Raw genomic sequence first — 144,179 nt, forward strand, 5'->3', positions numbered from 1 at the left:
TCCTTAAGAACCCTAACTTTTTTATAGCCCGGGATCCAGTCACAGATGCAGCACACTGAAAGTCAGTTGATGAATGATGAACAACCCCTCAAATAATATGTATGGTGCTCAATTTGCTGAATTACGTTTGAAATAATTTTTACTAAAAAAACCTCAAGTATCTGGTTTTGGCTGGCTGAAGCAAGAATAATGTAATGTGCTCAGAGAACCTCATTACACTGCTCAAACACTCCCCTCCCCACTTCCACATGGGCTGATTGGCCCCCACCCCGCTTCTTCCCCAGGACCTGAGCTTTCCATCACAGCCTCTGCAGCCGACAGGACTTGCCCTCCTCCACTCCTCAGTGCAAGCTGGGAGAAGCAGAGCAGGGTGTGAGGTATTGTTCTCTACAGAGAACTTTATTCAATGTGTGGTTTGTTTTTTTTTAAAGAATCACAAAATTAAATTTTTCTAAAGAAAGAACATGGACATCTGATTGAATATGCAGATGGAAAAGAGCTTGAGGCCTCAATCATCATGTTTTATAATGCTAACATTTAAAACTCCTACACTTTCAATTGTGGTAACTAAGTCTCCTCATAGAAGGCTATTTTTTTTTAATAGGCACTTCACCAATTTAATGAGATAAAAATATTACACAAATTAACTTAATTTCATAAATAACGTTTCACTTTGTATACACACACTGAATGTTTTCAACCATATGCTCATCTATTCTGCAGACAAAATTTCACTGTTTCATGATGGAAACAAAACTGAAACTAAACTCATTAACAGTTCCCAGACAAAGAAAGAGATGCAGAGTTCAGCAACTTATAGGAGAGGTGAGAGCCATAAATTGAAGGCTCTGTCCTTTCACTACTACAAAAGAGGAAAATTTATTTGAAAAGTAAACACATACCACACAGGGAAAATGAAAACAGGATGGGTAGAAGTAACAATTTTCTAACTTCCAGGTGATGCTGTTTTTTTAAGCACTGTGGTTACTGTTTTGAAACCATCCTCTCCAGTCTCAAAAACAAAAAGCAGCCAGCAGTTGGCATGAACTTTGTTTTAAAGTTTCTTTAAAACAAAATACCTACTGAGAAAATAACTTTTCTTGGAAAGTATCTTTCAAGAAAATTAGGAAATGTGCACATATACTACATACTGTTTTAAGTGGAAGTTCATAACTTTCCTTGACTTTATACCACAGGTGTGTTTTCTATGACTACTTGATTCACTGGATGCGAGGAGGCTAGCTAACTTTCTTCCACCACTCATACGTGACCAGCAATTTACTAGATGTACACTGGAACTTCACAGCAAAAACTGGTCTCTAAAATTAAACCCACCCTCTATTTGTAAAATTAAGCAAATGAAACAAATCCTCAGTGGCACAGCCTCCTGTCTGCCCAAGTAAGGTCTCACGAAGAGCTTTAAAAAGGAAAATAGGTGATCATGGTTCCAACGAAAGAACCACTTTGACTATGTGATAGGAAACACTAGATCCTAACAAAAAAAAAAACATTCATGTTTGGTAACTTTAAATTTTATTTCCAACTGGCGCAGTAACAAAATACCAATGGTAATTGTGCACGTAAAGTGGCAACCTTTTAAGTAAACAAGGTCATAAATTAGTATTCCAACAGTACTTTGGCCTATGGTGATTTTGATAGGAGAGGATTATCACAATCAGTCTAAAATATTACAGATTTATGCTTCCTCGATATCTAATAATAAAAATATTTATCTTACACCTCAATAATTCATCATGTACACAATTCTATTCTTTATAAGCACTATCTTCTGGGTTGCACTGTGGTGAGGGAAAATCCCTTCCACTCAAGGGTTTTTCTATAGTATACAGCAATAGCAGTCACATCAGCAGTAATGTACAATGTAATTAAAATTTTAGTTGAAAAATAAAATAATGGATTATCCTATTTATATCCTTTCTCTGGGCACAAAAAGACACTGTCACAAACATAAAACAAGTCAAACTTCTATTTTATTGACAGGACTCCAAAGTGAATACAAAAAGTGCCTCCTTTGCATGTTTTTGATAGTCAGGTAGATTAAAAGCTAAGAATATATTTCAGCTTTTATAGTGAACCTTTAAAAAAAAAGGTTTAATAATGTAAGCCACCAACATCAGAGAACATATGGTCCCACAATCATTTTTAAACCTAGAAGCCCATCAAAAGAATTAACTGCTGCATTGATCTCCTGAAAGAGAAGCTTCAAAATGGTTTAAGCCATTAAAAGCCATTTTTATAATCTGTGTGATAACCCTGGGCAATTAAGAAAAGGAAAATCCAAATATGTAGCCCTCTATATTATGTGGAATGTGACAGATTGTGAACTTATGACCCAAGATAGGCAAAAAATAAAAAGTTTAAAATTTAAAACTATGAATGGAACTGTTATATTCTCATATCACGGCAAAATGTCAATAAATGAATAACAGCTTTATCAAGAGATTAAAAACTTGAGATGTTACTTAAAACATATTTGTGATATTTATCATATTTTAATGTTAGCTAAAACTAAAGTTGAACAAAGAAAAGTTGCTCATATTTATAGACTGTTTTTCATGTACCTTTACTTTTACTGGGACCATAAATTGATCAGATAATACATAGCCCACACTTCCAGACAGGTATAATAACAAAGGATTTATTATCATTAGCAAATGAAATAAATGCACCATTCCATACTTGAAAGGCTTTTACAAGCCTTAAGCATTTTTCAGGCTGTACCAAAGAACCACCACTGCCTATTTAAATTATATACCCATTTCTAGTAAAGAACTAACAGCGTCCTCAACATCAGCTCAGTACTGTCTCTGGTTTATTTTACAGTTCCAAAACAGCAAAAATTTGCAAATATGTGCAAATACTATGGTCCATTCAATTACTGCTTAGTCATCATCTTCCTCTTCCTCCTCCTCTTCCTCAAAGCTATCTTCAAAGCCCTCGCTGTCCTCCTGGTCTTCATCCCCTTCGATTGCTGTATCCCACTGTGGGTGGTTTTCTGGCACAGGCTTAGCCTCATGAACTTCCAACTATAAAGAAGGATTAAATGTAGATATCAGAAATTTGGGGAGGAATAATGTAAGAACTATCCGGTAAAGAAAAGGTTTTCTTTGACCACAGCAATTATAAAGAAATAGATTTTATGGATGCAACTCTAAATTTAACATATTCATTTAGAAAAAACACCTCAACCCAGAAATAAAAGAGGTAAATCTACTAACATGTAACTATAGTTAAATTTCTAATACAGTTTCATAGTTTGAATTTATAGAAGTTATACTATTTATGAACACATATTCTATGGCACAAAAGCATTACTGTGATGTCTGAGAAGGAACACTGTGATGTCTTAATAGAAAACTTCTACCAAAGGGAAAAACACCAAGTGTGACTTTCAAACAGGCAGCCTCCAGACCTGAGAGGTAAAACTGTATAGCCAATGAACAGAAATGTGGCATCCTCATGGAAACAGAGAGGCTTGCTTTTACTGGCTTCCTTTCCTCTGGGGCTCCAGCACATGGTATAAAAGTACTCCAAAGCATATTAGAATACCTTTTAGAAAAAGCTCACATGAAATGTTAAACACCAGCAGCACTGTGCTTAAAGTGACACAGAAAGTATATGCTCTCAGATGACAAAAAAAAAACTAGTTTCAGAAATTAATATAGTTCAATAGAATCTTTGAGAAAAGTACAGTACTTTCCTCAAGAAAAGAAAGTCCATTTGCTGAGGTCGTATAAAATTAAAGCATATTACAGCACATTAAAATGTATGATTTAAGTAATTTACACAAGGCTCTACATTGTTATATTCACATTCTAACTCAAACAGCTTAAATTTATTAAAATAGTAGTCCATCAAGTGTATATAAAGTACAAAAAGACCTCTTTTTCTTTTTCCTATTATACTACATTTCAAGGCTAGAGATGCCTTCCTAGTATATTCGGCACTTATATAAACAACCATATTTATTGATTACCTTCAATGGTTTAATCTGATCCAAACCCATATAGGAGTCTGATCTCAGAAACACCGTATACTGATAATTTCCAGGTTTGCCTGGCGCAGGAAACTTCAGTTCTACCTGGAAAATAAAATCAGCACTGGAGATATGTGTTTTTTAAAAGCTCACTCCTAGATCAGATTATTTTAATAGCCAGGTGCTTTACTCAGATGTTAAAGAAAGTCCTAACAAATGTTCCAAAAGTCCTACACCCCAATATATATACACACACACATATATTCCAAAAAAAGGAATATCAAATTATGCAGAATTGATGGAGTTAATTTGTATCCCCATAATAATTCAAGAAGGAATAATGAAATCACGTTCTAATGGACTATCATCTTGGTGATTTGAAGAAAGGAAGTAGGGTCCAAGTATGAATATATGAAATGTTGAAATTAATAAAATAATTTGACTAGACACAACATAATTCTTTCCAAATTTGAGATAAACCCAATGCCTTAAAAGGTCAAGAAGATACATTTCATTTCATCAAATCATACATTTCAAGTATAAAAAGTAGTAAACGCTTTTGAGTTTCCTCTTGATTTAACCCCACTAGGAAAAAGAAAAAAATTCTTTTAAATGACATTTGAATGGTCTGGCGATCTGCCTCAATCACCAAAATTTAGATTTTGTAGCAAAGATAACATATTAAAATATGCTATTACGGGGGAAAAAAGGTGAGAGGAAATCATGAGAATTAAAAAATAAAAATCTCATAGTTTGTCCTTTTTTAAAAAAAAAAAAAGATTTATTTATTTATTTATTTATTTTTCTCCCCTTCTCCCCTGACCCTGGTTGTCTGTTCTCTGTGTCTATTTGCTGCGTCTTCTTTGTCCACTTCTGTTGTTGTCAGCGGCACAGGAATCTGTATTTCTTTTTGTTGTGTCATCTTGTGTCAGCTCTCCGTGTGTGCGGCACCATTCCTGGGCAGGCTGCATTTTCTTTCGCACTGGGTGGCTCTCCTTATGGGATACACTCCTTGCGTATGGGGCTCCCCTACGCGGGGGACACCCCTGCGTGGCAGGGCACTCCTTGCGCGCATCAGCACTGCGCATGGGCCAGCTCCACATGGGTCAAGGAGGCCCGGGGTTCGAACCGTGGACCTCCCATGTGGTAGACAGACTCCCTAACCACTGGGCCAAGTCCGCCACCTGTCCTTTCTTATTATGAAACTAAGAGGCCAAAAAAGATTACTAAATCATACTACATAAAAATAAATAAGTAGACACAAACATAAGTATTTATATTTGTGTTTCTGCTTGGTAAAAACAACCATGTTAGTAAAACAAACTGGAGAGAAATATTTGCAATATGAATCACAAAAGGCTGATTTCCTAACAAAAAATTTCTAAAAGCCAATTAACAAGACTAATAGCCCAACAAAAATCAGTGGTCATGAACAAACGGAAAAGGATTTATGACTCAAACACACTGAAAGATGGTGTTTCATTCTTAAGAGAAATGCAAAATTAAAACTACACAATAAACTAGCATAGTAAAGACTGATTCATGCAAGAATGGCCCATGTATGCTAAAATGGTTGGGTAAAGACTGTTGGAGAACAGAATAGTCACTCCACAAATTAGAGGAGACAGTGAATACCTCTCACAATCAAGAACAGCCTTAACTAAGTGATCAACTGTAACATCACCAACGTGGGGCAAACTGCTATCATGTATTCCCCAAAGATGCACTAAGGACAATATATCACCTATGTACTATTCTTGCCAATAATATTTAGATTAATAGAATGAGTAACCGAGGAAGCAAATTAAAATTGAGGGACAATCTTTGAAACACCATGCCTGGACTCACAGGTCAAGGAAATGGTCTAGATAAAGGAGGATGACAACCATATTCAATGTTTGATCCTTGGTGGATCTTGAATTTTAAAATGAAGCTAGAAGAGACATTAGGGTAATATTAGAGGAAACCTGAGTATAGACTGCACATTAGGTAATAATAGCATACCAAATATTAAGTACCCTGAGTATAATAATTATATTATGCTTATGTAGGAGAAGGCTGTTTTTGTTAGGAGGTACGTGTTCAAATATTTAAAGGTATACTATCATGATGTCTGCAAGTACCTCATATGGTTTGGGGGTGTGTGAAAACGGATGTGGCTCAAGCAGTTGGACTCCCGTTTACCATATAGGAGGTCCAGGGTTTAATGCCCAGGGCCTCCTGGTGAAGGCAGGCTGGCCCGTGTGCCAAGCTGGCCCACACGGAGTGCCAGCCCACATGGTAGTGCCACCCGCACAGGAGTGCTGGCCGATGTGGAGAACTGGCACAGCAAGATGACACCAACAAGAGACACAGAGGAGAGACAATAAGACAGAGCAGAACAGGGAGCTGAGGTGGCGCAAGAAAATAACTGCCTCTCTCCCACTCTGGAAGGTCCCAGGATCAGTTCCTGGAGCCACCTAATGAGAATACAAGCAGACAGAAAGAAGACACAGCGAATGGACAAAGAGAGCAGACAACGGGGGGCGGGGGGAGAGGGGGGAGGAATAAATAAATGAATAAATCTTTAAAAAAAAAAAAAAGGTTCGGGGGAGAGAAATCATGTGTATTTGTGTACATACATGTATGTATTTTATGTATATACAGAGAGAGAGAAAGATATAAAATTGCAAAATGTGAACAATTGGTAAATCTAGAGGAAGGGTCTCTATGAGAGGTTCATGGTACTGTGCTTGCAAATTTTCTATAGGTTTGAAAATTTTTAAAGTAAAAGGTAAAGAAGAAACATTATACAGATACCATTTTTCAGCTTTCTGGTTAGCAACAATATTCAAGTTGTCTGACAACATAGTAAGAGGCAAGAGGAATACACAGACACGCATTCCCTCTACGGAGAAATATCTAGCAATATCAATTGAAATTACAAATGTACATAGCCTGTGACCCACCAAATTCTACCTCTATGGATTTACCCCATAGAAATATTATCACATGAAAAATGACATATGAGATTTTTCATTATAGCAAAAGACTAGTAACACCTTACAAGTTCACTAGGAGAGTGCTAAATAAATAATAGTACAATCGCATAAAAGAAGATCATGCAGCTGTAAAATCCAATGAGGAAACTGTTCATATACTAACATGGAACAAATTCTAACTTGTATTATTGAGAGAAAAAGGTAACTACACTAACTTTCATTTAAAATTGGAGGAAGTATTTGCCTGCAATTTACATACTACATGGCATGAAAAATACATAAAAATTTAGTAACACTGATGGTCTCCAGGAAGTGGATGCATGACTGGGAGACAACAGTGCAAAACGTTTCACTGTATGTACTTTTTAAAAATCTTTTGACATTTTATACTAGTGTTACCTACTCAAAGATACGTAAACTTGAAACTAAAAAATAAAATTAAACTGCTCTGTCAAAGAATACTCTTAGAATGTTTCTGGCCATTAGGGTACCCTTTCCCTTTCTAATAAATGTGGTGATTGCGTCCTCTATTTCTGTGAAGTAGGCAGTTGGAATTTTGATTGGTATTGCATTGAACTTATAATAAGTCTGGGTAGGACTGACATCTTCACAATATTTAGTCTTCTAATCCATGTACATGGAATATCTTTCTATTTATTAAGATCTTCTTTGATTTCTTTTAGCACTGTTTTGTGATTTTCTGAATATAGGTCCTGTACATCTTTGGTTAAATTGATTCCTAGGAATTTGAGTCTTTTTGTTGCGATTGTAAATGGAATTTTTTTTCTAGATTTCCTCCGTAAATTGTTCAATACTAGTGTACAGAAACATTACTGATTCTTGCATGTTGATCTTTAAGGTCTTCTTGCTTTAACTAAAACTTTTTTTTTTAATTTTAAAAAATTTTATTTCTCTCTCCTTCCCTGCCTCCCTCCCCTCCCCCCCAAGTTGTATGCTCTCTGTGTCCATTCTCTGTGTGTTCTTATGTCCGTTTACATTCTTGTCAGCGGCACCGGGAATCTGTGTCTCTTTTTGTTCCGTCATCTTGTTGCATCTGCTCTCCGTGTGTGTGGCGCTACTCCAGGGCAGCTGCACTTTTTTCATGCTGAGTGGTTCTCCTTATGGGGTGCACTCCTTGAACGTGGGGCTCCCCTATGCTGGACACCCCTGCGTGGCATGGCACTCCTTGTGTGCATCAGCACTAGGCGTGGGCCAGCTCATCACACAGGTCAGGAGGCCCTGGGTTTGAACCCTGGACCTCCCATGTGGTAGGTAGATGCCTATCCGTTGAGCCAAATCTGTTTCCCTAAAACTTCTAGCACAATATCAAATAACAGTAGACAGTGGACATCCTTGTCTTGTTTCCAATCTTAAGGGAAAAGCTTTCAAATTTTCCTCATTGAGTATGATGTTGGTTGTGGGTTTTTTATATGTGCCCTTTATCATTTTGAGGAACTTTCCTTTGACTCCTATCTCTTGAAGTGTTTTTATCAAGAAAGGATGCTGGATTTTGCCGACTGCCTTTACTGCGTTGACTGAGATAATCATGTGGTTTTTTTTCCTTCAATTTGTTAATGTGGTATATTACGCTAATTTTCTTATGCTGAACCACCCCTTGAATACCAGGAATAAAGTCCACTTAGTCATGGTGTATAATTCTTTTTGATATGCTGCTGGATTCTACCTGCAAGTATTTTGTTGAGAATTTTTACATTTATGTTCATTAGAGAGACTGATTTGTAAATTTCTCTTCTTATAGTGATTTTATCTGGCTTTGGTATTAAGATGATGTTGGCTTCAAAAAATGTGTGGGGGGAAACGGACTTTGGCCCAGTGGTTAGGGCGTCCGTCTACCACATGGGAGGTCCGCGGTTCAAGCCCCGGGCCTCCTTGACCCGTGTGGAGCTGGCCCATGCGCAGTGCTGATGCGCGCAAGGAGTGCCGTGCTACACAGGGGTGTCCCCCGCGTAGGGGAGCCCCACACACAAGGAGTGCACCCATAAGGAGAGCCGCCCAGCGCGAAGGAGGGAGCAGCCTGCAGAGGAATGGCGCCGCCCACACTTCCCGTGCCGCTGACGACAACAGAAGCGGACAAAGAAACAAGACACAGCAAAAAGACACAGAAAACAGACAGCCGGGGGAGGGGAGGGGAATTAAATAAATAAAAATAAATCTTTAAAAAAAAAAATGTGTGGGTAATTTTCCCTCCTCTTCAATTTTTTGGAAGAGTTTAAACAGAATTGAGACCAGTTCTTCTTGAAATGCTTGGTAGAAGCATCTGGTCCTGGATGTTTCTTTATTGGGAGATTTTTGATGACTAATTCAAAGTCTTTAAATGTGATTGGTTTGTTGAGTTCCTATATTTCTTGTAGAGTCAATGTAGGTTGTTTGTGAGTTTCTAGGAATTTGTCCATTTCATCTAGGCTGTCTAGTTTATTGGCATACAGTTTCTATAATACTCTCTTATGGTCCTTTTTATTTCTGTGGGATCAGTCGGAATGCCCCCCTTTCATTTCTGATTTGATTTGCATCTTCTCTTTTTGTTAGTCAGGCTAAGGGTTTGTCAATTTTACTTCTCAAAGAAACAGCTTTTGGTTTTGCTGATTTTCTCTATTGTTTTCTGATTCTCTATTTCGTTAGTGTCTGTGCTAATCTTTATTATTTCTTTCCTTCTGCTTGCCTTGTGAATGGTTTGCTGTTCTTTTCCTAGTTTCTGCAGTTCTTCAGTTAGACCTTTGATTTAGTCTTTCTTCTTTTTTAATATAGGCATTTCAGGCTATAAATTTGCCTCTCGTCATGGCATTCACACTATCCCATAAGTTTTGGTTAAGTCGTATTCTCATTTTAATTCATCTCAATATATTTACTAATTTCACTTACAATTTCTTCTTTGACCCACTGATTGTTTAGGAGTATGTTGTTTAGTCTCCACATATTTGTGAATTTTCTCCTTTCCCATCTGTTATTGATGTCTAGTTTCATTCCATTATGGTCTGAGAAGGTGCTTTGTATAATTTCAAACTTTTATATGTATTGAGACCTGCCTTGTGACCCAACATGAGTCTACCCTGGAAAAAGATTCATTAGCACTTGAGAAATGCTGTAACCTGCTCATCTGGACGCAACATTCTGTGTTTGTTAGGTCTAACTTGTTTATCATACTGTTCAGTTTCTCTCTTTCCTTGTTGATCTACGTTCTAATAATTTGAGTGGTGTGCTGACGTCTCCAACTATTATTGTAGAGATGTCTATTTCTCTCTTCAGTTTTGCCAGAGTTTGCCTCATATATTTTGGGACATTCTGGTTAGGTGCATAGATATTTATATGACTTAATTCTTCCTGGCAGATGGTTCCTTTTATTAATATATAATGGTCTTCTATATCTCTTACAACTTCTTTGCATTTAAAGTCTTGTCCAGTATTAGTATGGTTATCCCTGCTCTTTTTCTGGTTACTGCTTATGTGGAAGATTTTTTTCCAACCTTTTACTTTCAGCCAGTTTATATCCCTTAGTCTAATGTAAGTCTCTTGGAGACATATGGGTGGCTCATCAACTTCCAGAAAGATGGTAGAATTGAAAGACACAGGACTCTCTTCTTCTCCAGAAAAATAGCTAGAGGTCAGGCTGAAACAGCCTGGAAAAATATCTTCTAGGGTTTAGGACACCAGGCAAAAGCTGGACACCACTCAGAGGAGAGAGGGATAAAGGAGGAGAATCGCGAGGACAGAACTGTCAGTTGAAACCAACGGCTGCTGCCGCGCAACCACCACCACACTAAAGACACTTTAGAATTCTTGGGCCTCTGGGCCTGCAGCTACAGACAAAGGAGGCTCCAGGAATCCATTTCCTCTGGAAAGGGGAGAGAGAGGGATACAGCCTAAAGCTGGCTCAGCTTTTGACCCATAATTTGGTCTGCTGTGTCCCACGAGCCCTTCCAGGGCTGGTGGGGCAGCACCATAGTTAGCCTGAGGAGCCGGCATGGGGCTAAAGATATAGGACCCTCCCAATCTCCTCTAACAACTGGGACTGATTGTTGAGGATGCAGAGGAGAGTGGTATTATTTCCTATCTGGAAAAAGGGAGGGGGCTGAGTGGAATTATTTCTTATCTGGAAAAAGGGAGGGGGCTGCCAGGGAAAGTTCAAGAACTGTCATTAAGAAAGTTTGAATTACAAGGCTCTTAGCCTCCAGACAGGAAGCTCTGTCCCATAGATCCGGTCTGTGTTGCAAAAAATACACTCAGACCAGGTACTGAACTGAGAGATGTGAGAGAGTGCCATCTGCTGGCACACCAAGAAAGTTCATGTGAGAAAATAATAAATGAGAGGATTTTTCCAGCCTTTGTATGTTACCTCCCCAAGGCCCCAGGAAGCCCGTCTGTAACCAATTACTGGGTCCAGAGCCCAGTCTTGAGCAATCAGCAGGGACAATCCTAACAATCCAGGTTGAGTCAAGAATCAAAAAGCAATGCTAACACAAAGCTTCCTGCCACTAAATTCCTAAAAAAGAGAGAGACACTGAGAATCTGAGTAAACATGGAGCCATCCATATGCTACCTACAAGAAACTCATATTAGACCCAGGGATACAAATCAGATGAAAGTGAAAGGTTGGAAAAAGATACTCCATGCAAATAGTAATCAAAAAAGAGAAGAGGTATACTAATATTGGACAAAATATGCAGATGGCTCATGTTTTATAATCCATTTTGTCAGCCTATATCTTTTGATTGAGATATTTAATCCATTCGCATTCAATGATATTACTATGAATGCATTATTTACTTTCACCCTTTTATTCTTTGGTTTCTTATGTCTTATTTTTGTCTGTCTTTTTACTCTTTTGGTTATCCTTTTTACTATTCCTGTCTGCTACACTCTCCTCTAAGCTTCTCTCTCCTGTCTTTTTCTTTCGGCTTTAAGGTTCCCTTTACTACTTCCTACAAAGGTGGATTCTTTTTTTACAGACTTTCTTGATTTTTGTTTATTTGTGAATATTTTAAACTCACCTTCATATATGAAGAACAATTTTGCCAGATAAAGAATTCTTGGCTGGCAATTTTTCTCTTTCTGTATCCTATTACACTGTCTTCTACCACTGTCTTCTTGTCTTTGTGGTTTTTGACAAGAAATCTGTACTATTACGGGGCATTCCTTGTATGTAATGGTTTGCTTCTCCCTTGCTGCTCTCAGAATTTTCTCTTTATCTTGGGCATTTGTCATTCTGAGTAGTATGTGGCTGGGAGTAGGTCTATTCAGATTTATTCTGATTGGGCTACACTGTGCTTCTTGGGCATGTAAATTCATTTCTTTCATCAGAGTTGGGAAATTTTCAGCCATTATTTCCTCAAATACTCTTTCTGCCCCTTTTCCCATTTCTTTATCCTTCTGAACTCCCATGACACGTATGTTGTTGTGCTTCATGTTATCATTCAATTCCCTCAGTCCCTACTAAATTTCTTCCATTCTTTTCTCTCTGTGTTCTTCTCTCTCTCCAGTTTCAGCTCTTCTATCTTCAGTATCACTTTTTCTTCTATCATTTCAACTCTGCCATTACATACCTGTGGAAGTCTGAGATTATTTATGAACCCCAAGAAAGATAAGGATTATGTTTGTAAACTGGTCTGTACTCCTCTGGGTGTGATACCCTTTGACTGTATTAAATTCAGAGGTTTTAGGTTTACTTGATTAAATCAAGAGAAGGGCTTTGATTTGACCACATCATTAGGGCGACTCAGAGTTGAGTCCCCACCCCCTCAGTGGGCTATAGAAATGGATACTCACATAGAAGAGACATAGGAATAGAGAAAGCCCCATAGACACAGCAGAGGAAAGAACTCTGATCCAGGGACTTCGGAGACAGTGGAACCATTTGCCTGATAGTTTGCAGCTGAAGAGACCAGAGGCCTAAACAGCTAACAAAGCCCAAAAAGAAACAAGCCCTCCAGCCTACAACGGAGACAGGAAAAAGCTGGGCCCCCAGAGCCTTAAGAGGAAGAGGAAGGCTGAACCCTGGCAGAGATTGGTAACCATCTTGCTCCAACATGTGGCAACAGACTTTGGTGGGGAAGTACCTCTTATGATACCTTGAGATGGACTTTTTAAGGCCTTGTAACTTTAAGCTTTTACTCCACATAAATATCCTTTATAAAAACCAACAGATTTCTGGTACTTTGCATCAGCACCCCTTCATCTGGCTAATACAATGTCTCTAATGTGTTTTTGACCTCACCTACTATGTCTGTCATTCCCATGAGTTCTGTTATTTTTCAATTCAGGTTTTCAAATTATTCTTTGTGCTCACTCAGTGTGTTCCTGACGTCCTTTGTCTCTTTAGCCATACTGTCTTTCAACTCATTAATTTGATATTGGAAGTTTGTATGAATCTCATTGATTAGTTGTCTCAAATCCTGTCTCATTTGGGGTTTTGATATATTCCTTTGCTTGGGCTATTTCTTCCATTTTCTTAGCATGGTTTGTAATTTTTTGCTGATTATGATGCTGAGTTTACTCTGGTGCTCAATTTCACTTTTGTAGGGATCTAGTGGCAGGAGGCTATGTGTTACTGCCGATCTTTGATTCTTGGTCCAACCTCTTCTAGATCTTCAAGATTGTCCCTGTTAGTTACTGAACCATGGATCCAGTAATGAGTTGCAGACCCGCTTCCAAAGGCCGTGGGGAGGGAGGTTGTAAAGGCCAGAAAAAGTCTTTTATTTACTTTTAGTTTCCTCACATGCACTTCCTTAATCTGCTAGTTGATGGTTGTCTTCACAGCCCTCTCAGTTCAAAACCTGGTTTGGAGTGTGGTTACTGCAATACTAAGTGCAAAAATTTGACAGAATCCTGCCTGGAGGATATTCAGAATCCTGCCTGGAGGATATTCAGAGCCTTGCAATTCAATCTTTCTCAAAGGCTAGACTCCAACCTTTGCTGGCAGCCCAATTCCTTTTCCCAGACAGGAAATAATTCCACTCTCTTCTGTGTCAACAACAACCAGTCCTGGTCAGTAGGGAGGGTGATTGAGAAGGTCAGATCTCCTTAGTCCTATGCTGGTTCCGAAGACAAACAATGATACAGCCCCACCTGGCCTGGAAGTGCTTGTGACACTTTCAGGTCAGTTTGGACACAATAGACGAAATCTGTTGGTCAAAAGCTAAATCAGGTTTAGGTTGTGTCTGTCTCTCTCCTGTTTTCTGGGGAGGTGGATCCCTGTGGGGCCCTTTGTCTGTAGTCATCAGCCCAAGGCCAGAGAATTAAAAAATGTCTGCTCATAAGGTAGGGAAAGGGCACTGGCAGCTGCAGCAATAGCCTCTACTCAGTCTTTCTGATGAGATTTTTTTCCTGTGCCCCTCTCTCTTCTGAGTGGCGTCCAGTCTTACTATGGTGTCCTAAACCCTAGAACATTTTCTTCCAGGCCATTTCTGCCTGTCCTCTAGCTATTTTTCTAGGAGAGAAGAGAGTCATGTGTCAATTGAATCTCAAGAAATATTCTTAAATTGGCTTCAAGTGACAAATAAACAACACTGAACTACTTTCACACATTTACCACTTGATTATAAAGAAAAGAAAAACTTCCTGGATTGCAAATTAACAACACAGAACTATCTTGAAATCCAAAAGCTTTGCTTTTGTCCAGGCAGACAGAACTTTCTTCCTAGGAAATGTAACATAAAAAATCATGAAGAACAAACAAAAAAATGAGAGCACAATTCCCAACGGAAAAATATGTTCATCACAATGCTACATTAGTGATGTATTATAATGTCACATAACTAAAAATTCCACTCTAAAACTCCAAATAACCAGTTCTTAAATTATTTTTTAAAGATAAAAACATAATACTTAGCATAAATACTATGAAGGGAAAAAACTCAAATTTTTTGCCAAATATCATTAATTCTGAAGAAAAGGAGGGAAGGCCTATGTTCTTAGGCATGAAGAATGAAAATTCCTAAAAGCGGAGAACAAATTTTTAAAAGTTGACCAAGTTGTCTACACCTTCGACAGTTCAATACTTTATACATTTCCCATAAGCACCAACCATCAAAAATTTAAAAACCAGAGAAGTCATAAAATGTGTCTTGACAAAGCACAATTAACCAAATATGGTGAACTGATTTTTAAAAAGGTTTTAGGAAGCAGCGTGATGATGAGATGCTGCATGCTTTTAAAAACTGAATTACTATTGTGGAATAATTACCTCTTCTGTATCTTTTAGTGTACACACATGATATGGCATAGATATTAATGTCTGTTCCTTCCTATCTGCGATATAAAGCCACCACCATTCTTGTTTCTCCTGAAAAGAAAAAAAGAATATAAATAATCAGAAAGAACTAGCAAAGCACATTTTGGCTTATCTTACTTTAGAATACTGTCCTTGTTTACTGTTATATCACTAGGACTGACAAGATGCCTGGTACAAAATAGGTGTTCAAGAAATATTCACTAGATGAATAAATACATTGTTCTTAACCATCTGTAGATCCATGCCTCCAAAAGAATTTTATATACAATTGTGAGGATTTCACTACTTCTGGGGCTTCAATATAAAAACTCCTGATTTACCTTAATTAAATGACAAAGATATTCTAAAACAGAAAACAGTATAAACTACTTAAAAACCTAGAAAATAATCTTAGCAATCTTACCTAATAATAAGCAAAAGCCAGAAAAGAGGAGTGGAAGGGACTTGGGCAGCCAAATCAGAAATCAATACATCAAAACACTATTCATAAGACAGCATCTTGGATTCTAAGAGCCTATTTATACCTTTCACTTCATGTGATTTCAATAAGATTGGCATTTCTAGTTTTACTGCACAAAAGATTAGGAACAGGAAAAGAATTAGTCTAGTCAAGGGACTGCCTTGACACCACAGTGCTTAATGACAGCAGGAAGACATGACAGACAAGAGACAGAAAACTATAAAAATTTAAAAATAAAAAGCTCATTTAAAAGGCCAAGATGTCTGGGAGCACCAATCCTCAGTATGTTCAGAGGCCACCATTCAGTAGTGTATACAAAGCTACATCAGGAATTATTCAGTTATCTGCTTGGTATTCCCTGTTTAAGAATTAGGTAGGTCAGATATCTTTCTGAAATGGTTTAAAGAAAAATGTTTTCAGCTTAAAATAAATTCCCGAAAATTCTAAATACTCATTTAATCAAAACAATACTAGACCATTCTAAATTGTCAATTATCTAAAACAAAGTTAAAAAAATTAAATATACTTTTTACTGAAAATAGTTTCATAGGGGAAATGTGTTTTAAACCAAAATCACTGCACTTTTTATATTATTTTAACCATAAGAGGTAAAATTTTGGTTTATCTTTCGAACAACAGTACACTAAATTAAACTGAAAGCACGTTTGTTAAATGCTTCAGACTACAAAGCACTGCAACATAAATGAACCTAATAAATCAGAAGCACCTCTCTCAACCTTAGTTTACTTTTCTGTTAAATGATGAGTGCCAACTTCTGGTTCCACACTAGTCTGGGCTGGGGTAGGCAGGGTTACAGGTGGGGTGAGCCATAAGAGTTCAGACGCCGCACGTGCAATCCATGGGCAAAGCTGTGCACGTGGGTGGCCTGGCATGGCACTCTGACAGTAGCTGTTGTCGGCTTGCTATGATACAGTCTCGTACCAGCATCTAGCTACTAGAATTCCCAGTAGTAAAGTGAAATACTCTAGCACAGATGACAGCTACAAACAACTTCAGTTTAAGATTCCTTATAAGGCCACTGCACTTGTCACTATGCTGTTTCTAACTGGTGTCTTTCTCATTATGATACGCTCGTTTCCCTCCTGATCCCTGGCAGCCTGGTATTCCTACCAGGTTTTAAACACCTGTACATCACCTACTATGCATCTAAAGGCTATTGGGTTTCTCCTACAATGACATTCCAGACTTTCATGACTAGCATAATCCTCAGCACAGAGGATAAGAGTCACTGATGGAACTGAGCTCAGCTTTAAGACATTGGACAAAAGTATGGCTATGGGCTAAGGAATTCTGCAGTTTGTAGATGTTTAATAGAACCATGGCCAGATTTGATGGGTACATCCCAAAGATGTTAAATGAGTTTATATAGCTAACTAATATTTGCTCCATTTTTCCATCTCCTGGCCCTAGCAAAACCTCCTGACAAGTTTTTCCACATAAATATGTATCATGGAAGAAAAGCCTTGTTAACTGTATGGGAAAGCAAAAAGTTATTCTATAATGGGAAGTGTTATCACCACCACTCTTTTCAGAGCTAAGTATTCCTTTTAAATAGTCCTCACTGTCAATTTGTTCTTGTGACACATGGAAAACCGCAGTGTATCTTATTTCTTAGGGGGAAAAAAAAAGATTAGTGTTCTTTCACAGGTCATGTTGTGAAGATGAAATATATAGGTAAAACATGTTAGAATACCTAGCACACAAGAGTACAATAACTGATAATTATGATTAATAGTGAAATAAGTTTGTACTATATCTCAAAAAGGAGTTCTGACATCTCATTGTCGGCATCATTACCAGGATATATATGTAGTAAGATGAGAAGCACAGGAATATGCTCAAGAAAGTATATTTTTCTTTACCTCTCCACTGGAGAATGACTTCCCCTCTCTCTTCTCCCAGGGTTTTTAATTAAAACAAAATTCATTCAAGAATATTTGTTAAGATGCTAGTGAATATCAATTAATGGCACTGCACCTATACCTAAATTTTTTTATTGTAAGTTCAGAACGAAAAAGGTATTCTACCATGAGTTATGTGCACTTTAAATAACAATGCTTTAAACAAAATTATTGTATGAGACTCCCAATCATTTTTAACATACAAAAATAATAAATGATTTTCTATAACATATAAGTAAATTATTTTTGTAAAAACTTTTAGTAATTTAGGTGAGTAGTTCAGAAATTAGGCAGGTACATGGGAAGGTACATGGACAGGCAGGAAGATTTTAAGTAAATTTTCTCTAAGAAATGGTACTTTGAGATATTTACCAAACCATGCAGATGCAGATTAAATGAAAAGAACGCACTTCACTGCTAAAATGTTCTAAGGGAGTAAATGAACAATTTGCTTATTAATGAAGCATGGTTCAAAATGAAACTGTTATATGAATACAAAGTATACATCTTTTAGTATCCTGTGACACTTTAAACCAATCATTGAGTGAAATTTATCCACCTGATCTTAGAATGCTTACTGTTGGCAGACTACCTCTGCAATGGGCAAAATGCTCTTAACAGATGGGCTAAAGCTAAGGACATGCCAAAAGATCAGGGTGTGCAATAAGCTGGAACCCTGGGCAAATGTCTCTCCAAGTCAAAACGGTCTATGAAGAGTCCCTCATTTACTCTTAGAAGAGCCAAGTTATTGAGAAATTTGCCTTAAATTGCCCCCAGCAACTCTGAATTGACATTCTAGAGTAAAAAACAATTTTATATATTAAATCACCATGGTGAAGAGCAGGTTCTGTGGCAAAGCTGTGAGGTAGCCTGTGGAGCTATTTCCCTCAACTAAGGGGCAAACAGTTCTTAGACTTCTGCTTCACAGACAGACTCAACCTCAGAAGCAGAATTTTGCCAAGGGAATCCCAAATTAGTCTGAAAGACAAAATATATAACCTATCAGGGAGATAAAATGTGAGAAGGGACGACCATGAAGTAAACAAGGGCAAGGGAGCAAACAGCACTGTCATGATCTGTCCTGAACTCAGGGCTCAGTCACGCTCTCAGCTCTTACTGAACTTTATTCAGGGCCAAGAAGCAGCTGGTCCCAAGACCACGGGCAATTATTGGCATCAGAGCAAGCCTAGGGTTTCCAAAACCAGCACAGGACCCTCAGAGAACACTGATGAGGAAAAGGGAAGAATTTTTTCATCCTAAACACTGGTCAGACTGGGGGCAGGCAGGATGGCAGTTAGTTAAGGCATGTACACAGGTTCGAATACCTAGGCTGCCAGTCATGAGAAAGTTCTCCACGCACAGGCGGCCTGCTCTGGAGCTCTGCCTATAGCTCTATCAGCTTGTTATGATGCTTTCTCATACCAACCTGGCTACTGGAATCCATAGTGTTAAAGTGAAATACTCAAGGTTCTCCAGCACAGATGAAGGCTACAGTGACCTTCAGGGAGGAAATAACTGCAGAAGCCAGCCGACTGCAGGAAACTTCCTTCTTTCCTGATGTCATGAGATCCAATTTCTTAAAGTTTAAGAAAAGGCCTCTTTTTTTTTTTTTTTTTTTTAAAAGATTTATTTATTTATTTAATTCCCCCCCCCTCCCCTGGTTGTCTCTTCTTGGTGTCCATTTGCTGGGTCTTGTTTGTCCACTTCTGTTGTCGTCAGCAGCACGGGAAGTGTGGGCGGCGCCATTCCTGGGCAGGCTGCTCTTTCTTTTCACGCTGGGCGGCTCTCCTTATGGGTGCACTCCTTGCGCGTGGGGCTCCCCCACGCGGGGGACACCCCTGTGTAGCACAGCACTCCTTGCGCCCATCAGCACTGCGCATGGGCCAGCTCCACACGGGTCAAGGAGGCCCGGGGTTTGAACCGCGGACCTCCCATGTGGTAGACGGACGCCCTAACCACTGGGCCAAAGTCCGTTTCCCAGAAAAGGCCTCTTAAGATTTCTTATAAGGCCAGTGCATTTGCCACCATGCTGCTTTTGACTGACACTTTTCTCATTATCATAGGCTCCCTCCTGCTGGCAGGCTACATCAGCAAAGTGAGGGGCAGGCCAGTCATGTCCTGTCCTCATCACTGGCACCCTGGTGTTCCTGCCGGGTTTTCATTTAAATAGTCCTCATCGTGCAATTGTTCTTGTGACAAATGGAAAAATGCAGTACATATAATCTCTTATGACTAAGCAATTTATTTTGAAAATATCTAAGTATCTTATCTCCTACACTTATCTCTAACTTTGTATTCTAGGGAAGACCTTGGTAAAATCAAATATTGATGTGGGTGCATCTATATTTACTGGCTTTCTTATTGACAGCAACCAGTAAATTTTAAAGCCTCAGAGCAGGTTTTCAAAATGTGAATGCTTTATCCCTTTACCAATGCTTGGCCAGCTCTGATTGATTCACACATAGGGTGGCCATCCAGCATATGATTTGGGTCATTCTGTCCTTCTGTAGATCAAGATGTTCTTTACAACTTATTGTTAGCAACTTGCATTATTATGGCATTCTACTGAAGATGGAAAGACTGGGCCTAGATCACTAGAAGACTAGACTAGCTTAGGGTGATTGTTTCCTAGCTTTAAAAAAGTGACTTGTAGTTAAAAGGAATTAAAATTGTGGGTGGGGGGAGAGGGTAGGTGTGAGAGATTCAGCACAGTCAAGCAGTCAAAGGCAAAAATACATCTGTCTGATGAAGACTGTCAAGCTGCTAATAAATCATTATTAAGTGCAACCCTGAGTAATGTGGGCACAGAAAAACCAGAAACACAGGAAACCACAGAAATACTAAAGAAGCTAAGCTCCGTGTTAAACAATACATTCACTAAGTGTAATTCATATTGTAATTTACCCTTTAAAATTGTGGCCTATCGAGACTAGACCACATTTAAGAAAAAAAAAAGAGAAAAGAAAAAGAACAGACCACATTTAGCACAACTGAGCTAGTATACACCACAGAAACGTAAAAGGCAACCAAAAAACATCTGAATGAATGGAATAAGGAAAACATTAGGCCATGTAACACTCACCTCAGGAAAGTAAAGACTATAAACAGGATGTGTTATCTTTGATTTGGTTTCCAAAAGAGCTCTCTCCTTTCGCTGTATACTTTGCTGCAATTCTTGCCATTCCTAGTAAAGAAAAATTTATTTGTCCACCAAATACATTCATTCTTAACTACTTAATGCAATCCCATACTCTCTAAACCTTCATTAATTTAATAAATTATTCTTTAAGATACTCTCCCTGTCCTTAAAATCTTATGTACCTCTTGAGACATGGTGGAAATATATATATTAGCTTTTACCTTAACCAAGCTCTTGACATTAGGGTCAATAGTAATGTTTCACAAACTGAAACCTTTGAGAGACTCTTAAGTAACTGCTACCTATTTCACAAGCCACCTTTCTTCTTACTCTTATTTCCAGATACATCCCCAACACTAAAAAATCCCATTAAGAGACCAAACCGACCATCTCTGATCCAGGCCCTGCACTATCTAGCAATTTAAGACTTAAGAAAATCAGATTTCCAATCCTTGTTAGAAACAATTTTTCTTTACAATCCTATCATCATCCCTCAAAAATATTCTTTACAAAGTAGTATACTAAAAAGTGCTATCAAATACACTGTCATTATTTAAGACAAGCAAGCAAACAAATAAGCAACAAAACCAAAAACAAACATCAAAGGTATTATTCAATTACTGAAAGTCATAACATGTGTCTTACTGCTTCATCATCTTTGTTTTGCTTTTCATCTTGTTCTCTATCAGAGTCTCTCTCACTACCATCATCTTTTTCACTTTGGGACTCTCTATTGGTTTCTTCTTCTTCAGAATCACTGCCTTTGTCAGACACTTCTTCTTCATCTTCCTTAACTGCAGCTTCCTAAAAGGAAAAAGCAACCACAAAAAGTTTTGAATATTTCAATGAGCATGTATCATTATTAGTCCCTGAAGCTAACTTACTGTCATTATAACTAATTGGCTCAAGGTTACACTTTCACTATTCATACATAATTTCTAAAAATTATAAACATTGTTACTTATAAAGATGTGGAAGTCAGACTGAAGATTTTTAGCATCTAGCTTATTTGTCTACTGTTATTTTATTCATTCTTCATTTCTAAAATAAAAATATTTTATTTCTATTTGCAAAGTACTCTACCACAATAGATGGCTCATTATTCAAAAACATCAATTACACAAGATATTTTATTTGAGGGGGAAGGAAATGGGAAGTTTATAAAAAAGTACTGCTGTGGGAGTTTAATATCATTTTCAATAGTTGGTAGAGTATAATGTAATAAGTAAAGCTGATATGCCAGGGCAAAATACTTACTAGTCCATCTCAAGAAGCAAGAAAAAGAACAGCAAATTAAATGCAAAAGGAGTAGAAAAAGTAAATAATAAAGACCAGAAATCAATGAAAGAGAAAGCAGATATACAAAAGGTTAACTCAAACAAAACCAAAACTTGGTTCTTTGAAAAATTAATAAAATTCATAAACCCCTGGGCAAGATTGCTCAAGAAAAAAAAAAGTTAAGAATACAAATCACCAATATTAGGAATAAAAAAAGGAGAACACTACAGATCTGACAGACATTAAAAATAAGAAGATATTACAAATAACTCTATGCCAATAAATTTGATAACTTTAAGGAAAAGTCCCTGGAAAGCACAATTTACCAAAATCAATACAAGAAAAAAGAAAGTGTGAATAGTCCGATATGTTAAATAAACAGAATCCATAATTAAAACCCTTTCTAAAAACTCCAGGCCCAGATGACTTCCCAAGAATTCTTCAAAATAAGAAATAAGGGAAGCAGATGTGGTTCAAGTATCTGGGCACTCCCAGGTTCGGTTCCCAGTGTCTCCTGGAGAAGACAGCAAAAGCAATCTGATCCTGATCTGACAGGCTAGCGGGATGGGCTGATGCAACAAGGAGACAAAAAGAGGAAACACAATGAGAGACACAACAAAGCAGGGAGCTGAGGTGGCTCAGGTGACTGAGTACCTCTCTCCCACATGGGAGGTCCCAGGTTCGGTTACCAGTGCCTCCTAATGAGAAGACGAGCAGACAGAGAGAGCACACAACAAATGGACAGAGAGCAGATTGCGAGCACAAACAATGGCAGGGGGTCGGGGGAATAAATAAAATAAATCTTAAAAAAAAAAGAGAAAGAAACAAATCCAAACATACACAAACTCTTCTAAGAAAAAAAAAAGAGAGAAAGAACACTTCCTAACTTGTTTAATGAGACCAGCACAAACCTGACACAAAAGCTAACAAAGATATTATAGGAAAGGAGAATAATGAGCCAATATTCTCTCATAAAAACAGACATGGAATTCAAAACCAAGTATTATCAAATCCAGATAAATATAGATACTACATTATGACAAATGAGATTTGCTCGAGAAATTCAAGGGTGGTTTAAAAATTTTAAATCCACCACTTTAACAGAAAGGAGAAAAATCATATGGTCATCTCAACTGATGAGAAAAAGCATTTAATAAAATTCAGTGCCTGCTCATAATAAAAACTCTCAGCAAACTGGGAATAGAAAGGAACTTCCTTAACCTGATAAACGAATATCTATAAAAACCCTATTGCTAATGTCATATTTGGTGGTAAAATAATGAGGTTAAGAAGACAAGGATGCCCACCAGCATCACCTCTAAGTAACATTATACCACAGGTTCTAGCTAGTACATCAAGGCAGAAAGGAAGAAAGAGCAAGCATAAAGATTGATGAGGAAAAAAAACTATTTACAGATAGTAGGACTGCACATATAAAAAAATCTTAAAAAAAAAATTACAAATGATTAGAATTATTGTCAATTTATCAAAACTCCTTGATACAAGGACAATAATTTAGAAAGCAGCTGTATTTCTACACATCAGTAAATACTGAAGAATGAATTGTTTTCAATGCCATTTATAATAGCACCAGAAAGTATCAACAAGTAGGAATAAATCTAATAAAAGATACACGATACCTCTACCATTGGAAATTACAAAACACTGCTGAGAGAAATTAAAAGATCTAATTTATGAAGATAAACCAAGATTATGAATAAAGACTCAATATTGCTAATAAGTTAATTCTCCTCATACTTAACCACAGATCCAATGCAATACCAATCTAAATTCCCACAGCTTTTTTTCTTTTTTTTGATAAAAATTGTCAAGCTTACTCTAAACTTTATTTGGAAGTGCAAAGGAACTAAAATAGTCAAAACCATTTTGAAGAAAATATAAGGTAAAGGACTTATACCACCCTATTTCAAGGCTATAATACATATATAATACATATATAATAAACTACAATAATATATATATAATAAAACTACAATAATTAAGACAGTGTGGTATTGGTACAAAAACAAAGACATCAATGGAATGGACTAGAGTCCATTAACAGACAGGCACATATATAGTCATGGCCATTTGATTTACAATAAAAGGCACCATTGCAACTCAGTGGGGAAAAGATCTTTTCAATAAATGATGAGAGAATAAATGGTCCATATCCCCTACCTCACATCATTCATAAAAATTAATTCAACATGGATCAAAGAGCTAAATACAACAAGTAAACAATGCTTCTAGAAGAAAAGAGAAAATATCTTCATGTCCTTGGAGTAGAAAGAAATGTCTTAAACTGGTCACAAAAATCACTAATCATAAGAGAAAAGATTGACTGATGAAATGGACTTCATTAAAAGTAAGAACCATGAAAAACTACAATTCTGACAGTGAAAAAATATGGTCTCCTGCCCAGAATATACAAAGGACTCCCATAAATCAGTTAAGATAATCCAACGGAAAAAGTGGATATCCAAATAACCACCTGGCATCTAAAAAGGTGCGCAGCATCATTATTTTACCAGAGAAAAAATTAAAACCACAGAAATATAGTAACAGATCCACCATAAATGCTGAACCAAAATGGACTGATGAAACCAAGTGTTGGTGAGGATGTGGAGCAAATGGAATCTCATACTTTGCTGGAATACAGACTGGTACAACTTTAGAAAACTGGTTCTTTCAACAAAGTCAAACATAAATCTACAAACAATTGAGTAAATCCACTGCTAGGTACATACCCAAGAAAAATGAATGCATATGTCCACAATATGACATAATAATCATAACACCTTTATTCATAATAGGCAAAACTAGAAACAACTCAAATGTCCACCAACCACAGAACATAAATTATGGCATATTCACACAATGAAATACTATATATGCGCACACACACAAAAAGAATGACTACTACTACACAATATAGATGAATATCACAGACATAATATTGAACAAAAGTAGTCAGACAGTTAAAACTATTTCATTTATACAAAGCTTAAGAATAGGCAAAAACTAACCTATGGTGATTACAATCAGAAGGAGAGTTAGGGAGGTGGATAGGAGTTATTGAATGGGAAAGGGAACAAGGAAGGTTTCTGGGGTGCTAGAAATGTTTTATTTTTTGATCTGGGTATTAGGTATTATGGATACATGCATGTGTAAAACTCCAGAAGCTATACACATAAGGTTTGAACATTTTAGTATACATACATGTTGGTCTTCAATAAAAATAACAATGATGATGATAAACTTACACTCCCAATGACTCCATTTGCCTGCTTTTGTTTTTGTTTTGACTGTGTTAATGGCACAGGTGTAGGCTTTTTTTTTAATGGTTTCTTTTTTTTTGATTTAGCAGTCTTCTTGGGTCCTTTAGTCTTCTGTTGCCATCCTCCTTTTGTCCTGTTCTTGTTACTATCACCCTGCTGTAAATCACAGCACACACATACATTCAGAAGTTATAGCAAAAGTTCATGTGGAAGTCATGAGTAATTTTTAGATGGAAATAGTTAAACTGTTTTCATAAACTGAATTATTCTCCCACAGCTACACAAAACAGTCAGAGAACCAAATAAAAACTTCTTTCAATATATTTTTGATGTAATATTATTACAAAGTCAATAAAAAAAAAAAAAAAAAAAAAAAAACTTCTTTCACTAGAAAACGTTAAGTAAAAAATCTCAAGCTTTTACCCCATCTTCTGCAGGCTGTTCCTCTGCAACACAGATAGACTGCTCCTTCTCAAATACTTCCTAGGGATAGCAAGAAGAAAAATATAAAGTCTGTCAACTCATAGTTATCTTTCAGATAAACAAAACAATCTTTCAAAACTTATTACCCATAAGATTTTTTAACTAGCTACAATGACTAACTGATGAACATGTACAAATAAATGCAGGTCACTGCCTCCTAAATTATTTCCTGTATCTTGAGCATATTTTGAAAAACACTGTCTACTTAAATTTACAAATGCAATGACTTAACATATATATAAATCCATTATAGTAAAATTTCACTTTTATTCTAATAGTAATTAGACATGAATATTTTAATGTCATGAAAATTAAAATAAACCATGTTATTTTCTAACATTAACATCCCCACAATGCTTATTTTTAAGAGTTTATTCATTATTGTCAGTGATATTACTCTTTGGATTTCTGACTAAGAAGTGGAACATGAAGAAAATCCACATATACAGGGAAGTAGATGTGGCTCAAGCAGTTGAGCACCTGCTTCCCATTTGGGAGGTCCCAGGTTTGGTTCCTGGTGGCTCCTAAAAACAAAAAAACAAAACAACAAGCAAACAAATGAAAAAACCAACTCAGGGGAACTGAATTGGCTCAGTGGTTGAGCGCTAGCTTCTCACATACAAGGTCCCGGCTTCAATCCCCAGCCCCAATACCTTAAAAGAAAAATCCACATATACTAAAGACCTATCCAGCCTTCATACAAGCCATTTAAAATCAGTACAGAGGGAAGCAGATGTGGGCGGTCTCGGGTTCAGTTCCCAGTGCCTCCTAAAGAAGACAAGCAAGACAGTGTGCTGACCCTACAGGTTGACACAGAGAGCTGATGCAAAAAGATGAAGCAATGGGAAGATGCAACTAAGAGACACAATGAGAGACAAGCAGAAGTGGAGGCGGCTCAAGCCATTGGGTGCCTCCCTCCTTCATGGGAGGTCCCAAGTTCAGTTCCCAGCATCTCCTAAAAGAGACAAGCAGACATACGAGCAGACAGATGAGAGAACCATTTGGGGGTAGGGGATGAGGGATCAGTAGATAAGCTGTAAATTCAGGATTTAAATCTCAATAAGAACCCTTAAAATCTATACTCAAAGATGACAACTGGTATTTAGTGAACTCCCTGAAATTATTAAAGCTAACAAATAAAAATAACTTTAACTGTCAGGTTCTAAACAGTGGAGATACTCTAATTTAGGGGTCAGCAAACTATGGGCCCCAACTCCAGCATTTTAAACAAAGTATACTGGAACACAGCCACACCCATTTGTGAATTGAGTAAGTTCCTACAGGAAGACCATATGGCCCATAAAACCTAAAATATTTACTATCTGGGGATTTATAGAAAAAGTCTGTCAACCCCTAACACATGGATACTCTGATGCACAGTTCATGTAAGAATGGCAGGATAAATACTTGATTCTCTTCCCCTGGGGTGGTTTTATTTTTCTTCTGCCAAGCATCTCAGAACTGGCAATATCCCAAGACCAGTTTTTATGCTCATTTCTCAGCCTGGGAATTTCTACAGAACATGAATAGGATAAATTTGGATTCTAAACCCAATCCTGGCACTGAACTGGAGTTTCCTCTTCTACCAGGATGTATCCCTCATCCTGAGTCCATGACACAAATACTTCTTTACCACTTGCTACCATAAGGATTCAGAAAACATACATTTGATTGGATTTAAAGAAAAAGAATGAGAAATATATATACATATAGATGTATATGCACTGTAAAGATCCAGATAGTAAATATGCACATGAAAAAGATATGAAAGGATATACACAAGACTGTAAATGGTCATTATTTACAAAATCATGTAATTCTACGGCATATCTGCATTCAGTTATATAAAGCTGTGAGCTCCGAACTATTAAATCATAGGGGGATGGTTAATAGTGCATATATAATAATGTTTTTTTCTGAAACACGACAAATATATGTTAATGTCACAAGATATTAATAGCAGGGTGATATTTGGGCAAAAATACAACCAAAGGAAACCAAAGACAGTAGTGTATATTATTAACCTTCCATCAATGGTTTAAAAAAAAAGTATGCTAAATGAAAGAAACTAGACAAAAAGTGCCACATATTGTTTGACTCCATCTATATAAAATGTAAATACAAATTAATTACAGAGACAGAAATAGATTAGTTATGTGGCAGGTTATAAGATCAATGGGCAAAAATCAGTAGCATTTCTGTACATTAATAATGAGCAAACCGAGGAGGAAATTAAGAAAGAAATCCCATTTACAATGGCAACTAAAAGAATCAAATACCTAGGAATAAATTTCACTAAAGATGTAAATGCTTTTTATGCAGAAAATTACACAACACTGTTAAAGGAAATCAAAGACAACCTAAGCAAATAGAAGAATATTCCCTGTTCATGGATAGGAAAACTAAACATCATTAAGAAGTCTATCCTCAGAAGTTGATGCAGCTCAAGCTATTGAGCTTCCTGCCTACCACATGAGAGGTTCTGGGTTTGGTTCCTAGTACCTCCTGGAGAAGACAAGAAAGACAGCAAGCTAATGTGATAGGCAGGCACAGCGAGCTGATACAAATACGAGGAGGCACTGAGAGGAAAACACAATGATAGACACAACAAAGCAGGGAGATGAGGTGGCTCAGGCGACTGAATACCTCATCTCCCAAATAGGAGGTCCCATGTTCAGTTCCTGGAGCCTACTAAAGAGAAGACAAACAAAGAGCACAGCAAATAGACACAGAGAGCAGACAGTGAGCACAAACAAAACAAGGGGGAGAATAAATAAAAATAAAGCTTTAAAAGAAAAAAGTCTATCCTATCCAAACTATCTACAGATGTAGAGGAATCACACTACCTGACTTTAAAACAGACTTCAAAGCTACAGCGATCAGAACTGCATCATATTGGCAAAAGGATACTGACCAATGGAATCAAATTGAGAGTTCTGATATAGATCCTTGAATATACAGTCAACTGATATTCGACCAAGCCCACTCAACCAGGAAAGAATGGCCTCTTCAAAAAACAGTGCTTGGAGAACTGGATATCTATATCCAAAAGAATGAAAGAGGAACACCATCTCATACCTTAAACAAAAATTAACTCAAAATGGATCAAAGATCTAAATATAAGAGTCAAGACCATAGAGATCTTGGAAGATAATGTAGGGAAGCATCTACAGGATAATGTATTAGGAAATGGTTTCATGAACTTTACACCCAAAGCACAAGCAATGAAAGAAAAAAAATAGATAAATGGGACCTCCTCAAAATTAAAAACTTTTACACCTCAAAGGAGATTGTCAAGAAAGTGAAAAGTCAGTCTACTCGATGAGAGAAAATATTTAGTAAATATATATCTGATAGGGGCCTAATAAGCAGCACATATAAAGAAATCCTACACTTTGAAAATAACAAGACAAAAAACTCATTTAAAAAATGGGCAATTGATTTGAACAAACACTTCTCCTAAGAATAAATACAAATAGCCAAAAAAAGCACATGAAAAGATGCTCAACATCACTACCTATTAGGGAAATGCAAACCAAAACTACAATGATATCATTTTACACCCATTAGACTGGCAGCTAATAAAAAAAGAGGACAACAAGTGTTGGAGAGTATGTGAAGGAACGGGAACCCTTATCCATTGCTGGTGGGAATGTAGAATGGGGGAGCCATTGTGGAGAACAATTTTGCAGTTCCTCAAAAAGCTAACTATAGAACTGCTACATGATCCACCAATCCCACTGCTGGGTATATACCCAGAAAAACTGAAAGCAGGGACACAGATATATGCACACGAATGCTCACAGTGGCATTATCCACTATTGCCAAAATCTGTAAACAACCAAAATATCCATCAATAGATGAATAGATAAACAAATTGTGGTATATACATACAATGGAATATTACTCAGCTGTACGAAGAAATGCAGAATCTTGAAGACCTTACATTAACTGAAGCAAGTCAGGTACTGAAGGACAAATAATACATGGCCTTACTGATATGAATTAAGCACAATGAGCAAACTCATAGAACTAGAGTCTAGAAGATAGGTTTACAGGAGACAGAAAGGGAGAAGGTTGTCAGTCCATGTCATATAGGCAAAATCTATAAGGCGGAAGGGTGTAGTTGTGTACTGGATAGGCATGACAGTGGTGCAGCGATGCTACTGAGTTGGGCGGAGCTGGTTTGTGAGGGGGATAGGGTGGGGAGGATGGGTTGCACTGTCCAAGGAGCTGGGGGGAGGTTTGGGGGAGGGAGCAGGTGAATTTGCGAATTTGTGGACTTGTGAATGTGTGGTTGAAACTTGAACACTGGGCATTTTCTTTTCGCAAACACAGCAGGGGAGTGTTTCTGGTTTAGGGTGTTGGATGTGGGGGGCAAGTGGGACAGGGCACAGCTGGGGCAGGCTTCTATGGAGTGAGTGATCATCTTGTCATAGTGTGTTATATCAGTGGGTAGAGACCGACATAATGAGCATGAAGGTGTTTGACTCCCATCCTGGGGAGTCTGCTATGTTCTCAAATAGAGGGGAGGCAGTCTCTCGAGAGAATAGGCAATGTCCAATAGGGGAGGACAGGCTGGTACATCAAGCCCTCAAGGTTGATACAAGTAACTATGAATCTTGTTTTTTAAGGAATGAAGTTTGGTGGCTGCGTGGGTCCTGAGGAGAGGGGAAGGAGGAATAGAATAGATAGAATATGGGGCACTGGGGGGTAATGACATGTTCTACATGATCTTGCAATCATGGATAGAGCCCATGTTAAATTTCAAACTTTATGAAAGTATATGGTTCAAAATGTAAACCATAATGTAAACTGACCATGGTTAGTAGCAATATCAATATTTGTACATCACCTATAACAAATATACCATTCACATGTAAAATGTTACTAATAGGGAAAGGGGGAAAAGGGGGAGGATGTTAGGTATGAGAGAATCCCCTATATTCTGTATATCATTTTTCTATAACCTAAAGCTTCTCTGAAGACAAAATGAAAAAAATAAGACACTGGGGGAATAAACAGAAGAAATGTCACTGTACATACAACAGATCTTACAGTGATGAAAGACAATGTCAAAATTTTTTAAATTTTATATTTAATTATTTTTTTAAAAATTTTTGTATTTTTTAAACTATCATTAGTACTTCATTTTCTTATTAATTGTATTTGGTTATTTTGTTGGCTTCATTTTTTAAGAAGTTTGGATCACAGAAGGATTACAACTGCGGCAGAGGAGGATCACTGGTGTGAGGTGTCAGTGACGGGGTATGCATGGGAGGATGTTCACCTGGGGCATACCTATACCAGCATAATAGTGGGGCTCCTGAGGGCTCTGGGGACATCTAGACACTATAAGCAGGGTGGACAGCTCAGGAGTTTGGTGCCAGTGGGCATTACTTGGGAATTTATGCTCCCCAGTGTGACAGAGTTAGACTTATTTGTGGTTTGCCTACACATGGCTCTTCTGCCCCTTCTACTTGAAACTATAATTAGTAATAGAGTTGATAGGTATATGTCCAAGAGACTTAAATCTTTGGTCTGTCCTTGTGCCTGCCAGCTGGGTGCTGAACCTCAACAGAGTTGTACCATCTACTCTCCAGTTCATCGGACTCACCCAGGACAACTAATGAGGAGATGATGAAGGACAATGACCATCCCACGGAACAGAGAAGAGTCTACAACTGCTTGCAAGACAGTCCCACCTATCTGCCTCATGAGATCTAAGCCCACTGTCAATTAGAGGCAGAGTGGGCATCACCATTCTAGAATCCTCAGGATTGGGGAACAAACAATGAACTAAAGTAGACTTACTGGTATTCTATGACAGACTTACTATGGTTCTAGCAATGAAAGAACTTTTTATCACTGATGTGAAGGCAGTGGCCACTGGATGTTCTGATGGGAGGGAGTGGGAAAATTAGGTATAATATAGGGGCATTTTCAGGACTTGGGTACTGAATGACATTGCAATGACAGATACAGGCCATTATGTATCTTGTCATAACTTACAAAATTGTGCTGGATGGAGTGTAAACTACAATGTAAACTATAATCCACACTGAATGGCAATGCTCCAATGTGTTCATCAATTATAAGAAAATTACCACACTAATGAAGGATGTTGTCAATGTGGGAAAATGTGGGAGGGGTAGGAAGCAGGGCATATGGGAATCCCCTGTACTTTTTATGTACATTTATGTAATCTAAGCATCTTTTAAAAACTTTTTAAAAGTATATTAAAAAGAGAAAGAAAATGCTCTATATTGAGGTGAACATACAACTCTGTGATTATACCAAACACCATTAACAGTACACTTTAGACAGACTGTATGGTTTATGAATACATTTCAATAATTTTTTTTTAAGAGACAACTTCATTGCTTTATTTTTCTTTAGTGTTTCCTTCCTCTGAAGATAAGTTCTTTTGACTCAGAAGGAGAAAAAGTGAAAGAGGTACAGTGGTCATTTGTTAATCTCAATAAGTTATATGTGTGTATATAATGCTATTTTGGTTTGTAAAAGGCTTTCACATACATTTCTTCATCTGACATAAGAAACAAATACCAAGGAAAAATGAACAGAGTAACTGGTCTTTAATGAGTTTGAGTGCTTTTGATCAGGCTATTAGCAAATATTCATGAAAAGTAAAAACTAAAGAAGAAAAAAAGGAAATGACTAGTTCATGTGGAGATAACAAAAAGATAAAACCTAAGGACAGAAAACACTAGGTGGAGAAATTCTACAGAATTTTGGAAAGCTAAAAAAATGTGAAGTTAGATTGAAATGAGTGGATAAAACAGGCAATAAAAGATTGTAGGGGACTGAAAAAGGGAGAGCCCTGAGGTTTGGGAAGTGTCCTTAATCAGCCTGCAGTGCTGCCAAACAGGAACCCAGAGAGGGTGTTGAGAATACACAAAACCCTGTGGTGGTGACTGAAAAAAATGCTGTCAGGGATTTCGTCAGAAGCATAATTCATTCATGGCACAGTCTGGCAAAGCTGGGGAGCTGGTAATATACACTCAGGCACCCAGAGAAAAGACATCTGTCTTTGAAGAACTCAGTAGAAGGTGACTAGGGTGAAGACAGGAGATGTCACAAAAATTCTTGATTTCTTCTGATTAACTCTGAATTGCTCACCATGTCCAGTCTTGACTTGACATGCTGGTATCTTGGGTTCTGTGGTATCCTTTTGGTGAGATACTCGGGATTCCCAATGTGCCTCTGGACAGACATATTTTCTCTAAGCAACCATGCTGGGGGTTCTAGCCTCACCGGATGCCTCTAACCCTATCTGTCTACCCCCATATCAATAAATTTGATTAAAAAATATATATACTCTCAGAGAGATAGAACTTCAGGTGATTTTAATTTCTTCCTATCCTTTTCTGCATTGTTTGATTTTTTTTTTCCAGGCAGCACAAATTTTTCCATAATCAGAAAAAAGTTATTTCACTGTCAATTTTTAATTTTTTAAATAAAAAATAAAAGGGTAAAATTCTCTAAAGAATTAGGAAAAAAGGAGGTGATGAATTTTTTAATAATAATAATCAGTAATTAATATCTATATAGCACTTCATAGTCTAAAAACTATACCCATACTACCTGTCATTATTCTAGCTTTTTATCAGGAATCCACAAACCATCTATTTTCCAGGTTTATTTCTGAGAAAACTATGTCTTGTGAGAACTAATTTAGAATTTCAAACAGCCCAACTTAGCTAACAACTAAAATTAGACTTTTTTTTTTCCTACAACAGTTTCAACTTTGAAAAGTACTACTTTTTTTAAAATTTTTTTAAAAGATTTATTTATTTATTTAATTCCACCCCCTCCCCCAGTTGTCTGTTCTTTGTGTCTATTTGCTGCATCTTGTTTCTTTGTCCACTTCTGTTGTCGTCAGCCGCACGGGAAGTGTGGGCGGCGCCATTCCTGGGCAGGCTGCACTCTCTTTCGTGCTGGGTGGCTCTCCTTACGGGGCGCACTCCTTGCACGTGGGGCTCCCCTGCGTGGCAGGGCACTCCTTGCACGCATCAGCACTGCATGTGGGCCAGCTCCACACGGGTCTAGGAGGCCCGGGGTTTGAACCGCAGACCTCTCATGTGGCAGACGGATGCCCTAACCACTGGGCCAAGTCCGTTTCCCGAAAAGTACTACTTAAAATTAGAAAATATAAAAACTGGGAAGCAGACTTGGCCCAGTGGATAGGGCGTCCCTCTACCACATGGGAGGTCCGTGGTTCAAACCCCAGGCCTCCTTGCCCCGTGTGGAGCTGGTCCACGCGCAGTGCTGAGGTACGCAAGGAGTGTCATGCCATGCAGGGATATCCCCTGCGTAGGGGAGCCCCACATGGAAGGAGTGCGCCCCGTAAGGACAGCCACCCAGCGCAAATGTAAGTGCAACCTGCCCAGGAATGGCACCGCCCACACAGAGAGTTGATGCAGCAAGATGACGCAATAGAAAGACAGACAGGTTCCCATGCTGCTGACAACAACAGAAGCGGACAAAAAGAAGAACACACGGCAAGTGGACACGGAGAACAGACAACTGGGGAGGTGGGGGGGAAGGGGAGAGAAATAAATAAACTCTTAAAAAAAAAAAAGAAAATATGAAAACTTTGACACATAACTCTTAAAGCATAAAATTATAAATGGACTACTTACTGCCATTGTTTGCCTTGTCAATTTAACCAATACTGTAACTAGGGATCCTACTGTGATATTGTTGCTGTCTTCATCATCCAATACTAAAAGATGAAAGAAAAAAAGATAGAATTAAAAAATCAAGTTTTAAGTTAATGCAAACAGCAAAACTCTATTTACCCAAAACGATTTGGTAATTCAGTATCTCAAGCAGCCTATATATTAAACCTATGCCAATAAAAAATAATTTATTGACTGTCTATTCTGTATAAGGTTGTCCAGTGATGCTTTCAACAAATGATTCATTTAATCCTTTTAAAGTAACTCTAGGACATATTATTATTATTTCCATTTTAAAAAAGCAAAGAAACTGAGGTTTGGAAATAGAGTAAAATAAAGTAAAATATACTGCCAAGTTTCAAACATGTCTCTTAAAACAAAGAATAATGCGAGGACCACCATACTGCTGTTCTCTCTCACAGAGAAATAAAAACAGGGTTCTGTTACTTATTAAGTTGTGCAAAGCTTATATTCACAAGGTTTTACCATATGATCAATGCCTCATTGCCAGAATAACATAATAGGAACTAGTATTGTAAATCACATTAGAGACTTATTTTTTAAAGCCAAGAACTTCAACATATTCTGCTTACTTTAAAAAAGACCTAAAAAAACATGTTTGCACTATATGGTACCAAACACAATAAATATTTTTGCAATTATTTAAAATTTTAAACATTTGCCCCCCACATACACACCCTAAAAAAATGTCTAACAAAATTAATAAACGCTCAAATACATCTCCTATTTAAATGTAGTTATTCATTTTTTTCCTACAGATTTTTCTATCTGTAAGAGTTTTTATTCACTATGTATTTTTGCCCATAGGCTCTTTTAAGTTTAAGAGTTTTTTGTCTTGTTTTGTTTTTTAACAGATTTACATTAGCGTACCTTGTTCTGGCCTTTATTAACAAATCACCATTGGTCGAAAAACCTATAACTATCATTTCTTGTTACTGGCTGTGAGCTGCAACAGCTGAGCAACAACAAAGGATATAGTATCATTTCTTTACCGTGGGAGTCTCCATTACCTCGAAAAAAATCTGGGCTACATACCATCAGCACTACAAAGCTGTACATGTGCACGCACTGCATGTGATAGAACAGCTGTATCAATGTCTTCCTGCCATCAGACACTTCCAAATGAAGAAAAGCCTACAGGAGATTCTCTACAGCCTTTTGCAATATAGGCTCCAGCACTTTATCATGCCCCTTTCCTGATTCTATAATTCTTCTACTCTCCCTCCGTTAACTATATCATACATATTACACATTCAGACAGCACTGTAAAAATATAATAAAATGCTCTGTATTAGATGCGATGTAATGGAACAGACTGACAAAGGTTTTCCAATGAGACCAGATTACCATTACTTCTTAAAAGAAAATCTCTTGACTTCCACTGACACCCATTTTTCTAAGACATGTATTTTTTACAACCCTTGATTATATGAGAGTATTTCTTAGTCCCAGACTAGAAATTTTTTAACAGGAAGCTTCTAATTAAATCAGTATGATCCTAATACAACTTTTAGATTAATGTTTATAAAGTTTGAAAACTCATACCCACAAGGAAACGCAATCAACTCCCCACCCAAAGCAGTACAATTCTTTGTTTTATTACATATATCCTACACTCCAGACAAACTGAAAACAATGCACTATTTACTTCCCATTCCCAAATAGGGGACTTTGGGTGTCATTTGCCTATTCTCAATTCTCATTGTAAAGCAAACCGAAAAAGACAGAGGCTTTGTCTTACTCACCACTGCTTCCCCAGCACGCAGAACAATGCTCAGCATTATTTGTTGAATGAACAAATGGCAAAATGTCTGTCATTCACATAAGGCTTAGCACACGTTCCCTCGTTTTTAATCCTATGGTTATGTCCTATTTCTTTAACTAGACCGTAACACTTTAAAGACAGAAAACACTCCCAAGGTGCCTTTGTATTGTTGATACCTACAATAATGTTCTCGTAACAGTAATTTAGTGAAAGTTAGTAGCTCTGGACAATGCCAAAAATGAAGGAATGGAGCAGATCATCTCTAAATCTGTCACCATTCTAAGATACTATAATTTAGCCATTCAAATGAGAGCTTAAAAGTTGATTTTATAGATAGAAAAATAATCTCTATTTTTCCTCTCAGAGACGGCATAAGATGAGGTGAGAAAAAACATTATGGCAGAAAATATGGTAATTTTCAAGGCTTAGTTAACATAAGTCGGGTTTCTCCAAATTAATTTTAGAACTGTCACTATTTCTTTCACACTAATATATATCTCATTCTTTCATTACCCCTAGAAAACTCTTTTTAAAAGAAATTCCTGAAAGCTGAACAACAGAGCATTCAAACATAAGCCCATTATGAGGATAATAAAAGTAAAACTGTACCAGTGTTCTCAAGATTTATTTTCCAGCACAGCAAATCTGACAGGTAAATCTATAGTTCTGCAAAGTCTAATGCAAGTTATGTTCTTAAAATTGTTTTGAGAATCCTGAGACAAATAAATGAGGATGAATGTATCAAAAAGGGAAGCAATGTTCAGCAGAGAAACCCCTCACTTACCCTGTGATTTTATGTCCATAGTCACATATGGAAAACTCCCAAGGACAGCCATAACTTCTTCATATTTTTCATCTTCAAGGAAGTGCAGTAAATTGTGACGATCTGATTCTTTCAAACTCACCAAATCCTGGATGGTTTTAATTTTGTACTGAATAAAAATGAGAAAGAAAATGAATGTCTACAACATCAATCTTTTCATAAAAAGAAAATTATCTGCATGTTGACTAAAAAAATTTCAGCAACTTTTAGAAAAAATGGTAAGGTTATATGTATCTCAAAGCAGAAAATATTATACAGCATCCTCACGACCTTTTTCTCCAAAGAAATTTAAATTAAAAATTATTTTTTAATTACAAACTTAACACAGACTTATTTTTTTTACTTAGAAAAAAATAAAGTTAGAGAAAAAAAGGCATTCATATAGAATCTTGAACCAACCAGAAAACTATCATTTGGTATTTCAAATCTTTTAAAATCATACATAGATTTGCCTTACATATTTCTTATAGTAGACTGCATCATGCACCCCAAGAAAAGACATGTTCTTAATCTTAAATTCTGCATTCCTGTTGGGGGAGGGGGGTGTGCTTTTGAGGATCTTATTAATGAAGGGATGAACAAACTGAATCAGCATGGGTCTTAATCCACATCACTGAAAGCCTTATAAAGAGAAGAAAGTTAGACACAGAGAAAGTCACAGGAAGAAACCAAGAATAATCACCAAGTGACAGGGGGCAGAGGTGCAAGCCAAGGAGCCCCAAGGACTGCGGTAAGCCAGCACCAGAAGGCTGCAAGTTTCAGGGAGAAATTGCGGACTTGCCAATATGTTGACTTTGGACTTCTCTAGCCTTCCAAACTGTAAGCCAACAAATGTTTGCTGTTTAAGCCAACCATTCTGTGGTATTTGCCATAGCAGCCTGGCAAACTGAGACACTTGTTATTTCACTACATATGCAATTATTTTTTAGGAAGTACTGGGCATTGAACCCAGACCTTGTACAAGGAAAGCAGGCACTCAACCACTGAGCTACATCTGCTCACCAATGAGAGTTGTTTTTCTCGTTTGTCTGTCTTTAGGAGGTACCAGGGATCAAACCCCAGACCTTATACATGGGAAGCAGGCACTCAACCACTTGAGCTAAATCTACTCCCCTACATATGCAATTTGTATACCACTCTTCCCACTTATTATTTTGTTATTGCTCTGTGAAAATACTTTTAATGACTGTAATAGTAAACTGTTGTTGTAAACTGAGTGAATATATCCTCTTTTAAGCATTTTGGTTCTCTTCAAGCATCTTTGTATATATATCTTTTTTTAAAGGATTATTTTCTTAGGATAAATTCATAGAACTGATGAGCTAACATGTTTGAGCATTTATTTAGTCTCTTGAGAAATAATGCTAACTTGTTTTCCCAAAGAATAGCAACTATTAAACCTTTCAACTTCTAAATAAATATAAGTAGTTTTGGAGGGGAGGGTAAGATCTACCCATCCTTACTTTCTTACTCCCAAGGCAAAATCCAAGGTTCTTGTAGATATTATATACAAGACCTATCACTGCCTGGACCTGCCTAGTTGCCCCCAATCCTGACCTATTCTTACCTTTACAACTATAGCCTCCTGGGACTATTTATAGTTCCCCAAGTATGCTACATTCTCTTCTCTCCGCGAACTAGTGGAGGCTGCTTCTGTGTGTCAAGAAGGTGCATCTTTTCCTTTGTTCTTCATGCCACTAACTCATATGTCAAAACTTATTTAAGTGCTGCTACCATTCTACAATGACTGAGTTAGATAACAATGTTCTGCCATTCCTGACTTTTTGTTCTACTTTATTTTTTTGCTTGTATGTTTTTCAAGGATTTTTATTTGGAACAGGGGTTAAATTTTAATTAAATATTTGTTTGGCATCTAATAACACAGTCATATGGTTTCCCTTATTTCACCTATAACACTCTTTATTAATAGTTTTCTTAAAGCACTTTGCATTCCTGAAGTAAACCCCAAAGTTTTGAATTTCTTCTTAAAACTTACTCTAATGCTTAATGTTTTATGTAGGATTTCAGCATCTGCATAAATTGCTTTTGCCTAGAGATTTTTGTTTTCTCCATGGTGTCGTTGCCAAAGTTTAGTACAAAGATCATTTTTACTTCAGGAGGTAAAGAAGTGAGGAGCTTTTAGAATGTTTAAGACATTCCAAATCTAAGAAACTCATAGGAACCATTTCTAGGGAAGTTTTCATTCATGTTACCTTTAAGTAACATGAAAAACTCCTGAAAATTGACTTTATAGGAGCAAAGAGATACCTTTTTATGATTAGAAACCCGTCTAAGATTGTCCTCTTCAATATGAGGCAGCTGCAGAAGGGGAGACTTAAACTGCTGAAGGCCTTGAACAGCCATCTGGGAAAGCTTCATGCAGTTTTCTAAGGATGCCAAAGTTGGAGCACGAAACTCCCTTTCTTAGAAAGAATAGGGAAAAAAGAAAAAACAAGGCTGGACTATTTATACGTTCAAGAGTACACAATTCATCACAAAAATAAGATTCATACTAACATCCTTAACACTTCATATTTTAAAATCACAGTATTCATTTTCCTTTAAAAGTAACTAAATAAGATACTAAAAATATACAAATTGGGTCAAATGTGCATTATCCAGTAACAATCATTGATTTAATAGAAAAATTCTTTGTATCACTTCCAATAACAGTAAATTACCAGATATTATCAGTATTGAGAAAATACACACACCATGCCAAAACTAACATCATCCATAACAATAAACTATAACTACAACCTCATTTACTAAGGGTCTCCCTTTCCATTACTGACTACAAATCCCCTCGTTACTTTCCTTTTGTGTAAAAAGCACTATATTGTTAGATGAATCATCATTGTATCAATTAAAAAATTAAAACTTAGTGTTAAAATAGACTAACCTAACTCCAAAAATATTCAGAAGAGGTAGATGTTTTTATCTTTGCAAACAATAAAGTTACAAAATTCAAAAGCAGTAAGCTGTGACAAAGACCTTACATTATGTAAAATATAGGAAAGAAATTTAAAAAACTGTTAAGTTAGGAAAGTTGATAGAACTGACAGATGAAGGTACCATAAGTATCCATAAGTCTTAAAACTATGAAGTGTAATCTGCATATGACTGAAAGAAAAAGTATAACATATTTAATTATATTCAGTCCTCACCTTCACGACTCCGGGCCATTATTATTAGTTGGCAGATGACATTAACCATTTCTTGAAGTAGAGCAGGGCACTTTTTCAGCATAAATTGCTGGTCTGCAAAACAATCAAAATCCTGAAACAAAACATCCTACGCTTTTATAGTTAAAGTATCTTTAAGATTAACACTAAAATTAATTAAGTTGTCCCACAAATATTTCATATGACCTCAAAGTTTTAGAGATTGAACAAGAGAGATTTTTCTCAGCATCATGTTGAAAATCAATCAGAAAAGCCTAGCTTAGATATGATGTTTCAAAGGCAAATTTTTAGTGTTATAGTATTAGACTTAATAGTTCAACTCCCTATTTCTTTTTAAAAGTCTTCTCTTGCTATATTTGAGAACTTTAAGATGTTTCTTCTCATGCAATTAAGTTTCTATAAGTCCAAAGACTAACATTGAGAATAAATGTCAACTAAGTACAGAGAAAGAGAGAAGACAGAGAAACTCTTTCATTTACACTGCATGGAATAGTCAAATATTAAGAATGTTTAGGAAGCAGATGTGGCTCAACTGATAGAGCATCTGCCTACCACATAGGGGTCCAGGGCTCAAACCAAGGGCCTCCTGGCCCGTGTGGTGAGCTGGCCCATGTACAGTGCTACTGCACCAGAAAGTGCTATGCTATGCAGGGGCGCCCCCCGCGTAGGGGAGTCCCACGCATAAGGAATGCACCCCACGAGAAGAGCTGCCCTGTGAGAAAAAAGCGCAGCCTGCCTAGGAGTGGCACGGCACACATGGAGAGCTGATGCAGCAAGATGACGCAACAAAAAGAGATACAGATTCCCGGCGCCAGTGAGAATGCAAGTGGACACAGAAGAACACAGCGAATGGACACAAGAGAGCAGACAACGGAGGGGTGGAGAGAAATAAAAATAAATCTTAAAAAAAAAAAAAAAGATTGTTCGCCATCCACTGGCTTTGGTACCCAATTAAAAATTTCTTTGTTCCCTGTTTCTATTACAGATAAACAGTAAAAACTGACATGGTTATGTATCTCTACAGAACATCCGCAAGAGAATTACTAGCTAATTTAATATTTCAAAGCAACCTAATAGCAATCCTAAATAGTGCTCCTTCATTATATCAAAGCATCCTATCTTATCACCAATACTGGGCATCAAGTTGCCTTATTTTCAAACACATCGTTGGCTTTAAAGGTAAGGGGGGGCAATTAATTCAGAAAGAACATTTATTCCTAAGGGTAAAAACGTCCTTTTAAAACTTCAATTAAAATAATGTAAATGAAGAAGAGATGACATCCAAAGTCATGCCATCCCTGGAAATATGTCTCAATCTGATTTATTTTTGAGCAAACTAAATGGTCTCATATACTTAGGAAGCTTTAAATAAAGAGTCAACAGAAACTTTATTGGTAACCACTGTTGGGTGGGGGGGGGTTTGAGGTATTTGTTGTGAAATCCATGTTTTTCCTCCCTCAAAAAAACTTACAAAAGTCATTAGGCCCCCTCTGGATTTAGAGGTGGAGTGGACATTGCCATCCCAGGGTCCACAAGATGAAGGAATATAATATGGATTGAAATGTACTTGCTGGTCCTCTACTATAGAACTGTTGTGACTCTAGCAATGGAAGAAATTGTATCACTGATGCGGAGACGGTAGCCACAGGACATCGTTTATCCTGCCATAACCCACTTGATGGACTGGCAGAGAGTGTGAAGTACAATGTAAACTATGGTCCATGCAGTGTGGCAGTGCTCCAGGGTGTATTCACAAATGCAATGAATGTGCCTCACTGATGAAAGGGGATGTTGATGTGGGAGGAGCAGGGTGGGGTGGAGTGGGGTATATGGGAATCTCTTATGGTTTTTAACATAACATTTTGTGTGATCTATTTATCTTTAAAAAAAAAAAAAAAAAGGACAGTAAATTTTTTTTTTTTTTTAATAAAATAACCAGGATCGAATCCCAGTGAATCCTAGAGGAGAGAATGAGAAGACAACACAGAGAGCAAAAACAGCAGGGCGGAAGGAGAGGAAGGGGGAAAATAAATAAATAAATAAATCCTTAAAAAAATAAAAGTAATACTGAAAAAAAAAAAGTCATTAGGAATCAACAATTAACTAAATCCTACATAGAGCATTCTCTCACCTTGAAACACTATATTTGAACATTTGTCAAAACATGACTGGCCTAGACCCTCAAACTATTTGTATGGTAAGTAAGTAGCATGAAGATTTCTTTGATAAAGGTCCTTAGCAGTTATATGTGTGAACAAAAAAGGACCATGATAAAAACACTTGCACTATGAAGTTTAATTGAATCTGTTGCCTTGGCCCCATTAAAACCCCATAGATATTAGATTCACAAATACCTTCTTCAAGTGTTTCAGGAATTTTCATTCGGGCAAGATGAGATAGTAAAAGAACTCTGGCCTTCAAGCTGTATGGGCAAGTAAGTGGAGGCTCATTCTTCTTTAAATTAATGCTGCCAATTTCTCTGATTAGCTAAAGTAAATAAAGTAATTATCAGAACTATATACTTTAAAAAGCTATTAGCTTTATTTACTTAAATGCTCAACAAGGAATTTGGGAAATAGGCCTAACCTGTGGTATTAGAATATTATCCGTTGGTCTGCTTGTGGCATCTTTATTATACTGAGGATCAAATTCAGAGGCTCCAGCCAAAACCATGATAAGACCTAAGGAAACAAAAGTAATAAAGCTAAATAAACATTTACTTATCTATTAATTTACCCTCCAAAGATAATCCTAAAGTGAGGCACTTTTCCAATCATGTACAGTGCTAAAAATCATTAGAACTCCACTACTAACAAGTATTAATTTCTTACTTTTTAAAATGTACATATTACTGCCTCAACTGAACAGAAATATACATTAAGGGCCCTGAAGCAACTCAATGCAATAAAATCACATAAAATAACATCTATTTATAGACCTAAGTATGTATTCCACAGAAGCTTTCTAGGGAGCATTAGTATACCATGTAATGCTAATAAATGTTTTATGATGGGGGGGCACTATGGTTAATTAAGGTTTGAGTTAAAAGAATTGCAGGTTTTTTCACTGATGTCTTCTCAAGACCTTCAATAAACTAAAATACACTGTAACTTGCAGAAAATTTTATCATAGAACTCTGGAGGGTTTACAGGAAAGTGCCCCATGATACATACATGTGATTTGCATCAACATATATCAACTGTTTTTTTTTTTTTAATTTCTCTCCCCTTCCCCCCCCACCCCAGTTGTCTGTTCTCTGTGTCTATTTGCTGAGTCTTCTTTGTCCACTTCTGTTGTTAGCGGCACGGGAATCTGTGTTTCTTTTTGCTGTGTCATCTTGTTGTGTCAACTCTCCGTGTGTGCGGCACCATTCCTGGGCAGGTTGCACTTTCTTTAGTGCTGGGCGGCTCTCCTTACGGGGTGCATTCCTTGCGTGTGGGCCTCCCCTACGCAGGGACACCCCTGCGTAGCACAGCACTCCTTGCGCACATCAGCACTGCGCATGGGCCAGCTGCACACGGTCAAGGAGGCCTGGAGTTTGAACCACAGATCTCCCATGTAGTAGACAGATGCCCTAACCACTGGGCCAAGTCCGCTTCCCTCAACTGTACTCTTGTTAGTCTATCAAGCTATTAATAGTTAAGACCTGGCACTACAGTCTTCAATCTCACTTTTATCCCAAGAAATACAAGTAATGTACCCACACGAGGAAGGACAGTTTAGAAGAGGGTAAGTGCATGAACCATGGTGCTTTTTCACTTTCTAGATAAATGATCTTGGACAACACTGTGCCTCTGTGCCTCAGTTTCCTCATAAACACTTAATTGATAGGGTTATTATGAGGATTAAATGAGTTTATATATATAGAAACTTTAAACAAATTACTGACACACAAATAAGCACAGTATATATGTAAGCTATTACTATTACTACCCTCAAATGCTTTTGTGAAGACTGTCCCTAAGATAGCAATATAAAGTGCCAAAGTAACCAAGGACACACAACCAAATCCACCAGCTAAATATACTTTTCTGACAGAATTAATTTTGTAAGGCTATGTGTTATCCGCAGAAACGAATCAGAAACCAAGTTCACTGATCCAAAAAATAAGATTACAAACATGAAACATTGTCATAAGAAATATCTATATTAGTATTTCAATCCACCACCACCATCTCAAGATGGTGTATGCGTAAAGGAGAGTAATAATCCCTCATTCCTCAGAAATAAAAGAGCTGTTCAGCAAGAATAGCCAGAAACAGCAGCTATGTACAACAGGGAAAGCATAGAGATTGAGAGGTGATGAATTTTTTTGTTTGTCCATTTTTTTTAATTATTATTACTGAAATAATGAAAATACTCTAATAATGATTGAAGTGATGAAAGCATAACTATGTGATTATGCCAAATACCAGTTATAGTACACTTTGGATGGACTGAATGCATTAATAATATGTATCAAAAAAATTGATTTTTAAAAAAATGTTAAAAAAAAAAAGGCTGTTCACACAGTCATGTTATTATCCTTAGGAGTTCTTTCTCATTTTCCAGAAAATTAGTAAAATTGGTAAAAAACACTAATACCACAAATGGCAAATTAAAAATACAGAAGTCTTTTTAAGTTTGGAACAAAACTGCATTTACCAAAGAGGCACAAATTAAACTTTTTGTTTTTGTTTTTAAGGGAAAAGGGGGTATGTGTCTACTATTTCTGCAGAGCAGTCATCCTTAAAGGTAACACTATATATCCCAAGGATGAACTTTATAAAGTTAGCTTTATGGGATCAAAGAAGGCTTTCTACTTTGGTTATTTGTTTGTTTTTAAAAAACATTTTGAACTAAGACTTAGGGAATGAAATATTCCAGCAATTTTCTTTTAATATATCCAAAACTTCTACATATTTTCAGCACAGTTTAATTTAGTAGTTTAGGGCTCAGGAAAATATTGCTTGGCTCTGCCACTTACTATGTTTCCTTGGGCATGTTAACTTTGCTGTGCCTCATCTATAAAATGTGCTTTAAAACACTTACTTATGGGGGCACAGTACAGACTAAAGCATAGATTTATGATTATTCTAGCAATGGAAGAACTTGTATCATTGATATAAAGGCAGTGCCCACCAGAGGTTCTGAGGGGAGGGAGAGGAAAGAACAGGTGTAACATGGGAGCATTTTGGGGACAACGGAATTCTCCCTCATAACACTGCAATGACAAACACAGGCCATTTATACGTTTTGTCAAAACCTTTAAAAATGTGCAGGGCAAAGTATAAATTATAATGTAAACTATAGTCCATGATTAGTAGCAATGCTCAAATACATGTTCATCAAGTATAATACATGTACCCCACTAATGAAAGATGTTAATGGGGGAAAGTGTGGGAAGGGGCGGGGGTGGGGTATATGGGAATCCTCTATATTTTTTATATAACATTTATACAATCTAAAACTTAAAAATTAAAAAAAAAATTTTAATTAAAAAAAAAAAGAGTTAATATATGTATAGTCCCTAATGGTGCTTGGCAGTCAACTAATTAGAAATGATAGCTAGCACTACTGCAAAATTAGCACACATGAAGCTTTACCATTAAATTTCTGGTGATATATATATAATTAAATGGCAATAATTAAGATCAAGAAATGTTATAAAGGATGTATTTCCCTCCAGCTTTAGTTATAAGAACTGAACATCTATAAAAATGTAGAATTCCTCCAATACAGAGTTAAGAAATATGTAACAACTCCATATGATTTACCCAGAAAATAATCTTATTAAAGTCATGTTTACTTACGTTTCATATCCATATTTCGAGTTTTATATACAAAGTATGTATAAATCTGTGTTGTGCGTATTAGAATCTGGTCTCCACTATAGCGTATTGAGCGATACCACCAAGAGCCCTAAAGCACAAAATAAAATTAAACAATAATGAAGCGTGAAAACTACAATAAATGCTAAGTTAGATTCAGAACATGTTTGCAGTCAAATTTTCCAAATATTCATAAAACAATGAAAAATACCTGAGCTTTAAGAACAAATTCCACTTTGTTACCTATTTCAAACAACTTATTTAGCAAATATTTATACTGTCTGAATTCTAAAGACCCACGTAAATCATTGCATATATATGATTAAAACATTTAAGTTTTGGCTAGAAATTATTTAAAGACAACCTAGAAATAAAACAATCAATTGCTATAAACAAGTTGTTTCCTGGGATATAATGTCTTCAATAAATATTTGGTAAGTATAAAAGCAAGTTGACAGGATTCTTTCATTTACATTATTTCATTCTACTTTTCCCATGTAATTTTATCCTAATTTAATAAATTTTATCCTGGTAAGTCATTTCTTCTAATATGGGAACATACTTCTTCAAATTTATTTTTCTATTCCCTGTGATCCTAAAATTTTCCTAATTTTTAATCTGAAAACTTGCCAAGGTTCAAAAGAAAAGCAAATGCCCATCCTTTTTACCTATAGACCTAGGGACTTTCATAAGCCATCTGTCTCTAAGCCAGTAGTTAACATTAAGGAAAAAGGGGGAAGGAATCAACGTGGAAATCATTTGTTTCGTGGTGCATTTCTCAAACTCAACTGGACATGCAGGATAGTGGGAGTTTCTAAACAAATTACAGTCTGCTCCTAGTGGATCTGAGAAGGATGCTATGTGTCTCCTTAGTATACTAACAATTCAAAATCCTTTCAAAGTGTCCTCTCTAGCTTGTATCTCATTTCTCAACAGCAGGTTTACCCTGTTAACTAAATCACTCTTCATCTAATCCTCTCTCCTCTTTGTTTTACTTTTAGTCTTAAACAATTATCCTATAAAGAAGGCAAGACAAGTTAATTACTGGCCTCACTATGCAACTAAAAGGAACTACTGCATCAGAAAGGACATCAAAATTCACAAAAGTAATGGTGAAATCAAGTGATAAACATCATGATATCTCCATATTATAGTGCTATTCAGCTGTTTAAGAAAATGAGGTTGCTCTATATGTTGTATTCCTAATATATTAAACAAAATAAGTCATAGAACAATACATATAGTAAGATCACCTTAAGATTTTAAGAAAAGTAAAAGTGAGTATATATAAATGCACACAGGAAGATTTGAAAGGGAAAACACCAAACTTAGCAGTGATTATCTCTGAGAGAGAAATGGAACTGAGGGAGGTAGTAAAAGACTTTCATTTTAGACTCTAAATATACCTGTATTATCTCATTGTGTGTAGCTTTTGGAGTAGGAAGAGATATACTTTAACATACAAGTAATGTCACCTAGAGAAGACCTTTAAAGTACAGTTGAATGTAAGATCTTAAATCCAAGGGTCAAGAGATTAAATTCTAGTACAAATTACAACCTTATAGACAGACTCCAAAACATGCACCAATTCTCTTCCCCAAAAAAATGTTAGTAAGAGCTGCAACTTACCACAACAACTGGAAGGATAACCATAAATGCCAACCCATATACAAGTAAAACCTGTAATTGAAAAGAAAAAATAATATGGCTTTCACCAGGTAAATTACACCAACATCCATGAATATTCTGAGGTTTTCAAAGCAGGAAGCACTATTAAGAGCACTCTCCATGAAAGAACTCATTTAATCTTTATTCTCAAACTCTGTGAGGAAAGTACTATTACTATTCTCCTTTTGTAGATAGGAAACCTTCAGTACATGTAGATTACATAGCTTGTTCTAGATCACACAACTAGTAAGTGGTGGGGTGAGGATTTGAGCCCAGGCAACTCAGCTCTATAGCCATGCTCTTATCCACATAAAAAATTACCTTTTATTTGCTACTACTGACATTCTATAAATAGCACTAGAAAACACAGTTTTATAAACTATGTTTCCCTTCCATACCCTGCAAGGAATTAAAGCCTTGGAAATAAACGACATAAGAAACCCTTGAGTAAGCTGGTTCGTTTCCTAAATATCAAGGGGCCACTACATAATGTTCTATTTGCTAGTAATTTTTGTCAACTGATCTCAGATTTTTCTCCAGCTACTTGATTTCAAATCTGTAGCTATCTTTCCCTTACTAGATTCATTACTCTCAAGCAAGTTAAAGTAAGGAATCATCTATTTCTGACAAATAGGTAAAGATAATTCATGATGTTTTAGAGAGGCTGATAGAAGTTTGATATCCTTCTGCCTTCTGAAGTACCATTTAGAATATATACTATTTAATTTTGTATACAGTAAATTAAATTAGTCTGGGTAAAGGTGGAAGGTAGGATAATTCGAACTTTGAGTACTCCTTACAAAAAAATGTAGATATCATAAAAAACAGCAATTCCCCAAACCAAGGGTAGAACCCAATATGAAACTACTTTCAAAAAAGAAAAGAAAACCACCACCATTTAAAGATTTTAAAACTATTTTTAGAAAAGAGTACCCGAAACCAGTAGCCCAATAAAAGGAACCAATTCCCATCTGTTGACATAAAAATGGTTTTCACAATACACTTAAATTTAAAAACGGCATATCAGTATTTTACTTTATAACAGCTCTCTTCAAATTACCAGGACATATAGTAATTAAAAAAAAAAAATTATGTACTATGTCAATCACATTGTAACATGTCTTATTGTAAGTGCATTTACCAAAATTGAATTTTTCTGGTCGACTATCCAAGCTGGCAGGGCAATTCCAAAGCTTGTGGCTGAAATGGAAAGAATATCATAGTTTCTAAAGAGCTTCCACTTTCAGTTTGATCTATATATCCCCAAATTTTGACCTCCCCCCTCAAAAAAGCTTTAAGAAAGTGTACTTTATTATGTGTACCCCATTACACAAAACTTAAAAGATATGGTTTATGTCTCAAACTTCAAAGTATTTAAGGAAAAGAAACCCTAATTTCTTCTTTCCTAGAAAACTAGAACACAAAAATTCTTATATGTCCTGAATTTATATAAACATTATGAATACATGAGAAAAAAATTTAGCCAATGAAGAAAAACGGATTTTTTCACTCAATTTTTAACCATTACTAATTGAAAATGATGAACAATGATAATGATTACTCTTCTCTCTGAATCACTTTCAAACTAGTCTCTAGAAAGAAACTAAAGAAACTAGAGAAAGAAACTAAAGAAAGAAACTAAAAATCAACTAAAGAGAACTCAAATTACATATCTTTTTAACTCCTCATGGTTTTAATTTTCCAATTCATAAACTAAGAACATCAAAATATTCCTTTTAATCTACTTAATATCTTCATAACATATACTGTATTCTCTAACATTTTCTTTTAATTCATCATTTACCACACCTTGAGGTCCATCTGGATTTCCAAATTCTTCCCAATTTTTCCGGGACTCTTCATCAGTTAAGCTAGCATCAAAAGAACACAGTTTCAAAATCAGAAAGGTACATCTGAAAAATATGTATTCATACATACAAACTAACCAATTAACTCATGTGTTAAAAGATATTAATTTCAAGGGATCAAGAAAAGCCTCTGTGAAATTAGAAAAAAAAGGGAAAGAGAGCAAGGAATCTGCATTAACTTTAACTATTAAGCCTTGACACAATTCTTGGTTGGCCAACAGGTTCTCAAATTTAGTCAATTTAAGCAATAAGATGAAATTTTAAATGCCAATATATTTTCTATACAGGTGGGGGTGGGGAGTTCAAAGACTCTCATTTTTTTCTTTATACTGTTCTTGTATTTTTCAAATTTTTTTCAATGAGCATGTATTACACTTTAATAATGATAAATACACATTTCTAAAAACAGAAATTTATAATAATAAATAATGGTAGCTCTCACCAAGCACGAACACTACATCCTCAAAAAAACAAATGAACACCATGTGCAAAATGCCATTTTGTGGAACAAGTCATTTGTATCAGCCTTGGATTATAATTTTCTTAGCCAAATGCTAGTTGGACTAGGAAAATATTTGCTAAAAGACTGCTTCCTAAATCCAGGCAATATGAAACTCACAGTGATTTTTAAAGACCTAAATTTGATTTGAACAATGGCTCAAGGCAGAGTCAGAATGATTTTATTCCCGATCCCAGTGTAGGTGTTAAAAAGCATTAAAAGAAAAATTCAATTCCTTCTGTTTAACTTTACAAAGTAGTTGTGCAGACAAGGCAGACACACACACACACACAAAATGATCAATAAATAAAACGACATTCTTGCAGGCCAAATGGCAAGAGGTTAAGTTCACTTTCAACTAATTTTAGCCATTACTTCTATTTCCCAGAACTTATGCACTTAAGATGCAATGTGGGCGGTGAACTTGGCCCAGTGGTTAGGGCATCCGTCTACCACATGGGAGGTCCGCGGTTCAAGCCCAGGCCTCCTTGACCCGTGTGCAGCTGGCCCATATGCAGTGCTGATGCGCGCAAGGAGTGCCCTGCCACGCAGAGGTGTCCCCTGCCACGCAGAGGTGTCCCCTGCGTAAGAGAGCCCGTGTGCAAGGAGTGCGCCCCGTAAGGAGAGCCGCCCAGATAAAAGAAATTGCAGCCTGCCCAGGAATGGTGCCGCACACACGGAGAGCTGACATAACAAGATGATGCAACCAAAAGAAACACAGATTCCCGTGCCGCTGACAACAACAGAAGCGGACAAAGAAGAAGACGCAGCAAATACACACAGAGAACAGACAACTGGGGTGGGGGGGAAAGGGGAGAGAAATAAATAAATAAATAAATAAATAAATAAATAATTTTTTTTAAAAAGATGCAATGTATTTTCTATTCAACAAAGTTCAAGTTCAAAGAGACATGGCAGAAATAACCAACTTGATAAAACAGCAGAAAGTGTACTATTTAGTTTTTCAATGATTTGAAAATATTTTTAAGTATTTGGTCATTTATACGAACAAGCAATATCTTCAGCCCTTATAAACTATAACTCCACTTAAACTACTTGACCCAAGACCACAGTAAAATACAGGAGCAAATGAAAAGCATTACCAGCAAGGTTGCAAGTTACTAGGAAGTAGAGCTAAGATTTCTTTCATGCAAAGGGAGAGATGTTTCTCAAAAAGTTCTGCCCATGTTTTCCCATACAATTGTGTACCCAACACAAATTTCTATTGTTTTTCTCAATATTGTTTTCTAATCAAATTCTTTTCCCCGAAATAATTATCTGTGCTCTTCTGCCTTTCCAATGATGACAGCACAACTACTCTGTTCTTATACTATGCCCTCAGCCTCAGATTTTGCAAAGTAAACCAGAGATCATATCATAGAAATAGTTTTGATTTTACAGTATGCATGCACACACACCTAAGTTACAATTTCATTAACTTATTCATTAAACCTGACTGGTACAACGGCTGAATGACAGACAACATGCTGGATTCTCAGTCAAATTATAAAGAATCATCAACTTTTTTAAAGTATAAGAAAACAAATGATTATCTGCTACTTATTACTGTTTCAGTATAACATTCCTGAGACTTCAGTACTTAAAACTATGTGATTTTAGCATAATATGTATATAACAAGATCAAACAAGATCAACAATACTAGCATAATTTTTTTAAGTACAATTACTGTGAAGTTTCCAAAACATGATTAGATCCCTCCCTTAACTTTGGGGGAAGGAGTCATATATTCTATTAAGAACCTACTGAAATCAATGGCCTCTCTGTCCTGGAAAGAACACACATTTATATATATATAACACACACAAATTCTGAACACTTACAGGGACCCATGATCTAAGAAAATGCTTTCACTAAATTTTATGTGTGTTCTTCTGAATAGGCTATATAGAGTTAAGCTGCTTACTTGTGTAGGAGCACACCAAAACACACTTTTTTTTTCAATTAAAACCTCTTGAAGAAAACAACTATGCTGCCCACCTAGTATAAAGTAGCCTTAAGAAAGATTTCACATCTGAAAACCAAATTCTGACTATCCAGAAGAAAGAACCAGAGATTAAATAGTTGGTCTAACTCCTCAAAAATAACTAAAACCTTGTTTACCTTAAGTTAGACTCATATGATGGAATAGTAATGCCCCAGTTGGTTTATTATATGGGTGAAAAAGAGAAAAATTTCCTGAATAACAAGCATCCTTTAAAAAAAAAAACCTTTGCAGAGCAAAGCCTGTAACTGCATTTCAAAAACAGCTTGAGAAAAAATATTCAATATCACTGGCTAACAGGAAAATGCAAATCAAAGCTACAATAACATATTTTGCACCTACTAGAATGGCTACAATTATTTAAAAAACACACACACACACACAAAAACAACTACAAGTGTTGGAGAGGATGTGAAGAGATAGGAACTTATTCACTGTTGGCAGGAATGTAGAATGGTACAGAGACCAAAGAAATCTGTTTGGTGGTTCCTAAGGAAGTTTGATCTAGATCTACCGTGTGACCCGGCAATACCACTACTAGGTATATATCCAGAAGAACTAAGAGTAGTGACACAGATACCTGCACACTGATGTTCACAGCAACATTAGTCATTAGTTACAACTGCCAAAAGGTGGAACAAACCCAGGTGAATGATAAATGTGGTATATACACACAGTGGAATATTACACAGCTGTAAGAAGAAAAAAGTCATAAAGCATATGACAATATGGAGAACATTATGTTGAGAGAAGCAAGTCAGGCACAAAAGGGCAACTATTGTGATTTTGCTATTATGAACTAAATATAATGAGCAAACTCATGGAGTTAATAGCTAGAATATAAGTCACCGGAGAACAGAATGTCGTTAGAGAATGGAAAGCTGAGGTTTAATCTATGCAGAATTGGTAAAAAGTTGTTAGTAAATGTTTAGAAATGAAAAGAAATGGTCAAAGAACATCATAGGATTTGTAATTAGTAGTGCTAACACATAGGTATGAGAGTAGTTTGTTTTTGGGTATTTTCTGGAGTAATGAAAATGCTCTAATATTGACTGAAGTGATGAATGCACAATTCTGTGATTATACCAAATGTCATTAATTGTACACTTTACACAATTGTGTATAGTTTATGAACCAAAAAAGTGAGTAGGGTAGGTTGGGGGAAAATACATCAAATGTAAGATATGGACTATAGTAATACTTTGATACATTCTTTCATAATTTGTTACAAATGTTTCACAACAATGCAAGGTATTTGTGGTAGGATAATGTATGGAAGCCATATGATGTTATGCATGTTTGTTTTTTAAGTTCACAACTTTTACTATACACTTAAATGTTTATGTATGTTCATTATGAATGATATACTTCAATGGATTTTTTTCTAAAATGAAAAAAAAATTGCTTGAGTTATACTTAAGACTGCTATCTACACAAATAATAGAACTTTAGTTCAATTACTAAGAGCTTACAATTAATAAAATACAAAACTTTGGCTAACTGAACTCAAATTCAAGGTCCCATAATCATTTTACTTCTTCATTTGACTGACAGACTATCAACTACTTAAGACATTTTACATACAAAATATTCCATAACTTGGTCATGTAACTGAGTTAAAATAAAAGGTCTTCTCTTATTATTGTGCACTTTTTAAAATAGTGAGTGACCACACATTGTCAAGAGTTAGATTCTCAGTAACCTGAGAACAAAACCATGAACTTGAAAATGCACAATACCTAAAGACTGAAGGGAAAGGAAAAAAAAACAACACCTGCACCCAAAGCACTAAAATTAAAGCTACAATTAAATAATCTTGGCTATCTGATTTCACCTGTAAATCTTCAGTTCTTCTTAAATTGCCTGAAGACAGTAAGTAAGGCACAGCAGTACTTGTATAAAGAGAGTAATGCTTGAAGCAGACACACTGACAAAAGAGGGAAAGGAAACACCAACTGAAAGAGCAATCTGAAAGACATCTGTTGAACAGTAAATGTAGTAAACCCTTCAGAAGTTCCTGAGGACATTACTTTATAGAATCATTCATATGGACAGCCAACAGTCCACAAAAAAGGGGAGGGAGAAGGGATACAGTCAATATGTTTTATTGAGCACAAAAATGAGTAAGACAATATTTCCTAAACTTCTGTCATTTAACTGCCACCTTCATAGTTTGCTATTATACCTGAGTAAACTATTATTTTCTTAATGATTTAAAATTAGCACACAAAATTATACATCAAGTCCTCAGAATCAACCTCATGTAATTTTCTCTTTAATTCAACAAAAGAGCTGCATGGGAATATCATGAGTCCTATGAATCCGGCTTACTTTTAGCTCTTCTAATATTAAACCCAAGAAATATCTACTTCTAATTTTATATACTCTATTCTGTCTCCCAAAAAATGGGCACAATCTGTTCCCCAAAGTTTATAATTGTACAAATATATGTCTATGTTATAAAGCATGTGTGAATAATTTATGTATTTTGACAATACAAATACACCTATGTCTGCATTCTAAGCCAACAAGGAAAATACGGTCTGCAAGTTCTAAAAGTAGATTGTTGAGGTAAAAGTTTCTAAGTATTAAAAATCCACAACATCTCAACAAGTATAGTAATAAACAACAAAGTAACTAGGAATAACCTCTTAACAGAAATTCTAAAAAGAGACACCAAAAATGAAGCACTTTTTAAAAGCAAAAATTAAACTTGTCTTTGAATACTTTAAATGAGACAGGCTATAATGCCACTGTAGACACAAAAGAAATACAGCTAGCTTCATAATAAGCCTGTAAACGAAAACAATGTTAATGCTCTTCTCATCAAGATGCTTGGAATAAGTTCACAATACACAAACACTTCCATAAGTGCCAACTCAAAGTTACTTTAATGTGTTTATTAAACTGTTACTGTAGGGCTGCCATGTAATTCCATAAATGATAGATTCAACATATAAAGTTAGCATTTAATGAAAGTGTATGGCAACTATTTTATTTACTATATTATAATAGAAAACTATCTACCACTCATAAATATGTATAATGGATCCGTCCTATAACACTTACGCTGCATAAGCTTTTGCTATCCTCATGAACATAACTTCATCACCTCCTTTATCTGGATGATATTTAAGTGACAGCAAACGATACTGTTTCTTAATCTCTGCAACAGTTGCCCCCTAAAGGGAAAAGCTTTGTGTTAGTAAAAATAAACACAATGCTGTATGGAAATAACCCATTCTATTTTGAATTTAAAATATGAACTACCCAATTTTAAAAAAGAAGAAATGAAAACTTTTCATCCTATATATTTTATCCATAAATGTCATCCCATGTTTTTAAATAAAAATGTTTTTGTCCAATATATTTATAATTTATTGACCACCTACTACATGAAACCACATTGATGGTACATTTACATAATATAAAATAATAGTGACATTTAAATATCAAAGAATAATCAAAGTAAATTAAGTCTGGCTGAAAAAGCTCTCAAATCAAAGATTAACTTCCTTTACAAATAATAATCTGAGGAATACTTGGTTTCGTCTGCTTGTCATTATTAAGTAAACATTGAAAAAGTTTACCTTTTTTTCCTAGCTAGACTCAATTTCTATAAATAAATTTTTCGTATTGATTTTTATGGCATTAAATTTCTAAAATTTTAACTTTTAATTGCATTTGATTTCCAGGTTTTCAATTTTAGAAAAATCTGTTGATGACCACAATCATCCCAATAAGAAAAATTAGGATGATATGCAAACCTCTCTTCTACAAAGCAGAAAAGTAGAAAACAAAAACACTCCTTACTTTGTATTATATGAATCTCTGGATCAAGCATCTACTGAACAGAGACTAGAAGTAAAAAGAAGGGGAAGCATCTACTGAACAGAGACTAAAAGTAAAAGGGAGGGGTTTGGGGGTTTAAAAAAAAAGATGGGTAAGTACACTAGATACAAATTGGTCATTTCTAAAGCTATGGGACCCCAGACAAATCAAAAAGCTTCCAAGGCCTCATTTTTGCAATCCAAAAAAAAAAAAAAAAAGGCTGAAAGAACTCTACCCTGTCATTAGATTTAATATTTTAGTGAAATAGCTAAAAGATTAATTTTTTATTAGGACCCATCAAACAAGCTCAATCGACAGATCACCAAAGGGGTATACATTCAAGGTTAACTTGAATTTCTATGCCACTGACCTCCACACCAGTTCTTTAGAAGACCCCAAGAAAGACTTAACACACTGTCCAAGTGTCAACCAACATGAGGCCATAAGATTTTTTATCATAATATAAACAGACACCTCAGTTTTACTTTTAATTTTACATTAAAGTAGTCTTACAGAGAGCTTTTAAAAACATGCTATCTCTCATCTTCAAATATTCTTACATTTAAACAATTATAAACCAATCCCTAACAGGTTGGCAATCAACATCTGTAGCTTGATCTATATACATATATAAATACACACACACACATTAGAAGAAAAATGAATTAGAGATTTTAATTTTAAAAACTTAAATGGCCACAATTTGATTTTCTTTAGGCATGGTCTAATTTCTTTTAGGATGTAGACCTACAGTCTTTTCATGGGATCATTAAACTAATGTGTATTATACAGAAATGCTACTTACAGGATCCAAATTTAATACTTCATAAGGATTGTATTCTTGATATTCTCGGTCTGTTTTCGAAACTTTGTAAGCAAGGAATAAAAACAATGCCCATCCTGCAAGCAGAACTATTTTCCTGTTTAGGAAAAAGATAAATGAAGTATAAATAAAGACATATGTATGGCTTTCCTTTAAGTCTAAAGACATTATGGCAAGATCAAGGCATAAAACAATCAAAGGTAGTTCCATATCACTATGCTATTGATTTACAAACTCAAATTCTATAATCACTGGGTTGTAAACTCCTCTTACAGCAAGGACAGTGTCTTTTTCACCTTTAACTTCTCCAGAAACTACTACAATGACTTGCATGTAATAGATTCTTTCGGTTACTGTTTGCATAGTTTTAAGCACAGAAGTCAACTTATTAACTTATTGGACTGATCAGATTAGCTAAAATACATGAATACTAATATCAGTAAAGCATTTCATGTAAAAAAAAAAAAAAAAGACTTGCTATTGACCTAGCAATTTCACTTTTAGTAAGATAACCTAATAAAAATAATTGGTCAGTTGTGCAAAGATGAATAAATAGCCATGTCTATAATAGTAAAACTGCAAAAAACCTAAATGTCCATTTATATGGGTCTAGTTAAATAAGTCATGACACAGACATACAGTGGAACATTATAGCCAATACTAAAATAGAAAAGATGTGAATAGGTTAAAAAAGCATCATTTAATCTTTAAAAACTTACTTCTTCTCCCTCCAATGTGTTCTGTTTTGTAAAACTATTTAAAAGATTGATATTACCAGGTGCTGGAGAGGTTAAAGGAAAAAATAACTCACACACTCTATACTCTGAAGAAGTATCCAGTAATGAAGTATCAAAAGTCCTAAAGTGCGTATCATTTTATCTCTAACTCCACCCCTCTTTAAGAAATTGAGAAGGAAATAAGCTATAATTAAATATATAAAGAACAAAAGAATGGTAACATGTAAATAAATAAACAAATGAATGAATTAAAACAAACACCTCAATAAACTACTGGAGGGGAGCAGATATAGCTCAGTGGTTGAGCACTTGCTTCCCATGTACGAGGTCCTGGGTTCAATCCCCGGTAACTCTGAATGAATGAATGAATGAATGAATGAATGAATGAATGAATGAAAGAAACAAACAAGCAAACAAACTACTGGACAAATAAATTAATAGTACATCCATACAGTGAAATACTACATACACACTAAAATATTTGCTGTGGATGACCATCTGCCTTTTATTGTTAAATGAAAAAAAAACAGAACATTTTCAAAGCTATATATATAATATAATCCCATATCAGTAAATAACAAAGTATACTATAAATAAAGGTTTAGAGGGAAGCGGATGTGGCTCAATCGACTGGGCTCCCATCTACCATACGGGAGGTCCTGGATTCATATCCAAGGGCCTCTTTGTGAAGGCAAGCTGGCTTGCGCCCGCACAGAGTTGACAGCCTGCACAGAGCTGGCACAGCAAGATGATGCAACAAAGGGAGACAAGCAGACACAGAATGCACAGCAAATGGAAACAGAGAGCAGACAACAAGCAAGTGGCAAGGGGGGGAATAAATAAATCCTTAAAAATAAATAAAAATAAGGTTTAGAAGGTAATCATCTTAACAATGATTATCTTTAGGTGATGCAACTGAATGATTTTTATTTTTTTATATACTTGGTATAATCAAGCTGTGTTACAATGAGCAGGAACTGTTAAGGCAGAGACATAAAATGAATCATAGGATGGGAAGCAGGCTTTGCCCAATGGATAGGGCGTCTGCCTACCACATGGGAGGTCCGTGGTTCAACCCCGGGCCTCCTTGACCCGTGTGGAACTGGCCCATGCACAGTGCTGATGCGCACAAGGAATGCCGTGCCACGCAAGGATGTCCCCCGCGTAGGGGAGCCCCACGCGCAAGGAGCGCACCCTATAAGGAGAGCCACCCAGCGTGAAAGAAAGTGCAGCCTGCCTAAGAATGGCACCGCATACACGGAGAGCTGACACAAGAAGATGATGCAACAAAAAGAAACACAGATTCCCGGTGCTGCTGCTAAGGATACAAGCGGCCACAGAAGAACATACAGCGAATGGACACAGAGAGCAGACAACTGGGGGGAGGGGGGAGGAAAAGGGGAAAGAAATAAATTTTTAAAAATATAAAAATAAAATGAACCACAGGAGGCCTAATCAAACAAAAAGTGACCTTTTTCAAAAACAAAGAAAACTTTCCATGTTCAAGCTCTTTTGGTAGGAATCTAAGCTGGCTTGAATTTGCTCATTTGGAATAAGTCTCTAATATACAGTTCCAGCCTACCTGTTTACCTTTACAGCTTCAATTTTTTTTAAACAATTCCCCTTCTCCCAAAGTTCCCAAAGCTTTTCTAACCACGGCACTTTTTTGCTCTTATGGATCTCTCCACCTAGAATTCCCCTGCCCCATCTCTGCCTGTCCATGCTCTATTCATCCTTCAATATCCAACTCAAATGATTTAACCTCCAAGAAGCAATTCTTACCCCCTGTCAAGATGACCACCAGGGAAACCACAATTGTAGCCACAAAGAAGCGCAAACAATAACTTTTTCCCTCTGATTCACTGTAAGCTCCTTGAGAGAATGGACAGGATCTTATTCAGTTCTAACCCCAGAGGAGCTCAAACATAGTTGGCACTCAGATGAAAATTTCTTCTATTTGCTTTCCATACAACCTACACATGCCCAAAGAGAAAAGGGAACCCTACCAGAAACAACCCCAATTTTCACCTCCCCCTCCCCTACCCTGCTGTATTTTGCTATCTGTGTCCATTCACAGTGTGATCTTCTGTATCTATTTCTCTTTTCGTCTTCTCGTTTTTCTCCTCTAGAATTCACCAGGATTCGATCCTCTAAGTGGAGAGAGGTTCCCTGTCACTTGCGCCAGCTCAGTTTCTGGTTTCTGTTGCACCTTGCCTTGACTCTCCCTTGTCTCTCTTTTGTTGAGTCTTCATCTTGTATCATTTATCTTGCTGTGTGACTCACTTGCGTGGGTACTGGCTCACCACACAGGCACTCACACAGGCACTCGGCTCTCCATGCGGGCACTTGCACACCAACCCCAATCTTCATCTGGCTATCTAGAGAGAGGTAGTTAAGAACATAGGCTCTGCAACAAAACTATCTGGGTTGAACTCCCAGTTTCACAACTTTTATTAACTGAGTGACTTGGGCAAATCACTTACTCTTTTATGCCTCAGTTTCCAACTTTTAGAGTTGTGAAAATTAAGTGAGATTAGGTATGTGAAGCACTAAGAAGGTGCCTCACAGGTAATAAACAATTCATCTTAGCTATTGACCATTAATAGTAATTCTTTTTTCAAAATTTTTGTTCCGTTATTAGTAATTCTTAGCTACATCTCATATCTCAGCTTCGGCCTCACTTACTCAGGGATACCTTCTCTGACTGGAGCCAGAGTGAGGAGTCCTCCTCTGCCTTTCTCGTTTTTGTTTTACTTTTTTTTTTTTGTTTTTTTTTTTCCTCTGCCTTTTGATGACACCTGTCCTTCCCCCAACCCTTACTAAACTCTGTTATCATTATTTGCCTATTTAAGTTGTTGAATCATGTCTATCTTTTCAATCACAGCATACCCAGCACCTAGTAAAATACCTAACACATAGCAGGCACAATAACAACTCGTTGAATGAATAATAAAGATAATTTAAACTAACAAATCTTTAACTCAAACCCAAAGTTTGCTAATACCCTCAATGTACTGAAAAATACATGAAAATATACTTTTATTCCCACACAAATTATTAACTCATTTTTGTTTTGCCAACCATGCCCACCCGAAGGCTTTATTTAACAAAGCTCACAAAACAAAGATAAAATGAAACTGAATCACTAAAGTGACATTTAAAAGCAAACAAAGAAAGGCAAGGGAATAAACACCTAGGATATGCCAGGCCCACATGCTTTCCATGTGGTTTCTGGCTCTCTGGAAGGGATGAAGAAAGAGAGGGTAGAAAAGGCTCAACATGGAACTCCCCCTGCCCTCAGCTGATAAAAACTATCACAACTAATAAAACCATGCTCTAGCTTCCTGAGAACCAAAGCAAAAGTGGAAACATAAGGAATTATGTGGTGTCTGTCCCCAATTTTCAAAAAAGCATTATTTAGTTTCTCCAAAAAAGATAGGCATTTTCTCTGCATTTAACTTTAGTAATTAACTTGAGAGGTCTTTCACTTTTTAAGTATTCTTTAAATGTCATTTTTGGAAGCAACTTTCAGAAATTATATACCTGTCACAAGAAAATCATTACACAGGACTGCTTGATTTTGAAAGAATACTTCAAATAGTATTTTTTGAAGATGTGAAGGCTTCTGATGCTATCTAAGTTGTTACCAATATCCACTTAATTCTTCCTCACCTAAGCACTCCTTAAGCTCTACCTTCATTTAAGCAAATCAATTTACTAATACCTGAAGAGAACTTCAGAAAGTTTTGTTTTCTTGGAAAAGAAGGTTCAGATACACAACAAAGTACTGGCCAAAACCAGAAAAGAGAAGAGAACAGGAGGACAAAAACATTTACCTTGCTATCTCATGAAAGTTTAAATGAGAGCCAACAGCAAAGAATAAACAAATAGTAAATATAAAACTACTCCTGTTACAGAGAGCAGACAGCAAGCAAGCAGCAAAGGGCGGGGAGGGGGGAATAAAAAAAATTTAAAAATTTAAAAATGAAAAATATACTGGAAGCACATAAAAAAAAAAAAAATACTCCTGTAAAGCCTGATTGTCTATAGTTGCACATCATTTGCAGAACTCAACACTAAAGCTAAGACTTACCTCACCTACAAAGGGACCTAAATTAGCAAAGTCAAGCCTTTCAAGTAGGTTGGCTCTAGTTAATTATCTTATTGCCTATTTAAGCAGATTGATCTGCCAATATAGAGGATGACTAGGTCCCCACTCCACCATTCTAGCTGTATGAGCTTGGTGAAGTACACGTCAGCTTTTTTAGCCTCAGTTTCCCTATCTGAGAAAAAGCAGCAAAACCATCTACCCTGAAGTTAACAGAGAATTAAATGTGATAACATAGGAAGTCCTAGCACAGCATCTGTCAGAGTATGTGCTCTATAAACTTCTCACCATGAAATTCTAACTTGACCATGCCACATCTCTGCTTTTGAAACCTTTTAAAGTTTCTCCCATAGTCTTTTTGATAAATTTTAAATCCTGACACCAGGTGCAAATGGTCTTCGTTCAAGATTTGATGTCTCTCTCTTCCTTCTTCCCCCCAGTGAGAACTGTACTCTCTCTCTCCTTTGAACTTCTCAAACATTTTGTTCAGACAGGTCTCAGACTAACTAATCAAACCTTACCCCTACTAGAGGTTACAAGTTCTCTACAGGCACAATGTCTTAGTCATCTTTATACCCCTACTTTGTTTCAATACCTAGCAAAGAGTATCAAAAGTATAATTTTTATTGAAATTCATTACTTACTTTACTGTAGGAATAATATTTGGCTGGGGTTTTAATAACCGTAAACGATACCACATACATCTTCCATATACTTTTCTGATATTCTTTAATCGAATTTGCTCTGTCAAGAAAGAAAAATAAGGTAAATTAAAATCATTTTTCACAGTGAAGAAAAAACCAGAATTAATACCTTCCTAGTCTTTATTACCATGTTAATACTTTATTGGAACATGAAAGTACTGCCTATTTAAATAACCTTTAAAAACATTAACAAAATAGGTTACAAATTTTCAGCCATTTAGAACAAATGATCTATCTGGAAAACTTAATTCAAGTACTAGACAACCATTCTTCACGTGAGACTTCTAACTGAAAAACACAAAATATGACGACCCCAAAATATTGTCATAAAATCAGTAATTTCTAAAAAACAAAAAATTCTCCTTTCTCTTCTGCTACAAAAAGAACAAAACATATAAAATAGTTAAAACATGTTGTTTATTAAGGAAGCTAAACAGAACTGATACTCTTCAAACATGAAAATAATTGCTTACCAAAATATCCCCTAATCAACAAAGTTCAGATTTCATCTACCTAAAATACAAAACTAATAGGATTTGGGGTTTTAACATAAAATCAACTTTCAGTCAAAACCAAAATGAAGAATAAAATTCAATACCACAAGTTCTAATTATTTATGTTAAATTGGAAAAGTCATCCAAATCCATAAGAACTTATTAAGATAAGTTTATTTAAGAGTTGTGACAAAAGTTATTACACTTTAGTCCGCAAGAAAAAAATTACAATTCAATTAAAAAGGGAATTAAACCAAAGGCAAATACCACATATTATTTTATTAAACTTACCACAGTCACTTGGTTTGAATCTCTTCCAAGTTCAAAAAAAAAATTAAGTTTTAAAATAAGAACCTACAAAACTATATACCTTAAATGAAATACCATATAAATAGTAAAGTTCTTATACTATTAGAGCTCTCATGTAAAAAGTCCAATTACCCTAAATATCACCAGGCTTTGAGGAAAGTATCCATATGGGAGAGCTACTTGATATATGATATATAAATATATATTTGTAAAATATTAATACACAAATATAAATGTAAATATATGCACATATATATTCTGTCTACTAAATGGGTTGCAACAGCACTGAGTACACCTAGTGCCCAGGTCTTGGCTTCCAAGTACCAGTCCCCACTACCAGGAACCAGGGATCCTTGGAGAAATACCTGATTCCACCACTTAGGAAAAGTACCAATGAGTCCAAAATATCTTGCTTTGACAGAAATCAAGAAAGTACTCAAAGAATGGAGGATATGAAAAAGACTCAGAAACTAGAACAATGGGGGTTCCACTTGTCAAATTGAGGACAATTTGAACATCAAAATAAATCATGATAGTAAAACAAACTGTAACTCACTGAATAGAGTAAGAAACCATAAGATATAAATAAAGCAATTAAAAAATTGATAATGATCAGGATAGTTACATAGTTTCAAAGTACCTCCCACAAAATACCATGTACAAAGGAAAAAAGAATGACTTTACAGTGGGAAAATGTGGTAGGCTGAATAACTGCCTCCAAGATGTCCATACCTAGAACCAATAAATACGTTACCTTACACAAGCAAAAAGAACTTTGCTGATGTAACTAAATTAAGGATCCAGAAATAGGAGATTATTAGGTCGGGACCAATATAATCACAAGGTTCCTTTTAAGAGGGAGGTAGAAGAATCTAAGGCAGAGAAGGCAATGTGAGGACAAAAGCAGAGGCTGGAGTGATAAGCTTTGAAGATGAAGTAATGCAAGGCTGTCTATAAAAGCCGGAAATGGCAAGGAAATGGATTACAGTCTAGAGTCTCCAGAAGGAATCAACTCTGCCAACACCTTGACTTTAGCCCAGTGAAACTGATTTTGTACTTCTGGTCTCTAGAACTGTGAAAGAATAAATCTCTGTGGTTTTAAGTCACTGAATTTGTGGTAATTCATTACATCAGCAATAGGAAAATAATACAGGAAGGCTTGCAGACACTACTTTAATCAAGTGATTAGTGAACATCATCAGCAACGGAATAAACTGAAATCATTCACCACCTGATAGAATGCAAAGAGAAGTACACAAAATCAGCTTTGTGAAATTCCTACCCAAAGGTATCTAACTTGACTCCAATAAGGAAACATAAGACAACCCAAATTAAGGCTCATTCTACAAAATAACTGGCCTGCAATCTTTCAAGTCAAGTGAAGGGTGAAGAATTGTTCCAGACTAAAGGAGAATGAAGAAACATCTCAACTAAATGTGATGTGTGATTCCGAACAGGACCTTCTGTTGTAAAGGACATCAAGACAAGTGACAAAACTTGAAAGGGATCTGAGAGTGAGATGGTAGTAATATAAATTTTCTCATTTTCATCATTAAATTATATACACTTGTGAAATTATTAACTGGTGTTTTTGTCTGTATTTTACTAAATCAATGTAAGAAATCCTTAAAACTAGTCTCCCATTTTCAAGTATAAAGCCAAGGAAATATTTCATATGGTTACAGGAACAACACTGAGGTCTCTTTATGAACCAGATAGCTTGATCTATTCAGAGGAATGATGTTCCATAGCCAAGAAAGTACACGATTTTCAGGTTCCTTAGTTTTGCACAGTATGTGCATATACCTCCTCGTATGCCCCACTCTTCCAACCTAAAAATTACTCCTAAGCTAGGAAAATTCTTAAATCAATAAATAAATACTTCAGGAAGTGGTATACACAGTTAACAGTGGCATTTAGATTCCCAACAAAATTAAATATTTATGGTACACATTCCAACTCTATAACCTTAAGAAGTAGCTATCACAAGCAAAGTCCTTCCAGTCAGTTTTTCTATAAGACACTTAGAATACAAATAAGTTCATTTATAAACTTGCAGTTTATAAATTTACTAATTTCAAGACTACTAAAAACTATGTTAGGAATATCAGTAATTTATGATACAGTATTTTAAGACATTCTTTAAGTTTAGAGAAAAGGGAAATTCCAAAGTCAAAAAACAGTTCTGTGATTTAAAAAAACAACAAACAACATATCATGACAGGGTCAGCAACTGAGCACAAAGCTAATATGTGTGCAGAGGAACTCCAGGTTTGGGGCAGCTTGTGTTTCATAAGCTACAGAGTGCCTTTGCTAAAATAGCCACATTTACTTGTCCAAGGCAGTATGATCAGTCAGTTTATAACACTTAGCACCATATTCATAGAACCCTAAGAGGTGAAAGAAACCTTCAATGTCAGCCAGATCTGAGGCCTTCAAACCTATTGCCTGCTTACCACAAACAGTTTTGAAAAATAATCTGACCTCTTGTCGATTTCTAATTTAGCATGTAAAATTTTTCATGATAAGTTTATAGAGTTGCAAAGGATGTCAATTCTGACACAAAGTTGACATTGTAAAATAAAATGGTTCCATCACTTAAATTTAGTCAATGAAATCTAATAAATAATAGCCGTTTCATACCCACCATCATCCATTTACAATAATTCATAAGTAAGCCCTTCATTCTACTTCTCCCATGTAATTTTATCCTAATGTAATAAATTTTATCCTGGTAAGTCATTTCTTCTAATACTCCTTCAAATTTATTTTTCTATTCCCTGTGATCCTAAAATTTTCCTAATTTTTAATCTGAAAACTTGCCAAGGTTCAAAAGAAAAGCAAATGCCCATCCTTTTTATCTATAGACCTAGGGACTTTCATAAGCCATCTGTCTCTAAGCCAGTAGCTAACATTAAGAAAAAAGGGGGAAGGAATCAACTGTGGAAATCATTTGTTTCGTGGTGCATTTCTCAAACTCAACTGGACATGCAGGACAGTGGGAGTTTCTAAACAAATTACAGTCTGCTCCTAGTGGATCTGAGAAGGATGCTATGTGTCTCCTTAGTATGCTAACAATTCAAAATCCTTTCAAAGTGTCCTCTCTAGCTTGCATCTCATTTCCCAACAGCAGGATTACCCTGTTAACTAAATCACTCTTCATCTAATCCTCTCTCCTCTGTTTTACTTTTAGTCTTAATCTTAGAATGATAAACGAGAGTCAAAGTCAAAAGCTAATTATTTCTAAAACAAGAGAAAAAGAAATAGAGAAGCTAAAGCAATGTTAAAGTAAAGCAGTGCTAGCTAAGGAGAGACTTCTTACAAGGATATATGTCCCACTGGGACCTTTAACACTATATATTCAAAAACAAAAACAATATAAACTGAGCTGAAAGGCCTCTAGAGATACGAGGTACAGAGAGTGTCTTACTCAAGATCACAAGGCTAGACAGAAATTGTTTTACACAAGCTTATGGACTTTAATGCAAACTCATATAGAAGGTCTGGCATATACATAAGAGCAGAATAAAGAAAAAATCCATAAATAGCACTTCAGTATGTTTTCTTTTTAGTCCTCTTTTGATCTGGGAAGGGATAAAGGAGAAGGGGTGTTGGCAATATTGAGGGTATACAAACAGGACAGGGACATCTCTGTGAACAAGGAAGCTCTAGCAACTGACTGCCAGGGGCAAGAAACTTTCCTCAATAAAGAGCACTGGGGAGGCCTCAGCCAAACCTCAAGGACCCTTTGACAGAATCAGTGATGCCTGGGACCTCTTCCTGATGCCACAGCTGCAAAAGTGATAGTTTCTCATAGAGAAGGAGAACTTATAGGACAGAGAGAAGTCAGATAAATAATGAATAAGTGTATAAACTAAGCGATAAGCATATAAAAGCTGAAGTTTGTGTCAGGATCACAGTAGTTGTAATTTTTTACTTTTTAATTCATAAACAATCACCCATGCCTAGAAATTCACTGTCAACATCATTTAATGACTAATAAACAATTTAATAAAGACAATATAGTTTATTCACCACACTATAATTAGACATATAAACTGCTCCTAATTTTTCTGCTATTACGGACATCTTTAGTCCTTCTAGTATTTAGAACTACATTCTAAGAACAGAGTCCCAGAAGTAGAATTACCAGGATAAAGAATTTTAACATTTGTATAGCTCCTTTCTTAAAAAAAGGTAGGCCTATTCTTCTACTCATTCTATTGCTTTTTTGCACCATCCACCCATTCCGCCCATTGATATCTTCCTCAATCTTAAAGTCTAGTCAAAATCACCTAATCTGAAAATCCTTTCTCAATATCTACATCACCACATTCATCTCCTACTAGATGCAAATACTTTATCCAACTTTATCCAACTGATCTCCACACCAGTTTTCACTTTCTTTACTGTGCTCTAGATATAATAATCTGTATATTCATCTAATCCTAATCCTCCAACCACACCCAGATTGCAAACTCAATCAAATCAAGACATATTTATATTGCTTTCATCTGCTATACCTAGTAGAATCAATGAATGCACAATCATTAGCTACTAGATTAACTAAATAGGCAAAAATCTAAAGCCAAAAAGATCTGGAATCTACACAAGAAAATTCTCATCCATTCTGAGACAGACACAATTCAAAAATATGAGGAGGGGAGTAACCAGCAAAATGGCAGCCAAGTAAGGAGCTCCAAGAGAGACTCTGCTCGTGCTACAGGGCAGTTAGTAATCACACAGAGCTGTCTAAAGCACCTGTTTGGGGGCTCCATGAGACCAGAAAAGCATCCTACAACATCCTTGAAAGAATGGAAGAAGACTGCCCATCTGCAGAGAAGGCTCATGAGTAAAGTACTTCATGCTGCAGAGGTCAGAGCTCGTACTCCACTGAATGTTGGAAGATATTCCATGGCTGGAATTGGAAGCTCCACTTCCCAAAAGGGAGGAAAAGACAGCTGGGCACCAACTTCAGCTATTGATTAGTAAATTAGGCTGGCTAAAAGTAAAATGCTAAGAACAGCTAACGTTTGAAACTGTCCAAGTCAGAAAGAGGCCAGTAGCCACTATTTTAACTCTACCGCCAACATGAAGGGCAACTGGGCTGACAGAAAATCACAGTGCTGGTAGGGCTCAGCTTCTTTCCATCCAGATTGGATTGCAGTTCTAGTCTAAGCCCCAGCCCCACCTCTAGCAGGGAGGAACCTGCACCAGCCTCTCCAGGAAACTACAGGCTACTCCATGGAGGCTGGTGATCATTCTACCCTGGCAGCATAAGTTGCCATAGGAGCTATTCTGTGACTGGAGTTGGAAGCTCCATTTTCCAAAAACAGTAGAAGAAGGGACGGTTGGATACCAGCTTCAGCTACTGATTAGTAAATTCTGCTGGTTAAAGTATAACCCTAAGAACAGCTAAAGTTCGAACCTGTCCAAGTGGAAAGAGGCTAGCAGCCGCCATTTTTACTCCACCCCCAGCATGAGGGGTAGCAGAGCTGATTTAAAAATTACAGTGCTGTAGGACAGGCTTCTTTCCACCCAGATCAGACAGCAGCCCTAGCCCAGGCAACAGCCCCACCTCTGGCAGGAAGGAAGGTGGCAGAATTTGCACCAGGCTCTCCAGGTAATTGCAGGTATGTTGGGTTGGCACAGACTGAACAGTCAGACACCTGGGGCTCCATCCCCACACCCCAATAGCTTAGGAGAGGAGCTGTGTTTCCTTAGCTTCTCTGAGCAACTGCAGGTACTTTCAGTCTACACAAACTGGTTTATTAAGCACCTTCAATTCCATCTCCACCCCTCTAACCCCATAGGATAGAAGGGGGCTGGGGTTTCCTCAGCTTCTCTGGGTAACTACAGGTGCTTTCGGCCCACAAGAACTGAATAGTCAGTCACCTATAGTTCCATCCCTGACCCCAAGTAAGCTAGAAGGGGAGTTGTGTTTCCTCAACCTTTCTGGGCAATGGCAGCAATTTGGACTGCAGAGCCTGGACTGATGGGTACCTGTGGATTCACATCCACCTCCTAAAAGGACAGGAGGGGTATGGTGTATCGTCAGCCTCTCCAGACAACGGCGGGTATTTTAGACCAACAGGGACTGAACTATTTGGTGCCTGTGGATCCATCCCCACCACCCAATAGGACAGGAGAGGGTTGGTATTCCTCAGCCTCTCTGGGCAACAGCAGGCACTTTCAGCCTAGACAGACTGAAATGTTGGGCATCCATGGTTCCATTCCTATCCCCTAAAAGGCAGAAGGGACAGTACTCCCTCAGCCTCTCAGGACAACTGCAGGTGCACTTGGCCCTCAGGAATTAAATTTGAAGAGGCAGAAGAAAGGATCAGTGAGCTTGAACACAGGGCCTCTGGAAGCGAACATACAAAAGAGCAGATGAAAAAAAAAATGGAAAAAATTGAACAAGGTCTCCGGGAAGTAAACAACAGCAAGATTTGGGCAAACATAAGAAGAAGAGAAAGGAAAAGAAGCAGAAGTAATATTTGAAGAAACAATAGTAGGGAAGCGGATGTGGCTCAAGTGATAAGACCTCCGCCTACCACATGGGAGGAGCCAGGTTCAATCCCTGGGGTCTCCTGGTAAAAAAGAAGAGAAAGCATGCCTGCGTGGTGAGTCAGTGCCCGCATGGCGAGTTGAGTGCACATGTGGTGAGCCTGTGCCCCTGCAAGTGCGCACATGGTGAGCCAAGTGCCCACATGGTAAGCCAGTGCTCACACAGTGAGCCAGTGCCCGCATGGCAAACCAAGTACCCGAACAGCAAACCAAGTACCCATGCGGTAAGCCAGTGCCCACACAAGTCAGTCACACAGCAAGATGACAATGCAACAAAAGAGAGGTGAAGGGGAGAGTCAAGGTGAAGCACAGCAAAAACCAGGAACTGAGGTAGTGCAATTGACAGGGAAACCCTGTCCACATCAGAGGTCCCCAGGATTGAATCCCAGTGAATCCTAGAGGAGAAATACAAGAAGAGAAATAGATACAGAAGATCACACAGCAAATGGACAGGGACAGCAAAAACAGCAGGGCAGGGAAGAAAAAATAATAAATAAATGTTAAAAAAAAAAAAAAAAGAAAATTTCCCAACCCTGTTGAAGGACATAGATAATCCATGTCCCAGAACTACAACGTACTCCCATCCAAATAAATCCAAAAAACCAACTCTGAGATACATACTAATCAGAATGTCAAATGCCAAAGACAATTCTGAGAGCAGCAAGTAAAAAGCAATTCATCACACACAAGGGATGCCTAACAAGAATAAGGGGTGATTTCTCATCAGAAACCATGGAGGCAAGAAGACAATGGTATGAAATATTTAAGATAGTGCAAGAGGTATTTTAAGAATCTTCTATCTGGCAAGAGTATCTTTCAAATATGAGTGTGAGTTTAGAATATTCACAGATAACCAGAAACTGAGAGTTTGTAACCAAGAGACCGGTTTTGCAGGAAATACTAAAGGGTGTACTACAGTCTAAAAAGACAAGACTGGAGAGGGAGGCTTGGAAGAAAGTCTAGAAATGAAGGTTATATCAGTAAAAGTAACTAAAAGTACCAAAAGAATGGTGAAAATAAAATATGATAGATAAAACCCAAAGGTCAAAATGGGTGAAATAAGAACTGCCTTATACAGTAGTTCATAGGATATATACTGTATATATAGTATACTGTATACTATATATACAGTAGTAACATAGGATATTTATAGTAATAACATTGGATATTAACGAATTAAAAAACACAGACTGGCAGAATGGATAAGAAAATATGAGACATCTATATGCTGTCTACAAGAGACTCACCTTAGACACAGGATATTAATAGATAGTGGGATTGTAAAATGGGAAAGCTAAATACAGAACTGCCATATGATCCAGCAATTCCTGTACTAGAAACATATCCAGAAGAACTGAAAACTGTGAAACAAACAGACATCTGCATACCAAAGTTCACAGGGAGCATTATTCACAACTGCCAAAAGATGGAAACAATCCAAGTGTCCATCAACCAATGAATGGATAAGCAAAATGTGGTATATACAAACATATGCTGCAATAAGAAGAAATGAAATTAGGACACATGATAACATGGATGAATCTTGAAGACATTATGCTAAATGAGGTAAGCTAGACACAAAAGGGCAAATATTGCATGGTCTCATTAAAATAAACTAATAATGAGGAGTAAACACATGGAGTCAAAACCTTGAGTACAGGCTATCAGGAGATAAGAGGAGGGCTGAGAAGGACTACTGATGCTTAATGTATGTAGAAGTTTTAGTTAACCTGACTGTAAAAGTGCTGGAATGGATAGAGTTGATGCTAACTAACACAGTATAATGAGTAGCGCTGGTTTATAAACGGGAATGTGTCTGGAAAGGGTAGTCTAAGGATGTAAATGTCAATGGAAAAAAAGCAAGAGAATAATCTAGGGACTGAATAACACAGTAAACCCAAAGGTAGATGGGAATTGTGGTTGATAGTACAGATGCAAGAGTGTCCTTCTGTGAGCTAGAGCAGATTTACATCATTACTGCAGGGTGGTGGGTATGTGGAGAAGCATGGCAAAAATACAACTGGTGTGACCTATGGACTGTGGTTAACAGCAATACTGTAATATTCACGCATCTATGTCAAAGATAAACTGTGTTGATAATGGGGGCGTATGGAAGAAGTGTGCCAAAAGTACACTATGGACCCTGGTTGGTGGAAATAATCTAAGGATATTATCTCATAATCTATAACAAATGTTCCACCGTGGTGTGGTATGTTGATGAAGAAGTGTTACATGGGAATTCTATGCATGCACATAACTGTTTTATAAGTTTGCCACTTCTGTAATAAATATATTTTTAAAAATATTAATAGGGTGTGTTGGGGGAAAATACTATAAATGTAAGAAATGGACTACAGTTAGTAATAAGATTTTGATGATGTTCTATCATAATTTGTAACAAATGTCTCATAGCAATGCGAAATGTTCGTGGCAGGTTGATGAATGGGTTCCCTGCATGATGTTATACATGTTTGTTTTTTAAGTTCACAACTTTTACTATACACTTATTATTTATTTATGTTCATGAATGAATACTTCAATAATTTTTTTTTAATGTAAGGAGTACCTCTTTAAGAGAATGAAGACCACCTTTCAAAGAAACAAATTAAGGAACTGATATAACATCACTTCTCATCAATAAAGTGTAGTAATAATATTTTTAAAAGAAATCCATGCACAATATGGATATGTTTTTAAAGATTTCCATGTCAATAAAAAGATTAAGGAAACAAACACCTGAGAAAATGAAAATAAACCTATCTTCTCCAAAATCAAGCACGTATGCAACATAAACTTTAAATAAAGACAATTTTACATTAATCTAATGTTTTTCACATCTCTAATGTCTAAATGTGCTAGAATTCATATTGCCAAGTTCCCAGCTGGTCTCCTATGCTATGTAGTACCTTAATGTATAAAGGCTACATGTCTGATAACCCTACCAGGTTGGAGGGAACAACTTTTCTTTTGTGCAACTCAAATCTCTAATTATTCCTTCAATATCTAAATTCTTAGGAAAACTATATGCAGACATTCATAAAACATGCTCCTTTAAGCACAAAGTTAATACAAACTAATTTTTTATAATGTTAAAAAACATTCCCCTGGACAAAAGAGATTGAAATAACCAGCTCTACTATAATTAGAAATCATCTAGATAAATTAAATCAATTGAAAGACAATATTTCATTTTAAACAGAAATGTTCATCCCCATCCTTTTCCCTGCACTCAAGATCACAATTAATGTTAACAGGTTATAACTGGGCCAATCAGTAAATGGCTTTCAAGTGGGTGAAAAATAAAAAATGAGAATAAGTGAAAAATCAAGAGCTGAACTCCACTTTCTCATTCCCACCAATGTGTTTATATCCCATAATTAACCCAATCCATCTTAGAATTCTCTTTCTAATCTGGCCATTCCTCTACATCCTAACTTTTCAATGGAGTACTACAAAAGCCTCTGAAATGGACTCCCTTCCTTGCTTTGACCACCCAGTTACCAGCTCCTTAGCCACCAAAGAATTCTCCACACAAAGCTCCACAAAAACAAACTGACCAAGGTATTATCCTACTTAAAAACCTCCACTGCTTACTCAATGACCTACAGGAAAAAGCACAGCATACACCACGTAAAGGACTAACTTACTGAATACCTCCACGTTTTACATATACTTTCCCCTACATCTGGAAAGCCCTTCTCCCACCTAGCTTTTAAGACCTATCTCAAATTACCTCCTCTGCATGAAACACTTCCCTAAATTCAAAGACAGAATTATTCCTCTTGCCATTTTAATACTTATCACAATATGTTATTATCTATTAAATTACAGGAGGCAGTAAAGAGCAGTCATTATAAAGAGAAGTTTTGGTATTAGACAGCTTTAGGTCCAACACCTAGTAACTACATGGCCTCAGGCAAATTGGTTGCCTCCTCTAGAGCTCAATTTTCTTGTCAATAAAATAGGAATAGTACATGAATCTAGCTCAAAGTGATATTGTGAATGTATTCAACACTACCCACCTTGAGGCTAGTAAACATTCAATAGACAGCAGCTAAGCTGATGAAGGGATGAAGAGGACCAGCATTACCTGTCTCAGACTGGAGGGGGGATAAGGTCTTCCTCCACAAGTGGGAGGGACTACATCTAAAGTCATCCCCACAAGGGAAAAATGCGGGGGGAGGGAGAAGCATGCACACACCTTCATACCTTCCGGTTAAGTCCATTAAAGGCAATTCTTGTCCTTTACTTTGTGTTTTTCTGCACTGGGTATATGCAACTTCTGAAGAAAAAGTTGTATGCACTTAAAAATCTAACCCATCACTTAAAAGCAGCATCTAGAATAAAGTCGATGCTCTATAAATACTTGCCAAATGAAAGCAGTTCTACAGTGCATTAATTTTGCAAGCATGTTTATATGCATTTCTTTATTTGCTTCCCATAACCATTTCTTGGGTAGATAGGGCAGATTATTACCTCTAGAAAATGAGGTCGAGCATTCAGATATAACTCAACAGGTATTAGACTGGAATTTAAAACCAAAAACTCCTAACTTCAAATTCAAGATTCTTCCAACTATACTATTAAGCACCAAAATTGTCTCCTACGTACATTCCAAAGTCAGAGAGCAGATTCATTTGCATACTGTTTGAGAAAGAGCAAAGAAAAATAAATGCAACTTTTTAAAAAGTTGCATTAATCCTTTCAAATAATGAGGGAAATAAAAAAATCTGTGTTTTATAGATCTACCATATGACCCAGCAATACCACTACTATGTATATACCCAGAAGAACTGAGAGTAGTGAATGAACAGACATCTGCACACCAATGATAACAGAGACATTAGTCACAATTGCCAAAAGATGGAAACAACTCAGGAGTCTGTCAACAGATGAATGAACAAACTGCAGTATAAGACACGACGGAATATTATACAGCTATAAGAAGAGATGAAGTCATGAGCATATGACAACATGAATGAACCTGAAAACATTGAGTAAAGCAAGCCAGGCACAAAAAGGACAGCTATGTATGATTTTGCTATTATGAATTAAATATAATGAGCAAACTCATGGAGTTACAGCTAGACTATAAATCACGAGGGACTATGGTTAGAGAATGGAAAGTTGAGATTTAATCTATGCAGAATTGGTAAAAAGTTGTTAGTAAATGTTTGAAAATAAATAGAAATGGTGAAAATAAATAGAAAATCATAGAATTTGTAATTAGTACTGCTAACACATGGGTATGATAGTGGTTTGTTTTTAGAGTAATGAAAATGCTCTAATATTGGTTGAAGTGATGAATGCTTAACTCTGTGATTATACCAAATGTCACTGATTGTATACTTTAGATAAACTGTATGGTTTATGAACAAAAATACTAACAATAGTGTGGGTTGGGGAAAAATACACCAATGTAAGATATGGCTATCCTTAGCAGTAATGCTTTGACAGATGCTCTTTCATAATTTGTTACAAATGCTTCACAACAATGCATGGTATTTGTGGTGGGGTGATGTATGGGAGCTCTGTTATGCATGTTTGTTTTCTAAGTTCACAACTTTCACTATACATTTATTGTATATGTATGTTCATGTATAAATGATACACTTCAATAAATTTTTAAATGAAAAAAACAAAAAAATCTGAGTTTCAGTTAAGTATCAAATCAAATGGTTCGAGAAAGCCTCCATAACCAGCAAAAACAGCAAAAGCTAACGTGACTCAATATGTGTCAGATATTGGGGGATTTTTTTGTTTTAAAACTTTTTACACCTATTTTTTTTTCTCTCCCTTTCCTCCCCTCGCCCCAGTTGTCAGCTCTCTGTTTCCATTTGCTGTGCGTTCTTCTGTGACCACTTCTATCCTTATCAGCGGCACCAGGAATCTGTGTTTCTTTTTGTTGCATCATCTTGTTGTGTCAGCTCTCCGTGTGTGCAGCGCCATTCTTGGGCAGGCTGCACTTTCTTCTGCGCTGGGCGGCTCTCCTTATGGGGCACACTCCTTGAGAGTGGGGTTCCCCTACGCGGGGGACACCCCTGCGTGGCATGGAACTCCTTGCAGGCATCAGCACTGTGCATGGGCCAGCTCCACACAGTCAAGGAGGCCGGGGGTTTGAACCGCAGACCTCCCATGTGGTAGGCAGAAGCCCTATCCATTGGGCCAAGTCCGCTTCCCCAGAAACTGTTTTAAATACTCTGCATGTATTTAATTGTTCAATCTTCACTTTAATGTTATGAAACAGATAACTACAGTCTCTATTTTATAGATAACTAAAGCACATATAAGTTAAATAACTTGCCTGAAGACCACATGTACAACCAGTATGCAACAGAGCCAGGTTTGAAAACCAGGCAGTTCTGAAAAAGGTCAAAGAATTTCAAAAGTAAGGTCAAAGTGTCAAAAAACAACCAAAAAAAAAAAAAAAAACCTTGGAAAAAGTAATGATATATTTTATCTCATCTCAAAGGATCTATAATCCTTAGCCCATGAAAATATAATAAAAACATGCTTTCGATCATTCAATTTAGTGATTTTCTCATTATAAAATATCCTGAGAACCAAATGATAAAGAATGTTTAAAATAATGTGACTCTTCTATTGTAAATAAAAGTAGTAAATAAAATTATACACCTAAGTATAATGGCCAGATTTATTAAATCACATACAAACATTAAGAATACACTTTTTTAAGGGTAGGCAAGGGAGTAAAGAGTTTACTGAGAAACAAGGGAAAAGAAAAAAAAAGTAGTACACACCCCAGACACCGGTGTGGGCGTGCTACAGAATACATATCATTTTAAAAACACCAAGCAAGACAAACATTAACAGTCATCAAGAAAGAACAAAGTGGGCAGTGCTTATAAAAGGTCTCAATACAGTGTTATGAGCAATGCCAAATTTGGGTAGTGCTAAGGTAAGTATGTGCAAATATATCAAAATGGTAAGAGTATCCAAAATACATAAAGCTCCAATCTCAGCACAAAAGTAAATCCTTTGGAAGTCATTAAGAGATGACCACAATAATCTGGTTGTAAATTCATGTTATTTAAGATCAGTTTTGACAATATTTAGCTTTCAAATACAAGAATTTCACAGCTTTGGTCAGTGTTTCTTAGTTCTATAAAACCAAAGGCTAAACCAATCTTCCCCCCAAGGAGCACATTTCAAAATAAATACACTGCCTCTCAAAATGACAACTCCAGCAAATGACCATTACTAATAAATTTCTCCCCCTCTTAGTAGCACTTCTCAAACCTACCTATACTTCAGGTATCTTTTAAAATACAGATACACAGCACCTACCCCAGATCAATTAAATCACAGTATTTGGGGATGGAGCCCTGGCATAAAGGATTTTTTTTTAAGTTCCCCAAGTGATTCTACTGTGGAGCCAGAATTGAGAACTACTGTTCTAAAAAATGTAAACGATGGAAAAAATATCCTTTTAATAGCATGGTAATTTTAAAGAAACAACTCAAGTTATTAGGATAGACCCACAAAAAAAGGCCAAATGTTATCCACCAACTGACATGAGAATAGTATTTAAGTGGCCTTCATTTTCATAATGTAATTTGGACAAGACTAAAATACATCAACATAATCACATTTACTGAGTAAGGAAGTCTGAAGAAGAGCCAGATAGAATAGAGGGGTAAACCAACACCCATAGTTCGCCTAATTTTCTGTCTAGCAACATGGAAACAAGAGAGGGCTTTGAAGTTAAGCAGACCAGTGTACCAATCCAGGTTCCCCCCAGAGGAAAGTTACTTAAACTCTCTAAACTCAAGTTTCTTCATCTGGAAAATGGGAATAATAATAGTACCTACCTCACTACATTTTTTAAAGGATTAAATAAAAGTCCATGGCTCAGAAATAGTCAATATTAATTCCCTCCTCCTAAACCACCGCTTTTCCTAAGCCCACCTATAGGCCGAGGGGGCTCAAGAATGACTTGCCTCTTACATTAATGATCAAGCAAATTTTATAACACAAAACCCACCATAAAAATATGACTTGCAAATTTCAAAAATCCAGTGTAGATTAAAATGACGACTAATTTCTGAAATCAAGTCATCTTGTCAAACCATCATCTAACCTAACCTACTCTCCCAACCCTTTGTCCAACCAACAGCACATAAATGGGTGACAGGTAAAATTAAATTGCTATAATGCAAAATGCACTCTTTTAACACTAAAATAAAATTACCAAAAGAATGGCCCAAGTTTTGCAAATAAAAGAAACTATTATGGTATCAAGACTTCATCATTTATACAAAACCACTGTCCAAAGAAACCACACAATTTAAATGCACTTAGGAAAAGAAGGCACAACAGTCCAAAATCCAATTTTCATAAACTATCCACTGAATAAGAAAAACATTAAGACTGGTAACTTTGGGCAGTTTTGTGTCTAATGGATATTTAAACTTATTGTCAAATGTACCAACAGATGGAATTCTTTGTTACTATTTATCCTGAATTTAGTTTATTTTAGTTCCCTTATGTAACTCAAGATTTTACAAGGTACTGAATTAGTCTTAAAGTATAAAAAATTCTGAACTATTTAATGCTTCACTGTTAATTTCCGCAAAGTACAGTATATAACCTGGATAACCTAGATCTCCACCACACCAACCTAAGAGGCTATGTTTAAGCAAATGAGCATAGCTCTTACTGGGATAGAAAGCTTTCCCTAACGTCAATTCTCAAGTCACAGTTAATGCTACCATAAATAACCTATTAGGTCCTTGCAGTTCCATCCGCTTTAAGAATTATATCACCTGCCATATGTGCAACAAATGGAATCCAAACATAAATGCCTTGAAAAGAATCTCTATTATTCTGTATTCTAATACGATGGTTCAAGTGAAAAGGTTTTAAACTAAAAGCAAATGGACCACGACCTCCCAACTCCCTACAAGGTGAATTAAAAGAGCCTTAATCCTTCATACTTGCACTTTTCCCGTAATAAACAGGAAACTCCACATAGGAAAAGGAAATAAAAGCTTATTTTTGCTAAGGGAAATAATGGCATTGCATTCAACCCCCACGGTGTGAGGGAACAAATGAAAAAACAGGGGGGAGGGGCAGGGGGCGATTGGTGAGCTCAGTTGGGAGTCCTAAACATGCCACTCAGCTCAGAGGGTACCCAATACATCTGTAACGACAGCTGCAACAGGGAACTGGGGGCGTGGGGGGGGGGGGGAGGACCGTGACTTGGGGGCTTAGAGTAGTGTCTGCACGTCCGGCTTCCACCACTACCAACTCTTGTCTCACCTCCCAATTCCCATCCTCCCCATCCCACCCTGCTCCATCCATAAAGAAAAGAAAGGGGGGAAAAAACAATAAAGCCATAGGCAGTGAAGACAAAGAGACAGGAAGACGCCGCAAGAATCACCCAGAACAATGGGGGAGAGGGTACGACGCGCAATTCCTGAGGAGGACAACCAAGAGGGACGGAGCGGAGCCCGGGGAGGCACCGAGGGAAGCACCGCCGAGCCTGGGCCCCTGGCGGACGCCTGGACGCGAGGCCCGGCCGCGCGGGCGGTGTTACCCGGACGCAGCCGGCGAGGCTGGGCCGGGGCGGGCGGGAACAGCGGGGACCGAAGACGCCGGCAGGGCCAGCGAGGGTCCGCGGACAGTCGCCGGAGGGACTCACCAGCATTCTGGTCTCGGGGCCAGAGGTAGTATGTGGCCGGGATCACGATGAGCCCCACGAAGGAGGTGAGGAAGTAAAAGAAGGTGTTCCCACTGTCATCGTACTGGAACTGTTGCCCCGCCATGGCACCCCCTCCTCCTCCTCCCTCTTCTCACCGCCACCGCCACGACCCCGCTCTGCGTTCCGGCTCCCAGCGCCCCGGTCCGGTGTGGCGTAGCTCGGACGCCACCGCCGTCCGCCTCTATCCCCCCCCACCCCCACGCCACTCTCACGGACACGCCGCCGCCACCGCCGCTACCTTCGCTAGATCTCGCGAGAGGAGGTAATCCCCGCCTCGCTCGGTTTTTCCCTCCCCCCGACTCTCCCCCACACGCTCGCTAAGGGAGACGTGGCGCGCACAGCCGTGGGACTCCACGAGACCCCGCCTCCAGTCCGCCCTGGCCCCGCCCCCTAGGCCACGGTCCCGCCCCCGAGGCCTGGTAGACCGTCCCTAAGGCTCCGCCTTTGACCCCAGAGTCCCTCCTCCTCCCTCTCCCGCTGTTTCCCGGGGCGTTCCACCGGGTACCCCAGGTGTGTACTGGGCACCCCGAAAGACTTCCTCGCTGAGCTGTGGGCGCGAGCGGTCCACCTGGTTGCGAAAGGTGTTGGAGCTATTCGGAGCTGAGCTGAGCCTTCCTCACCTCCCCCTGTCTCCACCCCCGTGTCCTGCCCTCTCGCTTTTTAAGTTTCCTGCTTGATAGTACTGCGTCCTTAGGTCCCGGATCCGCTCCTCCAGCCGCCACATTGTGGAAACAAGTGTTATTCAGGACGGGGCGGTGGCGGAGGGGAGATTGTTCGCAAAATAATGCTTGGTATTGAACGGCTGCGATCTTCATTGCGCCGTTTTGCAGATGGAGATTCCCCAAGCCCACAGAGGTCGAGATCTAGCCCATCCCAGAACTAGTAATATTTATAACCATCAGGTCACCAGTGCTTTCGGCGACCCAGGCAATTAAGCTAAGACCTTTAGTGCATTGTATGGTTTAACTGGGAGTAAACTTTGTGGGATAAAGCAAAGTATGCCCGTGCTATAGATGATGGAATTGCTTAGAGCTCACCCAAGCATACCCACACGAAAAGAAGAACAGGCTTCAAGCCCAGATCACTCTGACGTCACAAAGCCGGCGTCCTTTGACCACCTCCTGGCCGGGAACCTTAATGTTTCCCTGAGAGCAGCTGCTGCTGGCTCCTCAGGCTGTGGGCAGGCTGTGGGCAGGCTGTGGGCAGGAATCTGCACTTGGCGGAGCCGGCTCGAGGAAGGAGCTGCTGTCGGGAGCCTCTCTCTTCCCCGGCTGTGGAATCCCACGAACTGGTGTTGGTTGAGCCTGGGAACTTGGAGGGCTGGTGTCCTCGACCCGGGCTTTGAAACCACTGTCTGGTGGCGGCCCGGGCTGGGACCTGTCCCAACGTCTCCAGCGCCCTCTCTTGTTCAAATGAGAAGCCCTCCTGACCCACCTACCAGAGTAGTTGGGAAGATCAAAGGGAAGACTAACGAAAATGCTTCTTAGGGGGAAAACTATGTAATAGGCAAATACTAAATATTACATCATATTTTTAAAGACTCACTTTAAGACTAAATTGTTGGAAGCGAATTTCAGGTCTCATGTTCTCTTTTATTAGTACTTAAAATCAATGATGCTTTCTTTCATTATAGATTATGTTCACATGTATTCTCTCTTTAAATTTCCTACCTACGCATTTTGAAATGAAATTTCAAAAAAAAATCACTTTCTCTGCATCCACCCACACAAACACACTCTTTATTCCAGATTGTTTTCAAAGGTTATATTGGGGGGGGAGGGGAGCGAAATAAAACAGAGGGGAAGAAGATTGGACTATGAAATCAGCACTGCATTATGATCACTCAATCCTGATATGCCCAGAATGAACAATTTGCCTTGCTTCAGAAACTAAATAGTCATGAACTCAGCTCAACTGAAGCAGATAGGAGCCTTTTGATTATCAGTTAAAACCTGTTTAGTCTTTACAGGTCTTAATAATGTTGAACTGGTTATTTTTTATTACTCCAATTATGTGCTTTACTCAGCAGTTGTGGAAGGATAATACATCAGTTTTATAACCTTGTGGCAATATAAATTATTGATGATAAATACTTCCCCCTGATTTTTCTGCAGGAGCAATCTTTTCACTACAGCTTTGGGATTGTGCATAAGAGAACTGTACTGATCCATGAAAAAAATAAATCTAACAAACTTCATTAATTTGTTCAATGCCAGACCAATCTAAAATAGGAATTGTTTTTACAAGTGCAAATTAAATCCTTGAGTCTGTGTCCTCTCTTTTCGAAAGTATAAATGCATTTTTTTCCCTAGAACTTAACATTACTGAACAAAGATAAACTCAGACCACCCAAATCTCCAAAGCAAATCTGAATTACACCTTTAATTAATTTCATTACAATATTCACAGTGATTTTTTTCAAGCTAAAACGTTTGTTTGTAAGTGCTTTTTAAAATAGTAAATAAGTATGGTTGAACCAAAGCTACAAATACATGTTTGTCCTTAATCTAATAGCACACATTAAAAGACATTTTGATACTGTTTCTGTATGTGCCTATAAAAGAATAATCAATTTTATTTTAATTGTTAGGTAGATATTTCCTCTCAAGTGTAGAAAGCCTGCTTAGTTATAGGTCCCTCTTAATTGGGTTTTCCTTAGAGTGAATCCACCCTTCATTGTAAGTCAATTTTGCACTACTGGTATTGACTTTTATACATACCAAAGTACATTTGTGTAGCCATAATCAACAGTATTTAATTTTCTGCTTAATAGGCTTAGGTGCAAGCAGACTGGTAGCAGCTGAATTAATAAGTAGGTGCATGCAATTATTTCCAGTCTTCTTCTCCTTCCCCCAACCAACAATAAACTTTCTACTGCCAAAGCCTTGCAAATCATCTTTAATGTTAAAACTACTTATGACCTTGTGTTAGAAAGAGGATTTTCTACCATTAAGAGGCTAAATCTCTTCCCGATACAAATTAACCAATGCATTTTTATTCATCCTTAATAGAGATGAAAAGTTGCCCCATCAAAATGACAACTGTAATGTCAAGAAGGCACAACTTATAATTTACCAAAAGCTACCACATTATTTCAATTTATCTTTCAAATCAAGACACTACATGTTGAAACTTTGATGAGGTAGAAGGTATTAAATCATTGCAATCCTTTCATTCCCTAAACCACTAAGGTACTTAGGACCCAAAAAAACTACAATCTCATACTTGGAGAGGATGTAAAGGGAGGTATGGACTGGAAAGAGAGTAGGACTAGATTATGCTCAACTCTGAGTCCATGAAAATAACTTTAAAAGAGGAATTAAGAGTTTTCATTTTTAAAAAAAAAGTTTTCATTTAGTATTGAAAGCAGACTTGTGTCTTGGCTCCTCTATTTTCATGAGAGCACATTGGGCTTGTTTAATATTGTTCTTATTCTATCCAGATTTTTTGTGATTACAAAGTGATAATTTTTTGTACTGAAGTCAGTTTTCAAGAATACATAAAGAGTTGCAACACCTCCTCTCCAGTTCATTGGACTCACCCAGGACAACTAACAAGGAGATAATGATGGACAATAACCATTCCAAGGAACAGAGAGTGTCTGCAACTGCAAGCAAGATAGTCCCATCCATCTGCCCCATGGTATCTAAGCCCTCTCTCAATTGGAGGTGTAATGGGCATCACCATCCCAGAATCCTCAGGATTGGGGAATGAATGATGAACTAGAATAGACTTACTGGTATTCTACTATAGACTTATTGTGATTTTAGCAATGGAAGAAATTCTATCATTGATATGGAGGCAGTGGCTCCTGGAGGTTCTGGGGACAAGGAGAGGGAAAAATAAGTGTAATTTGGGAGCATTTTCAGGACTTGGGAATCATCCTGAATAACATTGCAAAGACAGATACTGGCCATTGTATATCTTGTCATAATTTATAAATGTGGGAGGGAGTGTAAACTACAATGTAAATGATAATCCACACTTAGTGGAAAATGCTCCAGAATGTGTTCATCAGTTGTAACAAACGTACCACACTAATGAAGGATGTTGTTAATGTGGGAAAGTGTGGGAGGAATAGGGAGCAGTCCATATGGGAATCCCCTATATGTTTTATGTAACATTTATGTAATCTAAGTATCTTTTAAAAATTAAAAAGTATACAAATAAATAAATCACATCTTCACACACAAAAAAAAATTCATCAACAAATTCAGATCATTCCTTTAGGAATTAATGAAAAATAATTATTGACATTTCACATTAAACCATAAAATTGAACTAATGAAATTTCCTACCCAAATCAAAATATAACTTGGGAAAGTAGCCATAAACAGAACAATTCACTATGAACAATTTCAAAGGCATATATTTGAGTTGGAAGAAAAATATTCTCAATAGAGATTAAAACTTAACCCTCAGAAAAAACATAAATCACCATGTTTAAGAGCAAATATTCATAGATCTCGATGCTTATAAAATTAAGAAAAAAATACTAAATTATGATTATAAAATTATGTATACAAGTTAATCTTTATTTTTTACATATTGCAAACGCTATAGGTTTGTGTTCTACAAACAAGAATTCTGATCTATACTATTTTGCATGATTTCAATCAGAAATTTTAAAATATAGTACATTTATAGTTATATATACTGGATATTGAGTACTAGTAAGAGAGGTTTTCCTTTTTGACAAGGCTCAATGAAAACCAAATCCTCTAAAATTTTAACATCTGGACTGAGCGGGTATATTAGGGTTCTCCAGGGAGAATCAACAGGAGATAGCTGTAAATAATATGACAGTTTATAAAATTCTCTCATACAACCGTGGGGATGCACAAGTCTAAATTCTGCAGGTAGACTGCAAACCATGGGCTCCAATGAAGGTACTTCATGAGATCTCAGGGGATGTTGGCTGTCCAAAGCGGAGCTAGAAAATTCTCTCTGAATACTGAAATATTTCCCCATTTAAGGCATTCAACTGATTGGATAAAATATCATTCATTGTTGATTGCAATCTTCCTGGTTGATTATAGGTGTAATCAGCCATCTTATGCAATAAACTCACTGATGACTAATGTCCATAAATGTCCTTGTATTACAATTAGCCCAGTGCTTGCTTCACCAAACTGGACACAATTACCTGGCCTAGTTGACACATTAGTCTAACCATAATAATCCACGCCTTTACACTTGGCAAACATACACATTACCTTAAATATACTTAGTCTCTAAGTAAAAACAGTAACAGGGAAGCTGATTTGGCCCAACCGATAGGGTGTCACCTACTACATGGGAGGTCCAAAGTTCAAATCCAGGGCGTCCTGACCTGTGTGATTAGCTGGCCCACGCACAGTGCTAATGCGCACAAGGTGTGCTATGCCATGCAAGGGCGTCCCCCATGTAGGGGAGCCCCATGGGCAAGGAATGCACCCTGTAAGGAGAGCTGCCCAGCACGAAAAAAGTGCAGCCTGCCCAGGAATGGCACCACACACACGGAGAGCTGACACAGCAAGATGACGCAACAAAAAGAGATATGGATTCCGGGTACCGCTGACAAGAATACAAGTGTCACAGAAGAACACACAGCTAATGGACACAGAGAGCAGACAATAGTCGGGGCAGGGAAGGGGAGAGAAATAAATAAATAAATAAATCTTTTTTTTTAAAGTGGGGTCTATTTGAAAAAAATAACAGACGTGCATATATATATATATATATTTCTGTCTAATAATATGCAACTTTCTGGTGGTCCTTACTAACGGCTATTGAGAAAAAAGCATTTACCACATCAATAGTTGCATACCAGGTACCAGGGGATGTGTCGATTTGCTCAAGCAATGATACCACATCAGGGACAGGAACTGCAATTGTAGTTACCACCTGGTTAAGCTTACAATAATCTACTGTCATCCTCCAAGATCCATCTGTTTTCTACACAGGCCAGATAAGAGAGTTGAATGGGCATGCGGTGGGAATCACCACCCCTGAATCCTTTGGATCCTTGACTGTGGAATTAATCTCTGCAATCCCTCGAGGAATCTAAAATTGCTTTCAATTTACAATTTTGCTAGGCAGGGCAGAGCAGTTCTAGTGACATCCACTTGGCATTTCCTACCATAATAGCCCCCACTCCATAAGTCAGGGATCCAGTGTGGGGATTCTGCCAGTTACTGAGTATGTCTATTCCAATTATGTGTTCTGGAACTGGGGAAATAACCACAGAATAGGTCCAAGGACCCACTGGACCCACCGTGAGATGGACCTGAGCTAAAACACATCAATCACTTGACCTCCATAAGCCCCTACTCTGACTGGTGGACCAAGAGACATTTTGGGTCTCCTGGAATTAATGTCAATTCTGAGCCAGTGTCTAATAATCCCTGAAATGTCTGCTCATTTCCTTTTCCCCAATGCATGGTTACTCTGGTAAAAGGCCATAGGTCTCCTTGGGGAAAGCTGGGAGGAAGATAAACAGTATAAATTTTTGGCAGTTTAACAGGATTGTCCCCAAGGGTACCTGGCCTTCTCCTCATTTAAGAAGCTCTGGGCCTGTAAACTCTCAAGTCTGGGAATTAAGGGGCTGTGATTCTCTGTGTCTGTAATTAGAGTTAGGGTTTTGTTCACTTGACCTAGAAATCTTCTGTTTATACAGATCCAGAAGAAATTTAGTAGACTGCCCATCTATTTCATGTCTAGGTACTCCATGATGTATTAGCCAATGCCATAACTCCATGCAACTCAGACTATTTTCATTACTTCTTTGAATCTGCCTTTCATTGTGGTAGCCACACCCACCTTGTCTTTGGCTCTTAACTGCCCATACTTGACTTTTACCAGCCCGAGATCCAATCATCCCCATTGTTAGAGAAAAATGGTGCTCACTGGGACACAGTACTGACATGTTTGCAGGCAGGAAGTTTTTTGGGAAGCTCTCCCACCAGTATGGTGGGGGTCTGAAGAGAGACTTCAGCCCACCCCTAGAGGGTGGTGGGTATGACTTTATGTAGTACATTAATAGGCAGGGAAGTGGAGTATAGCCTAAAGTTAAATGGCCAGGGGAAGTTGGCTAGGAGGTCTTGGAAAGTGGGTGCAGTTGGTAGTGCCTGGGGAAAAGACCCTTATCTGCTCCACTTTGTTTATTCCTGGGAGGGGATGGACAGCCTCCTAGCCCCCATAGGCAGCTTGCTCCATGGATCAGAATGGAGTCACAGCCTTATGGCCAGTTAATTATTGCAAACCTCATAAGGGGGTATTAGTCAGCCAAAGGGGTAGTGATGCAAAATACCAGAAATTGGTTAGTATTTATAAAGGGTATTTATTTGGGGTAGTACCTTACAGAGACCAGGCCATAAAGCATAAATTACTTCCCTCACCAAAGTCTATTTTCACGTGTTGGAGCAAGATGGCTGCAGATGTCTGAGGGTTCAGGCTTCCTGGGTTCTGACATTCCTGGGGCTTGCTTTTCTCTGGGTTCAAGGTTCCTTTCTTCCTGGGGCTGGCTTCTCTTTCCTCTGTGAGCTTACTTCCCGGATCTTCAGCATCAAATTCTAACAACATCAGAAACTTACAACTCTGTCCTTTGCCATGCCTTTTATCTGTGAATCTCCACCCACCAAGGGGTGGGGACTCAATGCCCTAATGACTGGCCCAATTAAAGCCCTAATCATAACTCAATCAGGCCACTGTACAGATCAGATTACAAGCATAATTCAATATCTATTTTTTGAATTCATAACCATATCAAACTGCTACAGGGGGGAACACTAACGCCCACAATGTTTAAGGATTCTAATTCCATTACAGTCCTCCCTACAGTAATATCTGGACTACAGAGAAGAGCAACCACAGAGCTCTTCAGGGAAAATGGAGTTAGTCTTACAAACTTATTCCTCACAGTCCTGGTTAAAGATTTGTCCTCTGGACATTCCTGGGCTGGGTGGGAATGTCTTAAATGGTAAATCCATTCTAGCATTCCAATTTCCTTAAGCCTTTGAATTTCCTCTTCTGTATATCAGGGAAAATTGGGCATCTCACCTCAGATATGCTAGGCCATCTTTTGGTCCATGTTTCAGTCAGCCAACCAAACAAACTGTTAGAGCCCTTTCGAACCCCTCAAGTTACAACATTGAATATGGAATTGCTGCTTAGTGGGTCCATATCAATAAATTCAGCCTGATCCAACTTTATATTCTTTCCGCCATTATCCCATATCCTTAGGATCCATTCCCACACATATTCCTCTGATTTCTTTCTATGTAACTTGGAAAACTCATCAGTTCTTTCAGAGTATAGTGTACTTCTTCATGGGTCACACTTTATATTTCTCCTTTTAGCCTAGTAATAAGTAATAAGTGATTTTAGCCTAGTAATAAGTCTGGAAGATAAGAGGGGGTGGTGGGGTGGGTGAGCAGAAAGATTAGAAATGCCTTGCAAGCTACCAACCTCAGGACATTCCTTTGTATTTTTTTCTGGTAAGACAGGATTAATCTCTTCAGGCACCGGCTGGAAGGCAGATTCCTTAGGGCAGGGTGGAGTTTGGGCAGTCCATGCTGGAGTTTGGCTGGTGCCTGCCTTAGGGCTGGGAGGAGGCCCATACTCCCTGGGGAAGGTGAGAGGCTGGGCAGTGCAGGCTTTAGTTTGACTGGTACCCACCTCAGAGCTGGAAGGAGGTCTGGACTTCCCAGGGACTTCCCAGGGCCAGGTGATACATAGTTGACAAAGTGTGGTCTCTACAGGGCAAACCATCACAGGTTTATCTGGCAAAGTCTCAACAGAATTAAGCGTTCCAAAGTCCCACCAATATCATCATCCCATATGTCTCCATCCCAATCTTAAGGTTTCCACTCCTTTCCAATCAATGCTTGCAATTTAACAGCAGATACCCTGCAAGGTTGAGATTTTAGTTTCCTTTGTAACTCTGCTACTGGAACAATGAAAGACTGAGTCTGGTTTTCAGAAATCTCAAGCCTGTGCTGCATGAAAAATTTTCTTTCAGAGCACACATAGAAACTTTCACATCATTCATGCAGCATTTAAGTTGCAACTTTGAAGCCTTACCTCATCCCTTTCTTTTGTAACTGTATCCAGAGTATCTAGGAGGAGCCAGTCAACACCATTTTACCTATTGACTACACAAAATTCTATTAAGGTGTTGAAAACACTCTCAGCATGTATGCACGCCTCTTTCCTTTTCCCGCATTGCACCCTGAGAGCAAGATAGGTCACCAGCAGCTCTATTGGCACCATCCCCAAAAATTTGGCTAGGGTTCCCATTCTTGCCACATCTGCTCAAACCGACACGGTCTGATCAAGAAATATGGTCTCAATGTGTGCCACCAATGTTTCTGTCAGTACATGAAAGATACAGGCTTTATCAAGTTGGACTAATTGATCTTCTTTGAATGACCTGTCCAGGATATCTACCTGACTAAAACAATGCTAGTTCTTTGTATATAAAATAAAACTAAAAAAAAAAAAAAACTGTAAAAAGAAAACACTCTCATCCAGATCCTTGCATCTTAAAAGTGAGGAAGTAGAGTAGGGGAATCCAGTGATGATATTTTGCATATCTCCATTGCCAACTCACGCCATGGACTGTTAGTAGCCTCTTCATTATTGGAAAGGGAATCATTATTCTTGAGTCCAATTAGAGTAGAGAGCCAATTGCAAAACTCCCAGAACCACCTCAGAAATCTCATCTATTCCTCAAGAACCACCCCACTTCTGGTACCAAGCTGTATTAGTTAAGGTTCTCTAGGGAAACAGAATCAACAGGAGATATCTGTAATAGTATGAGATTTTATAAAATTCTCTCATGTGACTGTGGGGATGCACAAGTCCAGATTTTGCAGGCTGGTTGCAAACCAGGGCTCCAATGAAAGTCCAATGAAGGTCCCTGGTGAGCTACCTGGAGATGCTGGCTATCCAAAGACAAGCTGGGAAATTCCTCTGAATGCTGAAATGACTTCCCTTTTTAAGACATTAAAATGACTGTATAAAACATCACTCATTGCTGACAGCAATCTCCCTGGTTGACAGTAGATGTAATCAGCCATTGATGCAGCAAACTCACTAATGACTAAAGCCCATAAATGTCCTTGTATTACAATTATTCCAGTGTTTGCTTGACCAAATGACTGGGCACAATTACCTGGCTGAGTTGATACATTAGCCTAACCATCACAGGGGGCAAGATTGCAGCAGAATAAGGAGCTCCAAGATTCAGTTCATCCTACAGAGCAGTTAGTAAACAGCCAGAGCTAACACCTGTTTGGGGGACCCAGGAGACCAGAAGAGCAGCCTGCAACAACTTTGGAAGAATGGAATGAGAAGACTGCCCATGTGCAGTGAAGATTTGTGTGTAGAGTACTCTACACCAAGGAGGCAGGTGCCCATCCCCCACTGGTGGTGCAAGCCACCTTGGGAGCTATTCCCTGGCTAAAGTTGGAAGCTCCATTTGCCAAAAAAACAGGGGAGGAAGAATCTTTTGGATACTGATTTCAGCTACTAATTGGTAAAGTCAGCTGACTAAAGTCCAGTCCTAAGAACAGTTACAGTTTGAAACTATCGAAGTTGAAAAGAGGCCAGTAGCCTCCATTCTAACTCTGTCCCCAGAATGAGAAGTGGAGCTGACTGAAAATCACAGTGAAGGTAGGGACTGGCTTTTTTCCACCCAGGGCAGATTTCAGCCCTAGTCTGGGCTGTAGCCCCACCTCCAGTAGGGAGAAAGCTGGAAGGACCTGCAACAGCCTATCCAGGTACAGGTGCTTTTGCCCCAGATGGACTAGATTGGTAAGCCAACAATGGACAAATCTCTATCCCCAATCAGATAGGAGGGGATAGTGTTTCCTCAACCTCTCTGGGCAACTACAGGTGCTTTTGGCTTTCATGGACTAGAGTGTTGGGCACTCTTGTGGATCCATCCCCATCCATGACAAGGCAGAAGGGACAGTGCTCCCTCAGCCTTCCTGGGGCAACTGCAGCCCCTTTCGGCCCACACAAACTAGATTATTATTGGACACTTCTGTGGCTTTATCCTGACCCCTGACAGCAGAAGGGCCAGTGCTCCCTCACCCACTCAAGGCAACTACAGCTGCTTTTAGCCTGCACAAAATAGATTATTGGACACATCCACAGCTCCACCTCTGCCCCCAAAGGGACAACAGGGGGCCAGAGTTTCCCAGCCTCTCTGCACAACTGCAGGTGCTTTCAGCCTGCACAAACTGGATTGTTGGACACATTTCTGGCTCCATCTCTGCCCGACAGAGCAGAAGCAGACAGTGTTGCCTGGAATTGCCTCTCCAGGCAACAGCAGGAGCTTTCAACCTGCATGGACTAGATTGCTGGGGACACCAGAGGCTCAATTCCCACCTCTGGCAGGGGAGGAGGGGGGCCAGTGCTTCATCAGTCTATGTGGGCAACTGCAATCAATTTTGACTCCTGAGGCTTAGTTGCTGCCCATACCTGCAGCTCCATCCCTACTCCAAGCAGGGGAGAAAAGGGCATGGAGCTTTATCAGTCTTTCTGGGCAACTACAAATGGTCTTGGCCTTCATGGTTTGGCTGAGGCTCTGTGCCTACCCCTGGCAGGGATGAAAGGTGGGAGAAGCATCACTGGTTCCTGGAGCAATGCACGGAACTTTAGCCTCCATGACTTATAGTAACAACTGCATCCTTGGCTCCTATTCCACAACCAGCAAGGGTGAAAGGATAAGAAAGAGATGAAATAGAGAGGAAGAAATTCAGATTGGCTAAACATGAGCTACTGCAAAGTTCTAAATTAAGTTGAATGAAGTATCAAAGAGGGACTTTAGCACAAAACCAATCAAATAGAAAGCCCTAGATTAAAGTCAGAAACTGAGCCCAGAATAGATGCATCTAGTAAATCAAATTCCAAGACACCAACAAAAAATTACAATCCACACCAAGAAACAGGAGGATATGACCCAGTCAAAGGAACAAACTCAGCCTCTGGATGACATAATAGAGTTGAGACAACAAATAATAGATGTTTAAACTAAAATCCTTAATAAAGCCAATGAAATGACTAAAGAGATTAAGGACATCAAGAAGCACAAAGAAGAATTTGAAGGCATACATAGAAATAGCAGATCTTATGGGAATGAAAGTCACAATAAATGAAATTAAAAATATGCTGGAGGCATGACTTAACCTGCAGCATGCCCACAGCTATGTCTTAGTTACTTGTTTCTTAATAAACTATTTACACCTTTGTCTAAAATCACATTGAAGGTGTATAACAGCAGTTTTGAAGAGGCAGAAGAAAGGATCAGTGAGCTTTAAGACAGGACCTCTGAAAGCAAACATACAAAAGAACAGATTAAGGAGCTGTCTCTATTCCTCTGTGTTCTTTTCCTGGCTCAGGTCCTCTCTTTCCAGGGCTTTCTTCTCTTTCCTCTGTGTGCTTACTTCCTGGGGCTCCAGCTTAAGACTTCATCATCAAACTCTAACATCAAAACTCCAAAATCAAAAACCCTCAACTCTGTCCTTTGCCATGCCTTTTATCTGTGAGTCCCCACCCACCAAGAGGTGGGGTCTCAACTCTCTAATGATGTGGCCCAATCAAAGCCCTAATCATAACTTAATCATGCCCAGATACAGACCAGATTACAAACATAATCCAATATCTATTTTTGGAATTCATAACCATATCAAACTGCTACAAAGGGCATAGATATCCATGTCCAAGAAGGATGACATACTCCCATCTGAATAAATCCATATAGACCTACTCCAAGACATACTAATCAGAATGTCAAATGTCAAAGATAAAGAGAAAATTCTGAGAGAAGAGAAAAGAGATTCATCACATACAAGAGATGCACAATATGATTAAGTGCTGATTTCTCATTAGAAACCAGGAAGGAAAGAAGGTAGTGGTATGATATATTAAAGATACTGCAAGAGAAAAACAGTCAGCCAAGACTTTTATATCCAGCAAGAATGTCTTTCAAAAGTGAGGGCAAGTTTAGACTATTAACAGATAAACCAAAACTGAGAGAGTTTGTAACCAAGACACTGACTTTGTAGGAAATACTGAAAGGAGTGCTCTGAAAAGTAAAACAGGAAAGAAAGTCTTGGAAGAGAGTCTAGATATGAATAATGTATCGGTAAAAGTAACTAAAAGTGTAAAAAGAGTGGTTTAAACAAGATATAACAGATAAAACCCAAAAGACAAAAAGACTGAAGAACTGCCTTTACAATAATAAAACTGAATATTAAAGGATTAACCTCCCCAATCAAAAGACACAGACTGGTGGAATGGATAAGAAAACATAAGCCATCTATATGCTGTCTACAAAAGACTCACCTTAGACCCTAGGATACAAAAACATTAATAATGAAAGTTGGGAGCAGATGTAGCTCAAGCAGTTGAGTGCCTGCCTCCCAGGTACAAGGTCCTGGATTTGATCCCTGATACATCCTTAAAACAAACAAACGAAAAGAAAAAAAATACAAATGAAAAGACCAACTCTCATTGGGGAATGGATGTAGCTCAGTGGTTGAGCACCTACTTCTCTTGTATGTGGTCCTGGGTTCAATCCCAGGTACCTCCTTAAAAAACAAAAGTGAAAGGCCGGAAAAAAAGATATTACACACATGCAGTAACAAAAACAAAATAAAACAAAAAGCTGGATTAGCTATACTTAAATTGGATGAAATAGACTTTAAAACCAAGACTGTTATTAGAGACAAAAAGGTTACTATAAACTAATAAAAGGGACAATTCACCAGGAGGAAATAATAATCATAAATGTACATGCACCTAACCAGGATGCCCCAAATTACATGAGGCAAACACTGGCAAAACTGAAGGGAAAAATAGTCTCTAAGATAATAGTTGGAGATTTCAATACACCGCTCTCATCATTGACCAGATCATCTTGGCAGATGATCAATAAAGAAACAGAGAGCTTGAATAATATGATGAATAAACTAAATGTAATAGACAGAAAATTCCACCCCAAAACAGTAGGATATACATTCTTCTTAAGTGCTCATGGATCTTTCTCTAGGATAGACCATATGTTGGATCACAAGACAAATCTCAATAAATTATAAAAGATTTAAACTATACAAAGCACTTTCTCTGATCAAAATGGTATAAAGCTGGGAATTAACAATAGGCAGAAAAAGGGAAAATACACATATAGATGAGATTAAACAATGCACTCTTAAATAATCAGTAGGTCAAAGAAGAAATTGCAAGAGAAATCAATAAATATCTCAAGACCAATGAAAACAAGAACAATACATCAGAACCTATGGGATGCAGCAAAAGCAGTGCTAAGAGAGAAATGTATAGCCCTTGAAGCTTACATTAAAAAAAGAAAAAGGAGTGAAAATCAACAACTTAACTACACAGCTGGAGGAACTAGTAAAGAAGCAGCTTGCAAACTATGCCCAAAGCAAGCAGAAGGAATGAAATAACAAAGATCAGAGCAGAAATAAATGAATTTAGAACAACAACAACAACAACAAAAACAATGGAGAATTAACAAAACCAAACACTGATTCTTTGAGAAGATCAACTAAATTGACAAACCCTTAGCTAGACTGACAAATTAAAAAAGAAGAAGAGGTGCCAGCCATTTTATCCAGGTCATGCGCCCCTTCTAGCAAGACCTTTAATAAAATTCTTTTCAGAAAGAAAGAAAGAAAGAGAGAGAGAGAGAGAGAGAGAGAAAGAAAGATTTTTTTTTAAAAGTTTGTAAGAGGATACATGAACAACTATATGCCAACAAACTAGAAAATGTAGATGAAATGAAAAAATTCCTAGGAACACACCAACAACCTACACTGATCCTAGTAGAAATAGAAGACCTCGACAAACCAATCACAAGCAAAGAGATTGAATAAGTCATCAAACAACTCCCCAAAATGAAAAGTCCAGGACAAAATTGCTTCACAGATAAATTCTACCAAGCATTCATAGAATATTTAATACTAATCTTTCTCAAACTCTTTTAAAAAAGTTTAACAGGAAGAAATGCTACCAAACTCATTCTATGTAGCCAGTATCACCCAATACCAAGGCCAGATAAAGATATTACAAAAAAAAGAAAAATACAGACCCATTTCCCTAATGAATTCAGCTGCAAAAATCCTCAACAAATCTGGCAACATGTAAAAGAATTATTCATCATGATCAAGTGGGTTTTATTCCAGACATGCAAGAGGGTTCAACACAAGAAAATCAATTAGCATAATACATCACATTAATAAATTAAAGATGAAAATTCACATGATCATCTCGATTGATGCAGAAAGGACATTTGACAAAATCTAGCATCCTTTCTTAATAAAAACATTCCAAAAGATAAGAATCAAAGGAAATTTTATATAAAGTTTATATAAAGGCCATATATAAAAAACCTGCAGCTAACATTGTAGTTAATGGTGAAAGATTGAAAGCTTTTCCATTGAGGTAGGGAACAAGACAAGAATGCCCACTGTCACCATTATTATTCAATAATGTGCTAGAAGTTCTAGCTAGAGCAGTCAGGCAAGAAAAAGAAATAAAGGGGGTTCAAACTGGAAAGGAAGAGGTAAAGCTTTCACTTTCTACAGATGATATGATCTTATACCTAGAAAACTCAAAAAATCTACAACGAAGCTGCTAGAGGTAATAAATGAATTCACAGAGTGGCAAGCTACAAGATTAATATGCAAAAATCAGTTGTGTTTCTGTATACTAGTAATGAGCAATCTAAGAAGGAAGTTAGGAAAATAGTCCATTTGTGATAGTGACAAAAAGAATCAAATATTTAGGAATAACTTAACCAGGACATAAAGCTCTTGTATTCAGAAAATTATAATGAATTCCTAGGGGAAATGAAAAAAGACCTAAATGGGTGGAGGAACATTCCATGTTCATGGATGGAAGATGAAATATCATTAAGATGTCAATTCTGGGAAGCGGATTTGGCTCAACTGATAGAGCATCTGCCTACCACATAGGAGGTTCGGGGTTCAAACCCAGGGCCTGTGTGGTGAGTTGGTCAACGTGCAGTGCTGATGTGCACAAGGAGCCCCACGTGCAAGGAGTGCACCCCTCAAGGAGAGCCACCCCAAGCAGAAAAAAGCCCAGCCTGCCCAGGAGTTGCGCCTCACACATGGAGAGCTGACACAGCAAGATGACGCAACAAAAAGAGACACAGATTCCCAGTGCCACCAGTCAAAAATGCAAGTGGACACAGAAGAACACACAGCTAATGGACATAGAGAGCAGACAACAGTGTGGGGGCGGGGAGAGGTGAAGGGGAAAGAACTAAATAAAACAAAAAAGATGTCAATTCTACCCAAATTGATATACAAATTCAATGCAATCCTGATAAAATTTCAACAGCTTAAAAAAAAAAAAAAAGGAAGACCCAATTACCAAATTTGTTTGGAAGGGTAAGGGGCCCAAATAGCCAGAAACATCTTAAAAAGGAAGAACGAAATTGGACTCTCACTCTCAGACTTTAAATCACATTAACTAGCTACAATGGTAAAAACATCATGGCACTGCTGTAAAGAAAGACATATAGACCAATAGAACTGAATTGATGGTTCAGAAACATACCCTCACATGTGTGGTCAAGTGACATTTGACAAGGCTGTCAAACTCAGCTTGGGCAGAACAATCTAATTGGCAAATGGTGCTGGGAGAATTGGATATGCACATCCAAAAGAAAGAAAGAGGATGCCTGCCTCACACCTGATGCAAGGGTTAACTCAAATAGATCAAAGACCTAGAACCATAAAACTCCTGGGGGAGGGTATAGGGAAACATCAAGACTGGTGGTGGGTGGGCGTTTCTTACGGCTTACACCAAAAGCAGGAGCAATGAAGGAAGAAATGGATAAATGCCACTTCCTCAAACTTTAGTGCTTCAAAGGTCTTTGTCAAGAAGATGAAAGGCAGCCCACTCAATGTGAGAGGGTGTTTGGAAACCAAATATCTGATGAGAGTTTGATTTCCATGCTATCTAAAGAGATCATACAACTCAACAATAAAGGAACAAGCAATCCAATTGAATAAAGGACAAAAGACTTAAAGAGACATTTCTCCCAAGAGCAAATATTAATACAAATGGTGAAAAAGCACATGAAAAAATATTCAGTATCACTGGCTATGAGGAAATGCAAATCAAAGCTAAAATGAGATATCATCTCATACCTCATAGAATGGCCATTATCTTTTTAAAAATAAAGTAACACGTGCTGGAGAGGATGTGGAGAAGTGGGAGCACTCCTTCACTCTTGGTGGGGATATGGAATGGTGCAGCCTCTGTGGAAGACAGTTTGGTGGTTCCACAGGAAGCTAAATATAGAGTTGCTGTATGATCCAGGAATTCATCTACTAGGAATATATACAGAAGAACTGAAGACAGTGATGCAAACAGATGTCTGCACATAGATGTTCTTGGAGGCATTGTTCACAGTCCCCAAAAGATGAAGGCAGCCCAAGTGTCCATCAACCAATGAATGGATAAACAAAATGTGGTATATACATATGATGGAATACTATGCTGCTGTGAGAAGAAATGAAATTGGGACACATATGATAACATGGATGGATCTTGAGGACATTATGCTAAGTGAAATAAGCCAGACACAAAAGGACAAATATTGTGTGGTCTCACTAATATGAACTAAATACAAAGAATAAACAAATGGAGTCAAAACCTAGACTATAGGTTACTAGGTGATAGGCTGAACACTAAAAAGGGGTAGTGATACTTAACGTATGTAGAATTTTCAATTAACTTGATGGTTAAAGTGTGAAATGGATAGAGAGGATGGTAGCACATCATAGTGAGTATAACTAATACTGCTGGTTTATAAATGGGATTGGGGCTGAAAAGGGTAGTCTAGAGATGCACAGAAAGAAAGCTAGAGGGGGAAACGGACTTTGGCCCAGTGGTTAGGGCGTCCGTCTACCATATGGGAGGTCCGCGGTTCAAACCCCGGGCCTCCTTGACCCGTGTGGAGCTGGCCATGCGCAGTGCTGATGCACGCAAGGAGTGCCATGCCACGCAAGGGTGTCCCTCGCGTGGGGGAGCCCCACGCGCAAGGAGTGCACCCGTGAGGAGCCGCCCAGCGTGAAAAGAAAGTGCAGCCTGCCCAGGAAAGGCACCGCCCACACTTCCCGTGCTGCTGACGACAACAGAAGCGGACAAAGAAACAAGACGCAGCAAACAGACACCAAGAACAGACAACCAGGGGAGGGGGGGAAATTAAATAAAATAAATAAATCTTTAAAAAAAAAAAGAAAGCTAGAGAATAATCTAGGGACTGATTAACATAGTGAACCCAGAGGTGGATGAGGATTGTGGTTAATAGCACAAATACAAGAATGTTCTTCTATGAACTAGAACAAATGTACATCACTATTACAAGGTGGTAAGAATACAACGATGTATGGGAAATATACAATTAATGTAACTTATGATCTATAGTTAACAGCAATATTGTAATATTCTTGCATCAGTGTCAAAGAAGGTACTATAACAACACCAAGAGTCGACAACAGGGCAGTATGGGATTTTTTCTTTTGCACTAAGGAAAACATTCAAAGGTTTACCAGCATGATGACTGCAGAACTCTATGATGAAAGTGGCTGTACACAGCATGAAACTGTATAACACGGTGAACCATGTGGGGGAAGATGGACTGTGGTTAACAGTACAAATATGAGAGTATTCTCTTATGAACTATTACACATGTGCAATACTAATACTAATACATACTTGCCTTGTGGCCAAACTCCAGGTTCTACTAGCATCCAACTTTCGGTGAAATAGCATCTCTGATAATGCCTTGATTTGGACAATTTCACAGCCTTGGAACTGTAAGCTTTACCCTAATAAATTCCCTTTATAAAAGCCCACCCATTTCTGGTATTTTGCATCAACAGCCTTAGCAGACTAAAACAATGGCCTTTAAATTTAGCTTTTGTTAAAAGATACATAAGTGGGAGACATTGGAATCTCCTCTGGATGATTTGAAAAAGACCAAAAGAAAAATAAGTGGTGTAAAGAACTATGTTTTAACTATGATCCTACAGGAAACAAGAGGATGGACTAGTTCTCCGTTACCACTCTTCTTCTTTCCTCTTACCCAGAAAGTATTTTTCACTCTTTAATGTCAATCACATCTTCTCCGGGATCTAATACAAAAGCTAGATTCCCCCAACAATCTTCTTTGACATAATTGGCCTCACTCTTCTGGCTCCTGTATCTCACATCCTGTCCCCCTCTTTGCTTCGACTCCTGCCTTCCCACCCCTATCCTGCCTCACACCTGTTCTCCGGGCCTTACCTGCCTGGCTCAATCCTTACAGCTGCTCCCACCCCCTCACTTAATTCACTCTAGCTACACTGACCTCCTTGTGTTCTGTGAATATACCAGGTACAGTCCTGCCACAGGGCCTTTGCACATAGTAAGTCTGTTTGCCTGGACTATTCTTCCCCCAGCTATCCCCACAGTCCTCTTTCTGCATTCAGGACTCTGCTCAAAGGTGACCTCTTTAGAGATGCTTTCCCTGCTTTCCGTAACTAAGGTTCTTGGACATTCTGTGCATTATCAGGATGGGAGCTTCCTATTTAAAGAACTCCTTGGCCACAGTAGTTCTCAAACTTTGATTACATCAGAATCACCTGGAAGGCTTGTAAAAATGCTTATTACTGAGCCCCATTCCAGAGTTTCTGATCTTAGGGCTGTAGGTTTGGGGAGGCCTGAGAATTTGCATTTCTAACCAGTTCCCAGATGGTGCTGCTGCTGCTGCTGGCCTGGTGACCAGACCTGGGGAGCCACTGCTCTAGTGACTCATTCTTGTAAAACAAATAATCCTTTTGCATCGTGAATAACCTCTTTCTAATTTATCTGTTGCTCATATGTTAGGTTTGCTGAAGCAAAGTAAATGATACTGCTTGGATGTGTGTGAATGTAATTTGGGTAATGCGCAGGTGTGCTGGGATGTCGAAGGAGTTGAGGGAGACAGCCAGCTTGCTGGTTCCTTCCTGCAGCCGCTGGTGCTCCTTGTCAAAGTTATTTAACCATTCATTCATTTACTTAACAAATATTTGAGACCATGTGCAAGAGTTGTGTTAGACTCTGGATTACAGCCAGTCTGATCATTTGACAAGAAAATATTTTCCCCTCAGCTGCAGCATGAAGCTGAGCCCACTGTTCTGTGTTTTAAAACCATTTAGTTCCTGAGAGGCGAGGTTCCAGTGTCCTTCCAGAAACTGAGGAAGGTGACAAAAAGCAGGCAAGCACAGCAGATTTGAGAGTTACTAATCCCTGGTCTTTGAAAGCAGTATTTCTCAAACCTCTCCTAAGAGAAGGAGCATCTGGATGCTGGGTGTGATTGTACATTTCTAACAACCTCCCAGCGAGGCCTAAGCTGCTGGCCCATGACGCATGCTTTGATTAGTAAAGCTGTAAATGCTCCCCCAAATCCAGAGTCAGTAGGTAAAAGCAGCAAGAATATATAGCTATGGCAAATATGCTAAGATAAAAGGGAATGGGACTCATGTGGGCAGCACGTTATTGAGCATCACAGGCAGTATTTGAGGAAACAAAAAGGAAAGAACTATAGACCAAACGGATTTGAGATAGTCAAAGTTAAACAAAAGGGTGTGTGTAAAACAATACTAGAAGATATGGCCAGAGGAGCGGACTGAGGGAAGCAGGGAACCACAGCGGTCTAGAGCCAGAGCTTCTAAATCAGATCGGAATTCAAAACCTGACTCTACCACTTACTATCTGTGTGACTCTAGACAAATGGCTGATTTTCACCTGTAAAATGGCAACAACTTTTCCTACTTTATAAAGCTTTGTGCTCAAGAATGAATTAACCTACCAGCTGCGGCAGGTTAGTACAGGGAAAGGGAAGGCTTGGGGCACAGCTGAAGACCCGGCAGACAAAGTGGCATTGGAACCCCGCCCAGAAATCCCCTGGGGAAAGGCTGCTGCTGAGAGCAAAGCTGCAAGACCCCCGAGACCCCAGTCACAAGATCCCAGTTAGAACTCTTTCTGGGTCAAAGAGAAGCCCTGGATACCTCCAAACAACAAGGCTGCCCTGGGTTCCCTGAGAGCTAACAGGTGGGGATTGCAAGTCAACCAGTCAGAGGAGCAAACAGCTGGAGCCCCTCCCCAGCATTACAAAGGGTGAGGAGTAAATGCTTTAAAAAGGTTTAAGGAGGGGGGGCATGTGGGCGGCTCCCCCTGCAGCACACCTGCAATCTGCCTCAGGTTGTGTACTGTTTTTCCTTTCTTGTTTTTTTTTTAAGATTTTTATTTATTTCTCCCGTGGCCCCCACCACCACCGTTGTCTGCTCTGTGTCCATCCACTGTGTGTTCTTCTGTGTCTGCTTGTCTTTTCTTTAGGGGGCACTGGGAACCAATCCTGGGACCAGAGTGGGAGAGAAGCATTCAGTCTCTTGCACTACCTCAGTTCCCTGGTCTGCTGCATCTCTTATTGTCTCTCCTCTCTGTCTCTTTTAGTTGTGTCATCTTGCTATGTCACTCCTGCAGGGCCAGCTCACCTTCACCAGGAGGGCCTGGGAATCGAACCCCGGACATCCTGTTATATTAGACAGGAGCCCAATCACTTGAGCAACATCCATTTCCCTCTTGTTTCTTAATAAACTCTTTACTCCCTTGCCTACTCTATGGCGTGTCCTTAAATTCTTTTTTTTTTTTAATTCTTTATTTTTTTTAAGATTTATTTTATTTATTTCTCGCCCCCCTCCCCCAATTTTTTGCATTCACTGTCTGCTCATTGTGTGCTCCCTGTGTCTGATCATCTTGTTTATTTTTTAGGAGACACTGGGAACTGAACCTGGGACATCTCATGTGGGAGGGAGGTACCCAATTCCTTGAGCTGTCTCTGTTCCCTGCTTGTTGTGTCTGTTGTCCTGTTTCCTCGTTGTGTCTCCTCATTGAGTCATCTTGTTACATCAGCTTACCACGCCAGTCTGTCACATCAGTTCACTGTCTTGCTTGTCTTTTTCTTTTTTAAGATTTATTTATTTATTTATCCCCACCCCCCTCATTGTTTGCACTTGCTGTCTGGTTCTCTGTGTCCATTCCTTATGTGCCCTCTGTGTCTGCTCGTCTTCTCTTTAGGAGGCACTGGGAACTTAACCCAGGACCTCTCATGTGCTAGGCGGGCTCCCAATTGTTTGAGCCACATCTACTTCCTCTTAAATTCTTTTGTGACTTAAGCCAAAAACCTTGAAGCCCAGAACTCAGGTTTTTCCACTAACAGAAGGGAGTAAAGAGAGGAAGTAAGTGAGGGCCTCAGCATTTGTCTGCTCTGGCAGGAAGAGAAGGAATGGGCCTGAGATCTGGAAGAAGGCATGGTGTGGGGAAGTTGAGGCAAAACTGATCGCCATTTATTATTATTACTTTTAAAATATGGAGCTTTTGGCATGTTTATATAACATGCTCTCAGCCCTCTGTTTTCTGTCCTTCAAGGTACACCTCCAGCTGCTGTCCTGGGCAGAACATTGTGGAAATCACCATTGCTGCCGTTCTCTGAGGCTGGGTCCCCTCCCGGTCAGCCACGGGGTTCCCGAGCCCACCAATGGCTGCAAAGGGGCCTGGGTCCTTCTCATTGCCTCCAATCTCTACAAAAGGTTTAAGCAGCGCTTTACTCAAGGGTTCGGGAAAGAAGTCCAGAACCAAGCTTCACTGGGGAAGAGAGTGGGAGGGCATGAAAGGTAGGGGTCCTCAGGTCCCCAAAGAGCCACCCTGCCCCAGGCACCTTTCACAGACCAAATCCCCGCTGCTGGGGCTTCCCAAAATCTTGCTGTCTCACTGTTAGTGGAATGCTCTGGGTTCTGGACTTCTGGGTTCCTGGCTTATGTCGCATAAAAGAATTTAAGGACATGCCATAGAGTAGACAAGGAAGTAAAGAGTTTATTAAGAAACAAGAAAAGGGGTGGCAGACTTGGCCCAGTGGTTAGGGCCTCCATCTGCCACATGTGAGGTCTGCTGTTCGAACCCCCGGGCCTCCTTGACCCGTGTGGAGCTGGCATGCAGGGAGTGCCGTGCCCCGCGGTCCCCCACGTAGGGGAGCCCCACGCACTGGGAGTGCGCCCCGTGGGGAGATCCACCCAGTGCAAAGGAAAGTGCAGCCTGCCCAGGAATGGTGCCGCACACACGGAGAGCTGACACAACAAGATGACGCAACAAAAAAAGAAACACGAATTCCCGTGCTGCTGACAACAGAAGCAGACGAAGAGGACGCAAGAGTGGACACAGAGAACAGACAACTGGGGTGGGGGGGAAAGGAGAGAGAAATAAATAAATAAATCTTTAGGAAAAAAGAAAAACAGTACACAACCTGAGACATAGTTGCAGGTGTGCTGCAGGGTGAGGCACGCACCTGGGGCCCAAGGTTGGGCCTTTTTAGTCTTTCCTCCTCCCCTTTGCTAATGTTGGGGAGGGGCCCCAGCTGTTTACTGTTCTGATTGGTTGCCCTACATGGTAGCTCTCAACGGGCCAATGAGGAGGACTTTTGTTCGGAGGTATCCAGGGATTCCCCTTACTGGAAAGAGCTCCAAATGGGACCTTGTGGCCAGAGTTTCACAGGATCTTTCTAGCTTTCTTCTTTAGTAGCAGCCTACCCCTCAGGAGGTTTCGGGTGGGGGGCTTCTCACAACCATGTTGTCTGCTGGCCATGTACTCTGATGGGTCTTAGCTGCCTCTCCTCTTTCACTACACCAACCTGCCTCATTATAGCCTCTGGCATTGGTCCTCAAGGGCCAGTGAGGGGCCCTGTATTAGCTCAAAGGGTTGCTGATGCAAAGTACCAGAACTCTGTTGACTTTTATTTTGAGTGTTAGCTTACAGTCACAAGGCCCTAAAGAGTCCAACTCAAGGTTACTTCCTTACCAAACTCTGTTGCCACGTGTTAAAGCAAGATGGCGAGTGACATCTGGGAAGGTTCAGCCTTCCTCTACCATCTTAAGGCTCCATGGGTTCAGCTTCTCCCAGTCTCAGCTGTAGGCTGGAATAAAGCTTGTCTCTCTCCAGGGGCTCATTTCTTTCTGGGCTCAGCTACTCAGTTCCCTTCACAAGGTCAGCTGTAAACTATCAGGCTCATCTCCCTTCCCAGGGCCTCTGCCACGTCTAATGAGCTGTCTCTCTTCCTCTGCTGTGTCTTTTCTGTGTTCTCCTCTGTATCTACTTCCATGTGAGACTCTGTTTTATCAGCCCACCAAGAGGGCTGCAACTCAACGCTGAGTCACACTCTGATGACATAATTGAATCAAATTCCTAATCTTAACATAATCAGATGTCTCAGCTGAATCTAATACAATCAAAAGGACTCATACCCAGAGGAACAGGCCAGTTTACAAACGTAATATCTCTTTCTGGAATTCATAAACAGTGTCAAACTGCCACAGGCCTGCATTCTGGGCCTGTAGATGAAGGGAAGCATAGATGCCACCATTTTTTTCTTGATGGGTCTTACATTTGGGGATGTCGCTTGTTCCCTCAGCTTGACAAGAAAAAGTGCTTAGCAGAACTGATCATTTCTAAGAGAGAAACTGGTGGTTTGAAGCTGTATGTATCCCAGAAAACACATTTTTAAACTTAATCTAGTCCTGTGGGTGTGAAATAGAATCTTTTGATGAGGCTACGTCACTTGAGGTGTGGCCCAGCCAGTCAGGATGGATCTTCATCCCGTTACTGGAGTCCTTTATAAGCTGAGGGAAATTCAGAAAAAGAAAGTCACTGAAGCAAGAAGATGAAATCCAATGGAATTTGGAAGAGAACGGAGAGGCCAGGAGAGGCTGCAATGTACCTTGCCATGTGACAAGCTAAGGACCAAAGATTGCCAGCAGCCAGCCTGAGAACACTACAGTCTTCCAGGAGAAAGCATCGCCTTCATGATGCCTTGATTTGGACTTTTTCCCAGCCTCAAACCATTAGCCAATAAATTCCCATCATTTAACCAGGTCCATTTCCTGGTATTTGCTTGTATAATCCAGGAAACTAAAACAAACAAAAATACAAAACTTTAAAATAATGCTCCTTAAAAACATAAGCACTGGTTCTGAATGCCAATTTTGTGACCTTGGATAAGTCACTTTGTACTTCAAGATTGTGTTTGTTCCTAACTACCAAATGGTCTAATATTACACATCTTCTTCACAGGGATGCCATGAAGGTCAAATCAGATCATATTAAAATAGTTATAATTGCTTACATTTGCATAGCACTTTGTCATTCAGAAAGCCCTACTGCATATATTATTCCATTTGCCTAAAAGAGCTTTGAAAATTTATAGAATACTCTAAAAGGACAACACCTACGTTTGACCACCAGCTTCATCTTTCTCTCTACCTCAATTTTCTCATCAGTAAAATGGGGATAATAGTAGTATCCACCTCATAGGTTGTTGAGAGTATTAAGTAATATGTTGTACGTGAACTCTGAGCTCACTGCCTGGCATAGGGTAAATACTAAATAAAATCCATTTTCAGATCTCTGTGCACATGTCGCCTCCTAGAGGCCTTCCTAGGTGTCTCTAGCTAAAACAGTACTCTACTTCCCCCATCACTCTCTAGTCTCATACGCTGCTTTATTTTTCTGAGTAACACTTCTCTCCCCATCAAACTGAATTCTTTCCTCTGTTTCCCCCATCAAATAGGATCTCAATGAAGACTGAGATTTTTTCTGTCTTGGTTATTTCTGTATCTCAGCATATAGACTTTAGTAGGTGCTCAATGAATATTTATTGAATGAATAAATGAATGAAGCTAGATGTTATAATTATTATTGTTTTCATTGTCTAAGTTCCCTCTTTCACTTTGCTGTCCTGATGTAGCTTCAGACATAAAACACTCTGCTTCAGGAGTGATTCCCACTCACTCCCTTTTATTAACAAAAGCTCTATTAAGATAAAATTCACTTAGCATAAAATTCCACCTTTTGGGGAAGCGGACTTGGCCCAATGGTTAGGGCGTCCGTCTACCACATGGGAGGTCCGCAGTTCAAACCCTGGGCCTCCTTGACCCGTGTGCAGCTGGCCCACGTGCAGTGCTGATGCATGCAAGGAGTGCCCTGCCACACAGGGGTGTCCCCCGCGTGGGGGAGCCCCACGTGCAAGGAGTGCCCCCTGTAAGGAGAGCCACCCAGGGCGAAAGAAAGTGCAGCCTGCCCAGGAATGGTGCCGCACACATGGAGAGCTGACACACAAGATGGTGCAAGAAAAAGAAACACAGATTCCCATGCTACTGATAACAGAAGTGGACCAAGAAGAACACCCAGCGAATAGATACAGAGAACAGACAACTGGGGCAGGGGGAAGGGGAGAGGAAAAAAAAAAAAAAACGGAATTGTTATACTCAAAAAAAAAAAATTCCACCTCTTGGTATACAATTCAGTGGTGTTTAGTATGCTCACAGATTTGTGTAATGATCACTCACTACTATCTAATTTCAGAACATTTTCATCTTCCCCAAAAGAAATCCTATATTCATTTACAGCCACTTCCTATTTTTCCCTCTTTCTCCCTCGTTTTGGCAACCACTAATCTACTTTCTGCCTCTATCGATTATCCTATTCTGGACATTTCATACAAATAGACATAATGTGGTCTTCTGTGGCTGGCTTCTTTCATATAACATAATGTCTTCAAGGTTCGTCCATGTCGTAGCATTTATTCTTCATTCCTTTTTACAAACGAATAATATTTCATGGTATTATATAGACTACATTTCGTTTATCTTTGCATCAGTTTATGGACATTTGGGTTGTTTCTACTTTGGTCTTTTATGACTAATGCTGCTATGAACATTCATGAACACATTTCTGTGTGGATGTGTTTTCAATTCTCTTGGGTATATACCTAGAAATGGAATTGCTGCGTCATATGGTAACTCTGTTTAACTTTTTGAGAAACCACCAAACTGTTTTCCAAAGTGGCTGCTCCATTTTACATCCCTATCAGCAGGGTACAAGTGTTCCGATTTCTCCACATCCTCACCAGTGCTTGTTGTTGTCTGTCTTATTTTAGCCAGGCGGACCCTAGATCACGTCCTTACAGCTAGTCCTTTCCTGCGAGTGTGAATCTGTTGTAGGTGGGACCTCTTGACTAAGCCACTTCATTTAAGGACCTCTGATTAGATGACTTCTACAAGGGATGACCTAGGGGTTATCTTAATTCTACTACTGGAGTCCTTTATAAGCAGAATGAATACAGAGAGAGGCCACCGCAGAGACACACAGGAGCTCAGAGAGAAACCTCCAGAGGCTGAGAGAGAGGGTCCTGAAAGCTGGAGGCTGGAATCAGCAGAGCACAGAGGCACAGAGGGAGGAGCCCGGAAGCAGAGAGAAAACCAGTTGAAAGCAGTGAGACCCAGGGGAGCCTGGTGCCTTGACTTGGATATTTTCACAGCCTCAGAGCTGTAAGCTCATAAGTTAGTAAATCCCCAGCATAAAAGCCAGCCCATCTCTGGTGTATTGCCTTGACAAACTAAGACAGAAATTGTAGTAGGTGCTTAGTGATTTTAATTTGCATTTTTCTGATGACTAGTGATGTTGATTGTGTTTTCATGTACTAATTGGCCATTTAAATGTCTTTTGGGAGAAATATCTGTCCAAAGCCTTTGCCAACTTTTAAACTTGGGTTATTTGTCTTTTTAGTGTTGAGTTCTAAAAATACTTTATGTATTTGGGCTCTAAGTCCCTTCTCAGATATACGATGCAAGTGTATTTTCTTCCATTCTATGGGTTGTCTTTTTCACTCTTGTGATGGCGTCCCTTGAAGCACAAAAGTTTATACTTTTGGTACAGTCCAATTTACCTATTTTGAAATCATGTTTGCAATTCCTTCTAAGAGCAGAGACAAAGGTTGGTCTTTGCCCCATTCTCCCAAGAACTGGCTAGGATTCGCCTTCCCAAGAATCACAGCACCGGTTCTGCCGTGTTCAGTCAGCCTCTCTCCAGGGCTGGGCCTCTGCCTGGGCTCCTCCTCATGCATAATTTCAACCCTGCCGCCATCTCCTCTGCCCAGCCAGGTCCCCACCGTCCTCCAAGACTTGGCTCAAACATCTTCTCCTCTGGGGGTCACCAGGCTTCCTTCCCAGTGGGAGGAGCCCAGGAGTCATTCCTCATGGCCAGAGATGTGCAGCAACCAGAAGCCACCGCGGGCAGAAAGTTTGCCTGATTGTCTTTGTTTTTGGAGAGTGAAGTGTGACAGGCCTACATTTGAATTTCAGCAGCATGATTAAGCTACATGAACTTGGGCAACCTAAGTTCTCTGAGCCTTGGTCATTTTTAAAAAATGGTAATAATTTCTAAGCAGAGGGTTGTCAAAAGATTAGAGATACAATAGTAAAGTTAAACTTCATAGTTTTGTAGAGTCTCAAACACCCACTATTGTTTTTAGCATTATATAGGTTTGTGTGTATATGTGTGCGCATGTAAATAAAACATATGGGAGCTGCCTGAGAGTGTCTGGCACGTGTTAAGTTCTCAAGGAATGTTAGTTTTCTTATTTTCTGATTCTAACTACAATAATGAATGATCTGCAGCAAAGAGAACCACTAGAGGCCTATCACACCTCCTGTGTGGCCAGCTCAACTACACTCCTTTCATAGTTTCCCCAGAGCAGTATTCCTGGAGCCATAGCCATCTTTGAGTGTCTGATGAAAGCAATGAACCATCCCCCACCCCAATGGAAACATCAGTTTGTATATGATTTTAGGGCACCCTGAACCCCTCTAAAGCCCTTCATGGGCCCAGCAGCCAGAGGTTAAGTGCTTCTGTTGTATATGCTAATGACTGGTGCTGCCCACTTAGTCCTCTTAAAAACGGGCAACTGCTGCCTAGTAGCTGTACCGCCATCTTCCCAGTAAACAACCACGCAAGGTATTTTCTGAGGAGCATATTCTCCTGAAACTTTGGCATGACTCTCTTGAATCATCATGGACGTGAAAAATAACATTCTTTCTGGGGTTGCAAAAACTACTCAAATTAAGTAAAAACCAATTTTTGCAGTTTTTCTGGGAATTTTTATTTTCTCATACAGGGATCTGCCAGCAGATGGCAATCAAAGAATACAAAACCTGAGCTTATCCTAGTCAAGATTTTGGTAAATTTAAGAATAATAAAATGATAAATTTAAGAGAAGCAAATTGCATTATACCCCTTGAATACCAGTTCTTCACTGAGCCGCAGTATCATTTGTTCCAATCACACCAATACTTCTACCAGTAACTAAAATAAATATCTAACCTCAGAAAAATGCATGAGACAAATTCTTGGCTTCTTTAGGTGACCAAATGGAAATTTAGTTACTTTCTGTGAAAATGAATGAACAGAATTTGCCATTTTTTAAATATTTTATTTTATTTATTTATCCCTGCCCCCGCCACTTGCACTCGCTGTCTGCTCTCTGTGTCCTTTCACAGTGCATTCCTCTGTGTATGTTTGTCTTCTCTTCTCTTTAGGAAGCACTGGGAACTGATTCTGGGACCTTCCAATGTGGGAGAGAGGCACTCAATCGCTTGGGCCGCCTTATCTCCCTGGTTTGTTTATGTCTCTCACTGCCTCTCCTCTGTGTCTCTTCTTGCATCGTCTTGTTGTGCCAGCTCTCTGTGCTGCGCCAACCATCTTGCTTTTCACCAGGAGGCCCAGGAATCAAATCCAGGACCCTCCTTATGGTAGACAGGAACCCAATTGCTTGAGCCACATCCACTTCCCTGTCATTTTTATTTAGACATTGGATCTTTTTTAAATTTTCTGGTTACATTCTGAGTTGGGGTAATTGTTCCTTTGTATATAAAAATGAACACTGGTGAAAATTCTTTTCAATGGTAGAAAACATACAATAGTGCCACAATAGAGCTGTATAATTACAGGAAAATTAAAGGAAAAGAGTTTCTATTGCTCAAAATCATATAGAGTATATGCCAGGGGAGTTGGGAAAGGGGGGAAGATCATACAAAATAGAGGATATTACAACTGATTTTACACAAATGGAATTTCTTCTTTTCTCCTTTTTGCCATTTGCTTCTGGGGACACACTAATGAGTAGATTCTTACTTAAATCAAACACTATCAATAATATGACTAATAAGGATATAGAGCAATAGAAGACTTTCTCCTTGTTGGTGAATTCTGGTATTTATGCCTTCCATTTGCTAAATTGACATAAGTCTACAGAGTCAATTGCAGTGTGATACAAGTTATTTAAAATTAATGTTGACTTTTTTTTTCGTAGATTGAGACAGAGAATTTCAGTTTTTATTTCAGGTATATTTGATGGCATAATGAAACTCCCTGTATACCTGGTTAATGGATCGTGTAGGAAATTATTAACCTGGGTTTTGTTTTGGTTTTTTTTAACAATACCTTTATGCCTTAATAAAGCACTTTTTAAAAATTAGACCTGGAAAGTTTGGGGAATATTGGGTGTTTAAGAGAAACTATGAACAGAAAAAATATTTCTTGGATTCCTACTATGTATTAGGCAGTTTTACAATCTTATCTCAAGAGAGATAAATTATTTAGTCCCATATTAAAGATAAGTAACTAAGGATCAGAGATGCATAATTTGCCAGGTTTATACAATAAGTAGCTGAGCTGGGGTTTGAACCCAAATCTTTTGGATAAATATAAATATGCCCTACACTATAATCTCTTGCTCTAACAGATGGTGATAAACATTTGAAACCTTCTAGCCAATCCAGAAATCTAATCATATAACCTGGGGAAGGTTTTACAAATTTAGTGTCATAGGCCATACCTGTGAGTTTCCACTTCATCAGATCTCCCAGGGGAGAGGGAAGGCACCCAGAATCTAAGTTGTGAACAAGCTCCCCCATGATTCTAAGGCAGGCCATCCTCTGACCTCATCTGAGAAAGCACCAGCTCAGCCGGTGGTCTTCACCTTTCACGGCACAGAACCCTTTGAGAACCTGATGAGAGCAATGGCCTTTTTTCAGAAAAAAAAAAAAAAAGCATTTTATAAAAATCCAAATTTGCACACATCTTTAGGGGGTTCAGAACTGGGTGCACGGTCTTCCTGTCCCAGCTAAAGGTGGTCTAATATTGAGCCTCTTCCATCTCTCCACCCAGGGATATCACTCTCCAGCCTCAACCAGCTTCCCAAAAGACACTTAGGTTTTTTCATTTTTTTCCCTTTCTCCTCAGCTACAAAGGGAATAGTTTCCCAGGAAAATGAGTTTACTGTTCCCAGGAAAATGAGTTTACTGTTTGACAAGGAGCTTCACCTTGTAAATAGAGCAGACTCTGACCCAGTGCTTCAAAAAAGTTAAGCTGAAACAGAATAATAGTGTTATCTATAATAACAATGAAAGCTGATCTGGAAATAAAGGTGTTATTAAAACCATCAGTAAGGACCAAAGATTAACAAGGGAACTAACAGAAAGGAGAATCGTTAAATTTATTTTCTCAAAAAAACCCCTTCTCTAGCTCCTTTTCAATCCCTAGGTTTTCTCTGTGGTCTCCATTTTAAAGCTGGCTTTGCATTTTTAACAACACAAGACTTACACAGCACATCATTTGAAACATGTATGTGAATAATACTGACCCAGAGTCCTCAAAAGTTTACTTTTTATTAGCTCTGGATTCTGTCAATTAGGAAAAGCATAAGGAAGACATGCCTTCTGTAGCCAGGAGCTCTAGACCTGGGGTCTAGAAGGCCTGTGGTCGGACTTAAGGGGAGGAGCAGCTGCAAACACCCTGATACTGTACATAAATTCCATGTGTTTATATATTTTTTCTGGTAAGACATTTTATGGCTTTCATCAAATTCTTAACAGGGTCTTTACCACTAAAAAGGTAGTCATTTACAAAAAGGGTCTTATCTAACAAGGTCTGGACAAGTAAGCAAGGTCAGAAGAACCATTGATATTGGGCTAGTGACTGCCTTCTTCAGACTTAAGTAGTCTACATGCCATTGTCAGACCACGTGTCCTGATTTGGGACACTCTGCCAGAAGGCGCAGTTGTCCAGAAATGTCTTCTCTGATGTAAGAACAAAAGCAAGTCCTTTGGAACCATAAAGACCTGTCTTGGAGACAAAGGAAGATTATCTAGCCTCCTTGGTTCCCAATGTGCTTGTAAATCAGAAATGGCTCTTCCTAATTTGTCAGATTTTTGTGAGGCTTAAGTGGAGTAGAAGACAGAAAGCTCGTAGTACAGAGAGGGCCATAGGGGCAGGCATAGGAGGGAAGTGGACAGGAGCAGGTTTGAGAGCCTGTGAAAAGATGATAGCAGTTAGGTGTCGGGGAGGGAGGCAGCTAACTGGTAGAGACCCTTGAAACTCATGATTAGGAGTTTTAATTTAATTCAAGAGGTAATTGGAGATTGTACACTTTGGATGGACTGTATGCTCTATTAATATGTATCAATGAAATTGGTGTTTTTTTTAAGTCAATTGGAGTTATTGTAGTCTACTAAGAAGGGGAGCGAGGCGATCAAAATGATGCTTGAGAACAAGGTTTCCTGTTGCTGTGAGCAGGGTGGATTAGATACAGGAGACCCTCAGGCAGGAGGCTGATCTGAGGCTGTTTCAGGAATCCAGGGGTGAGAAGGACATGGCCTAGAACAGGCTCTGAGGATGGAATGGAAGGAGCACGGCTGGAATATATTATGGAGGATAAACATTTATTCATTCTTTTCAGGACCAGGCAGTAGGTTAGGGGCCAGAATACCGTGGGGAATAGGCACTGATATTGAGTCAGAGAGAGACAAACAATTAAGCAATTATAGCAGGGTGAGCTAAGTTCTCTGACCAGAGAAGCAAAGAAATACGAGAGGACACAGCAGGAGCAGCACCTAGCTGAGTGTGGAGGAAGTACACAGGTGGTCAGAGAGCTCTTCCCTGAGGAAGCAGCATTCAACCTGGGAACTTAATGCTGAGTCAGAAATTAACTGAGGGGAAGCATTAGGGAAAATGTTCCAGGCAGGAAGCCTCAAGATGAGAGGGCAGGAGCAGAGCTGTGAGCAGAGGGAATAATGGTTCCAGGGGGACTTTCGTGGGTAAGCAAAGTGGGACCAGATGGAGAAGGTGGGACGAGTCCCACATGGACTATGGACTTGATCCTAAGGGCAGTGAAAGGCCAGTGGAAGGCCAGAAGAGAGGAATGATTCGTTTTTCAACTTAGAAAAATCTCTCTGGCTATAGGGTGAGGAAGATGGGGTGTGGGGCTGGTTAGGATGGGAACCTGGGAAAACTCTCTAAGGGACAGATGATGCATAAGTGGAGATGGAGATATGTGGATATATTCCAGACAGAGTTAGGGTGTAGAACTGATGGGCTGAGAAAGACATTGAGAGGAAGAGAGAGTAGGAGGGAATATCGGAGGGGATGTCATCAACCCAGAGAGGGGAAGGGTCTTACCTAAGGACACACAGCCAGACTGTGGAAGCATCATTGCTATAATCCAAGTCTCTGGAGTCCTGGGCCCTGACTCTTTTCTTTATAGCCCTATGGTGAGGTAAAGGGCCTGTCAGTCCTTCATTCCACTCAGTAATGTGCTCTGGCAGTCATTCTACACCTCCAAATGAAAGGATTTAACCTTAAAATATTGCTGATGGTAAAAAGGGTTCCAAGCCTCTTGACCAGGTGAGGCATCTAATTTACAAAGGGAATTTTCAGAATAATTATTTTTTAATCATTGATTTTCAGCAGTTTGATTATGATGTGCCTTAATGTGGTTTCAGTCACTTTTTTTTTCTGTTTAAGTTTCACTAAGCCTCTTGGATCTATGTATATATAGTTTTCACTGAATTTTTGAAACTTTTGATCAATATTCTTCTTTTCGCCCATCTCCCCCTTCTCTCCTTTTGGGATTCCAATTACATATATTAGACCACTTGATATTGTTCCACAGGTCACTGATGTTTAGTTTAATTAAAAATTTTTTTTTTCTTTTTGTGCTTCAATTTAGATAGTTTCTATTGCTGTGTCTTCAAATTAATTGATCTTTTCTCCTGCAGTGTCAAATGTGCTGTTACAGTTATTTTTTATCTCAGAACTTTTTATCTGTAAAAGTTCCATTTGGGTCTTTAAAAAATATGTATATCATTAATTTCTATCCTCCTCATGCTCATATTTGCCTTTACATCATTGAGCATATTTTTAAGGTTTATAATGACTGTTTTAAGATTCTTGTCTGCTGATTCCATTACCTCTGCAGCTTCCAGATCTGTTTCTATTGGATGATTTTTCTGATTGTGGATCATATTTTCCAGCTTCTTTGTATGTCTGATAATTTTTATTACATGCCAAACATTGTGAATTTTACATTGTTAGATGTTGGATTTTATTGTATTATTTAAAGAGTTTGGACTTTGTTCTGACATGCAGTTTGTTTTTGTTTGTGTGTGTGTGTTTTGTGTGTATGGGTTTGTTTTTGCTTTTTTTGTTTTGTTGTTTTGTTTTTTGTTTTTATGAGTATCAATTTGATCCTTTCAAGTCTTTGTTTTAAGCTTCTTTTGGGCAGATCTGGAGGAGAAGTGTTCAGTGTACTTCCATTCATTCTTGAGTAACAGGGACCAGATTTACCCTCCCACCTGAAACACTAATAAAAATCAGGTGAAATGTATGAAACTATGGTTTCCAAGACATTAGGCATCCAGTAGTAATGACCAGTAATCTCTGAGAGGTGGGAAACAAAAGAAGTGGATTCTTTGTTTGCCTTGAGAAAGTTTCTAGGCCACAGCAAAGAATGGTAGAATGTAAGTGGAGCCTGGAAACCTCCCTGAGTGGAAGAACTGGAGCTGAGAGTGTGGGGAGATCAAGGTGACTAGAAGTCACACAACAGAATACCAAAGAAGATAGAGTTTCATAGAGAGAATCCCAGAGATCTGTATGTGATTACCTTCAATATCCAGTAGAATGTTGAGCAGTACAAGCATGTGAAAAACTATCCAAGACTGGAGAAAGAACTATTTGAAAGGATCACAGTGAATAGTACCTGGTACTCACACAAGGCTGGGAATAGAACCTATCCTATCAGCCTGGCTAGAAAACTTCACAATTCATGGAAATTTGGTAGAGTATTCAGAAGTGGGAAATAATTATTAATCATAGACTAAAAATTCACTGGTTCAGTCTAAAATACCTTAAAAGCAAGACCCAAAATGTTGAGATGATTTCCAAGTAGCTTAAGTACATCTCAGAACAATACTTGAGAATGTTTATAGGAATTCAAAAATAACCAGGACCCAACAAGGTAAAATTCATAATGTCTGCCATCCAATCTAAGATTACCAGGAATACAAAGAAGCAAGATAATATGCCCCATTATGAGGAGAAAAAGTAATCAGATGAAACTTATCCAGAATTGACATAGACATTAGGACTAGCAGATAAGGATATTAAAACAATTAGTAAAGATGTATTCCAAATGTTCAAAAAGTTAAGTAGAGACATGGGAGTTATAGAAAAGATCCAAATCTTCAATCAATGGATTTTTTTAAAAAAGCAGTGGTATATACATGCAATGGGATATTGTTCGGTCATAAAAAGAAATGTAGTACTGATAAATGCTACATGGATGAACCTCAAAAACGTTATGCTAAGTGAAAGAAGCTAGGCAACAAAGGTCACATGTTGTAAGATTCAATTTATATTAAATATCTAGAATTTTGTAAATCCATTGAGACAGAAGGGGAGATTAGAGGTTGTCAGCAGTAGGGGGCAGGGATTTGGGGAGTAATAGCTTAATGGATACTAGGTTTCCTTTTGGGGTGATGAAAATGTTTTAGAACTTGATAGAAGTGGAGGTTTTACACCATTGTGAATGTATGAAATACCAATGGATTATTCTCTTTAAAATGGTTAATTTTATATTATATGAATTTCACATCAATTTTTAATTTTAATTTTAATTCTTTTAATTTTTAAATTTATTTTATTTATTTCTCTCCCCTTTCCCTCTGCCCCAGTTGTCTGTTCTCTGTGTCTATTTTACTGCGTGTTCTCCTTTGTTTGCTTCTGTTGTTGTCAACGGCACGGGAATCTGTTTCTTTTTGTTGCATCATCTTGTTGTGTCAGCTCTCCATGTGTGGCACCATTCCTGGGCAGGCTGCACTTTCTTTCGCACTGGGCAGCTCTCCTTATGGGGCACACTCCTTGTGCATGGGGCTCCCCTATGCCAGGGACACCCCTGTGTGGCAGGGCACTCCTTGCACACATCAGCATTGGGCGTGGACCAGCTCCACATGGGTCAAGGAGGCCTGGGGTTTGAACCACGGACCTCCCATATGGTAGACAGATGCCCTAACCACTGGGCCAAGTCCGCTTCCCCACATCAATTTTTAAGACAAAAATCTAGATGTTAAAGCTACAATGTCTGAGATTTTTAAAAACAATACACTCAATAGAATTAATGGCAGATAAGATATTGAAGAAGAAAATATTACTGAGACTGAAGAAACTATCTTAAATGAAATATAGGCAGAAAAAAAAATTTTTTTAAATGAATAGAGTATCTGTGAGCTGTGAGACAACTTCAAGCATACATATAATTGGACTTCCCAAAGAAAGATAAGAAAGATGGAAAAATATTTGGAAAAATAGTGGTCAAGTTTTTTCCTGATTTGATGGAAACTGTAAAACTACAGATCCAAGAAGCTCAACAAACTCCAAGCACAAGAAACATGAAGAAAGTCATGCCATGACACATCATAATCAAATTGCTAATAATCAGTGATAAAGAGAAAAAACTGAAAATTAGGAGAGAAAAAAACTACATGTTATGTACAGAAGAGCAAAGATAAGATAACAGCAAATTTTTTGATGGAAATAATGCAAGCAACATCTTTAAAGTACCTAAAGGGAGGAAAAAGATCAACAGTTTTGTATCCAGGAAAAATATCTTTCAGAAAACAAAAGCAAAATAAATTATTTTTTTCAGACAGACAAAAGCTGAAAGAATTCATCACCAGCTGTCACAGTTTACGATTATTTTATGAATTAGCTTGTAAACTAATCTATTCCTTTGGGTGTGATACTTTGGTTGCATTAGATTCAGCAGGGATGCCTTTGATTAGAATACCTGTTAAGATTAGGCTTTTAGATTTGACGCTGTCAGCAGGCATGACTCAGGTTGAGTCCTGGCTTCCTTGCTGGGTCTGATATAAAACAGACTCCCACTCAAGAAGGCACATGGGGAGAGCAGGTGTAGCTCAGTGGCTGAGCACTTGCTTCCCACATGCGAGATCCGGGTTCAATCCCCCATACCTCCTAAAAAGAAAAAAAAAGAAGAACCATGGGAAGAGAGAGAGCTCTGTCATTTTCATTTTATTTTATTTTTAAGATTTATTTTTTCTTTATTTCTCTCCTCTTCCCCACCCTTCCCCCCATTCTCAGCTCTCTGTGTCCATTTGCTGTGTGTTGTGTCTGCTTGTATTTTTGTTGGTGGCACTGGGAATCTGTGTGTCTTTTTTGTTGTGTCATCTTGCTGTGTCTGGTGTGTGCGGCACCACTCCTGGGCAGGCTGCATTTTCTGTGGGTGGGACGGCTCTCCTTACGGGGCACACTCCTTGAGCGTGGGGCTCCCCTATGCAGGGGACACCCCTGTGAGGCACAGTACTCCTTGCGCACATCAGCACTGTGTGTGGGCTAGTTCCACATGGGTCAAGGAGGCCCTGGGTTTCAACTCTGGACCTCCCTTGTGGTAGGCGGATACTCTATCAGTTGAGCCAAATCCTCTTCCCACATCTGGGGGCCCAGGAGAGATGATCTTGGGAAGAGAGCAGAACAGCTGAGACTGATATAGAAGACCCAGAAAGAAATGAGCCTAATGCCAGGAGAGAGAGAAGCCCAGAGGGGAAAGCAGAAAATACCATATCTTGCTCCAATACGTGCCACCTGACTTTCAGTGAGGAAGTGCCTCTTATTGTACCTTGTAAGCTTTTACTCCAAATAAATACCCTTTATAAAAGCCAATACATTTCTGGTACTTTGCATCAGTACTGCTTTGGTGAACTACTACAGAAATTGGTACTGGGAGTGGGGTACAGTCTTTTGAATTACCGAAAATGCTGGAATGTTTTTTATAAATAGGTAAGGATATTTTTTGGTGGAATTGTATGATGCTTTATAGAAAAGGCCCAGATTGCTTTTATTTTTTATTTTTTTAAGATTTATTTTATTTTTTTCTCTCCCCTTCTTCCCTTCTTCCCCTTCCACCCTTGTGTGCTCTCTTGTGTCCATTCGTTGTGTGTCCACTTGCATTCTCTGCAGCATCAGGAATCTGTGTCACTTTAAAAAAATTTTTTTTATTTCTCTCCCTGTCCCCCCCAGTTGTCTGCTCTCTGTGTCCATTTGCTGTGTGTTCTTCTGTGACCGCTTCTATCCTTATCAGCAGCACCAGGAATCTGTGTTTCCTTTTGTTGTGTCATCTTGTTGTGTCAGCTCTCTGTGTGTGTGGTGCCATTCTTGGGCAGGCTGCACCTCCTTTCACGCTGGGTGGCTCTCCTTACAGGACGCACTCCTTGCGCGTGGGGCTCCCCTATGCGGGGGACACCCCTGCATGGCAGGGCACAGCACTGCGCATGGGCCAGCTCCACACAGGTCAAGGAGGCCTGGGGTTTGAACCATGGACCTCCTATGTGGTAGGTGGATGCCCTATCCATTGAGCCAAGTCTGCCTCCCTGTGTCTCTTTTTGTTGTGTCATCTTGCTGTGTCAGGTCTCCATGTGTGCGGCCACACTCCTGGGTGGGCTGTGCTTTTTTCACACGGGGCGGCTCTCCTTGCAGGGCACACTCCTTGTGCATGGGGCTCTGCTATGCCAGGGACACCCTTGCGTGGCATGGCACTCCTTGTGTGTGGCAGCACTGCACATGGGCCAGCTCACCACATGGGCCAGGAGGCCCTGGGTTCGAACTTGACTTTCTATACGATAGGCAGACACTCTATCAGTTGAACCACATCCACTTTCCCCAGATTGCTTTTAAGAGAATTTTGGTAGAAATATGGACACTAAAGAGACTTTCAATGAGGCCTTAGAACAGGGGTTCTTAACAAGGGATTTATGAGTTTGAATTGAAATTCAAAAAAACAATATTCTTGTGGTGATGTGTTGGTGTGGGTGTTATATATTTATTAAATAATGCACTGTATAGTGCAACTTAATAAGGGGTCCATGGTTTTCACCTGACTGGCAAAGGGGTCTATGGAACAAAAAAGGTTAAGAACCCCTGCCTTAGAAGGAAATGATGAAACTATTATTGGAAACTGGAGGAAAGGCAATCCATGTTTTAAAGTTGTAGACAACTTAACAAGATTGACTCCTGATGTTAGATGGAAGGAAGAATTTGTAAGTGATGAGTTTGGATATTTAGCTGAGAAATTTCCAAACTAAATGTGGAGTATGCTGCTTGACTTCTCCTTGCAGCTTATAGCAAAATGCAAAAGGAAAGAGATAAGCTGAGAACTGAATTGTTGGGCACAAAGAAACCAGAGACTAATTCCAGAAACTCCAAGCTTCTGGTAATCATGCCACCAGAAGATAAAGTCCCATTTGAGGAATTAACTAAACTTGGAACTTGTAAGTCAGGATTGAAAATGCAGTTATCCAGGAAAGACTTGTGGAAAGTCCTACTGTCTCATGGCTTGGACCCCCGCGTTCTGCATGCTAAACCAACAAGTTTTTTGCAAGATCTGTATGTGTGAAACCACTGTTGGCCTGGACTAAAAGGAAGAAGGAGGGAGAGATGGAAGGGAAACAGCTTTAAGAGGAAAAACATGGAAGCTAAGGCCTGGAGTTAAGATATATCCTTGAGCCAAGAGAGGGACTCCACCCATGTGTGTGGAAAGCGTGAGTTTGTACCGGTATTTGAAGAGGGTGGATGTTCCAGCCTGTTTTTCAGGGAGAGTTGGGCCACCCCAGGCCACAGAGAAGGTGGAGCACATTCCCTGATGGATGGGAAGACTAAGGTCACCACCCTACTGCTCTGAGGGCAGGTGGGCCTGTTTCCCACAAATTAGGAAAGGCCAGAGCACCACCCTACTGTTCTGAGGAGGTTGGGCCTCTATGCCAGAGATTAGGGAGAATGTCGCCACCACCTCACTGTACTAAGGGGGTTGAGACTGTACCCCAGAAATCAGGGCAAATGTGGCCATCACCCCAATGTTCTTGGAGGGTGAGTTCTGGAGCTCAGTCACCCCCAGATGACTGATGAAGGTGGAACCAAGAAAATGGCCATTGGGCAAGCCTGTGTAAAGGGTGGGCCCCCATGAGACCCTGAGGAGAAGTAGAAACCATCCTCTTAAGAATGACTCTCAGACCTTGAAATCTAATGGAGCATGCCCTGCAGGTTTTTGGAGATGTTGGGGACCTATGGCACATGTTTCCTTCCCAAATTCTCCTTGTAGTAACACAAATGTTTATCCTCTGTCTGTGCCTCATTTGTATATTGGAAGCAGATAACTTGTTTTGTAAGTTTCACAGGTCTCCAGCCAGAGGGGACTTTGCCCCAGGACAACTTGTATTCCTATAACTGATTGTGAAGTGTCTTAGCATTGCAACTGAAATGATTTAAGTTTTTATTGGAAGATTGTAATGCCTTTTTGGGATTCAGAGGGTGGAGTGTGAAGTTTGAAATTATTTTGTGAATCCCCAAAAGAGAAAGTTTGTGTTTATAAACTAATCTATTCCTCTGTGTGTGGCACCATTTGATTGCATTATAGTCAGCTGGAGTATCTTTGATTACTTGTTAAGATTTGGGCTTTTGATTTGACTTCATCAATAGGCATGACTCAGGTTGAATCCCCACTCCTCACTGAGTCTAATGTGAATGGACACTCGCACAGACAGACAGACTGGAATAGAGAGCACTGTCATTTTTTATCCTGCTCTGTGACAGATAGGAGAAAGTTCAAGCAGCTGAGAACCCAGAGAAAGATGAGACATATTGCCTAATTTTTATCTCTTACCTCAACAAGATCATCAAGTTCTGTTTAGTTTTCCTTCCCTGCTCTGAGCACCAGTAAGGCTTCCCTTATTTCTTTCCTTTCTCACAGGGATCACAGTCCTGCACTGTCAGTTGTCCAATGTCTAAAAACCATTGTTTCAAATACCTTGTCTATTTTGTGGTAGAAGGACAATTCCTGGATAGAATTCAGCACTTTCCAAAACGTCACCTGAGTCATTTATTGTTTAAAAGCTACTGTTCTCTAAGCTTTATCTCTATTTCCTATTAGCGTAGGAGAAAGTCCTGCTGGTTGATACAGAGTTGCTTTAGGGAAAATTAGAAAAATATGTCCTTTTCTTAAGACAGCTTTCTAATATCCTTTGTAAAAATGACATAACGATTTTCCTAGAAAAAGAAATTTTATTGCCATTTTCCAGAAAGTTGCCAAAATAAATATTCAAATCTACAATGTAAATAGCACCTCCTCAGATTTACATAGGAGCCCTGGGTCAATGAAACCACAAATAAGAAAAGTAGGTATAGACACACACATTATTAAATTGTAAAAGTTAATGTAAAATCATAACATAAAAAGAAATGTCTTCCCAACTCTGTCATTGAAAACAACCCAACTACTGTACTTCTTTTGCCTTCACAGCAACATACTTATGTACTCTCAGGACCCAGATTTGTTCTCTAAAAATATTCTCTACTAAATGGAACCAGGATGTCTTAGAAGGAAGACAATTCCATAGAAGAATTCCGCATCTGTCTGGGACATCTTTTTTTTTTTAATCATGGACCAAAGTAGATTTTATTGTTATTGTAGTCATTGTCTAGTGTTAACAGAAGAACTTGTAACATTGAAATAAAGATAGTGGTTGCCAGGGGTTCAGAAGGAAGGGGAAGGGAACACAGGGCATTTTTAGGGCAGTAAAGTTGTTTGTATGATACTGCAATGACAGACACATGATATTATACAATTGGCAAAGCCTATAAAACTATACAGCACAAAGTGTAAACCATAATGTAAACTGTAGACTTTGGTTAGCGCAATGCTTCCATATCGGTTCATTAATTGTAACAAATGTACTGCACTAATGTAAGATGTTAACAGTAGGGGAAACTGTGTGTGGGTGTGAGGGTTGTTATATGAGAATTCCCTATACTTTCAGTATAATTTTCCCTATAAATCTAAAACTTCTCTAAAAAGAAAAGTTACTATTGTAAAAAAAAAGGTATGAATTGTTCTTACATCAATTATAACAAAGATAATATACCAATGCAAAGTGATAATAATAAAGTAGTATATGAGAATTGTAGCAGTTTGATATTGTTCATGAATTCCAAAAATAGATATTGGATTGTATTTGTAAACTGTTCTGTTCCTCTGGGTGTATTAGATTGTATTAAATTCAGAGGTTTCAGGAAGCGGACTTGGCCCAGTGGTTAGGGCGTCTGTCTACCACATGGGAGGTCCGCGGTTCAAACCCCGGGCCTCCTTGACCTGTGTGGAGCTGGTCCATGCACAGTGCTGATGCGTGCAAGGAGTGCTGTGCCACGCAGGGGTGTCCCCCGTGTAGGGGAGCCCCATGCGCAAGGAGTGCGCCCCATAAGGAGAGCCACCCAGCGTTAAAGTAAGTGCAGCCTGCCCAAGAATGGCGCCGCACACATGGAGAGCTGACACAAGATGATGCAACAAAAAGAAACACAGATTCCCATGCTGCTGATGACACCAGAAGTGGACAAAGAAGAAGACGCAGCAAATAGACACAGAGAACATACAACCGGGGTGGGGGGGGGGAGGAGAAGGGGAGAGAAATTAAAAAGTAAATAAATAAATAAATAAATTCAGGGGTTTCACTTTTACTTGATTAAATTATGATTAGGGTTTTGATTTGGCCACATCAATAGGACATTGAGTCTGAAAATGACAGGGCAGAGGAGAGGATTTGAGTTTTGATGCTGGAGCCCTGGGAAGTAAATACACAGAGAAGAACACAGAGGAAGAAAGACAACTCATTAGACAAGGATCCTGCGACCCCTGGAAGAAAGGCAAGCCTGGTAGTCTATAGCTGACCTGGTGAAGAGACCTGAGCAGCTGAGCCCAGAAAGAAAAAAAAAGGAAGGAGGAAGGCTGAACTCCCACAGACATCGCCCACCATCTTGCATCTCATCTTTGGGTGAGACACTACCTCTACGGTACCTTGAGTTGGACTGTTTAGGGCCTGATAACTATAAGCTTCTACCCCAAATAAATACTCTTTATAAAAGCCAACAGATTTCTGGTGTTTTGCATCAGCACCCCTTTGGATCACTAATACAGGAGTCATGTATTTTATGCATGATTTTTAAAAAGGTAGAGATTCTCAAGCTGGATAAAAAAGCAAGACACAAACATATGCTGTATATAAGAAACCTTAAATATAAAAACAAAAATGTTTAAAGGATAATAAAGATATACTATGTGAACAATAATCATAAAAGATCTGGAATGATTATACTAAGAAGAGATAAAAACTTCAAGACAATCTACTACATATCAAAAGGGGCATTTGATTACCATAAAAAAGGGGGTTAATTCATCTGGAAGATATAATAATTCTAAATGCGTGTGTACTTAATAACATGGTTTCAAAATACATGAATCAAAACTTGATAGAATTGAAGAAAAATCTACAATTCTAGTTGGAGATTTTGATACTCAACTCAGTAATTGATAGATTAAGTAAAGAGCAAATCTTTAAGAATATAAATCTATAGGCCAAATTGACCTAATTGACATTTTTTCATTTAAAAATTTATTGAAGTATATCACTCATATATGAACATACATAAAAAGTGTATAGTAAAAGTTGTGAAGTTACAAAACAAACTTCATGCATAGATCATACAAGACTCCTATACCTCGCTCCACCACCAATATGTCTGGGACATCTTGTCCTTTGCAGAAAGCAAGGATGTTTCAAGGAGGGCGAAGGTAATACTGAAAGCACAAGGAGACAATTTCAAGGGGCTTTCATTGACTAGGGTGTGACAATGTGAGCATCAGAAAATAACACAACTAATTTTAGATGCTGCTATTAGTAGTAGTAGTTGTTGTTATTATAGCAGTAATATGACAATTATTTTGAATCAGTTGAGCCTGTGAAAAGCCAAGATTTTATAATCATAATTTTAAAAAAACATTATTATAAGAGGCAAAAGATAGTTGTAGGGAAGCAGCTGTGGCTCAAGCAAATGAGTTCCCGTTTACCATAAAAAAAAGGCATTACCAGACCTGCACATGCAGAGAGTGATGAGGTGCACGCATCCACGCGGGAAAGCAACACGCCAAAAAGATGATGATGCAACCAGATAGAAAAAAAAAGTTGTAAAAAAAAGGGTGCTATAATGGGATAAGTTTAATTTTTACCGATCTTATTAAGAAGAGCTATCATGTGTGTGTTTGAGCTGTGAGCTGTTAGCCACTAACTCTTGGCAACGGGGGGATTATGTACCTTGGTCCTGAAGACCGATCTAGATGGCAAGCACAGCAGTCACTCTACCCACCCTAAAATGTAACTCTTGGGAAGAAGAAAAACAAGACTAAGACAAGCATAAAGAAATAAATCTAAATCCTCAATTTTAACCTTTGCTAACCAGTTTTAATGTAAATATAATAAGTAGTTTTGACCTTCTTTCAATATTCTGTGTATTGACTGATTTTTTTTTTTTTGAGGTACCAGGGGCCAGGGGTTGAACCCGGGACCTCATACGCGGAAAGCCAGCACTCAACCACTGAACCACACTGGCTTCCCTGAGTTGGTGGTTTCGTTTGTTTTGCTTGTTTTTTCGGGAGGCACCAGGAACCAAACCAGGGTCTCCCACGTGGGAAGCAGGCACTCAAACACTTGAGCCACATCTGCTCCCCTTGACTGATTTTTTAAAAATGTTTAAAGCAGTAAAAGGTTCTGATAAAATAGAATTGGATTTTAATTAAATGTTTAGAAGAATCTGATTAAATAAATTTTCATTGAATGTTTAAATGCTGGGAGAAATTTAATTTATTTAATCTGTTAAGGTTGGATTTATTCATTCTATATGTAGGTTGATTGTTTAAGGAAATTTAATAATTTAACAAATTCATGAGATTAATAAGTTTGTCATCAAGCAAAGCACAAAGAGTAGTAAGCTATCAATAGAGTCCCAGATGGCAGAGGTGACATCTTACATACCAATTTCAATCCTAGTGGTAGCTGCCACGTTGAGATCTATGAGTCTTCATCCAGGCTCAGCAGGAGAGTGTGCTCTGATCAACTAGTAATGTCTGCCATAGGTGTGAAAGCTCAATGCATCAGTATATAGGCAACTTATTTATCAACCTTGGATCAGCAGATTATTAGAATAAAATATATACAGACTACATTTTCTTGGCTTCCCTCAAGAAAGCCTTCACTGAGTTAACATAGAATATTATTCTGTAGGCTTTTGTGCAAGTGCATATAAGAAATGGCCATCTGGATAACGTTTCTTTATACTTTGCAGAACTGAGATTGAGAAAATTGTTACATTAACCAGTGCCCCATACATACATTTCCTTAGAGTAAATTCTTCTAGAATTCAGTTCTAGGAAAAAATATTTTGGCCAGATGAAAATGTGCCCTCTTTATTGCACAACAAAAATTATACAGTGTAATTTTCCCCTTCCCCAGCACTCCCCCTGCCTTCCCCCCCCCCATCTTAGAAAGTTTTTAGTAACTATGCTACTTAATAATCCACCTGTTTTTTATTTTCTGATTTGTTTTTTATTGTTAATGCTTTTTTACCTATTTTAAATGCTTTAAATATCTGGTTTTATGTATTTCACTATTATAAGCCATTTCAAATTATATTTGGTTGAATGTTGGGCATAACACATCATTTAATAGAAGAGAAAATATTAAAACAGTGTGACTTGTCTTGCCAATTATAGATCATCATCATACCACCTCCGCACACAAGGGTGAAACTGAAGACTCATATAAAAGTCTCCCAGCTACACTTTTCACTCTTTCTACTCTGATGCTGCCTAACTGCTTTCAGGTTTCCTGCCCAGCCTTCTTGAAGTCAGCGCCTTTGTTGAGCACGCGGCTTTCCCACTACCCTGCCTTTACCCCAGGATAAATGGCTTTCTCCCAGAGCAGTCCTTCCCCACCCTGGCCCATCCAGGGTTCCAGGAACCTAACTCAGTTATCTAGTATCCAGGAAATTTGGACCCCTACTTGTCTGGAAGGGAGTTTGAACATTTGGGTTAGAAATCTCCTGGGGCTAAAACTAGGACTAGAAAACTATCTTCTGATTCATGGCCAAAATGTATTGAGTCCTGCCCTATAAGATACATCTAGCTATTTAATATAACAACAGCTTATCTTCCTAGCGACTGTATTCACCTGCTCATTCTTGTACATAACATTATTCCATGCATTCAGACACTAACAGTTGGTGTCTTTCGAAGCCTATGCATCAAGTTAGATTTTTCCATACACAGGAAGATGTTCTTTACTAAAGGAAAGCACTGAGCAGGCACCGCATTTCACCTCAGTAATGTGAATATCATATGGTTGAACCGTAAATTATGCATAGTATCCAGGAATTTTTCTGACCTGACAGTAGCCTCAGCACACCACGTCCTTGTGTCCCACCCTGAAATTTTTAGGTTTAAGGCAGAGGACCAGAATTAAGGACAAGCATCTTTCCTCCGTGTTCTGAGAAGGGCTATGTGAATACCATCTGGGAAATTCAGAGGTAAGAGGAGAGATAGTGTTTTACTTATGGACCACCACAGCCTCAGGGGGCTTGTTAGCTTAGAGGACCTTCGCTTGCCGTGCTTGGCTTAATAAAGGGGAGAGTTCGAGGGGCTGGGCTGGGGGTTTCTTGGGGTCGGAGCACAGGAGCTAAATGAAACAGTGCATGCGGGAAGGAAGAGAAAAAAACTGTGGATGAAAACAAAAAACGAAGAAGATGATTTTTCAGTGGGGCTTTTTAACTTGTTTGTTCTGAGGTATACAATATATTCCCATTCTTCCATTACCTATATAAAATCTTCAGGTGAAATCTGCCTTCCTTACTAATGTTTTGGTCTAGGTGGATTCTTTAGGGGACTTCAAGGGGGCTCTGATTTCTGCATTGAGGGGGAGCAAGATGCACACTGAGACACCACAGAGGGATGGAACCAGGGAGAGGGGTCAGCTAAAATCAGAGTTAAATATTTCAAATGCGCTGTAGGAGCTCATTCATTCAAGCTTGTGTGTTTCATGTTGCCAGAGACTGGGGTGGGGTATGAGAAGATGAATAAAACATAGCTCCTGTCCTCAAAGAGCTGTCAGTCCTGCTAGGAAAAATGACTAGGAGAAAAATAATTATAATGCCACATGCTAAGTACTGCAAGAGCATTGCGAACCAGGTACCAAAGTGCTATGGGAACCAAAAGAGAGAGCAACCTTTCCAAAGAAAATTTCATATAGGCAGTAATATTTATGAACCGTGTCTTGAAGGAAAAGGGTTTGTAAGGAAGAGAGAATATCATGTGTAATGATTACTCTAACAGTATCAGAGGATAAGTAGGAGATGAGACTCAAAAGGTGAGGGGTTTGGATTTTATATGATGTGGACAGCCATTGAGGGTTTTCAAGTGGGGGAGTGGCATGATTTTAATTTGCATTTTGGAAGTAGAATTCTGGGTCCCATGCAGAGATGGATTGGATTGGGAGTCAAGCATGGAGTGAGGACTATTGTCCCTGCAATTGAGTGAAAAAAAGCAAATTATAAATCTATATGAACAGTTTGATCCTGTTTCAATACCATATTTTTGCAATGAGTGCATGTGTATGTATATATATTTAAATATGCAGGAAAAGATCTTGAAGAATATATATAAAACCAGTAACAGTGGTTACCTCTTAAGGCAGTGGAAGGGAGAACATGCAAAGGCAGGCAAAAGTACTTAGGCTTTGTTCTGCAAGTCTTAATTTTGTAAACAGAATATATTATTGCATTTTCTGCATATTAAACGTTTTTGAAAAGAAAAGGAAAGTGATGAAGCAGGGAGGGCTTTTGCAGTGCATCAGGTAGGACCTGACAAGAACCTACCCAGAGCAGTGGTATTGGAGATCACAAGGAAGGGCAAGATTTGGGAGACATGGATTTGAGCAGGGAGCCTAACCGTCTAACTGAATGTGGCAGGACAAAAGCAGAGGAAGATCTCAAGGCCGATGTCCAGGCTCCTGACTTGGTGCCGTCAATCCAGTGTAAGTAGAAATTGGGCCTGCTGGCTATGAAGATCTGACAGCAGGTCCTTGATGCTAGAGAGATCTGGGCTAAGACAGACCAACAGATCTGTGTTATCATTGCACAGGTATCATTGCAAACTTGGTGTCCAGCCTTGAACCTATAGACTAAGTTCCACCAAAGTTTGATGGGCACTTAATACCAAAAAACAAAGCAGACCACTCCATATAGCGAAATAGTTACAGTTTCTTAGGGAACTTACAGACCGAGAAGCTAGTCCTGGGCAGTCGCAGGACATCCGGAGCAGCACTCCATGCCACCTAGAGGTTTACAGGGGGTTCTATGGCGCAAGAACAAGAAAGACATGGAGCCAGTCAGGATGTGCAAGATTGTAAACATGTTTCTTTGAAGCTACTGATACATAGCAGAAGTGGTTCTAGTATAGCTGTCACGCTTAGGGATGTGCATGTGCGCTTTAAGATGAGCTTACGGGGAGGGGGGCGGGTTTGCCTTATCTAGGAATTTATGGCTTCTCTGATTTACAGTCTCACACTTGGGGATAAAGGCAATAAGTAAGAGAGATTATATAAAGGGAAAGAAAATTAGACCAAGGGCAGAATCTTGAGGGAAGGCCACATTTTGGAGAATGGAGTATGACGAAAGAGGCGAACAAGGAAGGGGCTGAGAAAGAGTTTTGGAAAACCTGGAGAGAAGAAAAGAACGGTCAAGTTTATGAACAAAGAAGAAGACAGTACTGAAAATTGACCATTAATCTTGGCAGTTATGACATGGCAAGAGCAATGTCAGTGAGTGGTCTGGAATGACACTAGGCTGGAGAAGGTTTAGGAGTGAAAAGACACAGGGAAAGTGAAGACAAGAAAAGTAGGTGACTCAAAATTTGGATGAGACAGGAAGGAGGAGATACAGTCGAAAATATGAGCTCAAGGACTACACAAGGATATATTATATACATGGTATTAAAGAAAACTGGGGTTGTTCATCACTTGAGGGAAAGGATCCAGTAGAAAGGAGAAGTTTGAAGGATCAGAAGAAAGAGAAGGTGCATGCTGGTGGGAAACCCCACTGGACAGAAGGAGAAGAAATCCAGCACTCAAGGAACACTGTGGTGACTGCTGTCTATACAGTGAAAATATTTTACAAGGAAAATATTCATGGATCTTCTCTCTTCCCTCCCCTTCCTGCTCTTCAAAAAATAGATGTGATTTACAGACCGTGTAAGTTTTTAAGTTTGGATTGTCACACATCAGATGTCTTAGGGTGGAATGGCTTCTCTATCAGAGAGCAGGACCCTACACTCCCACTGGGTTCCTCTGAGGCAATTTACTTGGGCAAGAGATAAATATCCAGAGTCAACAAGTACTTTTGAAGCTATTCAAATAAAACATCTTCCAGAGCGAGTCTCACAGGCTCAGCCGTTGGGTTACTATTCACTGGGCACTGGACATTGCTGGGTGGTGGGAGGTCCCTAGCCTCGAGGCATTTACAATCCTGTGTTGAGAGAGACAGATGCGAGACACTAAACTGACAATGGTAACAGTGTGTGCTGGGCAGTGTGCAAGATGGCTGATCTGGAGAGAACGGGATCTCCAAAAGTTGAGGGTGGTGGGGAGAGGCAGTGCTGGAGCTGGTCCCTGCAAGAAGAGTTCTTCAGTCTGGGACTTCACGTGAGCAGATGCATGGAACTAACACTGTGTTGAGTATTGAAAGTGGTTCATTAAAGGGCAGCAGTGTGTCCTCCCTGGCTGTTGCTGAAGGTTGAAAATTGATAAGAAGTAATGTTGGAAAGGTGATTGAGCCATTGCTCAAGATGAGGGTAGAAAGCAAGGCTGAGGCTGCTAACTGACACCAATCACTGAAAATGATGCATTGAGTAAGCATTAGACAGGGTCTACTGGAAAGAAGCTAAGTGATTTTCTACAAAGTTGTCTAAATCTGCCCATGGAGGCAAGAGTTGGGCTTCAAGAAAAAACAAGATTCTTTTCAAATGGACATCTAGGTGCCTTTTCCTTTCTGTCAAATTACTGCTAGGGAGTGAAGAAATTTGGGGGATGATGGAAATGTTCTCTATCTTGATTGTGGTGTTTATGTGGGTGCAAACATTTCTCAAAACTCTCAAACTGTACCTTTAAAATCAGCGCATTTTAGTGCATGCAAATTATAACTTAAAAAGTTTTATTTTTGAAAAGCAATTAGCTCAATAAAAAATAAAAGAGTAGGGAAGCAGACTTGGCCCAGTGGTTAGGGCATCTGTCTACCACATGGGAGGTCTAAGGTTCAAACCCCGGGCGTCCTTGACCCGTGTGGAGCTGGCCCGTGCACAGTGCTGATGCGCACAAGGAGTGCCGTGTCACGCAGGGGTATCCCCGCGTAGGGGAGCCCCACGCACAAGGAGTGCACCCCGTAAGGAGAGCCGCCCAGCGCGAAACTTAAGTGCAGCCTGCCCAGGAATGGCGCCGCACACATGGAGAGCTGACACAAGATGACACAACAAAAAGAAACACAGATTCCTGTGCCGCTGACAACAACAGAAGCGGACAAAGAAGAAGACGAAGCAAATAGACACAGAGAACAGACAACCGGGGGGGGGGGGAAGGGGAGAAAAATAAGTAAATAAATAATCTTAAAAAAAAAACAAACAGAGTTGGGGAGCCAGTGTAGCTCAGTGCTTGAGTTCCTCCTTCCCACGTATGAGGTCCCGGCTTCAATTCCCAGAACCTCCTAAAGGACTTCCTTTCCTTCAGCTGAGCAATACCGTTCGGGAAATAATTAAGGACCTTCACAGGGTAAGGAGAAAAAGAAAAGGATTCTGAATTACTAAAGTGACTGGAAACAAAATTTTCCAATTAACTGTTATGATTATTAACCTGCCAGCACTGGGTTTGCATAATTAATGACCCCAGAGGTTTTTCTGACTTTCCTTTCCCTTTTGCCTGTAAACATGCTCTTGAATGAGCCAATCATGGGAATGCACTGTAGGTGGTGAACGGCAGAAATTGCTGAGTGTAATTACCTCCCTAGACATCGCAAGTGTTCAGAGAACGAATGAACGAACAAAGAACCGTGGAAGGGTTTTAAGCAGCGGCATCTCATGACCTAAACTGGCATTTTAGAACCTCTCTTTCCCAGCTTATAATGTATGTGTTTGCTGTATTCTTTGAGAAAAATCAATTTTTCCATGGAAGGAAAAAAAAAACATAAAATGGATAAAACTCTTAAAAAAGTGTTAAGTCTAGATAGAAAGCAAACTAGTAGCTTTTAAGAGATAGAACTCAGAGGCTATTTTAAATATAGATAATGAGTAAGCAAACAGCTTTTGAAACATAGAATTCCTAAGGTGTGTTGAGTATAGGTAGTAAGTAAATTGCAGCCTGTAAAACTTGTTACGTATTAAAAAAGAAAGAACAACAAGAATATTACTTATAGACAAAAAGGGGTAGAAAGACCAAGTCATAAATAGGGATTATACCCCTCTAGGCTGTTAGTGATGTCAGCCCTAACTCAGGCACCCTTTAGTGATCTCAGTGTGGTCCTTTATGTTCCCACGTATGCTCCGGTCTAGAAATGCAGCTAAAGCACAGAGATGTTCAGCAAACTAACAGGTCAGTTACAGCTGTGGGCAGGGATACTTGCGCTGTGTCTTCTCGAGAAAGCCATCTTGGCGTGGCTCCAGGCACCTTTCTGCTGACTCTGCCCCGCATTGCTCATGCTCAACCCTGGTGCCGGGAACCGCCCCCTAGGGAAGGTCAGGGTGGCAGAGAGAGAAGGGGAGTCTTCCCTCCTCCCCGCTTGCCCCCAACCGTACAGGTGTTAACCTGCCCCTATCTCTGTGCCCTGCTTCCCATTGTGTGTTTTTAGTTGATTCAATCAATGACGTGATTCGAGCAGTTTAATTTGGTCTGAGAGCCTGTCGGTTCTATCATCGCTGAGAAAGCTTTCCTGGTAGTGAACTTGGAGATTATCCTTCTCCACAAGACAGCCTGATTTGGGGGATAGTTAGAGCAGTCTTAAATCCATGAGTTATTTTTCTAACACATTTATTGTACAAGTAAAATTTTATTCCTGAGTTTCCAAACTAAGTCAGTGTTTATCCTCTAAAGCCCCTTCGTCACATGCTCAGAGGGGTACTAAGAGTACTTATGTGTCTGGAGAGAGAGAGTGAAAGACCAGACCTTTTTTGGGAGGGTGGGAGAGGTGGGGGAGGAGGAATATAGGGGGAGAGGCACATCCTTCTATGATTTCCATTCCTTCATCAATCCAATAAACACTTCCTGAACTTCCATCATGTTCCACTTCCTGAGGTCGGGTTAGAGCCATAAGTTAAGGCAGAGTCCCGCTGACAGAGAGCACGCTTTCTCAGGAAAGCTCCAGATGCGTGACACCTGGACAAGTAGGTAAGTGCAGGAAAGGTGTTTCTAAAGGGCCACGGGAAAGGGAGGTGGGTGTGAGAAAGAGTGAAGGAGAGCAACATCAAAGAGGACATGCCCTTCCAGAAGTCTCAAAGAGGAAATGAGAGTTTGCCTGATAAACAAATGACCACACTTTGGCCTTCCAAGAGAAGGGACTATTATGAACCAAGACCCAGGCATGTGAAGGAAAGGTGAGGGTGGAGCATGGGGAGCTTGGTGTAAATGGAGCCTAGAGTATAGGAAGGGAGAGGCTGGAGACGACGATGGAGGGGTGCGCCAGGCAGAGGCCTAGGATGAGAAGCTGCTAGGCTTTATCCTGTCATCCTTCTAGTTGCTCAAATCAAATAAATGATAAAATTTAAAACTTGCAGTCATCCTTGCCTCCCCTCACTAGAATGTCAGCTCCTCAAGCACAGGGATTTTTTAGTGTTTTGTTCTCTGATGAGTTCCAAGCGCCCAAGTCAGTGCCCAGCACACAGTAAGTACTCTAGAAATATTCAGGGGATAAATTAAACATTAACTCCCCATTATCTGTCCCCACCCCGCTCCTGACAGAGTAGTAGTTTCCTACTCTAGGAATTTGCATATTCTAATTATTTCATGTTGGTAAGATCATAATGCATACCAGTGAGATCATATAATATTTGTCCTTTTGTGTCTAGCTAATTTTTCTCAATATGTTATCTTCAAGGTTAATCCATGTTGTAGCATGTATCAGAACTTCATTCCTTTTCCTGGCTGAATAATATTCCATTGCATATACTACAATGTATTTATCCATTCATCTGTGGATGGACAGTTGGGTTGCTCCCATCTTTTGGCAATTGTGAATAATGCTGCTATGAACATCAGTGCGCAAATATCTGTTCAAGTCCCTGCTTTTGTTCTTTTTGGAATATACCTGGTAGGTGGGATTGCTGGATAATATGGTAATTCTATACTTACCTTTCTGAGAAACAGCCAAATTATTTTCCACAATGGCTGTACCATTTACATTCCCACCAACAGTGAAAAAGTTCGTATTTCCCCACATCCTCTCCAACATTTGTTATATTCCATTTTTTAATAATACCCATTCTTGAGAAATGGACTTTGGCCCAGTGGTTAGGGCGTCCGTCTACCACATGGGAGGTCCGCGGTTCAAGCCCCGGGCCTCCTTGACCCGGGTGGAGCTGGCCCATGCGCAGTGCTGATGCGCGCAAGGAGTGCCCTGCCACGCAGGGGTGTCCCCCGCGTAGGGGAGCCCCACGCGCAAGGAGTGCACCCATAAGGAGAGCCGCCCAGCGCGAAGGAGGGAGCAGCCTGCCGAGGAATGGCACCGCCCACACTTCCCGTGCTGCTGACGACAACAGAAGCGGACAAAGAAACAAGATGCAGCAAAAAGACACAGAAAACAGACAACCGGGGGAGGGGAGGGGAAATAAATAAATAAAAAAATAAATCTTAAAAAAAAAAAAATAGTACCCATTCTTGTGTGTGTGAAATGGTACCTCATTGCAGCTCGATTTGCATTTTTCTAATGGTTAATGATGTTCAGCATCTTTTCATGTGCTTATTGTTCATTTATATTTTCTTTTGAGAGATGTCTTTTCAGTCCTTTTCCCATTTTTAGATAGAGTTGTTTGTCTTTTTGTTGTTGAGTTGTAGGAGTTCTTTATATATTCTGAATGTTAAACCCTCATCAAATACGTGACTTCCAAATATTTGCCCTCATTCTCCTATTTTGATACACAAAAGTTTTAATTTTGGTGAAGTCCCACTTAACTATTTTTTCTTTGTTACCTGTGCTTTTGGTATAAAGTCTAAGTCTAAGAAACCATTGTCTAACACAAAGTCTTAAAGATTTATCTCTATGTTTTCTTCTAGGAGTTTTGTAGTTTGATTCTTATTTTTAGCTCTTTGATCCATTTTAGGTTAATTTTTGTATGTATGAGGTAGGGGCCCACTTTCATTCTTTGTGTACAGATATATCCAGTTTACCCAGCACCCTTTGTTGAAGAGACTATTCTTTCCCCATTGAGTGGATCTGGCACCTTTGCCAAAAATCAATTGGCCACAGATATGTGTTTATTTCTGAGCTCTTAATTCAATTCCCTTGGCCTATGTATCCACCCTCATGCCAGTTCCAAGCTGTTTTGATTATTGTCACTTTGTAATAAATTTTAAGATCAGGAAGTGTGAGTCCTCCAACTTCATTGTTCTTTGTCAAGACGTTTTTGGCTATGCAGTGTCCCTTGCCTTTCTGTGGAATGGTTTTAAGCATGACCATGTGTTTTAGTTTCCTAGGTTGCTTAAAGCAGACATCATGAAACTGTTCAGCTTGAACCATGAGAATTTATTAGCTTGCAGTTATGAGCTGAGCAAATGTACAAATCAAAGCGTCATCAAGGCAATGTTTTTTTCCTGAATTCCAGTTCCCCACAATCCTTGGTTCCTCTGGCAAGACACATGGTAGCACCGGCTGGTCCTTCCCTTCTCTTCTGGGTTTCATTGCTTTCAGCTTCTTGCTCCTGTGCCTCTCTCTCATTCTCTCTCCATTCCCTGATAAAGGACTCCAGTAAGATTAAGACCCACCTTTAGTATCATACCTTAACTGAAGTAGCTCCCTCACAATGTCCTGCTTATAATGGGTTTATATCCATGGGAATGGATTAAATTTAAAAACATGTCTTTTTGAGGTACATACACCTTCAAACTGCCAAACCATGTTTATGTTTTACAAAGATCCCTCTCAAGGAGGCTGAGACTGAAGAAGGAAGATGGGCAGGAAGTAATAAAGGTCCAGCTGCAGAGAAAGGACTGAATTCTTGAGATATTTATACACAGAATAGGGATCATAACAGTGCAGACTCACTGACTGAGACTAGAGCTAGTAATAAAGAGTAAATTCAGGGATGCGACGTGGCTGCAATGATAAGGTTTCCACCTACCATATGGGAGGACATGGGGGCTCCTGGTGAAAAAGAAGAGAAAGCGTGCCTATGCCACAAGCCAGGCCTATGTGGTGAGCTGAGTGCCTGTGCAGTGAGCCAAGTGCCCACACGGTAAGCTGAGTGCCTGCACGGTGAGCTGAGAGCCCATGTAGGTGACCGAGCAGCGAGCCAAGTGCCCATGTGATGAGCCAAGTGCCCAAGTGAATGCCCGTGCAGCGAGCCAGTGCCCGCATGGCGAGCCAAGTGCCCACACGTGGGGAGCAGAGTGCCCATGCAGCAAGCCAAGTGCCCGTGCAGTGAGCCAATGCCTGCACAAGCAAGTCATACAGCAAGATGATGACGCAACAAGAGAGAGAAGAAGGGGAGAGTCAAGGTGAAGCACAGCAGAGACCAGGAACTGAGGTGGTAGGATTGACAGGAACCTCTCTGCACATCTCTCCACAAATCCTGGTGAATCTTAGAGGAGAAAGATGAGAAGAAAAAAAGAGAAATAGATACAGAATATCACCCAGTGAATGGACACAGACAGCAAAACCAACAGGGCAAGGGAGGAGGTGGGGGAGGGGGAGGAGAGGGAAAGGGAGAAATAGATGATTGATAGATAGATAGACAGACAGACAGACAGACGGACGGACGGACAGACAGACAGACAGACAGACAGACAGACAGACAGACAGATAGATAGATAGATAGATAGATAGATAGATAGATAGATAGATAGATAGATAAAGAGTGAGTTCGATTTAGCCCAGTGTAGCATAGCTAAGGCAGATTGTGTCACAAGAGGTTAGGGTCAGGTGAGTTCAATGCAAGTGTTGGGGGAATGGGTAAGGAAAACATGACATTTCCATCAGTGGGGGTCAATTAGAGAAGACTTCTGAAGGGAGTAATATTTGAAATGAGTCTTGACAGTGGGTAGAATTTCAAAGGCAAAGAAGGGAAAGAGTAGAGTGTGACGTGACAGATTTTTGAATCTCACCACGTTTACCATCACCCACACAACTTTTGATAGAGTTTGAAATGCCTGGAAAAATACTCCATAAAATTAAATAAGATAAAATAAAATAAAACGAGAGTCAAAACACACAGAAAAAGCAGAAAGAGTCAGAGTAAGTCCTGAAATAATTTGCTCCAAAACAATTGAACCATGGCAATAAGATTTTAAGAAAACACGGATAAAATCACTTCCTTGTTCTGATGTGTCTCAAAGGAAAACAAATCATCCAAATGAATAACTCTGCTGACTCCTGGACTTCAAACCTGGGAGAACAATTTTCTGCCGGAGTGATATTGTTTTACAGCCCAGTTAAGACCCTTGGTGAGCAAGACTCCTCTGTGAAGACTGACAGTCACACTGGTTTGCAGAGCTTGCCTACATTTTTAATAAAACTGTCAGATTAAGCAATGCCTGACTGCAGTATATTATTAATCCAAATTCTTGACTGTCAATTAGTTAACTGGCTAGTAAAAAGAACCTGGCTTACAAAATTGTTGCTAATGAATACAATGCTTTGTTCTCCAGGAAAACATACACATTGGGTATGTAATTAGAAGGGGCCCCTCTCTCCCTCCCCATAGGGAGAACATGTGCAGCTGAATAAAAGAGCTTATTATACCTGTGAGGGGTCAAAGTCTGTGGATCTGTGGCTTATGGTATTATGACAGATTACAAAATCACTCCATTATGTTAGTCAATCTGTTTCCAAGCACCTAGCAGGGAGCTAGCTGGGCACCAGAAGCTGGGAAACAAGACTCCCATTGGTTTCCTTCCTGAGGTCTTCGGAAGGGTCAGCTCTTGTTGACATCACCCGGCAGCTCACGTGTCAGCGCCTTCCCATCAGACGTCTGCCTCTGCTCCTGGCCAGGCTGTTCTGACAGTCAGCCTGTACCTCGGGCTACAACCAGCTCCCAAGGAGAGCTCAAACGCGTTCGAATTCCATCGGTAGCTCCATGTGTGTGCCAAAGAGAGAGAAAGGGAGTGGAAGGCTTCAGCCCCATGTGTCCTTTGTTTCTCGCTCTTCTTCCCCTCCCCTCCTGTCTTTCTCTATTCCACTATTTCCCTGATTCCTCTTCTCTCTCCTTCCCCCGGGCATGGGTAGATCACCTTACAAAATATATTTATAGAGGAGAGAGCTGGAAGAGAACTGTCTCCCTCCAAAAGCCAAGAGCCTTTGTTATGAAGTCAATTGTCACATGAACCTACAAAACCATTCCAAACTCAAGAGCATGAAAGATATTTGATTTTTTTTTTAGGAGGTACTGGGGAATGAACCCAAGACCTTGTACCTGGGTAAGCCCTCAGCCACTGAGCCACATCTGCTCCCCTCTGATATTTGATTTTTGCCTAATACTTCAAAGAAGTGATGGTTTTATTCCCAAAGAAAAGATGGTTTTATTCCCTCAGCAGAGTAATAATTATGCTTAGAAGTTTTCTTCCTTCACACTTCTGCTCTTCTAGCAGTCCCTTCTTACCCAGCAGTCATTCCTGCCTTTGCCTGAATAGGCTTTGTGAGGAAGGGGGTTATTTTCGTTTCTGCTGCCCCTAGCCTCCCAGCCTAGTTTTTGCAAATGTCCAAAGAGTTTACAAAGAGGAAATGCATTGGAAGATGCGATATGCCAAATCATAACATTTATAATACTGAATAAGCAGGAATAAAACCACAGTTTTCCAAGCAGTCATATCTGAAAGAATAAATAATAAAACTATATTTGCAGGGCGAGAGGAATGAAGCTCCTTCCCAGAGGAGGAGGGAAAGTCTGGCTCAAGAGGGAAACCAGTGCTCACTGCTGCTCATTCTTGTGGGGGAGAATTTGATAGATGCTGCCACCTTTCATCAATGGATAATTCTTAGGTGACCATTAGGGAATGAAAACTATGCTAAGGTAAGAGATGAGAGGAAACTGTACAGGCCTAGGACATAACTGATGTCACCCAGAAGAGCTCTTCAGTCACAAATGAGGAAGCAGAACCAGATTATTAAGGGCTAGGCATGTCTGTATTGGATGTAGTGGTTGGTGTTATTTTTCTCCCAATATCTTTTATGTATCCTTGTAGTTCCTATGATCTTATTTAGTGGTCCTATTAACACAGTGTGCCATTAGACTGCACCCTCTTTGTGAAGATGCCTGCCTGAGTTTATGGTGTTTACCTATTGCGGATAAGATGTTTTCTGCCGTGAGTAGAGAAGGGAAGTTGAGAAGAGATTCATTGTGAGAGCAAATGGAGGAACTGGGTCCTAGAATATCTGAAGCACGAGCCCGTGGTGTAGGGAAACGGACTTGGCCCAGTGGTTAGGGCGTCTGTCTACCACATGGGGGGTCCGAGGTTCAGGCCCCGTGCCTCCTTGACCCATGTGGAGCTGGCCCATGCGCAGTGTTGATGCGCACAAGGAGTGCCCTGCCACGCAGGGGTGTCCCCCACGTAGGGGAACCCCATGCGCAAGGAGTGCGCCCGTAGGGAGAGCTGCCCCGCGCGAAAGAGAGTGCAGGCTGCCCAGGAATGGTGCCGCCCACACTTCCCGTGCTGCTGACTACAACAGAAGCGGACAAAGAAACAAGACGCAGCAAATAGACACAGAGAACAGACAACCGGGGGAGGGGGGGAATTAAATAAATAAATCTTTAAAAAAAAAAATAGCCTGTGGTGTAGTTGAAAGAGCATGGATGCTGGCATTAAAAGATCTAGATTTCATTCATGACTTTGAACAAGTTACAAGAACTTTCCTGAGTCTCTTTTTCATCATATATAGAAATGAATATGATACAATTGAAGCTACCTTGTGAGAAAATTCATGTTAAAAAAAAAAAAAAAAGAATGCCCAGGACTGGGTCTGGCATAAAAAAGAACTCAGTAATGGTTAGCTTTTATCATTATAAGTTTTGAGACATCATATGTCTTAACGGAGTCCAAGGTGTCCTCAGTTTCCAAAGGTGAAAGATTCAGGAACCATTTCTCTATCTTACATTACAGAATAACTCTGATGAGATTGCTTCATGTCTGGATAATTTACAAAAGGTAAAGCCCCAGTTGTCTTCTCTCTGTCCATTGGCTGTGTGTTCTTCTGTGAACACTTCTATCCTTATCAGCAGCATCGGGAATCTGTGTTTCTTTTGTTGTTGTTGTTATTGCGTCATCTTCTTGAGTCAGCTCTCCGTGTGTGTGGCGTCATTCTTGGGCAGGCTGCACTTTCTTTTGTGCTGGGCGGCTCTCCATACGGGTGCACTCCTCGTACGCGGGGCTCCCTTACGCGGGGGACACCCCTGCGTGGCACGGCCCTCCTTGCACGTCAGCACTACGCGTGGGCCAGCTCCACATGGGTCAAGAAGGCCCGGGGTTTGAACCGCAGACCTCCCATGTGGTAGGCGGACACCCTATTCATTAGGCCAAGTCCACTTCCTTCAGTTGACATCTTAATTGCACAGCCCATCGCTATCGAACAATAGTCTACAGTCCTCCAGCTTGTTCTATGTGTTAATTCATATGCCCAACAAATATTTATTGAGTATCTACAACATGCCAGGCATTATCTGAGGTGCTGGGGATAGGTATTGTGAAGAAAATGTGGAACTTTCTTATTGGAGAAAAGAGCACCACAGGCAATAAACGTAAAAAATAAACTAAATAAGTTCAGCTCAAGGTAGGTTCTATGAAGGGAACAGATGGGATGATGTGTTAGACTAGACCGAGTGGATAGAGATGGTAACTCCTTCAGGTAAAATGCTTCCAAAAGGCTTATCTTGGATGAGAAGAGACCAGACTTGAGAAGGAGGGATAACCTGGAGGGTAGATGTAAGGGCAGAGCAGGGCCTCAAAGCAGGGAATAGCCAGTGCAGTGGGAGGAACAGAGCAGAAAGCTGGCTAACAGCATGGCGAAGGAGGTGAGAATAGAAAAAGACAGGGCTAGGGGAAGCATGCAGGGGTCAGAATATGAAGTTAAACAAAGTGAGGGGTTCAGACTGCCCTCATGGTTCTTCAGAGTCTTATAAATGTTGAGTGGATACTTTCTATTTTTGGACACCCTGTCCCTTCTGATGGGGACTGGGAGGGAAGTCTGGACCATGAGAAATGTGAACCTGTTCCTCAGCATCCAAAAGAGAGAAAAATCACTAATCAATTGCATAAGTCAGAAAACAATTCCTTTTCTCTACAAACCCCATTATACTACACGCAACTACTTTTTTTTTTTTAAGATTTATTTATTTATTTATTTCTCCCCTCCTCCCTCCATTGTTTGCTCTCTGTGCCCATTCACTGTGTGTTCTTCTGTGTCTGCTTGTATTCTCTTTAAGTGGCTCCAGGAACCAATCCTAGGACCTTCTGGAGTCGAAGAGAGGTGATCATTCTCTTGAGCCACCTCAGCTCCCTGGTCTGCTGTGATTCTTATTATCTCTCCTCTGTGTCTCTTTTTTGTTGCGTCACCTTGCTGCACCAGCTCTCCATGCAGGGCAGCACTCCTGCACAGGGCAGCATTCTGCATGGGCCAGCTCACCACATGGACTGGCTTGTCTTTACCAGGAGGTCCTGGGTGTCGAACCCTGGACCTCCTATATGGTAGATGGAAGCCTAATTGCTTGAGCCGCATCTGCTTTCCTATACGCAATTACTCTTAAATCAGACTTTATCTACCCTTATGAGCCATAGGCCCTGTGTTCTCAAGTCATGTTTAGAGACTGAATTGTCAACAGCCCTCCCTAGGAACATTCTACCAAGAGTAATCTATTTGATATTTCATTTTTGTTTCAACTCGAATTTTATTATGTACCCAATTAAAGAGACACTTTTGATGGAGACCTTTCAAACATCTAAGAATGGAGAAGGAAAATAGTCAATGAGTAAAGCACAAGAAAGAGCTCTGAGCCTCCTGAATTAGGCCACGGTTAAGGGTCACCATGGCTCAGAAGGACAATATCAGAGCTTTCTATTTAAGAAATACTGGGCAGCTGACCAGTTATGTGGAGAAGCAAATCAGAAATCTAATGGCTAAACTGGTATTTAAAGCATTTTTTCTAATTTAATTGGGGTTCTCTTTTATTCTTTTATGTGAGTTTACCTCCCTAACTCAGGAAACTAATATTCTGAAAGCACAAATGCATATGTGATATGTTGTCACTAATTTTTCCAAATTAAAAAAAAGATTTTTTTTTCTGCAAGGACTGGAGACTTCTTTCTCCTTGCTAATAATTTAGAGAAATAAATTATTACATAGTAGAAAGAATATTGGACCGTGTGTCAGGAAACTTGGTTTGGAACTGCCATAGGCAAATCACTTCATCTCGCTGAGCTTCGTTTCCCCCCAGATACTGGAGAATATCTCAGGTCCTTTCTAGCTCTAAAAAGTCTGTTTCTGGAAAGCATGGAGATGTTTCTGAAGATGATGAAGAAAATATAATGGAAGACAAGAGAGGCAAGAAGAGACAAAATCTAAGTAGAAATAAGTTTTGAAGAACAAGAGTCCTTAATATTGTACTGTAAAGTCAGCCTGCTTCCAATTAAACTTCTTCAGACCTGCTAGATTAACTTTCCTGAGATTTTTCTCTTTTTTTCTTTCCTGAGCACCTGTTGGTAGAAGTGCAAATGAGCACTAAATTGGAAAACAGGCAGGGAGCTGGAGAAATAAGGACAAGAAATGAAAGAATAGATCATTCAGACACTGTGAAATTAGGAAGGACCAGGTCATCTAGATAGACGTGCCTTGCTTCTTCACCTGGCAATTTGGCTCTGAAGCCCAAAAGGTTAAAAAGGGATCTTGTTTCTGCATGGGCTTCTCCCAATACCCTCAACTCAAAAGTATCCCAAGTGGAATATATTTCAATAAAACTGCTCCAAAAATAAATAAATAAATAAATAAATAGTATCCCAGTTGTTTAATTGATCCAGAATCTTCTCTCAATCCTTATGAAAAAGCCCTGAAGATACTTTGAGAGGTGAAGTTTATGAAAGTTTCTCGTTTCTAAACTAAGTCTTATCTTTTACTGTTTAAACTGATTAGGATTCATTTCAGGCCATCTCAGCCTTGGAAATATGTCTGCAGTTTTGTTTTGTTTTGTGTTGGTGTCCAGAGGCCTGACCTAGGCAAACAATAGTCTTGTTGAACACACTAATTAGAATTTACAACTTCCTTGTCTCTGGCAGTGGCTTAGAAAATAGTGTTACTAGGGATTCATTTATCTTTTCAGCCAGGCCCCAAGCTGGTGTTGGAGGAGGTGGGCAAATACATTAATAGAAATTACAGCACTCAGTAAGAGAGGTTGGTACTGGGTGCTGAAAGAACTCACAGGAGGCCATCACAAATGAGCTATGAGGGTGGCTTGGACTAGGACAGTAGCAGTGGGAAGGCAGAGAAATAGACTCAAGATACATAATGGAGGAAAAATTGACAAGAAAGTGTGATGGACTGCCAAAAACATCAGGAAAAGGCTGTGTTTCTAATTTAAACAACTGAGGGCATTGATAACCATTAACTGAGATGGAGAACAAAGAGTTTGGTTTTGGATGTGTTTAAGCTTCCACTCCTCCTAGGGAAATATGCATTTTAAAGAAGAAAGCTCTGAAGAACCAAAAAGGGTGAAGTTACAGCAGTGGATTGGCAGGCAGTTGGCTGGTCATTTTTTGATCAGGGACCTCCCAGTCTGTCTATAGAAAAGTTTAGTTGGGGCATAATGACCATATTTTTAGGGAGATAGGAACAGGCATTGGGAGAAAACCTGTGCCCTTCCTCCTCAACCCCCACTAGTGAAGACCTCTCTTACCCCTTTTAAAGATTTGTTTTGGTGCTGAGAACCTAAGGTTTGGGGGAGAATTTCCTGAGTTGCTCCTGACTACATTTTAACCCAAAAGGATGGAAAAAATCTGCCTCACTCTGCAATGGCTTACGGGGAAGTGACCAGTGTTACCCTCCCAAAGCAGCATCTCACCTCCACTCCCCAAACCCATGCCCTTGAAGGAGGGAATGGCTGACAATTTCCATCCCTGGAGAGCAACTCAATTCATCCTGACATCAGCCGGAGGAAGGAGGAGAAGCTGGAACTGGTAGAACCATATTCACAAAGAGAGCAGAAGAGACTACCATCGCTTTGAAGTTGAGTTTTCTGAGCTCTGAATCTCAGAAATCTCAATATTCTCCAAAGTTATCCAAACCTGGTGCTTTTTTCCCAAACCCAAATGGAGATGCACCCTGAAAAAAATAATGACCTTCAGTACAAAAGAATCTGTACTTCAAGATGTTCTCCAGAATAAAGTCTTGTCTCTTCATATATGGCTGCTTACTTTGCCAAAGGGCTGTCAATGCAAAGTACCAGAAATATGTTTTATAATGGAGTTTATGTAGGGTAAAAGCTTACAATTCCAAGGTCATGAAATGACCAAATCAAGGCATCAGCAGAGATGATTTCTCACCAAACTCAGCTACTGTTGATCCTGTGACATGTTGTTGCCACAGGGTGAAGCAAGTTCTGTCTACAGATCTCTGTGGAGGTCTCAGTCTTCCCCTTCAGAATCTATAGTCTCTTGGAGCTCAGCTTTGTGCAGTTGGGCATAGCGCTTGTCTCTTTCTGGGCCTCAACTCTTTGAGCCTCTTGGGGGCTTCTGTTTTCCTGCAGTCCTCTCTCTAGCATGGCAGAATCAAACACGGCAGCTCCCTTTTCTTGCACCTGTCTGTCTCTCTGTGTCTCCCTTTATATCAGATCCCAGCGAGAGGCAGAGATTAAACATGAATCACACTGCACTGACGTAATCCAGTCAAATGGGTCTCACACCCACAGGAATGGATTAGTTTAAAACATAATCTTCAGGAAGTGATATGGCTCAAGCAATTGGGTTTCCTTGTACTATACAGGAGGTCCAAGGTTTGATGCCCAGGGCCTCCTGGTGAAGGTAAGCTGACCCGTTTGATGAGCTGGCCCACACGGAGTGCTGGCCCATGTGGAGTGCTGGCCTGCACAGAGTACTGCCCCGCGCAGGAGTACTGCCCTGTGCAGGAGTGCTGCCCTGTGCAGGAGTGCTGCCCCATGCAGGTGTGCTGGCCCATGAGGAGAGCAGGTGCAGACAAGATGACGCAACAAAAGAGACACAGAGGAGAGACAATAAGAGACGCAGCAGATCAGGGAGCTGAGATGGCGCAAGAGGATGATTGCTTCTCTCCCTCTCCAGAAGGTCCCAGGATTGGTTCCCAGAGCTGCCTAATGAGAATACAAGCAGACACAGAAGAACA

General features: G+C 39.1%; 1 protein-coding gene across 1 annotated transcript; it reads right to left on the reverse strand.

Annotated features, from left to right (window-relative positions):
• Nucleotides 1-1,516: 1,516 nt before the first annotated feature.
• On the reverse strand, nucleotides 1,517-79,790 carry SEC63 (SEC63 homolog, protein translocation regulator). Its single transcript, XM_058307227.1, has 21 exons — nucleotides 79,368-79,790; nucleotides 62,274-62,373; nucleotides 56,767-56,881; nucleotides 55,200-55,312; nucleotides 49,570-49,631; nucleotides 48,902-48,960; nucleotides 47,722-47,772; nucleotides 46,075-46,183; nucleotides 42,869-42,963; nucleotides 42,637-42,769; nucleotides 40,265-40,357; nucleotides 39,366-39,520; nucleotides 37,059-37,206; nucleotides 34,450-34,532; nucleotides 25,727-25,786; nucleotides 25,289-25,459; nucleotides 21,390-21,548; nucleotides 20,688-20,789; nucleotides 15,176-15,274; nucleotides 3,998-4,102; nucleotides 1,517-3,047 (listed from the first exon to the last, which is right to left on the reverse strand). Exons 1-21 carry the CDS (start codon nucleotides 79,489-79,491, stop codon nucleotides 2,904-2,906), a joined length of 2,280 nt encoding a protein of 759 aa, XP_058163210.1. The 5' UTR covers nucleotides 79,492-79,790; the 3' UTR covers nucleotides 1,517-2,903.
• Nucleotides 79,791-144,179: the final 64,389 nt, after the last annotated feature.

Source organism: Dasypus novemcinctus, chromosome 11 (genome assembly GCF_030445035.2).
Source record: "Dasypus novemcinctus isolate mDasNov1 chromosome 11, mDasNov1.1.hap2, whole genome shotgun sequence".
Taxonomy (NCBI): domain Eukaryota; kingdom Metazoa; phylum Chordata; class Mammalia; order Cingulata; family Dasypodidae; genus Dasypus; species Dasypus novemcinctus.

Coding starts and splice junctions, on each gene's coding strand:
- SEC63 (XM_058307227.1), bottom strand. CDS start 79,491: ATGGCGGGGCAACAGTTCCAGTACGATGACAGTGGGAACACCTTCTTT. Junction 48,961..49,569: donor AAATCCAGATGGACCTCAAG/GTGTGGTAAATG, acceptor TTTCCATTTCAG/CCACAAGCTTTGGAATTGCC. Junction 46,184..47,721: donor TTATCCTTCCAGTTGTTGTG/GTAAGTTGCAGC, acceptor TTTGTGCTTTAG/GGCTCTTGGTGGTATCGCTC.